This window comes from Camelina sativa, chromosome 4 (assembly GCF_030686135.1).
Source record: "Camelina sativa cultivar CO46 ecotype springtype chromosome 4, ASM3068613v1".
Classification (NCBI taxonomy): domain Eukaryota; kingdom Viridiplantae; phylum Streptophyta; class Magnoliopsida; order Brassicales; family Brassicaceae; genus Camelina; species Camelina sativa.
Genome location: NC_141883.1, coordinates 1,757,255 through 1,898,763, shown reverse-complemented (window position 1 = coordinate 1,898,763; position 141,509 = coordinate 1,757,255). Strand labels below are relative to the sequence as shown.

The 141,509-nt window shown below is 38.6% G+C and overlaps 14 protein-coding genes, 1 long non-coding RNA gene, 2 other non-coding genes and 3 pseudogenes across 26 annotated transcripts; 5 read left to right on the top strand and 15 right to left on the bottom strand.

Moving 5' to 3' along the window:
• Positions 1–1,180: 1,180 nt before the first annotated feature.
• Positions 1,181–3,314, bottom strand: LOC109132420 (uncharacterized; annotated as a pseudogene).
• A 768-nt stretch (positions 3,315–4,082) lies between these two features.
• LOC104783461 (microtubule-associated protein 70-3-like) lies at positions 4,083–7,729 on the top strand (annotated as a pseudogene). Its single transcript, XR_015596398.1, has 9 exons — positions 4,083–4,251; positions 4,402–4,491; positions 5,373–5,724; positions 5,824–5,969; positions 6,069–6,211; positions 6,311–6,386; positions 6,478–7,003; positions 7,096–7,289; positions 7,400–7,729. The product of XR_015596398.1 is annotated as a microtubule-associated protein 70-3-like (transcript).
• A 155-nt stretch (positions 7,730–7,884) lies between these two features.
• Positions 7,885–8,697, bottom strand: LOC109132419 (uncharacterized; annotated as a pseudogene).
• Positions 8,698–10,158: 1,461 nt separating this feature from the next.
• On the top strand, positions 10,159–13,172 carry LOC104779562 (putative pentatricopeptide repeat-containing protein At2g02150). Its single transcript, XM_010503927.2, has 2 exons — positions 10,159–12,842; positions 12,931–13,172. The coding sequence occupies exon 1, from the start codon at positions 10,277–10,279 to the stop codon at positions 12,608–12,610; it is 2,334 nt and encodes a 777-aa protein (XP_010502229.2). The 5' UTR covers positions 10,159–10,276; the 3' UTR covers positions 12,611–12,842; positions 12,931–13,172.
• Positions 13,173–13,280: 108 nt separating this feature from the next.
• Positions 13,281–15,889, top strand: LOC104779561 (uncharacterized protein At2g02148). The gene is made up of 9 exons (XM_010503926.3): positions 13,281–13,414; positions 13,654–13,807; positions 13,893–13,992; positions 14,070–14,429; positions 14,515–14,677; positions 14,753–14,873; positions 14,951–15,013; positions 15,103–15,342; positions 15,431–15,889. The coding sequence occupies exons 2-9, from the start codon at positions 13,658–13,660 to the stop codon at positions 15,530–15,532; spliced, it is 1,299 nt and encodes a 432-aa protein (XP_010502228.2). The 5' UTR covers positions 13,281–13,414; positions 13,654–13,657; the 3' UTR covers positions 15,533–15,889.
• A 6,584-nt stretch (positions 15,890–22,473) lies between these two features.
• Positions 22,474–24,235, bottom strand: LOC147945213 (uncharacterized). Its single transcript, XM_087509149.1, has 3 exons — positions 23,888–24,235; positions 23,750–23,836; positions 22,474–23,379 (listed from the first exon to the last, which is right to left on the bottom strand). The coding sequence occupies exons 1-3, from the start codon at positions 24,233–24,235 to the stop codon at positions 22,474–22,476; spliced, it is 1,341 nt and encodes a 446-aa protein (XP_087365275.1).
• A 12,108-nt stretch (positions 24,236–36,343) lies between these two features.
• On the bottom strand, positions 36,344–36,450 carry LOC147945212 (small nucleolar RNA R71). Its single transcript, XR_015597937.1, has one exon. It is a non-coding gene; the product is annotated as a small nucleolar RNA R71 (small nucleolar RNA).
• A 6,798-nt stretch (positions 36,451–43,248) lies between these two features.
• Positions 43,249–43,812, top strand: LOC147945211 (uncharacterized protein At4g02000-like). The gene has a single exon (XM_087509148.1). The coding sequence runs from the start codon at positions 43,249–43,251 to the stop codon at positions 43,810–43,812; it is 564 nt and encodes a 187-aa protein (XP_087365274.1).
• A 15,690-nt stretch (positions 43,813–59,502) lies between these two features.
• On the bottom strand, positions 59,503–61,863 carry LOC109132418 (uncharacterized). Its single transcript, XM_087509719.1, has 5 exons — positions 61,723–61,863; positions 61,328–61,570; positions 60,738–61,187; positions 60,584–60,661; positions 59,503–60,478 (listed from the first exon to the last, which is right to left on the bottom strand). Exons 4-5 carry the CDS (start codon positions 60,627–60,629, stop codon positions 60,063–60,065), a joined length of 462 nt encoding a protein of 153 aa, XP_087365845.1. The 5' UTR covers positions 60,630–60,661; positions 60,738–61,187; positions 61,328–61,570; positions 61,723–61,863; the 3' UTR covers positions 59,503–60,062.
• A 4,095-nt stretch (positions 61,864–65,958) lies between these two features.
• On the bottom strand, positions 65,959–66,513 carry LOC109132631 (defensin-like protein 8). The gene is made up of 2 exons (XM_019244399.2): positions 66,384–66,513; positions 65,959–66,229 (listed from the first exon to the last, which is right to left on the bottom strand). Exons 1-2 carry the CDS (start codon positions 66,451–66,453, stop codon positions 66,060–66,062), a joined length of 240 nt encoding a protein of 79 aa, XP_019099944.1. The 5' UTR covers positions 66,454–66,513; the 3' UTR covers positions 65,959–66,059.
• A 5,694-nt stretch (positions 66,514–72,207) lies between these two features.
• Positions 72,208–73,929, bottom strand: LOC104779559 (uncharacterized). Of its 8 annotated transcripts, none has more exons than XR_015596394.1 (7): positions 73,718–73,920; positions 73,450–73,606; positions 73,130–73,172; positions 73,019–73,078; positions 72,871–72,935; positions 72,689–72,799; positions 72,208–72,593 (listed from the first exon to the last, which is right to left on the bottom strand). It is a non-coding gene; the product is annotated as an uncharacterized LOC104779559 (long non-coding RNA). The 8 variants fall into 8 exon arrangements; XR_015596395.1 differs by having other exon boundaries at positions 73,455–73,606; XR_015596397.1 differs by lacking the exon at positions 73,130–73,172 and having other exon boundaries at positions 73,006–73,066; positions 73,718–73,929.
• Positions 73,930–82,675: 8,746 nt separating this feature from the next.
• On the top strand, positions 82,676–82,782 carry LOC147945210 (small nucleolar RNA R71). Its single transcript, XR_015597931.1, has one exon. It is a non-coding gene; the product is annotated as a small nucleolar RNA R71 (small nucleolar RNA).
• Positions 82,783–88,808: 6,026 nt separating this feature from the next.
• LOC147945209 (uncharacterized) lies at positions 88,809–89,672 on the bottom strand. Its single transcript, XM_087509147.1, has one exon. It carries the CDS (start codon positions 89,670–89,672, stop codon positions 88,809–88,811), a length of 864 nt encoding a protein of 287 aa, XP_087365273.1.
• A 22,358-nt stretch (positions 89,673–112,030) lies between these two features.
• Positions 112,031–112,859, bottom strand: LOC104779558 (defensin-like protein 10). Its single transcript, XM_019244364.2, has 2 exons — positions 112,731–112,859; positions 112,031–112,457 (listed from the first exon to the last, which is right to left on the bottom strand). The coding sequence occupies exons 1-2, from the start codon at positions 112,792–112,794 to the stop codon at positions 112,300–112,302; spliced, it is 222 nt and encodes a 73-aa protein (XP_019099909.2). The 5' UTR covers positions 112,795–112,859; the 3' UTR covers positions 112,031–112,299.
• A 9,636-nt stretch (positions 112,860–122,495) lies between these two features.
• LOC109132646 (defensin-like protein 1) lies at positions 122,496–123,258 on the bottom strand. Its single transcript, XM_019244445.2, has 2 exons — positions 123,101–123,258; positions 122,496–122,844 (listed from the first exon to the last, which is right to left on the bottom strand). The coding sequence occupies exons 1-2, from the start codon at positions 123,162–123,164 to the stop codon at positions 122,675–122,677; spliced, it is 234 nt and encodes a 77-aa protein (XP_019099990.1). The 5' UTR covers positions 123,165–123,258; the 3' UTR covers positions 122,496–122,674.
• A 587-nt stretch (positions 123,259–123,845) lies between these two features.
• LOC104779557 (defensin-like protein 2) lies at positions 123,846–124,718 on the bottom strand. The gene is made up of 2 exons (XM_010503925.2): positions 124,561–124,718; positions 123,846–124,237 (listed from the first exon to the last, which is right to left on the bottom strand). The coding sequence occupies exons 1-2, from the start codon at positions 124,622–124,624 to the stop codon at positions 124,068–124,070; spliced, it is 234 nt and encodes a 77-aa protein (XP_010502227.1). The 5' UTR covers positions 124,625–124,718; the 3' UTR covers positions 123,846–124,067.
• Positions 124,719–125,551: 833 nt separating this feature from the next.
• On the bottom strand, positions 125,552–126,344 carry LOC104779556 (defensin-like protein 2). Of its 2 annotated transcripts, none has more exons than XM_019244444.2 (2): positions 126,185–126,344; positions 125,552–125,946 (listed from the first exon to the last, which is right to left on the bottom strand). In XM_019244444.2, exons 1-2 carry the CDS (start codon positions 126,246–126,248, stop codon positions 125,777–125,779), a joined length of 234 nt encoding a protein of 77 aa, XP_019099989.1. In that variant the 5' UTR covers positions 126,249–126,344; the 3' UTR covers positions 125,552–125,776. The 2 variants fall into 2 exon arrangements, with proteins under 2 accessions (XP_019099989.1, XP_087365843.1); XM_087509717.1 differs by having other exon boundaries at positions 125,552–125,934; positions 126,185–126,338.
• Positions 126,345–127,682: 1,338 nt separating this feature from the next.
• On the bottom strand, positions 127,683–131,795 carry LOC104779555 (protein CHROMATIN REMODELING 19). Its single transcript, XM_010503924.3, has 12 exons — positions 130,886–131,795; positions 130,462–130,579; positions 130,342–130,382; positions 130,012–130,262; positions 129,753–129,933; positions 129,479–129,664; positions 129,220–129,393; positions 128,975–129,133; positions 128,807–128,884; positions 128,570–128,706; positions 128,256–128,474; positions 127,683–128,078 (listed from the first exon to the last, which is right to left on the bottom strand). Exons 1-12 carry the CDS (start codon positions 131,495–131,497, stop codon positions 127,916–127,918), a joined length of 2,319 nt encoding a protein of 772 aa, XP_010502226.1. The 5' UTR covers positions 131,498–131,795; the 3' UTR covers positions 127,683–127,915.
• Positions 131,796–134,483: 2,688 nt separating this feature from the next.
• Positions 134,484–135,116, bottom strand: LOC147945208 (uncharacterized). Its single transcript, XM_087509146.1, has 2 exons — positions 134,834–135,116; positions 134,484–134,749 (listed from the first exon to the last, which is right to left on the bottom strand). Exons 1-2 carry the CDS (start codon positions 135,114–135,116, stop codon positions 134,484–134,486), a joined length of 549 nt encoding a protein of 182 aa, XP_087365272.1.
• A 1,505-nt stretch (positions 135,117–136,621) lies between these two features.
• Positions 136,622–137,490, bottom strand: LOC147945207 (uncharacterized). Its single transcript, XM_087509145.1, has 2 exons — positions 136,861–137,490; positions 136,622–136,750 (listed from the first exon to the last, which is right to left on the bottom strand). The coding sequence occupies exons 1-2, from the start codon at positions 137,488–137,490 to the stop codon at positions 136,622–136,624; spliced, it is 759 nt and encodes a 252-aa protein (XP_087365271.1).
• Positions 137,491–141,509: the final 4,019 nt, after the last annotated feature.

Below are 141,509 nucleotides of genomic sequence, written 5' to 3'. Positions count from 1 at the left end.
CAGGTAGAGACTCAACAGCAAAAGTCTTGTTAAGTTCAAGAGCAAAGAGCTCATCATTTGCTGCTTTAGTCCACTTTTCTGATTTCATGGCTTGATGGAATGTTTTTGGTTCTGTTTCAGCACTATAAGAAAAAATATAGGATTGAAACAAAGGTGTATATCGATCAAGAGTACAAACAGAAGAAAGGGGATATGGTGTAGTCTTTTTAGGTGATGGAGGAAGAGAGTGAATAAGAGGAAGAGGAGGAGGAGGTGGTGGTGGGGGTTGTGGTGTAGGTATGGAAGGTGTTAGCACTGTGGCTGGTAAAGTGGAAATGGAAGGAACAAGAGAGCAATGGTACTCAGCCATATAACTAGGAGCTTTAGACTGTCGCTTTGGTCTAACGTTAGATACAAAGGTATGATCCATAGCAGACGTAGATACAGTGTCAGCCGGAATGGTACCATGATCATGCTCTAATGATGGTGCAGATGGTACAGTAGGAATTAACGAATCTTCATCAATGAGAGGCATGCTTTCAACAAAATGCAATGGAACAGGAAGAGGCAAAATGGAATTGGGAAACATATCAACAACAGATGATAGTAATGAACTAGTCTTAAAAGGGAAAACATCCTCTTGAAACACAACATTTCTAGATATGGAAATGACATTAGACTCTAAATCCATGACCTTATATCCCTTATAACCCACTGGATACCCTAGAAAAACACAAGATTTAGCTTTAGGAGAGAACTTATGACGGTCATGAGGATTAGTAGAGACATAACACAAGCAACCAAAACTTTTTAGTAAACTATAATCGGGTAATTTGTCAAGCAACAGTTCATATGGTGATTTATTAGTTAAAACGGGAGAAGGCATGCGATTGATTAGAAATACTGCAGTCAACACACAATCAGTCCAATATTGCAGAGGTATATTTGATTGAAAAAGTAAAGATCTAGCCACATTCAAAAGATGTTGATGCTTGCGTTCAACTACAGAATTTTTTTGTGGTGTATAAGCACATGAAAAATAGTGAATCATTCCTTGTTCCTTGATAATATCAGTGAATGCTAATTCTGGGGCATTATCAGATCTTATGGCTTTAATAGTGCTATTATATTGCGTTTTAACATGTTTAAGAAAGATAGGAAAAACTGTATGAATTTCTTTTTTATTTCTTAAGAGATAAACTCATGTAGTACGAGTACAATCATCAACCAGAGTAAGAAAATAGCGAAACCCTTCTACAGACTCGACACTAAAAGGACCCCATACATCAAGATGGAATAAATCAAAAGGCTTATCTGCTAAATGGCCATGAGAGACATATGCTAACCTTTTCTGTTTAGCTAAAGGACAAATGCTACAATGCGAAGCTAAAGAAGAACTTTTTAAAGAAGGAATCAAACTAACAAGTTTTTGGAGAACTATATGCGATAGATGTCCAAGACGTTGATGCCAAAGAGAATCATCAGAGACCATAGAAGCAGACAAAGAACATACTGCAGGAAGAGATGGAGAGAGGGAAGTATTCTCAGTTGCCAGAATGTAAAGGTCTTGAAAGACTCTACCCTTCCCAATCATCAAGCCCTGAGAAAGTTCCTGAATCAAACAACAAGTGTCAAAGAAATGTGCAGAACAAGATAATGTCTTAACCAATCTACTAACACTAATCAAATTAAATTTTACATCAGGAACATGCAAAACATTGTATAAAATCAATTTTTGAGAAATGTAAACTGTGCCTATATGAGTAATGGAAACCCTGGTACCATTCGGCAATGTCACAGTAATATCTGTAACGCGTCGTAAATCTGTAAACAAAGCTAGATTAGAGCAAACGTGACTAGAAGCTCCACTATCTATAATCTAAGCATCATGTGGTAAAAGTTGTTATAAAGAAGTAAGAATATGGTTTTGAAAAGTTAGAATATGGTTTTGATATTTAAGAGAAGTCGTAGGAAAAGGAATAGTGATACCAGAGGTAGAAGTCTCGGCCATCAAACCATGTTCAGAGATTGTGGCCATAGCACTAGGAATACTAGAACCAGAAGATGTAGCTATAGGCTCTTGAACCTGAACTTGACTTTTGTATTGAGTAACCATCTGATCAATTTGCTGCGGTGTAAATCCTTGTAAACTCACAGGAACACCATTGGGAACCATGTACTGTGGATACTGAGTAGAAACAGGACCATATGACACATCTTCAGTCGGAAACATTCCAGTCTCTGAATAAACTTGAGCAACTGCATTAGCCTTTTGCATAGAATTTGCATACGACACCATTTGGTTAGAAGATTATTGAGACATCCTTGGCTGAGACTGCATTGTAGGCAACCGAGGCTGGAACTGATTTGGAGGTATGTAATTGTATCCCGTAGCATTAGTCTTGTAACCAGGGGGAAAACCATGAAGCTTGTAACACTTCTGAATAGTGTGACCGACTTTGCCACAATGAGAAAAAATAGGCTTTTGAATAGTCCTATTAGTGTTATAAGCGGCTATATAGGCACTCTCTGCATCATTCATCGGAGCTACACTTTGAAAAGCCACATTGTCAATTCCTGTAGTCGGTTTAACCACTATCTGTCGTTCATCTTGTGTCACCATGTTGAAGGCTTCTTCAATGGTAGGGATCGGCTTAAGCATTAATATATGACGTCTAGCCTGATCATAACCCTCATTCAACCCCATCAATAATTTAGTCACACGACTTTGTTGTTGCAGTCGTTCCCATTTAGTGGCTGCATCACATTCACATCTTCCACAGGTACATACTGGAAGTTCCACATAATTCTTATGTTCTTCCCACAAAGTAAGCAAAGCCGTATAATATGTCGACACATCCATTGATCCTTGAACAATCTGACTAAGCTTCTGTTCAATAGAAAAGATCCTAGGAGCATCATTTTGCTTTAAAACGAGACAATATATTCTTCCAAATTCCTTCAGCAGTAGGAATAAAAAGTAAACTCTGTCCTATCTTTTTATCAACCGAATTCATCAACCAAGTAGATACCATATCATTGCATCTAGACCATACACCAAAATCTCTATGATCTTCTTGGGGTTTTGAGATCGTACCATTGATAAATCCAAGTTTGTTTCTGACATTAAGAGCCATCCACACCGATCGACGCCAGGAAGGAAAATCAGAAGCAGTGACAAGACGATCAGAGACGAGAACAAGTCCTGCGTGGTCAGCACTATGCAGATGATACGGATTCTCATACTGATCAGTTTGATACTGTGGTTGTACATTCACTGGGTTCGGAGTGGAGGATCGATTCATAGGAGCATTTGTATTACTAGAAGAAGTCATTCTCAAAGCAAGAATCACAAATTTCAAAGAAAGTGAGATGAAAAGAGAAATCAAAAACAAGAATCGAACTCACAAAGGTCAATCAAAAGAGAATTGAGAGAATCAGAAAAGTGTAAAAGACTCCGATGAGAAAATCGCATACAACGGCAAATAGTTCTTGAACAAATTGAAAACAAGAGCAAATCGGAAAACTCATCTCCGTCGCTAGATGCGGAAGCAATAGAAACTCAATTGGAGAGCTCTGATACCATAATAAACTCCGATTAACCGAAGATAGCTGAGATGCGACGGAGGAGAGAAGAAGCTCGAAGAAAAGAGAGAAACTTAGTTTTCTTATTAATCCAAGATAAAGTTTGTTACAGAAAGCTTAAACCCAATTAACTGACTCATTAGTACTTTATAGTTAGACTAATCAGCTCAGCTAGATAACCGAAGATAACCCAGTTAAACCAATGTTTAATAACTGGTTCATACTCTAATACAACCGATTTTATTATCTCCCTCTCGATGCTGCCGGCTGATCATTTTGCCGTTGGGAAGACGACACTCGTTTCAGCCAGACAGGACCATAGTAGCCTAGTTTCTTGAACGCCCTTTCTATACTCGGACGGACCCGATGAACTTCATAACCCTTGGGAATCGGACAGTCCTTCATGTCCCACCACACAGCTATTTCAGCTGTCGCGTATTTAGGCTTCGCCGGGTAGTTCCACATCCTCTCAAGTCTAAACCTAAGCAAATCAAATCACAAACGCCTTCCCTCGATCTGTTTTTAGGATTTGAATGTATATTTTATATATACACCAAACTAATGGGCCTAATGGAAAGCCTCTAAAGGTGTGGGCTAACGAAATCGGATCCTATCTTCTTATTATTGATCTTGGGACTCATTTAGTTGCTAATTTTGATGTCAATAGGCTTGAGAACGATGTCAGAGGTACTCTATCACACTCGATCTGTTTCTTTCTGCTGGTTGGTTTCAAGTTTCCCGTTGACATTTCTTGATTTTTGTAATTTGATAAAATTTGGGGTTTTTAAACTTGTCATTACGTGCTGGTTTTGAAACTTTGACTTTTGTGGGGTGCAGATAAAGATCGGGAATTGTCTGAATCCCAAGCTGAGATCAAAGCATTGAGGTTGTCTGAACGGCAGAGAGAGAGAGAAGGCTGTTGAAGAGGTTAGTTTACTTCCTTCCGTCGTAAGATTGTCTTAATTAATTGCAGTGTATTTTGCTAGTGTTGATTATATATGGATTGAGAAGATGAAGCAATTCATATAATGTAGCATCGCCATTCATTGAACTGGAGTTCTATTCCCTAATCAACTTTGTTTTCCCACATTTACATGACATTGTGATTATATCTTGACATATTGGGTTTTTTTTTTTGTTTGGGTCAGTAATGATTAGGAATATTATCTGTGGGAACACAATTTGAGTTTCTAGATTTCCGTCATTAAAACTGTTACATTCGGCTATCAGTTTCTGCAATTAATTTGTCATTCCCTTATACTTTTCACCATGTCCTGTTAGACTTGGTGCAACTGAATCTTTCACAAGAACATGTATTTGAAAATATAGCTTGACTAATGGTTAGGAAGTGGGTTAGGTTCGTGAAACAAAATTCGAATTCCTAGATTCTTTAAAACTGTTATCCTTCGTTTAATAGTTTCTGCTCAAGTTGCATTGGAGTTCTTTCTTTATTGTGCAGTTCAGGTGGTTGAACTGAAGAAATCTTGGGATGTTTTTTGATAAGTTTTATATGTGGCCGTAGTACTTTCCGTTATCGTTCAGTTTGCTGTTATCGTTCCTTTGTGACCCTGGGTTAACTCTCGTTTGGCCTGTGAGCACTGAGCAGCCGCTCTATGAAGCATATACATTTTCTTGAATCCTTGTCTTTAAAAGATGTGTTATGGTGTTTGGCTCTAGCTTTTGTTTTATCTAAATTTTCAAATGTCTTATGAGAAAAAAGAATTGTGTTTGTGCATTATATATATTATATGTCACAGAAATCATCTTTGTATAAGCTGACACTCTTCTCTTTAATTTAATTGCTTAAGCTTACCTAAGAGTTGGGAAAGATGTCGGAGAAGCTCAAACTAACTGAAAACCTTCTTGACAGTAAAGTATGTTTGCAATCTTTCCTCTGTTGCTTTTTATTGTTTCAAAATTTTCTTCTTCTTGAGTCTTGTAACCGTTTAATAAACGGGGCATCCGGTATTGCATGTTTTTAAATTGTAGATCATTAAACTTCAAGATGACAACAGAGCATTGGACCGCCTAACTAAATCGAAGGAAGCAGCTTTGCTTGATGCTGACAGAACCGTTCAGTCTGCTCTTGCGAAGGCTTCAATGGTTGATGACCTCCAGAATAAAAACCAAGAGTTAATGAAACAGATAGAAATTTGTCAGGTATTACTTTCACCTCCTTTACGCAGCAGTACTCTAAATTCCTGGATCTCTCTCCTTCGTTATCCTGAGCATGCCTTGTTTATCAATTGTTTAAATTAGGAAGAGAACAGAACTTTGGACAGATTGCGGTGGCAAAAGTTGAAAAGTTTACCCAGACTGTACGAGAGCTTGAAGAAGCTGTTCTTGCTGGTGGTGCAGCTGCAAATGCTCTGAGGGATTACCAGAGGAAATTCCAAGAAATGAATGTAATAATTAACTTACACGTATAGTTCTATTGCTACCCTTGTACTTAAAATTTTAATTCATGTGCTAATCATAGCAATGGCCATTAATCCTGTGCTTAGGAAGAGAGGAGAGTCCTTGATCGGGGACTGGCTCGTGCCAAAGTAAGTGAAAGCAGGGTTGCAACTGTAGTGGCAAATGAGTGGAAAGATGGTAGCGACAACGTGATGCCTGTGAAGCAATGGCTCGAAGAACGAAGATTTTTGCAGTTTTTTTTTTTAATATTTTCTTTTTATATTCATATTCACCGAAACCCGTAACTTTAGTAAGTGCATTCTTTGACCGTTCTCCTGTTTCTTGTTCGACAGGGAGAAATGCAACGACTACGTGACAAACTTGCCATAGCTGATCGAGCTGCAAAATCTGAAGCTTGGCTGAAGGTAAGAACCTTATATAGGACTTAGGATCCATATCTTTAGTTGTCTTTATGTCCAAGGCGTTAACTAGAATTGCTGCTTTTGTTGTTTTCAGGAGAAATTTCAACTGCGGCTTAGAGTCTTAGAAGAGAGTTTAAGAGGGCCTCCAAGCAGTGGAAACACGGTCGACACCTGAGGGAAGAAGTATTAGCAACGGGCCGTCCCGAAGACAATCCATTGGCGGAGCTGATACTATTCCAAAACTGACATCGAATGAATTTTTCTCCAAGAGAACACCGAGTTCTCAGTTTAGATCGTTGAATGCTAGTACAAGTACAATATTGAAGCATGGTAAAGGAACATCCAGATCATTTGACGGAGGTAGCAGATCTTTAGATAGGAGTAAACTACTAACAAATGAACCCAGATCGAAGTTTCCAGTGAACCCGTCTTCTGAAGGAAAAAGCGGAGGCGAGTCACCTAATTCAACAAAACAAGGAGAATCGGACAAAGCAGCAGCGACAAATAATGATAGTGTCCCAGGAGTATTACGTGATTTGCTTCAATTGGAGGTGATAACAAAAAGGAAAGCTGCTCACGATAAAGATCAAAGCATTAGAGATAAAGACGAAGCTATTGAGGTCATTCATTAGTTTTACACCTTTGCAGGAAACACTTGCTTCTATTTGTTTATATTCTCTGATTGAAATACTCGGTCTTGTGTTTGCTTTAGATGTTGGCGAAGAAGGTTGAAACACTAACAAAGGCGATGGAAGTGGAAGCAAAGAAGATGAGGAGAGAAGTAGCTGCAATGGAGAAAGAGGTTTCAGCTATGTGTGTGGATAACAAAGGATCAGATAGTAGAACGAGACGTCCCTCTGTTAACTCAAAAGAAGCTTCAACAACAGCACAATTGCTTTCTGGAAGGTACTTGACGTTTCTTATTATATAGATCCAATATAATGATTATAAGTTAGTTTCCTCTTTTAACTTTATAGTAGTTGAATGTTTTGTTTGCATAATCCCTGTTTTAGCAGAGGTTCAGGACGAATGGGGATGACGAGGAGCACGCAGTGATCAAAGAAGTCGACTCCACGAGCAAAATATGAATCTCAGTGGTTAATAGATTGAAGGAATGATAAAAGCATACAAATGTAGAAATCCAATATGGGAGGTTTGTGTGCTTCTCTAACATAGTAAGATTTCAAGGTAAACAAAAAAAAAAACAGGGGAGAGAAACACTGATTTCAAATGTATGGCTAACTTTTATGCTGGTGATGTTTATTGGTTTTCTTATGTATATAGATAAAGAGTTAGGATTGTGTTTTAGTTACCATTTTGAGCCTAGTATGTGTTATTTTTTTATATATCTTATTCTGGCTTATGCTTAGTGTGACTGTTGCAAATCCTGAAATTAGTTCAGAAACAGAGGTGAGGTGTTGAAAGTTTCATCAACAACATTCATGGACCATAACAACAATATGTCAAATATGAAAAACTGTATGTATATGGATACTGTGATTCATGGGTTGAGTCTGGTCTCCTTGAAGGCTTGAAAAGAGAGTCCCTTTTGAATGTAATGTCTGTGATGGATCAAAAGGACCTCTCACTCTATCAATCTTTGTAATCACTGCTCTCTCCGACAACACACTCCTCGCCGGATCAACCGCCGTTTCTCCGCTCAGGCACGACGACACTCCTTTAAAGATGATAACTTCCACTTCTTCGTCATTAACAATACAATAAGCGCTTCTTCTCTACACGACTGGCGAAGCATCGCCATCTCCTCATTGCACCCGTACTCTTCATCTTCATCTTCAATTAAAAAATAGAAATCTAAGTAAAAAAAAAATAAAACTAAAATTTAAAGAAAATAAATTTGGAATTAAAATTAGAATCATGAAATTTTTCTATCTAAAATAGTTTATAAAGAAATACAAATCTGAAATTGAAATTTTCTATAAAGAATGAGGAGGAATGTGATATTCCTCTTTATTCCACAATTTTTTTTACCATTTGATGGTAATAATTTTCCCTTTACATTCTTCTACATTCTAAAAAAATAAGGAACAATAGAACAAAAGTGTTCCTCCCCAAAATTGATGAGGAACAAATGGAACAGAAAAAAGAACAAATATTAAAATTCGTTTTTATATTTTAAAATAAACAAAAAAATAAGTTTATTAAAAATATTCAATTTTCTAATATAATAATTTTCATATTTTCATAATGTATTGACAGAAAAAAATAATTTTCATATGAATTTCATGTTAAACTAATCTTAAGGCTATTTGAAAACCATATATGAATAGTAAAATAAAATTAAGAGACTCATGTTTATATCGTAAATAAAAACTAAAAATATCTTAAATTACCTTTAAAATTGTATTGTAGGTTAATATTAAATATTAATATTTAATATGACATATCTAAAATTTAATTTACAAATTAAAAAAAAAACAAATGTAAAATTCATTGTATATACATTAGAAGTAGTATTAGTATTAATGTATTATTATTGAATTTGATTTATTTAATATTTAATATATTTAAAAATATATTTTTATTGTTTGGTTACTATTTACTATTTAGTTCATTCTCTCCAGATTTTCTTTTCATTCCTCAAAAACTGTTTATTCCATTCCGCATTGTTTTTTTTGTTTCTTTTCTTTTTGTTCTTCTAATGGTTACCAGTATATTAGGGAAGAGGTTATCCAAAAGGTAAGATTATTTGGCAAGTGATTTAGAAATACCATATATTATTAAATTCAGTTTTGAAAGAGATTGACTCAGTTTATTGTTGCAACCGAGAGCAAATAGTGTTAGGTACCGTCCTTTTGTTAATGGTGATTATGAAGAAGATGTAAGGAATATGACAAGGTATGATGATAAGAGTTACATATTTATTTGTGTTGTTAAATTATACATGCTTATTCATTTTGTAAATGTTGAACAACAGAGATCGCGTATGGGGAGATAATTATAAACTACAAAAAGGAATATTGTGACAGTTTGTTTGGTCAAAATTTTGTGACGATTTACATACAAAATTGGGACAAATTTAATTAGGTCGCATTTGTTACAAGATATATAGTCACAAATATAAGTAAGGATTTGCAACCAAATATGGTAACTAAATTTTACAATGTTGTAACTAAACTTATGTCACTTTTAGTTACAATTTTTTTGTAACAATTTAATCACAATTAATCAACTTATTTAATTAGTTTTGCGTTTAGTCGTAGATTGTGACATAATTATTACCACTTTTGTGACTATAATACAAACGGGATGTGATTTTCTAATTAAATAAGAAAATTGATTGTGATTTTGGTATACTTTTGCATATTTCGTTAGTCCTTGGGTTTTTATTTCTTTGTCATATTAGTCTTAAATAGACATTTCTTAGGGAATAACTTTGTTTTATTCGATATTTCACAAAATTTGTATATCAAACAAAAATTGTAACGAAGACTGTTAGCTTGTTAACTCCTTTCTGTTATTGTTTTTACACTTTGAAAAAAATGAATTTTGTAATCCCACTTGGCACTTTAGCATTATTGTTATTTGCACTTTGCATAACATAAGTAATTGTGTATTCCACCAATCAACTTTACGTTTCTATGAATTGATATAAGAAACAAATTTCACACTCGTTTAATTCCCAAAACTTTTGATTATCTATCTAATCAACCCTAAGTTAAAAACATGTTGAAAATAAAATAAATAAACAGATATGTACTGAAGAATGAAGACATTAAATATGGGCCTATGCAGCAAAAGGCCTACAAAAATTAATTTTACAAAAAACCAAAAAAGTCGGGGAAAAAAGCAACAAACCCCAGAGATAAACCCTACTTTCTTCTTCCTCCTCAGGAATACTAGAAGAACAACCTATGTCTCTGAGCTAAACCATGTGGCTCATTCTACTCCTTTTGAACCTTTTCCTGAAAATGTTCTGTTCTCTTCGCAACTTTATTCACATTAATCGGAGATTCCCTCACCATGTAAGCCCTTCTTCCTCTTCTCTCTCACAAATCCAATCCCCTCTCTGTTTCCCTCTATCTTCTCCCTCTCAATCTTCCTTCATCTCCTGCCCTTTCGTTTTGTTCACTAGATTTCTCTGTATCATCCGATACCCTTTCGTTAGCAAAAGCGGTGGTGGTGCTTCTACTTATTATTCCGACGATTTCGATAGAGATTGGATCCGTAAAGTTGTTCAGAATGATCTCTGGGATGATCCCGGAATCGAAAAGCTTCTTGATTTGACATCATCTCCGATTTGGGTTCCGAGGGTTCTCGTTGAATTGAAAGAAGACCCGAAATTAGCTTTCAAATTCTTCAAATGGTCGATGAACCGTGATGGGTTTAAGCACACCTTAGAATCGTACTGTATAGTAGCTCACATTCTGTTTTGTGCTAGAATGTATTACGATGCTAATAGTATCCTTAGAGAGATGGTTTTGTCTAAGAAGGCTGATGACTGCGATGTTTTTGATGTTCTGTGGTCTACGAGGAATGTGTGTGTTCCTGGTTTTGGAGTGTTTGATGCTTTGTTTAGTGTTTTGATTGATATAGGAATGCTTGAGGAAGCTATCCTGTGTTTCTCTAAGATGAAGAGATTTAAGGTTTTCCCAAAAAGCAGGTCTTGCAACGGTTTATTGCATAGGTTTGCCAAATTGGGGAAGACTGATGGGGTGAAGAGGTTTTTTAAAGACATGATTGGTGCTGGTGCGAGACCGACTGTGTTTACTTACAACATAGTGATAGATTGTATGTGTAAAGAAGGAGATGTAGAAGCTGCTAGAGGTTTGTTTGATGAAATGAAGTTTAGAGGTTTGATTCCAGACACTGTCACATATAATTCTATGATTGATGGTTTTGGGAAGGTTGGTCGATTAGATGATACGGTTTGCTTTTTCGAGGAAATGAAGGATATGAGCTGTGAGCCTGATGTTATTACATACAACGCTCTGATCAATTGTTTCTGTAAATTTGGGAAATTACCTCAAGGTTTAGAGTTTTACAGGGAGATGAAGCGAAATGGGTTGAAACCAAATGTTGTGAGTTACAGCACTTTGGTTGATGCATTTTGTAAGGAGGGTATGATGCAACAAGCCATCAAGTTTTATGTTGACATGAGAAGAGTTGGTCTTGTGCCTAATGAGTATACCTATACTTCTCTCATTGATGCCAATTGTAAAATCAGTAATCTCTCAGATGCCTTTAGGCTGGCTCATGAGATGTCGGAGGTGGGTGTGGAATGGAATGTGGTCACTTACACTGCACTGATCGATGGCCTTTGTGATGCGGAGAGAATGAAAGACGCTGAAGAAGTTTTTGAGAAAATGGATACAGCCGGTGTGATTCCAAATCTTGCAAGTTACAATGCTCTCATTCATGGATTTGTAAAGGCAAAAAACATGGACAAAGCTTTAGAGCTTCTGAACGAATTGAAGGGGAGAGGTATTAAACCGGATTTACTGCTCTATGGAACTTTCATTTGGGGTTTGTGTGGTTTAGAGAAGATAGAGGCAGCTAAGGTAGTGATGAATGAAATGAAGGAATGTGGAATCAAAGCGAATCCGCTGATCTACACAACGTTAATGGATGCTTACTTTAAGTCGGGAAACCCCACTGAGGGATTGCGTCTACTGGACGAGATGCTAGAACTTGATATCGAGGTCACAGTTGTTACATTTTGCGTTTTGATTGATGGATTGTGCAAAAACAAGTTAGTTTCTAAAGCTATTGATTATTTCGAGAGGAAAAGTAAAGATTTTGGTCTACAAGCCAATGCAGCGATATGCACAGCGATGATTGATGGTCTATGTAAAGATAATCAAGTCGAGGCTGCGACAACTCTTTTTGAACGTATGGTTCAGAAGGGTCTGGTTCCAGACAGAACGGCTTACACATCGTTAATGGATGGGAAATTTAAGCAAGGGAATGTGGTAGAGGCTTTGTCTTTAAGAGACAAAATGGCTGAGATCGGTATGAAGCTTGATTTGCATGCTTACACTTCGTTGGTCTGGGGACTATCGCATTGCAACCAGTTGCAGAAAGCGAGATCCTTCCTCAAGGAAATGATTGGGGAAGGGATTCTCCCTGATGAGGTTTTGTGTATTAGTGTCTTAAAGAAACACTATGAGCTTGGATGTACACACGAAGCCGTAGAGTTGCAGAGTTATCTGATGAAGCATCAGCTCCTGACCAGTGATAATGATAATGCACTTCCGCACACTTGAACTCGAAAGATGCAGTCTTTTTGTTCTTTATCAGACTGATTCTGATATTCGGATCCAAATCTTGTTTCTTCTGAAGAACAAGAAACCAGACTACGGAGTCTACAGCCTAAGCTTCTCCTGAAAAAGATTCATCATAAAACAATCTTGGCGGCTGCAGTTTCCCTGTTTGGTTCAGGACTAATCCGAAGAGAAAGCTTATCGACGAATATATTGTTCATCGAAAAGAGCAGAGGTACCAAACTGATCTAGTATTGGGTGCTTTGATACTAAAATCTGAGTTAAGTCTGTGTGATAACAAAGATTAAGTCTTTTTGTTGCAGACTTCAAGTCTCTGAAGCTAAATGGAAAGGATGAGAAAGTAGTGAACTGAAGATTATGAATCAATTTGCTTGAAGATGGGTTTTAAGGGTTCTTCATTGTTTGTTTTTTTTTTGTATTGTTGCATTGAGGAACCAATCAAAAATCCCCAGTTTTGGTCTGTGTACATATTTTTTCTTTATTGTTTTCACCCAAAATGTAATTTTCACTTATTGATGATGAGTAAAGTTTAGGTTTGAACAAATTATCTATTTTTTCATTAAGCAGATGAATTATAAAATTAAGCAAAATTAGTCATAGAGAAGGGTTGAACAGTAATATTTTCTCAGTTTATATTATGTTGCCCAACAGTAATATTCAATAGAGTTGCTTATTTAGTTGTGACTTGTGAGAGTTTCCAAGACTGAGTGTAGGCTGGCTCGGAAACAGGTGTGGGAGATTTAGAGCGAGGTTCGGAGATCTCTGTCACCATACGATAATCTCCAGGTACGGATTCAGCTTCGGATTCTCTCTTCGTCTCGAACCCGGTTTGTGTAGCCGTTTAATCTCTCTCTCTATCGCTCTCACGATCAGTCGAGTCAAACTGAAAAAGCTTTGAAAGATGCATTCTCCAGATGATTCTGCATCTTCTCAACTCGAATCTGTAATCGAAAATGGTTGAGTCGTTTCTGAATTTGTGTTTTTTTTTTTTTTTTTTTTTTTTTTGTATTGTTCTGTGGTAAAAGAGAGATGGGAGCTAGGGTTCGAGTCCAGCATTACAATTTGGGATCAGCTGATTCCTACATCGGCACTTCTCTCCACGATCTTAACTCCGTTGATGGTTCGGCGAGAGATATCGACGACGATAGTTTGAATAACGACGGCGATTCCTCTTCCGCGGTGTGTATAAATTTTTCTCAATTTTGGTTTCAAATTTTTTTTTTTAGGGTTTATGTGTAATTGAAATTTGGGGTTTTTTTTTCAGGACTGTATGCATGAATCATACAGAAGCTCTATGCATATCCACAATGAAGGAGTTGAAGAAGGTGGATCTAACATGGAGAACAACATGTTAAGCATTGAAGGTATTAAATTAAGGAAAGGATCAATCTCAGTATTTGGATTTCTTTTTATCATTGATTTTGTTATGTTTTTTTTTTAGATGTTTCACCGATTGAATCAGCAAGAGCGAGATTTCTACAAATCATCGTGGACTACTTTATTACACAACATGTGATTGAGGTTTGTGAGGACAAGCTTGTTCTTGATGTGGTTTTAGACGGACGGGATGATAATAATAATAATAACAAACTCAAGAGGAAGTCTGATGATATACAATATGAAGGTGATCCGCGTTTTGCGTTACCGTTGATGTATGTTGCGAATTTGTATGAGACTTTAGCTGGTGAAGCAAATGTGAGGCTTGCTTCGTTGAGTGGGATAAGGGAAAAGACCATTGGGGTTTCTCTTGAAGCAGCTGGTGGCTTGTATCGGAAATTAACTAAGAAGTTTCCTAAGAGAGGTACAATTTTGATGATTTTGCAAATGTGTGATTATGTTTTGAGGAGCATTAGTTTTATTTGTCTCTTGTATGGTATATTTTACAGGTAGTTGCATGTACAGGAGAAGAGAACTGGCGACTTCTGTTGAAACAAGGACAAGATTTCCAGAATTGGTAGTACATGACGAGAAACGAGTTCGCTTCGTGGTGGTCAATGGTTTGGATATTGTTGAAAAGCCAGATGATTTGCCTATTGAAGATGCTGAATGGTGAGCAATCATCACCAAGACTTTTCCTATTCTGAGTTATCTACTTCAGTATATAATTGGATGTTGTCGCTACAGGTTTAAGCGATTAACAGGCCGTAATGAAGTGGCTGTCTCTGCGAGAGATTATAAATTCTATTGCCCTCGACCCAAGCATAGGCGTGTTCAAAATTCTGTCTCCAGCATCCATGGCTTGCCTGTAAGACCAGTCAACTCTCTGTTTATAGATTTGAGTTGGAAGAACAAGTGACAGTGTGTTTGTGTTTTGTTTTGCAGACATTTCCAGGTATAGACTCTTCAACGTTAGCCAATACACAAGGGTTTCGCTCCGATAATGAAGTATGCGCATACTCTTTCCGAATCTACATACTATGGCAAATTCTAATGTTAATGATCTTGAGCTCATCCAAAATTAATCATAATTGCAGGAACATCACACTCCTTCTCCTTCCAAACATCATATGTCGTCTTTGTCTCATCAATTTCAGCAATCTATTCACCAGAGCCACCACCATCATCAATCTATTTACCAAAGTCAACACGCAGCCACACATTTTCCCGGTCAGAACCATCAATGCGACCCTGAACTATCTCACACCCACCAGTCACCATCTATTTCACAGCAGCACATGGCTTGCTTGCAACCCCTCACTGGAGGCCATGTAATGGTACAAATCATGCATAATATATATATATATCCCGATTGTATCATTTGATCTCCATTCCTCATGTATATGTTCATCTGTCTTTCCACAGCCAACTAGTCCGGCAAAATTCTGCGACCAATGTGGAGCACAGTACTTGAGAGAGACATCCAAGTTCTGCTCAGAGTGTGGTTCCAAGAGACTCGGGATATAGTCAAGAGAGACAAATCTTTGCTCAATTCTCCGATTGGTAAAGTCTGAGCAAGTTTACTTGGCACAGAAGTAGCTAATCTAATTGTGTTCCTAATTTTGATTAATGCGCAGATGTGTTACCGTTTATATGGTTGTGGCTATGTAATATGTACGTGCCTATATATTCTGCCTAGCTGATATCTGACCAGTACATGAAATTATCGTCAAAAGATGTGATATGACCCCCCCCCAAAAAAAAAAGTGTATTACAAAAATGAAATGCAAAAGGTGTTCGAACTTGTAATAATTTAAAAACGATTACATGAACGAGTCTATGAAATGAAATGAAATGAAATATGCATTTTCTTTTTAAATATAACATTGACTAAAATTATTGATTTTTTTTTGTTTTAATTGTTTTCTATTAGTCTATATATACATTTTTTTGGAGACATTTAGCAAATAAATACTAGAGTTGGAACCTATTTACAAGCATGTCATTAACATTTATATTTTGTTTATAAAATTTAAACTAAAATATTAAAATTGATTTACCGATTTTGGAAAATCGGAACTGATATAATATACATTAGTTACCGTTACAGATCTAATATTATTAAGAAAAATTCTTGGGTTCACTCCTAGGGGTGAACCTCTTTTATTCACACCCTATTAATTAACCAATCAAAATACAATAAAACGCAATGTCATATCATATTTATAAAATATATCAAAATTAAAATAAAAAGACAAAATAAATTAAGGAAACAAATTCTGTAGGTTTTTTAATAAGGAAATTATGTCGGTTTGGTTTATAAAGGAATGATTAGAGTGTAGTTTTTACAATTAAACAAAATTATATATCGGTTTGGGTTTACAAAGTAGTGATTAAGGTTTAGATTTTACAATTAAACGAAATTATATGTCGGTTTGGGTTTACAAAATAGTGATTAGGGTTTAGATTTTATAATTAAACGAAATTATATGTCGGTGTGGGTTTACAAAAGAGTGGTTAGGGTTTAGAGTTTAGATTTTATAATTAATCAATATTATATATCGGTTTGGGTTTACAAAAGAGTGGTTTGGGTTTAGGGTTTAGATTTTACTATCAAAAAAATTTATATTCGGTTTGGGTTTATAAAATAGTGGTTAGGGTTTAGATTTTACAATTAAAGAAAATTATATGTCGGTTTGGGTTTATAAAAGAGTGGTTAGAGTTTAGATTTTACAATTAAACAAAATTGTATTTCAATTTGGGTTTATAAAAGCGTGGTTAGGGTTTAAATTACATAATTAAACAAAATTATATGTCGATTTGGGTTTATAAAAATGTAATTTGGATTTAGATGTTATAATTAAAAACTATAATATAATGTTTATAATTAAAATTGAATTCTATACATATTTTGTTTCTTTAATTAATAATTTGTTTCCTTAATTAAGAGGGGTGAATAACAGATGTTCAACCCAAGAATTGTCCTACTATTAAATACATTTTCCATAAAACTCGGATCCTAATTCACTCACTCTGTAGTTTTGGAAAATAAATGATTACATAATTATTATACTTTCAAAAAGAGAAATACTCTCACTGTAATCATTATGTTATACATATCTATAGTAAGAGACTAAAATAGTTTTTTTTTTTTTTTTTTTTTTGTCAAAACCATAAATTTTCATTAAATTGCAACCGGTATGGTTGGTATTGGTTCAGTGGTTACATTAACTTCACTAGAAATAAAATAAGGGATACGTGAATAATTAGACAGAGAACAAGCAGCTAAAGAGTTTTTTGCTATTTCATTCGCTCTTTGGTTCTCTTCACGCGGCACATACTTGAAATGGATCTTCCCGAACTTCGTTGTCATCACCAGGATATCATATAAAATCCCGTGGATCTCCTTATGATGGATCTCCAAATTTGTTGCTTTGATCAGCGTTTGCGAATCTGAAGCAAAAAAAATTGTCTGGTGTAACACCCGCAAACCAAAACTGTGCGTTTTGGGGGAGGGTGTCGATCGACACCAAGGGGGTGTCGGTCGACACCAGTGATTTCTGGTTTGGCAAGTTCGATTTAATTATCGATTTTGGTCAGTTTGGTTTAGGGAAAACCACAGAACCAGACTATTAATTGAGAAAAACGACCTAGGTCGTGTTTTGGTGTTTGTCTCGCCGCTTTTAGAGAAAACAAAGAGAGAAAATTGTTCTTGAGGTTCTAGAAAGAGTTTGTGAGATTTCAAGGCTTTGTGGGTGAGATCTTGCTGTGGGAGTGAGGATTCAAGGCTAGGATCGTGTGGGAAGCTTGCTGGGAGTGTGGATTCGTTCATTGTTGGTCAGAATCTTCCTGTAGAGAGGTGAGTGCATTACCATGGCTGATCTAAGCCTGTGATTCCTTGTTCTTGCTTGTTTGTTGCTGTGTTTGTGTGTTTTTCTTGCTGGGATTGATTGCTACAGATTCCTACGAAGGTATATGGCTTGGGTTTTGAGTATTGGACGTTTTGGTGGTGTTTGGGAGCGAGATTCGACTCTCGGCTTCATGCGGATTGCGGTTGCAGAGGGAGTGTCGATCGACACCAGTGAAGCGGCATCGATCCACACTGTGGGGTAGTGTCGGTCGACACCTCCCTTCCAGCGAGTTGATGTTCGTTTTCTTGGTTTTTATGCTTTGTTTGTTGATTGTTTGGAACATTGGAATTACAGTTGTTTGTGTGTATAGCCCTGTAAATGGGAGGATTGCCTCACTGAGTGTTTATCAAATACTCATGCATCTCAATATGTGTTTGTGGTGCAGGTAAATGCAAAGTGTGATCGTGGAATCAAGGCAATGAAGATGAGGATGTTCTAGGGACTCGATTGGATGTTGTCTGGCATTTCTAGGTTGTTAGAGTTGGGTCATTAGAACATTGTTAGGTTGCTGGTTTCATGTTTCCTGATGATTGATTATTGGATTATTGTTATGGTTTAATATTGGTTATTTACTATTGGATATTTATTGGTTATTGGTAATTGTTATTCCGTTGTTGGTTGTGATTGTGGTTAGGTGGCTAGTGGGTATGGGACCACTAGTTGTAGTTTATTTATTATTATTATTATTATTATTATTTATTATTAAAAAAAAACGGGTCGGATCGTTTTGTCTGGTAACCCAGATCTGAAGCCTGTTGGATAGTGTGGTTCAAAGCGAGAGCCTCGGCTATGAGTGGTGAAGCAAGATGGGGGATCGTAGATTGGCCAGAAACTTCCGATCCCATCAGTGGATCTCGAAAGGTCCAACTCAGACCCGCCATCAAGGCATCTTTGTCCCAAGTAGCATCAGTGAAGCATTGGATCGTATTGGCGCCTATTGTACTTTGGGATTTCCGGTTCCGGTGGTTTAAACTATCTCAGAGAGAGATATGGGATGCCGTCCATTCCCTCGCTTGAGCAGTCGCCTGGGATATTACCGCCGGTGCAGATGCGACCGTCTTCTCAAAGAGAAGCTTGTTCCTATGCTTCCAAATATACCAGATGATCCAGACACCAAGCGAGCCATCGAAAATTCCAGTTGGGGGTAAGCATTGTAATTTGCTTAACAATTCTATTCCCTTTCGAAAGCTTGATATGAGAGATGTATCTAACATCCTTTTGACTGGTGCCTGAGTCCAAACCTGTTGGGCAAAGTTGTAGTGGAAGAACAGATGAATAGTGGATTCCTCTTGTCCACAGAAAGGGCATCCTGCCTCCAGGTTTATGCCCCTTCCCTTCAGATTTTCTCCTAGGGGAAGAGCACCTCTCAAAGCTTTCCAGAGAAAGAATTTGACCTTCGGTAAGCATTTAACATTCCAGACTTCCTTCTCCCAATTAAATTCCTCCTGGCTTGAATGATTTGGTGTGTTCACTGTTCCTGATATGGCAGAATGGTATCTGGATTTAGCAGAATATTCACCAGAGGGGGTTGGTAGCCATATATGTTTGTCCTCAACTCCTCTCTTTCTAGGTTGTAGGAGTAGGAGTTGCTCTTCATAATCAGGTAGTATGGTTCTAATCTTCACTACATCCCATTGGTTTGATTGGGGGCATATTAGTTCTGCTACTCTCATGTCTTGACATGTTGTAGGGATTGGTCCCATTGGTGTGACCGACTCTTTAAGTGATATCCATGGTTCCTGCCACACCCGAGTTTGTGAACCTGAGCCTATATTCTTGCCTAGTTGAGTTTTCAGGAGATCTCTCCCTATGCAGATGCCCCTCCATCCGTGAGATGCTAAGTTAGGCGGCATGCATTCAAGGAAAGCTTTCTGTTGGCAGTACTTCCCCAGCAGGATTCTTGCCAGCAAGCAGGATGGTCTGGTTAGAATACGCCAGCTAATCTTAGCTAGGAGTGCATCATTAAAGGTAGCTACCTCTCTAAATCCCATGCCTCCTTCTTTTTTTGGTTTTGTCATTTTTTCCCAGGATATCCAACACATTTTCTTTTTGCAGGTGCTGAATCCCACCAAAATCGGGTCAGAGCCGTTTGGATTCTTTTGCATAAGGAGCCCGGTAACTTGAAGCAAGACATCGTGTGAGTTGGCATAGCGGCCAACACAGACTTAAGCATGGTGGTTTTTCCAGTAGTGGAAAGGAACCTAGTGGACCAACTTAAGGCACGCTGTTTGATTCTGTCAATAATACCATTGAACATATCCTTCTTCTTCCTGCCAAAGGATTCAAGTAACCCGAGGTACTTCCCTAAGCCCCCAACTTGTTGAATTCCAAGGATTTGCTTAGCATTGTCTTTTGCAGCTATTTCCGTTTTTGCTGAGAAAGTAACAGCCGATTTCGCTTTGTTTATCATCTGTCCTGATACTTCTTCATATTTTTTCAGGATTCTCATCAGCTCTTTACAGCTTTGTCGATCAGATCTACAAAAAAATATTGTGTCGTCTATGAAGAGCAAGTGGTTTATTGGTGGGCCGTCTTTTGAGACCTTCACTCCTTGCAGTCTGTTCTCTAGTTGGGCTCTTTTGCAGAGACCCGATAATACTTCTCCGTAGAGTATGAATATGTAAGGTGACAGAGGGTCCCCCTGATGGATTCCTCTCTGAGGTTTGACATTTCCTTGGACCGAACCATTGAGAAGGTATGAGTAGGAGACAGAGGTGATGCATGGCATGATCCATTTGATCCAAGTATGGTGGAAGCCCATCCTCTCCATAGCTAATCACACAAAATCCCACTCTATGCGGTCATAAGCTTTACTCATGTCGGTTTTAATCGCCATGTAACACCTCTTCTTTGCTCCAGAGTTCTTCAGGTAGTGTAACACTTCATGTGTGATTAGTACATTGTCTGCTATTGCCCTTTTTAGAACAAAGGCTGACTGATTCTCTGATATGATATGTTGCAGGAGAGGTTGTAGTCGCTTTGTTAGCACTTTGGATATTATCTTGTAGAAAACAGAGCAGAGTGCAATAGGGCTGTAGTCTGCCATTTTCTATGGGCTCGGTATCTTAGGGATGAGACGTACATGGGTTTGGTTCGAGTTTTCCGGCATGGTACCTGATAAGAAGAAGTTTTGGAATTCCATGGTGATGCATGGCCCTATCGTTTCCCAGTTTGACTGGAAGAAGCTAGTCGAGAATCAATCTGATCCTGGGGCTTTTTCTGCATGAAGTGAGAAAACTGCATCTTTGATCTCAGATGGTGATGGAACTGCAGTAAGATTTTGATTCATTTCTGCTGAGATACAGGGTTCGACTGCTTCATTAATTGTGGTAGCTCTTTCCCCCTCTGAAGAAGAGAATAGTTTCCTAAAGTAGTTCGTAATCACCTCGCTAATCTGTTCCTCTTTGTAGACTGGGGTCCCACTCTCATCTTCGATGACTGCAAATATGTTTATGGCATTTCGGCCCCGAGTGATAGCGTGGAAGTATCTAGAATTTTTGTCTCCCAATTCTAGCCACATTTGTTGACTCCTCTGCTTCCAAAAGTCCTCCTCCGCTTTGTATGCCCGCAATAGATTCATATTGAGTGTGGAGATCAGGTCAGAGTTAGCCTCTTGGCTGGTCATAGCTTCTTCCAGTTGCCCTCAGAGGAGTTCAATCTCCTGTTGGCTATTTTGATGCTTTTCCTTTGCCCATTGGATAATTTTCCGGCGACATCTGGTAATTTTTGCTTCTACTCCTTCCACTACATCTGATGTCCAAGCCCTATGGATCAAGGCTTTGACTTCTTCATTCTCCTTTAATCTTCTATCATATCTAAATATGCCTTTTTCTTTTGTCTTGACAGATCAAAGTTTATCAGAATGGGTCTATGATCCGATCCTTCAAAGCGTAGGTATTCCATATGGCTAGCTGGGTATTCCTCTGCCCAGGTTCCATTTGACATAGCTCTGTCTAACCGACAGAACACCAAGTGATCATTTCACTTTCCCCTCCAGGAAAGAAAGTTTCCAGAGTGGCGAAGATCATAGAGGTCACAAGATGACATAAAGGATCGGATGTCTCCAAACGAATCTTCTTGTCGTGGAGGTCCACCTTGCTTCTCTGATACATCTATGATGTCATTAAAGTCTCCAACTAGGAACCAAGGTTCTATTCGGGTTTCTCCAATGATAGTGAGCTGCTCCCAGATAAGTTTACGCTTTTGTCTATCAGGTTCGCCATATACGAATGAGGAGAAAAAGGTTTTGCCTTCTGATGTGATTCGTGTGTCAATATAATTGTTACATGAGGTTAAAACATTTACTTCGACATGTTGTTTCCAGAAGAGAGCAAGACCCCCCCCTCCGGGACTATGTGGGGAGACTAAGGTGTGGTGCGTATATTTCATCCAATCCAGGGTCTTCATGACCATATCATCACCATTTTTAACTCCATGAGGAATAGAATATCTGGTGAGGTATCTGAGGATAGTTCACGCAGACGTCGAACTGTTGTGGGATTCCGAACCCACAACAGTTCCAGCACAAAATCTTTAAGGAGGAGGATTTGGTGGATTTTAAAAATCCACCTTCTTCCTTGTCATAGCCGGTATGATGACTCCTTTTGGTTGCGTTTCTTTTGGTGACTTTGCTTGAGTTTGTGATTTTTCCTTTGATAGTTTTTTATTGCTTGGGCCCGCAGTGGGTCCTCCCCTTGGAGTTCCTCCTCTAGGATTGTTTAGCTTCTTGGGAGAGCCATTGGTTAGGTTTCTTTTCTGAGTCTTCGCTCCCAGTAGGTTCATTGGCCCTTTTGATTGATTTTTTGATGACGTGGGCCTTCCTCTTCCCCTCTTTGTGGGTTTTCCAGGATCTTCAATGGTAAGAGACTGAGGGTTGTCCTCAGTAGCTCTAGAGGGTCGAGTTTCTGTCACCAGTAGAGGGTTCTGATCTGGTAGCCTGATTGGTCCAGATATGGTGCTTTGAATTATGCTCTCCACAGTCAAGGCCATTAGACACTTTGCTTTGCCTTGAATAACTCTTTGTTTTCTTGCTGCACTTTTAGTTGGATCAGTGACTGTAAGGTATTGGACTGTAACCTCCCTTAGTTCACTCATTACTTGCTCTTTGGAGGGGATGTTTGGAGGAGGGGAGGTCAAGGCATTCAGTTTCACTTGGTTTCTAATCTCCATTTCAAGGAAGGGTGGAGGGGGAGTAGGAGGGTCAGGATTTGTTTCCATTCTTTCTAGGGGTGGGCGTCTAGGCATTGATGAGTTAGAGGCTTCCGAGTGATGAGCTAGAGGAGCAGGACTTTCTCTCTCCACTGCATCCTTGACCGATGAGAGGATGTACTCTCCCTGGGGATACGATGTGGAGGAGACATTTCCGGATTTGAGGATCTTCCAAATTAGGGATGGGGGCGATGTGATTGTCTCATGTGGCTGAGTCTTGAGTAAGATGAATTTCTGCCCTCCGTGGAGTAAGACCTTTGGATTGTGTTATGTTCCATCCACCCTTTATTTGTTCGACTTCCTTCTTGTGGGAATCTTTTGGACTCAGCCTGGTGCATAGGTACTTTGGGAGCTCTAAAGTTGTCTTCGGGAGTGTAGTAATTTCTGGAAACCTCCCTATTTTCCGACGTCTGGGGTTTAGTTGTTAGGGGAATGGTATCATTCTTTGCAGCTACCTCCGGGCAAGTTCTAATCTCATGGGTAAGCTTACAGCAGTGGAGGCAATGATTCTTGAGATTTTTGTATACGAGAGTGATATGAGCTTCATCTCCATTTGGGAACTCCACTATTGTCTTTTTTGTGATAGGTTTAACCCATCTATTTTGACTCTTATCTTTGCAGAGACATCTGTTATCTCCACGGCTTCCATTTCTCCAAGCTCTTCAGCAATGATTTGAAGCATTTGTGGCTGCCAGTAATGCTTTGGCAGGCCCTGTACTTCGATCCAGAACATGATTATAGAGGGGAAGGTAGGAGAGATTACCGGTTCCCAGCGTTGGAGTATCACCATCCAATAGTCATATTGGTAAGGTCTGTTCTCTAACACCTTTACAATGTCTTTTTCATAATCGAATCTGAACTGAAACACTCCCCGCCCTAGGTCAGCTCCAACTGCTTTCCGTTTGAGGTCCCAGCGACTAACAAGGAAAGGGAAAAGAGACCAGAGTCCTTGAGCCGAGGGGTTGGTTAAGCGACCCATAAGAGTAAGGGAGTTCTCCTCAATCAGGGCTGAGGTGTCAAGTTCTGGGGCACGGATTCTTCTACAAGTGCGAGGTGGAACTTCAGTGTCTACTCCTTTCCCTTTGAGGTAGTATGGGATACAGTGTTCCATGGCTCATGTTTAGGTTACAGACGAGAGGTGTGAGCAGTACCAAGGTTACAGGGCGTGGGACGTTTATAGTAGGCTTTAAAGGGTTACAAAAGGTTACAAGGATATTGCAGATTTAGGGGTTAGAGGAGAGGTTCGAAAGGTGAGGGTTAAGGAAAGACATACCAGCCTCTGGAAGCGTTCTCCTCCGTGGAAGTATGGGTTGGTGAATTGATACGCCGGTTGTGCACCCCAACTGTGGGGAGAAAAGTACCGGCGCTCTTTTGATCCACTGGATAATCTCCAAAAGGGGTTGACGGACCGTTGGTTGTTACTTCTTTTAGTATTTTTGAGTAGGTGAGATCTGGTTTTTTCAAACACTTTTGCTGTTTTAGTTACCTTGGGAACTGGGCCTGGGAGAGAAGTCGCCAGCTTCTCTATGCCTTCCAAATACCAGTTGACTAAAATAGTTTTGGAAACATAATAATTAATGTAGTTATTTTCTAAGGAAATATTTCAAAAATTTAAAATCTTCTTACATAGTTACCTAACATATAACATTCAATTAATTTTTCTAAATAATAAAATGTCTTAGTTCTGACTTTTAAAATACGAAAATAATAAAAAGTTACATTCTCTAATATTAATACGAATAGTAAAATTCACACAAAAAATAATTGTAAATTTTTATAAGGATGATTTTCATTGATAAATACCTAAGCTGTTATTATCATTAGCTATTTTGGATTAATATTATTTTCTAAATTTGTTAAGATCATAATTTTAAAAATCAAATTACAAAATCTGCGCATTTTAAGTTAGATATTTTATTTGGTTTTCTATTTATGGTTTAATAATATTTGTTTGAAATCGGACATTTATGGTGATTCATTAAAATCTGAGAATTATGATAACTACATAAATTTATGAAGATAACAAAATTTAAAATTTTAGAAGATATTATGGAATAATTGTTAATTTATAAAAAAAAATATATATATATATATATATATATATATATATATATATATTAATTTATTACAAAAATAATTCTTAAATTTTTAGAAAATATTAGTTTTTATATTTTTTAGTTAAACCTAACAGCATACTCTAAACCCCTCCTCCCCTATATATACCGATCAAGTCCTCAACAAACTCTAAACTTCATCATCATAAACCAACTCATTGATTTTTTTTTTTTTTTTGGTTAATGTTAAATTTATACCAATAAAAAAAGGTCTATATTGTACAATGGAAACCCAAAAACACGCCAAGCTCTAGAAAGAGAGAACAATAGAACAGTTTAAGAAAGAAAAAAATATATTGAGCTTAATCCAGATTTAAAACCTGGCAAGAGATACAACCAAAATAAAAACCAAGTAGAGAGTCAATAGAGGGATCCTCCGGCGAGAAGTAAATGAGACGATTGCGCATAGTACGGTCAATGAGAATCCTGGTAGCGGAGACGGATGTTTGTGAAGCTGAGAAGATTCGGTGATTCCGCTCCTTCCAGATCATGTAAATTGCAACTTGCAAGAGGAGCTTGAGAATTTTGCTGGCATAGAGAGGTGGGGATGACTGAACAGTGAGCACCCAACCGGTTACCGCCGAAAGCGATGAAGGAGGATTCGGCGAAATACTCCCCGCGAGATCAACCCATATAGCCTTTGAGTACTCGCAATCAAAGAACAAGTGAGCATGAGAGCCTAGACTCGACTCACAGAGGACACAGGATGAAGGGACATTCATTCCCCATGTCCTGAGTCTATCTCTAGTCGTGAGCCTACCTTGCATCGTGAGCCACTGAATGAAGGAGAACCGGGAAACGGATTCCTTGAACCAGACAGCTTTGTACCAAGGCATGGTCGGCGCTCTCTCTCGTATTTGTTGCCATGTACCACGAGTGGAGAAAGTGTTCGAGAAGGTACCTGATGGTTGCCTCCATTGAAAGAAGTCCTGACCTCTTCCAGGGGAAGGAGGGACGATAGTAGACAAGCAAATCTGGAGTTGCTCAGCTTGGGAAGATCTAGCACATGGAAAGAACCATTGCCCGTCACGCGTAGCTTCATAGACTGAAGCTTCCCGGCGGATACGCAGCTCACGAGGACCCATAGGACCAAAAAGATCAATGAGGGACCCTAGATTGGTCCAGGAGTCATACCAGAACAGAGCATTGAGCCCGTTCCTGACTTGACACCTAAGAAGTTCCTTCAGAGTGGGTTTAATTTCAATCAGCTTCCTAACATTCCAAGAGAGACGAGGAGAGATATCCATAAGCCAATAGCTCCTCCTCCCAAAGATGTTATGATCCAACCACCGAACCCATAGAGACCCTGACCGTGAGAAAAGATACCACACTTGCTTCAACCTGAACACAACAGCAAAGTCCTCAAGCGACCGAATACCCAGACCCCCTTCCTGCTTTGTTTTGCAGATATATTTCCAGGCAACGGGCGCCCCTCTGGCCGAATCCGTGGCATTCTTCCAAAGAAAAGCAGAGCACAGGGAATCAACCTTCTTATAGAAACCTTTGGGAAGGACAAACACTTGAATCCAAAAGGTGACCTTCCCATAGATAACTGAAACAATCAGCCGTATCTTACCAGCATAAGAGAGGTACTTCGCAGTCCACGAGTGGAGATGGGTTGTTATCTTCTCCAAGAAAGGCTGTAAGGACGCCATTGTAAGCTTTGTAGGGCTTAGAGGAAGACCCAGGTAACGTGTTTGGAACTGACCAAGTCTAATACCGATTAGACTGGATAACGCTGATGCTTCTAACTCATCAAAACCCCCTAAGAAGAGCTCTAACTTCGCTGGGTTCATATCCAAACCTGACAGTTGACGGAACTGCTGAAGAATGCCAGTAATCCCAAGCAGAGATTGGTCAGCTCCATCAGAGAAAACAAGGAGATCATCAGCAAATGCCAGGTGAGTTAGTTGAGGGGAGAGACACAACGGATGTGCAGAGAACACACCCTCCACTACCCTGATCTAGCATACAAGAAAGCACCTCCATGACCATTATGAAAAGATACGGAGAAATGCAATCTCCCTGCCTTAAACTCTGCCTCCCTTCAAAGAAACCCGTGAGCTCACCATTAATAGAAATCGAAAACCCTTGGCGTAGATATGCATTCCTTTATCCAAGTTCTGAAAAGAGGTGGAAAGTGCAAAGCTTCCAAGATCTTTAGAACAAAGTCTCAGCAAACTGTGTCAAATGCCTTTCTTATATCCACCTTGACTAAAGAACTATTTGGGCAAGTAGCCTTCTCATAGTTTCAGATAAGCTCAGAGGCTAATAGGACTTTCTCTCCCAAGCTCCTCCCACTAAGAAAAGCAGCCTGATTGGGCGAGATAAACTCCATGAGCAATGGTTTGAGTCTATTAGCCAAGATTTTAGAAATAATCTTATAAGCAAGATTACAACAGCTGATAGGCCTGAACTCCGAGAGGGCAGAGGCTTCCAGAGTCTTAGGGATCAGAGATATGACAGTGGTATTCATGTCCTTGAGAAGACGGCCATTGTGGAAAAAGTCCTGAACTGCACTGATTAGATCATCCCCAACCGTGGACCAAGCAGACTTGTAAAATTCTACCGGAAAACCATCCGGCTCGGGGCTTTTATTCTGAGGCATAGAAAATAGGATGTCCCTAACCACCTCATTTGACACCTCCCTTAGCAGATCATCAGTCTAAGGCTGAGAGCATCGAAAGGGAATCAAATCTTGTAGAAACTCAATAGATGCAGGTGATACTCGCATCTCAGTAGAACCAAACACTGACTTGAAGTAGTCTACAGCGTGCCTGTTAAGTTCCTCTGGGGATGTAATTTTACTTCCATCAGCATCCAAAAAGAAGTGAATATGATTCTGGGAGTTCCTCTGCATCACCATCTTATGAAAGAAGGAGGTATTCTTATCACCGAGCGCCAACCACCGAATTCGAGATTTTTGCATGTAGAACTTTTCGTCTGCAGATAAGAGCATGTGCCATGCCTCTGATGCTAAATTCTCCTCTCTTGCTAAATCAACCGAAGGAGCCACAAGAATCTGCCTCCGAATCGCTGCAACTTCCTCTGCCTTCTCTTTCACCCTTTGAGAGATCCCACTAAAATGCGTTTTGTTAAGCAAGCGTAGGCTAGGCTTTAAAAGCTTCAAAGCACGCACTAACTTAAACTGAGCAGACCCGATTATGGAACTGGCTGACCACTCGGACTCAATGATATCAGGATACTCAGGATGGTCCACAATGTGAGTGTAGAACTTAAAAGGCTTGTTTACCACTCTGTGTAGAGTCGGAACCGAGAATAAACAAGGGGCATGATCAGACTGACCTGGCTCCAAGAATTCAGAATAAGCGTCCGGGAACGACCTAGCCCAATGCTCATTGATCAGAGCATGATCAATGCGCTTAGAGGTTGGATCTTCTTCTCTATGATTCCACCACGTGAACGGAAGCCCCTTAGACGGAGCTTCGAAGAGGTTAGCTTCCTGGAGGGCGAGCTCAAAATCACCAACTCCCGTGACATCTACCGGCTCGTGGGGAAAGCCAGAGTGATGCTCAGAGCGGAGAATCTGGTTGAAGTCCCCTATAATTGCCCAAGGGTTACTCCCAGAGCGCAATCCTTTACTCCGGAAGATTAAAACCATACACAAAAGTAACTGTTATATTGATATTCTCAGCCTGAAGAAAGAATCCACAGGTGATAGCTTGCGCAGATTGTTGGTAGACCACCACCGTGACTCTAGGATCCCAGACCACCACAATTCTCGCCGTATTGTGGTATTCGAAATTCCCACAGAACTTCCAACCGTGAGGAACTGCCTGCAAGACTCTCCTGGTATTATTTAGTTGTATCTTTGTCTCCAAAAAAGCTCAAAAAAGAGGCCGATGGATATTAATCCATTCCTTAGTCGTCTGAGTGCCCTGCTAGCACTAAGACCCTCTCCACTTTTTGATCGGTGATGCTCCTTCTGGTCCAATTTAGGGGGGACCTTGGGGCAACGAGAAGCTGAATGACCAAATTCTTCACACGAGCTACACTTTGCGGGGAGCCACGAGTAAGCAACATCAATCTGGATCTCTCTCCCATCACTGAAACCCGAGACAAGCTTGGAAGGCAACTCCGCAAGCAAATCCACCTCAACTACAACCTTTGCAACCTCAAAGGTTTCCTTCCGTGCAGTCTCTGGGTGAAGAGCTTTGGGATCGCCAACACCAAAAGAAATTCTGGCTAGACTCTCATCAGTGAATAAGTAGTAGGGGATTCCCCTAAACTCCACAACTACCTGAGCCTTGGTAAGCGGAGGCTCCTCCGGGGTAAAGTCAGGAGACCAAGGGGCAACGAACATTGGATGGCCGGCGATGTTCCAAAGGTTGCGACTCAACAGAATCGAACGAGACTTGGCATTGGTGACACGAAGAAGAAAGGTGCCAGGTCCAATACGGTAAACAAAGATGCGAGGACCTGAGCGAGCCCATAGAGCATTCACCACACCGATAATTCTACCCATCTCTGGAGGAGGACCATGGAACTGGGCATAGACATAGTCCTTAAAAGGCGGAGAATGAAAGAAACACAAGAGACATACTTCGTCGGGCTACCAATTTTCCCCAGACCGGCTCCTGGCTTAGCCACACTTCCGTAGGAGCGAGGGGGTGCGACAGACACCTTATCCGATTTAGAAGGCACATCCGCAGGTAGAGGAGAGAACGAGGAAGTGGAAACCTCTGCACATGGAGAGGAGTCGGTGGATCCCGTGGCGGCAGGAACAGAGGCTGATGGATCTGAAGGCGGAGCCATAGGAGAAGCGCCTCGAGGTGAAACATTCATAGGGAGCGGACGGGTCAGATCTAGATCTGGGGCGGATTGAGAGAGATCTGCATCCGCAACCTGGAGGAGAAACTCCGCACGAACCGAAGGAACCTCCTTCTCAGGCAGAGCAACTTGCTGGGTAGGAACAGAAAGAGCCTTCTTCTCAGGCGGAACAGCTTTCGAAGCAGCTTTCGAAGAGGTTTTACTGTAAGACTGGCGAGGGAACTGAGGTGGAAGAGGAACCAGAGAACGAGGTTTCTTCTTCTTCCCCATTGGAACAGAGACCCAAGTCGGCGAGGGACCGACCGACAGCGAGGAAAGAGACGGAAGACAACGGAGGGGTATTAGATTTTAGATGTCTCGGAAAACGGGACAGAGAGCAACTTTTTCAACGATGTTAACTATTTTCAACTCATTGATTTTTCTTCCATTCCATAACAAAATGAAAATGATTCTGCAAAAACATAAGGGTTTTTGCTACGCATGAGTGCAGTAATTCAGTGTTCACCTTATTCTTGCCTCTTAAACTTATTGTTAATACCTAATCTTTTAGATATCTTGGACGTTTGTTAACTTTTATATTCTATTTGTATATAAAGATTTTTTTGGTTGTTGTAGAAACATTGGTTTCATTAGGTTTTCTATTGGGATGTGAAACATTGGTTTGGGATTATAACCAATGATGAAACTGAATATTTATATATATATATATATATATATATATATATATATATATATATATATTTTTCAAGATTTTAATTTTTTAAAAATAGGCCCGCAGTATACCGCGGGTTAAAATCTATTTTTATATTATTTTTAGTTATTTTCGAGAGCAAATACATCTGAAAATTGAAGATATATAACATAAATTAACAAAATTCTTCCATAATATATTCAAGGTATAAATTCTCCAACATAGCAATTATTCAAGGTATATGTTCTCCAAATGTTTCCGTAATTCAAGGTATATATTCTCCAAGAACTAATGTATAAAATATAATTGGTTCTTGAAAATATTATGATCATCATGATGGTCTTAACACCTTCTGGTACATAAACAACGACTGAAGGCTCAGTCGACTTCGCAGTAACCGCCTTCAAAGCACTCAATGTAGTGGCAGATGAAGGCACACTTGTTATCACTCAAGCACATTTCTGAAAAACGGTTGCTTTGTGTCTTGCATACTTTATCTGCCATACCCATTTCTATATAAAAACATATTTGATAATGTGTGTTAGTAGTGTATATATATATAACAAAAATGTATACTAAGATATAAACAACCAAATTCACATCTATGTATGTATGAAAATTTAGATGCTAGATATAACAAGACATGAGTATTGAACCTGCAACGACAACAAGAAGGATGAAAAAGATCATGAGAAGGGCTGAGAGAACACGTTGAGAGAGCTGCATTATTCGAGAGAAATAAAGTATGAATATTTTAGAGAAATCGTTGGAAATAATTAAGTGTTGTGTAGGAAGAAGAAGTTGGTGGCACTATACAAAGTACAAGAAAATATATCCAAAGACACATAATATTTTGTACCTATGAACCATATATGGTGGCTATTTTTATAGCATCGGAAATCCACAACAAAATTTTGGGCTATAGAATTATAGCAATTTCTTCTCGTGGCTATTCGTGGAAAACTAGCCACGGATTTACCACAACATATTTTGGAAAATTTGTACCTATAATTTTGTAGATATTTTATGTTTTAGTTCTTTTGTGGTTATTTTTGTCTTGGATATATGCCAATTGTTTTGTGGCAAATTTAAATAATTTATTAAAAAAATGTTCATTCAATATTGAGAGAGCTTCATTTTTGGAGAGGAAGAGAGTATATAAATATTATAAAGCGATTGTTAGAAATAATTAAGTGTTGTGTAGGAAAAAGAAGGGAAGAAGTGGGTGGCACTATATATATATATATATGTGTCTAAGAAACATATATATTTTTCTAAAGCAAATTATCTTTCTAAAAATAGCTGTAAGATAGAAAAGCATTCAAAAATTTAGTTTGTCTTTTAATCACATATGCCATATATTCCTAAAATGTATTTATGTATTTTAATAAACATAATTCACATAAAATTATTATTACATATTATCTTATTATATTATTCTAATTAAAGTATGTTCTTCTGTTACTTTGTGCTTTGAAATAGTGTTTCCTTTACATAATTATTGAACCATATTAACTTCTCTCTTTTTTTTTCTTTTTTTTCATTTAAATAAAAAATTAACATCAAATTAATATAATGTACATATAAAAATTTAGATTTTAAATTCTGATTTAGGGCTTGCTTGCAACCCCTGACTGGAGGCCATGTAATGGTACAAATCTTTCATAATATATATCCTAACTGTATCACTTCGATCTCCATTAAAATCATCATTTACTTATCTGTCCTTTTGCAGCCAACTAGTCCGGCAAAATTTTTTGACCAATGTGAAGCTCAGTATTTAAGAGAGACATCCAACTTCTGCTCAAAATATGGTTCCATGAGACTTGATATAGTGGAGATAGACAAATTTTTGCTTGGAATATCTTTTGAGGCACAAATTTATGTCGGCTTGGTGAAGTCTGAGCCAGTTCACTTGGCAGGGAAGTGGTTAGCCTAATTGTGTTTCTAATTTTGATTAATGCAGATGTGTTACACTTATCTATGCATTAGCTATGTAATTTTTGAATGACCAAAAATGGAATATATATTATGCGGAACTAGTACAGGATTATTGGAATATGATTTGTCATTGAATTAGTTTTTTGACAAATTGCAAAAGGTGTTGTAATATAACATCCGTGAACCAAATAGTGAGATTTGGGGATGGGTGTCGATCGACACCAGGGGTGTGTCGATTGACACCAGCTTTTCTGGTTCGATCAGTTTGATTTAAATTGTCGATTTTGGGTTGGTTTGGTTCAATTGAAGCCCGAACCGACATATTTAAAGGGGAGGTCGATTCAGGGTTTTGGGAAAGAAGTTTTTTTGCCGCCGTTTACAGAAGAAAAAGAGAGAAAAGAGAGAGCTTGTGAGTTGAGAGGTTTTTGGCTTGTTCTTGGTGGTTTTTGGTGAGATTTGTTGATGTGGAAGGGAGTGCTGTTGTTGGGAACGAAGGAGAGGCTTCTTAAGGTGTTGTTTCCATCGTTTTTGTAACATCCGCGAACCAAATCGGGGATTTTGGGAGTGGGTGTCGATCGACACCAAGAGGAGTGTCGATCAACACCATCAATTTTTGGTTTGACCGGATTCATTTTAATTGTCGTTTTAGTTTGTTTTGACTTATTTGGGAATCCCTAACCGAGGTATATAAGAGAAAACTTGACCTAGTCCGTGGAAAGAAGTGGTTTTGCCGTTCTAAAGAGAAAGGAGAGAAGAGAGAGTGTTCTTGAGGGGATTTGGAGATTCTAAGCTGGTTTGGTGAGATTTGTTCCTGTGGAGGAGAAATCTTGTGCTAGAGAAGGATGAGAAGCTTCCTAGGGTGCTGGATTCGTCGTTGTTGGGTTAGAACTTTCTGCAAAAGAGGTGAGTGCAGGACCATGGCTGATCTAAGCCGGAGATCTCTTATGTTTTGCTTGTTTGGTGTTATTTTGGTATTTTTCTTGCTTGTGGTGGTTGTGTTATGGTTCTCATAGGTTCCTGAAGCTTTTGGGTGAGTTTGTAACGGATTTGGAGTTCATTAGAAATGGAGGTTCGATGATCGGCTTTGAGCAGAACGTGTCTGCGGGGTCGGTGTTGATAGACACCAGGTGGGTGTCGGTCGACACCAGGTTGGAGCCAGTGTCGATCGACACCACTCTGGTATCGGTCGACACCAACTTGTCTGTTGCATGTTCTCCTGGTTTGTTGTGTTTATTTGTTGTTTGTTAAACATTGGAATCTCAGTTGCTTGTATGTATAGCTCAGTAGATGGAAGGATTGCCTCACTAAGTATTTGTGATAATACTTACGCATCTCAATTGTTGTTTGTGGTGTGCAGGTATGTGACGTGGAATCATGGCGATGAGGAGAAGGATGATCTAGGGTCTCGTTTGTGTGTTGTTGGATATATTGTTTATGTTGGTACCTTGGAGAGTTAAGTTAGATTGTTGGATAGAATGGTTAGGAATGATATTGTGTTGATGATATATTGGTTGTATTATTGATATATAGAGTTATGTTTATTATTGGAATGGTTATTGATATATCATGGTTTTTAGGTGTTTTTAGCCATGATATAAGTCTTATTTATAGAGTCTTTTTGGTATTTTTAGAGTCTTTTGAGTCGTTATAGGATTTAGCATAGATGAGAGCATAATGGAGCTAAATAGGAGGACTTGGAATACAATCAAGCATTGAGGCTGAAGCTGTGAAGTTGGGAGATGAGTTCAGAGCTATGCATCGACCGATGCAGCCATAGTGTCGATCGATGCAGTATCCACAAGACAAATCAGAAGTTTTCCCTCAAGTTTTGAAGATTTACAAAGCTGCCCCAAAGTTTTCCATATTTGCATCATTAGTCATTGGACGTGTTTTAGGAATATATATAGGATTTTTATGGTCATAGTTTAGACCTAAGCTTTATTTTTCCTGCAACCTTTTGAGAGAAATCCCTGAAAGATTTTAGAGAGTTTTTGGAGAGAAGAATCAAGACTCCTTCCAAAGAAGATTCAGAATTCCTTTTCTACTTCTTTTAATCTCTTAATGCAATTTATTCAGAATATGATTTGTGTTTCATTGATTATGTCTGTGTAGATCTGCTTGTTAGGTTTAGGGTTTCTCATTAGGGATTTCATGGATTATTAGATTGATTAATTGTTTGGATTCATTATCTTTGTTGTTCTTCACCATAGGTTGTTTTTAATGCTAGATCTTTGATTAGTCATCTGGATTTAGATCTTAGGATTATTAATTGATATGAGAATATAATTGATTTTCCTGACAAAAACCTTTGGTGAGCAAAATTACTTTTTGCAAAGAGATTTGAATTAGTGATTTTGTGAACTTATCTAAACTTGATTTTATTGCTGGTTTTTAACTTGATTTTGCAAAGAGATTTGGATTTCGGGTTTTAAAACTTAGATAATATTTGCAGTGAGAACTGATTTATTTTAGAATTGTGTTTAGAGTTCAAGAAGGGTGCTTAATTATTGAATCCTGCTTGCTTAATTAATTGATCTGATTTTCCATGATTTCCTGAGAATTTCCCTAGGCCTAGCGTTTAATCATTCTGAATTTTACAACTCTTTTATTTTCTGTTTAGGCTTGCAATTTAGATTAATATTTTGGTTTAGCATAATTAAAAGATTACTAAATCTATTGTGTGATCTAGAGTCTTTGTGGATTCGACCCCTAGAGTATTACAACTGCACGGCTATTAGTACCATTAGGGTATTACAATTTGAGCATATAGAATTTTGGCGCCGTTGCCGAGGACTCTTTTGATTCACCATTAGATTAAAATCTTTGATTTTGTCTAAATTTTTATTTTTCTATTTTACTCACACGCTTTTGTTTCTTTGTCTTGTGTGTTTCAGGTACATGCCTAAGCCTAGCACCAGGAAAAATCCTACTGGTCCAGTTGTTAAGCTTAAAAACCAAGAGTTAGGACAACTAGAGCGTGAAAACACAAAAGCAGCCTAGTCAGTGAAGATGGTCAAAACACTCATATTGAGAGCTGATGAGGCTGGAGTTTTGAGGGATCAAGAGGGTCATGTGTACAAACGAACAAGGCCAGAAACTTGATGCTGAAGGACGAGTTATTCAGGAAGAACTCGTCGTGGTTGAGGATGATGCATGTGGTGTCAAGCGACGCAACGACGACATCGATCGACACAACCAAGAAGGCGTCGACCGACGCAACATTGGCGTGGATAGAAAGAATGCCAGAGCCGTCGAAGGTCACAATCAGGCTATACGGGACCTTTAGGGCAGAAGGGATAACAATGTAGAGCTTGTCAAGACTCTTGCGGACTTCAACAGACCAGACTTGGTCTATGAGAACCGCTCCACTATTGTCCCTCCTCCATTCCCTATGAATGATTTTGAGCTGAATCCTGCCTACTTTGCTTTTGTTGGACAAAGGCCATTCCAGAACTTGCCGCATGAGAAGCCTCTAGACCACGTTGAGCATTTTGAGGATATAGTCACAAGCATCAAGGCTAATGGAGTCACAGAGGACTATCTCTGCTGCAAGCTTTTCCCCTACTCTCTTGTCGGAGAAGCTTCGCATTGGCTAAGGCAACTGAAACCAGGATCTCTGAAGACCTGGAATGATATCAAGGTGGCATTCTTGAACTACTTCTATGATGATGCAATGTCCGATGAGCTGTGGATTAAGCTTTCCACCTTTAGACAAGGACCAGTTGAATCTTACAAAGATGCATGGGTGAGGTTAAAAGCATACCAGAGAGACTGTCCGCATCATGGGTTCTCTGAGGTGCAGTTGATCAGTATCTTCTTTAGCGGTATTGAATGGAGATATCAGATGGCTTTGGATGCTGCTAGTGATGGGAACTTCAAGACAAGGTACCCGGATGAAGCTGAACAGTTGATAGAAAGGCTAGCATCAAGCAACAACACTAAGAATGCAGACCTAGAGCGGAAAAGAGCACATGAAGGCAATGGTTCAAATTAGTTTGCTGCGGTGAATGCTAAGTTGGATACAATCCACAATCTTCTTGTGGGAAAGAAGTCTGTCCATTTTGCTGAAGATGTTGAGACTTTTGAGCCAAAGCCAGAAATTACAGAAGATGTCAACTATGTGCATGGACCTAGGTATCAAAATCAGAGATTTGGTCAGAAGACTTCATTCTCAGGAAATCCAAACAGCAACTTTACTAGGAACTATGGTTCTTCTTCTTACCAACCCTTCCCTCCACCCAATTCAAAGAGCAAGATGGAATCAATGATTGGACATATTTTGGAAGGTCAACAGAAGTTAACAGTAGACTTCAATGGGAAGATTGATTCTGTATACACTGAGCTGACTGGGAAATTCGAAGCATTAAACACTCATGTCAAGAAGCTGGAGAATCAAGTGATTCAGACTGCTGGGTCTGTTAAAAGACAAGAGGAACTTCTTTCTAGAAGAACAGAGATGAACCCTAACCATGCTTGTAATGCGATTTTGGTGAAAGAAGGAGATAAACATACGTTAGTGGAGCCAGCATCGATCGACGCCATCACAATGCATCGATCGATGCAACTACCATCTAGCATCGATCGATGCACCACCATTGTCGATCGACACACCCCACGACCAGCTCTGGTTTCTCCTCAAGTTCCACCATCTGATTCAGAGCAACCTTATAAGCCTAAGGTCCCTTTTCCTAAGCCTAGGAGATCCAAACAGGAGATTGAAGAAGCTAGATGCAAGGCTGTGATGGAAAAGGTGATGATAGAGATGCCTTTGATTGATGCAGTGCAGTTTTCTCTTGGGATTAAGCGGTATGTGAAGAGGATGGTCACCAACGGTTTGAGTCCTGAGGAAGGAGCTTTGCTAACCAAGGATGTCATCTCAATTATGTTGAAGCAGCCTCCACATAGGAAGAAGGATAAGAAGCAGGAGTTGGTTGTCTCAGAGGAAGTAAGTGCAGTGATTCAAAGTAGGATTGCAGAAAAGTTATCAGATCCTGGAAGCTTTGTACTTGATTGTTCTATCTCTGCAGAAAGGTTTCCTCACTCTCTTTGTGATCTCCGCTTTAGTATCAACTTGATGCCCCATTCTGTTGCTGTGAGACTTGGGATGACAGATTTCAAGCCAACTAAGATCTCTCTTATCTTAGCTGATCGGTCCAGAAGGATTCCTGAAGGTGTCTTAGAGGATATTCCAATCAAGATTGGAGATTGCATGATTCCCACTGACTTTGTGGTGCTGGAATATGACAAAGAGCCTAGTAATCCTCTAATCTTAGGACGCTCGTTCTTGGCTACAGCTGGTGACATCATTGATGTTAAGAACGGACACATAGCCTTGAATATAGAAGATTTGGTTATGAACTTTGAGATGGACAAGCTGAGAAGGGTTCCCACTATTGATGGGCAGACATTTTATATGGAAATTACTTTTAATGATGATCTAATCATAGAACTTCATGGAGTCATTACTGCTGGGTATATCAAAGAGTTGGAACCTGTTGAGGAAGTGAGTAAGCAAGCTTTTAAGCTTGAAGATTGGAGTGGAGATCATATAATCAGTACTAGAGACCATGATGAGGTTCTCATCCATGGCAAGTCGCTGGTAGATGATGTTTTTGTAATGGAAACACGGATTGCTGATGAAAGTTACAGAATTGTTGAAGAAACACGAGTTGCAGGCTCAACATCGATCGATGCAGCTGTTGCATCAATCGACACACCTCCACGAGTTGACCTGGACTTTTCTAAAACTGAAGATACTCGAGTTGATTCTTTAGCTGCAAATCCTAGACCAGTTGTAAAGCTGAAATCTCACCATTCCACATTCCAGAACCCATAGGTAAGGCCAAGGTATGCATCTTCCTCACCCAAACCTTCTCCATTCATCAATAAGAATTTCAAAGGTACAAAAACTGTTTTGCAGTTAACCAAGCCACGAGATTATCGTAGAGCGTTTGTTTCTTCTGTTGATGATTTTGCAGGACTTAAAAGAAAGCCACCCATTCCTAAGTCCTGTCCTGGTCCTATTCCTCACATCCTTGGCAGACCTCATGCACCTAAAGCTTATACACCACCTTGGATGAAAAGGACATTCTCTCGGAAGCATTCATTGCCATGTTCCGATCCACCAGATGCCTGAGATCCGACACAGTCAAGCTAATGACTGAAAACAAGCGCTTAGTGGGAGGCAACCCACTCATAGGTTTTTCTTTTCCACTTAAATTGAGTCATTTTTATTCTTGTTTTGAGTCAATTTGAATTTGTATTGAATTATGAACTTCTATCTATCATGCTGCGTTTAATCTTGTGTTTGAGTGCTTCTTAGCAGTGCTAATATCCAAGGAATGAGAGGAACACATATTAATCGCAGCTAACTCAGGAGTAATGTTTGAACTCTCTGCATCTGCAGAGTGCATCGACCGACACACCATCAGCATCGGTCGACGCAGAACATCCGGTTTGGTAACATGATTTTGTTCACAGTTTCAATACTTATTCGTTTTTATTTATTTTTCTTCGCCAATCTCTTACTTGATAACACTGGGGACAATGTTGTTTAAGTCTGGGGGAGGCAGTTACTAACTACTTTTCTGTTTTACTAACTATGTTTTTGTTTTTGAAAAAAAAAAAATTGAAATTGTTTTATTGAGTCAAAATTTTTGTTGGGAACTATGATTTTTCTTTTTAGTGTATTGCCTTGGTTGATTAATGCTGCAGATTGAATCCAGAATCCGACTAATGAAAAATCCAATGACTGACCAGTAAACTAGAGACATCCAAATTTCCAACAGAATCCACAAAAGCTTGAGGTAAATTCTGTACTTTTCTTTTTACCTCATCAAGGAGATTGATGTTCATAGAGCTTGACTCCTTGTTCATACCTGACAAGTAAGATTTCAGAAAAAAAAAATAGGTACTCCTCTCCCTTATTTAAAGCTTGAAATAATTTTCTTGAGAGCTTTGTTTTAAAAAAAAAAAGAATAAAAGATAAGATGATTTTGATCAGTTTAGAGAGGTAAGTAAATTACATGTGACCTCATTATTCTATTCTTGAGTCAAATGATCACACAAAGCTTGGAAGCGAGGGGTAGGTAAATTACAGATGACCCTATTATTCGCCTACAACTTTGAGAAAAAAGAAGAAGATAAAAAAATTAAAAAAAAATAAAACAAAGCAAAGCTCTAAGGAAGATAAAATAGAATAAGTCTGGGGGAGAGAAAGAGTACCACATGAGGTAAAAGTTATATCTTGCTTGTTATGGTATAGTACGGGAATGAGTCTAGAAGGTTCTTGACACTGATCAAATTGATGAGACCCACACCAATGAAGGATTAATGGAGGAAGTAGTGGAATTTGGTTTGAATTTGGAATGCTATGAATGTCAACGGAGAAGTACATGGTGGTTAGATTTGGATTTATCTGCTAAGCATATAGATTATGGTTTGGATGATCATGGTATTTATTTAAAAATAAAATGAGTTCCTGCGTTTTCAAACCTCTTTCACAGGTCTAAGTTTATGTTTTGCTTGAGGGAAAGCAAAGGCTAAGTCTGGGAGAGTTAATATATCATGGTTTTAGGTGTTTTTAGCCATGATATAAGTCTTATTTATAAAGTCTTTTTGGTATTTTTAGAGTCTTTTGAGTCTTTATAGGATTTAGCATGGATGGGAGCATAATGGAGCTAAATAGGAGGATTAGGAATACAATCAAGCATTGAGGCTGAAGCTGTGAAGTTGGGAGACGAGTTCAGAGCTATGCATCGACCGATGCAGCCATAGTGTCGATCGATGCAGTATCCACAAGACAAATCAGAAGTTTTCCCACAAGTTTTGAAGATTTACAAAACTGCCACAAAGTTTTCCATATTTGCATCATTAGTCTCTGGACGTGTTTTAGGAATATATATAGGATTTTTATGGTCATTGTTTAGACCTAAGCTTTATTTTTCCTGCAACCTTTTCAGAGAGAAATCTCTGAGAGATTTTAGAGAGTTTTTGGAGAGAAGAATCAAGACTCCTTCCAGAGAAGATTCAGAACTCCTTTTCTACTTCTTTTAATCTCTTAATGCAATTTATTCAGAATATGATTTGTGTTTCATTGATTATGTCTGAGTAGATCTGCTTGTTAGGTTTAGGGTTTCTCATTAGGGATTTCATGGATTATTAGATTGATTAATTGTTTGGATTCATTATCTTTCTTGTTCTTCACCATAGGTTATTTTTAATGCTAGATCTTTGATTAGTCATCTGGATTTAGATCTTAGGAGTATTAATTGATATGAGAATATAATTGATTTTCCTGACAAAAACCTTTGGTGAGCAAAATTACTTTTTGCAAAGAGATTTGAATTAGTGATTTTGTGAACTTATCTAAACTTGATTTTATTGCTGGTTTTTAACTTGAATTTTGCAAAAAGATTTGGATTTTCGGGTTTTAAAACTTAGATAATATTTGCAGTGAGAACTGGTTTATTTTACAATTATGTTTAGAGTTCCAGAACGGTGCTTAATTATTGAATACTACTTGCTTAATTAATTGATCTGATTTTCCATGATTTCCTGAGAATTTCCCTAGGCCTAGCGTTTAATCCTTCTGAATTTTACAACTCTTTTATTTTCTGTTTAATCTTGTAATTTAAATTAATATTTTGGTGTAGCATAATTAAAAGATTATTAAATCTATTGTGTGATCTAGAGTCTCTGTGGATTCGACCCCTAGAGTATTACAAGTGCAAGGATGTTAGTACCATTAGGGTATTACAATTTGAGCATATCAGTTATTGCTGGTTTAATGATGATTGTGGTTTGATGGTTTAATTAAGCATTATGGGATGCTTAATTATGCTTATATTATTATTATTATAAAACAAAAAACGGGTCGGGTTGTTTCAGTTTTGGTATCAGAACCCTTACGGTTCTAGGATGGTTAAGTAGATGGTTTAGTGCGGTTTAGGAATTTAATTGGTTGAATTATTTTCCTGTTGTTGGATGCATGTTGTTGTGTGATGGAATTGTCTATGAGTAGTTAGTCAATTTGTTTGTGGTATGGAGTCCTAGTATCATTGATATGTTCAAATTAAACCCTAGAGCTACTCTCTCAAATTAAGAGATCACTATAATACTTAGGGTTCGAATTCCACAAGGACTCAAGATCAAACAGAATAAATTATAGAGTTTTATGATTACGCTAAACAAGTTAATTTGAATAAAAATAAACAATGCCAAATATTAAATAAAGGCTGTTGTAAATTCAATAAATAAAAAAGCTAGGTTTAGGGAATTTCTCAGGAAATTATGAAATATTAAATCAATCCATAAATTAGGATTCAAGCAATTAAAAATCAGATCTAGAACTCTAAACTCTTTTGTAAAATAAATCAGTTCTCACTGCAAATATTATCTAAATTTAAAACCAGAAAATCCAAATCTCTTTGTAAAATTCTAGGTTAAAAATCAGCTTTAAATCCAGGTTTAAATAAGTTCACAAATTACTAAATCAAATCTCTTTGCAAGAAGTAATTTTGCACATCAAAAGGTTTTATCAGGAAAATCAATTTTATTCTCATATCAATTTATTTTCCTAGGTTATTAATTCTAGATGGCCAATCAAGGATTAATATGAAGAATAACCTATAATGAAGATCTAGAAAGATAATGAATCCTAAATAAACAGATCTAATAAATCATAAAATCCCTGTGAAAAACCCTGAACCTAACAAGCAAACTACTCAGACATATTCAATGATGAACAAAACATAATTCTGAATAATAAGGAATTGAAAAATTATAATTTGGTTTCTATCAAACAACTATGCTACCGAGAAACCAAAAAATAGAACCCACAAATGGCGATTAGGTTTTCAGCTTGAATGATTCTCGGTGGCGGATTTCGAGATGTTTTTTGGTGGCTTTCTATTGGGGTTTTGGATCGTTGGGCTGGGAATCTGTGGTCTCTACTGTCGTTCGTGGTGGTAGATAAGAATCGGGAGAATCAGGAGTTTGGGATTTGGAGAGAGAGGGATCTCGATTTCCAGGGTTCTAGAGCGGGTGTTTGGCTGATATCATAGATTGTGATAGATCTGATTTGCTTGGATAATGATCTGGTTTCTATGGGATTCGTTTCTGGCTTTAATGGGCGATTTGGGTGTCGAAATGGAAAGAGTGGGATTGGGTTTCAGGAACTTTTGGGTAAGCAAATATTTTGTGTACCTTTGTTTCGCGATTTGATGGGTGGGTCAAGGATTCATAGTTTAATGGAGATAGAGATTTCTGATACTGGTTTCTCGATATTTATTTAGTTCTGTGTGGTGCTTTGTCTTATTATCTCGCTTTTTTCATTCTCTCTGGTTTTGTTCATCAAAGTGTGGTTAGTATTCGAATTGCTAGATTGTAGTGCTTCGGGTTTGTCAAAGGGTTCTCATTGTGTTTCGGTTTCTGGTAGGGTTATCATGGCTCAACTGAACCTCAACAAAGGCAAGGCTACTTTGATTCGAACAGAGACGGTGAAGATCTCCGATTCTGTGATGGCACATCGTATCCAACAGTTCTCTTTCTCTCATTGGGAGATTGATGAATCCTTCAGTTCAGCGAATGGAGTCCTTGGTGGCTAATCTGCCAAAGATTTGGAAGCTCGAGGAGAGGGTTGAAGGTGCAGATTTGGGTCAAGATACATTTCAGTTTAATTTTGAAACAGAGGAAGATCTTCAAGGTGTGTTAAGGAACGGTCCTTATCACTTCGATAATTGGATGCTAACTTTGGTTCGATGGGAACCTATCATCTCAGATACTTATCCTTCTGCTATTAACTTCTGGGTGAAAGCTATTGGGATCCCTATGCACTTTTGGGAGATTGCAACCCTTCAAGCCATTGGTAAGAAGATAGGAATTCTTCGTGATGTCGAAGAGGAAACTGGTAGTCTCTTTGTGACTATCAATGGTTATAACCCTCTTATATTCCATCTGGTGGTCCCGTTTAACACTGGAGATGAGGTGGTGGTCTCACTAGAGTATGAGACGCTTCTCGGTTATTGTAGCCATTGCTTTAGGCTTACACATGATGTGAAGGTTTGTCCCGAGCTAAGTAAGGGTGAGGGGGTCGTGGTCAGGGCAAAGTTGCGGATAAGAGGGGTGGTTCGTGGAATCAGCCATTTATAAAACCGGTTATTCAACAATTTGAGGGAGGTTGGAAGAAGCCAAGGAAATTTGCTAAGCGATCCCTGGACTTTAATTCAGAGGTACATCAAGACAGAGATCAACAGCAGTTGCGTATTGGTGAGAGTTCAAAAAATGGTTTTAGATACCAGGCTAAAAATTAAGGAGATATGGGTCAGCAAAGGAGCTACGGGAAACATGTAGAGGCTAGAAAGGGTCAAGGTAACTTCGTGGTTCATCAGTCACGTCCACATCCTACTAGAAAGGGGAATGGTCCTGCTTGGCCGAAACCTCTGTATCAGGCGAAGAAGAAATTTGATTCACAGGCTGATATTGCTATTGAGTCAGGCATCCCTACGGCTGTTGACATGGTGGATAAGGAGAAGGACTCATCAATGGAGGAGGTTAATGGGTTGAATGGTGGTGATAATGAGGCTGGGTTTTCGGTGAGCTCTGATGATCTTCTTGAGGATGGGGAATACCAGGAGGGTGTGGCTTCGGGTCTCGTTGAGGATACAGTTTCTAATGATGATGATGTTCAGAGAAGGATGTGTCTGAGGCTGAGGATGAGGCTCCACAAGGTAATGCTTATATCTCTTCTTCTTTTGTTGAGGGATTGGGGCATGTTAATCAGGCTATGAAAGATATTGATTTAGGAAATACTAAGATTTTAAATGCTAATAAAGTTGGTTCTTATGGTTCTAAGGGTGGTAGGGGGGGAAAACGCCATGTTGTAGCTACTGCTTCGCCGGTTAAACGGCTGTTAGCTAAAGCTTTATTGTTAAAATCTGCAGGTGACGGTGGTAAGCAGAGAGGGATTGTCAGGCCTAATCCGAAGAAATCAGAGGATGGCATTAGGGGAGGTGGAACCCGCAAACTGAAGAAAGAGACAGTGGCTCTCCCGAAACCGCCGGCTCAAACGTGAAGATCATGAGCTGGAACTGTCAGGGCATTGGTGCGGATCTGACAGAGAACTATTTGTAGGATTTATGGAAGCAGAATAAACCAAACATTTTATTTTTGTCAGAAACAAAAAGATGTTTTTCTTATTTACAAAAATTTCAAAATAAATTTCGTTATCATCATTTGTATACGGTTGAACCTTGTGGGTCTAGCGGTGGTTTAGCTATTTTTTATAATAATAATATAAAACTTGAGTTTCTTTATGCTTGTGATCGGTTAGTGGATGTTCAAGCTATGTTGGGTTCTCAAGTCATATTTATTTATTTTGTGTATGGAGATCCTGTGCCTGGGCTTAGACAGGAGGTTTGGGACAAACTCATTCAAATTGGTTCTCTTCGGCAAGATCCTTGGTTTATGATTGGTGACTTTAATGAACTAATTGGTAACCATGAAAAATCGGGAGGCGCGATAAGACCAACTTCGTCTTTCCTTCTGTTTATTTCTATGATCCGTGAATGTGGTATGTTAGAATTTCCATGTTATGGGGATTCACTTTCCTGGCGAGGTAATCGCTGCAATAACCAGGTAGTCCGATGTAGCTTGGATCGAGCTTTAGGGAATGAAGATTGGCATGCTCTTTTTCCTTGTTCGAGAGTGGATTACCTGGTAATGATAGGTTCTGATCATCGTCCTATTTTAGCTTCTTGTGCGATATCTGGGGGATGGCATTTTCGTCAATTTTGTTTTGATAAGCGATGGATGGGGAAATACGGTTTCTCTGGGGCCGTGGAATCGGGGTGGAATCGTACAAGAAATTTCAGAATCCCGGGATTTGTGGATAAAATTAAAAATTGCAGGAATTCTATTTCATGGTGGAGGAAGCGGAATGTTCCGAATGGTAAAATTCTTATATCTTCACTCAAGACGGCGCTAGAGGATGCCAAAAAAGATGATTCTTTTTCGCAAGCGGAAATTCATATTATTGAAAAGAAATTAAAAGATGCCTATCATGATGAGGAGTTGTATTGGCAACAAAAAAGTCGAAAATTCTGGTTGCGGGTCGGCGATAAGAATACTAGCTTCTTTCACGCTTCTATTAAACAGAGGAGGGTTAGGAATAGGATTGTAGGGCTGTTTGATTCACAGGATGTTTGGGATGAATCAAGTGAGGGTATGGAGAGAATTGCCTCTGATTATTTTAATAAGCTTTTTGCACAATCAGATGTGTGTGGTATTTCAGAGATGGTACAAGCGGTTAATCCATTTGTTACAGAGCGTATGAATAGGGAGTTAACTAAGGATATTTCAGAGATGGAAGTTCGAAAGGCCCTATTTGCAATGCACCTGGAGAAAACCCCGGGACCGGATGGGATGACAGCACTTTTCTTTCAGAGGTTTTGGCCTTATCTTAAAGGAGATTTGGTTGCTCTGGTTAGGGATTTCTTTCGGACTGGGAAGTTTGATCCCAGACTTAATGAGACTAATATTTGTCTGATCCCAAAGGTTGAAACGCCTAAAAGAATGGCAGAATTTAGGCCTATTAGTTTGTGTAATGTGAGTTATAAGATCATTTCCAAAATTATTTGTTTCCGGTTAAAGAAGATTTTACCCTCAATTATTTCTGAAACACAATCGGCTTTCGTTTCTGGTCGGTTAATCACAGATAACATCATGGTGGCCCAAGAAATGTTTCATGGGTTACAGACCAATAGGATGTGTAGCTCTGGTTTTTTGGCTTTCAAAACGGATATGAGCAAGGCCTATGACCGTGTTGAATGGGTTTTCCTGAAGGCGGTCTTAATTAGTTTGGGCTTTGATTATAGATGGATCACGTAGATAATGTGGTGTGTGAGTTTGGTTTCCTATCAAGTGCTGCTCAATGGTCAACCCCGTGGCTCCATTTCGCCAAAACGGAGATTGCGGCAGGGGGATCCTTTATCCCCTTATTTGTTTATTCTTTGTACTGAGGTTCTGATAGCTAATATCAAAAAGGCAGAGAGGGAGGAAAAGATTACGGGCATTAAGATTGCTCGTGATTCGCCCCCTATTTCTCATTTTCTCTTTACAGATGATAATCTGTTTTTCTGTCAAGCGGATGAAGAACAATGTTCAACGGTCATGAATATCATAGGCAACTATGGTAAAGCATCTGGTCAAGAGGTAAATTTGGATAAGTCCTCCATTATGTTTGGTAAAAAGGTGACTTCAGAGGTTAAGGACAGGGTAAAATCAGTCATTGGAATCTCCAAGGAAGGGGGTATGGGTTCCTATTTGGGAATTCCAGAGAGTCTCGGAGGCTCGAAAGTTCAAGTCTTCGGTTACGTTCGAGATAGGATGAATGACCGGGTGAATGGTTGGACAGCAAAATTCTTATCTAAGGGAGGGAAAGAAGTATTACTAAAGTCGATGGCTTTGGCTCTCCCTACACATGTTATGTCTTGCTTCAAACTTCCTCAAGGCTTAACGACCAAATTGACGAGTGCTATATAAAATTTCTAGTGGAGTTCTGATGGGACGGATCGGGGGCTTCACTAGGTGGCTTGGGATAAAATGTGTAGAGATAAATCTGACAGAGGGTTGGGTTTTCGGGACTTGGAGACTTTCAATGATGCTTTATTGGCTAAACAGTATTGGCGTTTAATACAATTTCCGAATTCTTTGTTTGCTCAAGTGTTTAGAGGTCGATACTTCAGGAATAAACACCCGTTAATGGCAAAAAACCTTATTCACCCTCCTTTGGGTGGAGAAGTATTTTTTCAACAAAAAAAATAGTGGAAAGAGGGTTCGATGGACGGTTGGATCAGGGTCTAGCATTTCGGTTTGGCGTGATCCTTGGATTCCTGATCAGCATCCTCAACCTGCAAATGGTCGGGGACGACAACTACACCCAAATCTAATGGTAAATCATTTGACCTATCCTTCAGGAATTTATGAATCCGGAGGATATTCAAACTATTAAGAGTTTGCCTATTAGCAAATCTTTTTAGCCAGACCGACTGGTGTGGCATTATACACAATTTGGTCGATACTCGGTTAAGTCAGGGTATAAGGTAGCTCAAGCTATGAAGGCTGAAGTGGAATTCAGTCCAAACTGTAATGTCCTGAAGGCTCAGGCTTGGAATCTTCCGGTACCACCTAAAATCAAACACTTTTTCTGGCAGATCGCATCTGGCTCACTTCCAGTGACGGTGCGATTAGCTTCTCGGGGAGTTAGTTGTGATACAGTATGCAAGAGATGTAATTTAGCGGCGGAGTCCATTAATCATACTTTGTTTGAGTGTCCTCACTCCCGACGGGTTTGGGAGAGGCTTTTTGATGGATCTATCACGGACAAGTTCCCTTTTGCTTCGATCTATTGAAATCTAGATTTTATATATGGTAAAGGGTTAGTCCCTATGGCTTTAGGAGCTACTCACAGTTCGATACTGTGGCTGGTCTGGTTCTTATGGAAGGATAGGAATAAAAAAGTTTTCCAAGGGTTACAAAAAGAGCCACTTGATGTTATTAATCAGGCTTTACGCGAACAATTGTGGTGGGAGGAAGCCCAAATAACCGCAAGGGATAAACCCGGTTCGACGGAACCTCGGCATAATCCGAAGATGATATTTCGTTGCCAAGTTGATGGTTTGTGGAAATCTACGGAACCAAACTCAGGTTTAGGATGGTGGTGTGGTGATGGTGAGAATAAGACTTTAGTCTTGGGTGCCAGATGTCAACGTCGCAGTGCGTCCCCACTTCATTCAGAGCTGGAAGCATTATTATGGGCGATGGAGTGTATCCTTTCCAGTGGCTTAGATTGCCAGAGGTTCGAGACGGACTCTGCAGAGTTAATTTCGCGGGTGCAAGCTCCGGAGGAGTGGCCGGCTTTCTCTACGCTTCTTGATGAGTTACAGGTGCTTAGTGCCTCCTTGTTTAGCTCATTCAATGTGAAGGCGGATTGTTTAGCTCGTTCCTCCTGTTTTGGCAACCAATCTAGGAGTTTTATTTTAATTTAATTAATGTTAGGTTGAAAAAAATAAAAATAAAAAGCAATGGAAATTAAAAGAGTAAAGAGGGTGTTTATGAATTCTTCTCTCAAAGCAGTTCAGATCTCTCTCCCAAAAGCTCTCATCCTTCCTCGGCTCCAAGTTCTCTTCCTTAGCTGAATTACTCCAAAATCCCTTCTAATTGCTCCAAAATCCCTTCTAATTGCTCCATTTTGCTCCTTTCATGCCAAAATCCTAGAAAACCTGTTAAGATTCTAAAACATCCTACAAAACAAATCAAAAGACTCTAAAAGACTCCTAATATCATGGTTAAAAACCATAAAAACCATGATATATCAATCATCCTCTTCGAGCCTTCAGTGAGATTCCACGGTAAGATGTTTGTTGTGTGTGCGGTTTTGATATGTGTGCTTAGCTTTCTGTTCTGGATAGTGATGATGGTTAAGGGTGGAGTTGTTGCTGGTCGTGGACGCGCACGTGGTCGGGGACGCGGTCTTGGTCGTGGTAAGGGCAGAGTTTCAATAGTTAGTGAGTCTGTTGAGCAGAGTGTGGCAGCTGAAGGTGTTGCCGAGTCGTAGGACTTCCAATAGGGGTCCAAGAGTGTGGCCGGTGGTGGTACTGATAGGACCGTAGGCGCCGAGGAGGTCAGTGTGGGCGGTGTCGGTGCTCGAGTGGCCGGTGGTGCTAGGGTTCCCGGTGTGGAAGTCCTAGCAGGTGGAGCCCCTGTAGGAGGTGTTGACCTGGCGGGCTTGCTGACACAGCTGTTGGAGCGGATACCGAGAGTGGTACCGGCTCAGGCTCATGTACTACCACCAGTGGCGGCAGGGGTGCCGCAGCCAGTGGCTGCGGATGTAGGAGTTCATTCTCGTTATGTCAATATGTTGAGGGAGATGAACTACATCAGTACTGAGCGGTTTTCGGGAGGTACTGATCCTACTATTGCAGATGAGTGGAGGAAGAGAGTGGAACGTAACTTCCATTCTCTCAGATGTCCTGCGGAGTTTTGGGTTGACATAGGGGTCCACAACCTTATTGGTGATGGTTAGTTGTGATGGAGATCAGTGGCTGCTAGGAGAGTTCAGAGGGAGATGACTTGGGCTGACTTTGTGGAGGAGTTCAACCGCAGGTATTTTCCGAGAGAGGCGTTAGGCCGATTGGAGGTGCAGTTCCTACAGTTATCTCATGGGACTCGGTCAGTGCCGGAGCTGGCTTTAGAGTTCAGTCGACTTCTGTCTTTGTGGAGGAGGTCAGTTATCTCATGGGACTCGGTCAGTGCGGGAGCTGGCTTTAGAGTTCAGTCGACACCAGGTGGGTGTCGGTCGACACCAGGTTGGAGCCAGTGTCGATCGACACCAGTGTGTGTGCTCCTGGTTTGTTGTGTTTATTTGTTGTTTATTAAAAATTGGAATCTGAGTTGCTTGTGTATATAGCACCGTAGATGGGAGGATTGCCTCACTAAGTATTTGTGATAAAATTACGCATCTCAATTTTTGTTTGTGGTGTGCAGGTATGTGACGTGGAATCATGGCGATGAGGAGGGGATGATCTAGGGTCTCGTTTGTGTGTTGTTGGATATATTGTTTCTGTTAGAACCTTGGAGAGTTATGTTAGGTTGTTGGATAGAATGGTTAGGAATGATATTGTGTTGATGATATATTGGTTCTATTATTGATATGTTTCCGTTGTGCATAATGGTTATTGCTGGTTTAGTGATGGTTATGGTTTGATGGTTTAATTAAGTATTATGGAGTGATTAATTATGATTATATTATTATTATTTTTTAAAAAAACGGGTCAGGTTGTTTCAGTTTTTGATCCAAATCTTTCTGCAAAAAAGGTGAGTGCTTGACCATGGCTGATCTAAGCCTGAGATCTCTTTTGTTTTGGTTGTTCTATGTTGTTTGTAGTATTTTGCTTGCTTGGGTTGGTTGGTTTCGTGTTCGGAGGTTTGACGTTCGGCTTCGTGCATATCACGTCTGCAAAGGCGGTGTAGGTCGACACCATGGATGTGTCAGCGTCGGTGTTGGTCGACACATACCTTATCCGACACTTGTTTTTCCTGGTTTCATGTGTTGTTTGTGCTTGTTGTTTGCCTTAACAAGAGAATCTCAGTTGCTTGTGTGTATAGCCCAGTAGATGAGAGGATTGCCTCACTGAGTGTTTATGACAATACTCATGCATCTCAATTTATGTTTGGGGTGCAGGTAAAGGCAAAGTGTGATCGTGGAATCCAGACGATGAGGAGGAGCATGTTCTAGAGGCTTGATTGATTGTGGTCTAGCTATTGTTACGTTGCTAGAGTTGAGTTAATAGAACATTGTAGGATGTTGGAATTTGTTATCTACTTGACTGGTTATTGGATTATTTCATTGTTGGATTTTATTTGGTTAATGGAACTGTTTGGTTATCCGCCCTTTCGGTTCTAGGTATAGGGTTTACTGTTGCTTTTGCTGTTGGTGTTTAGGATTTCATGTTTGAGTTGATTATGTGAGTTAGTCAATTGTGTGTGGCATGATGTCCTAGAACATCTTCTTCGAACCTGCTTTGTTATTCCACGGTGAGTTGTGTTCCTTGTGTAGTTTTTGTTTAGCCTTCTGTTCATGGTGGTAAAGATGGCTAGAGGTGAGGGAGCTACTGGTCGCGGGGGTGGTCGTTGTCATGGTCATGGTCGTGGGTGTGGTCGTGGATGGGGACAGGTTCCCGAGGCCAGTCTGAGTGTGACCCAGAGCATGGCCAGTGAGGAGGTGGCAGAGTCACAGGTTCATCCTAGAGTGTCTGGAGACCATGCTGCTGATGGTATCGGCGGAGCGGGTGGGCTTGGTGTCGGTGCCGGTGTTTCCCGGGTGTGGGGGTTGCAGCGGAGGGTGCTCCAGGTCGGGAGGATATCCTGATGGGATTGCTAGCTCAGGTTTTGGTATGGCTTCCAGCAGTAGTGCCGCCAGTGGTTGGTGGGCAGGTTCCAGTAGTACCACCAGTGGTTGTTGGGCAGGTTCCAGAGGTGCCGCCAGTGGTTGGTGGGCAGGTTCTAGGGGTGCCACCAGTGGTTGGTGGGCAGGTTCCAGTGGTGCAACCTGTGGCTGGAATGCAGGCAGGTTTGCAGCCGGGGGCCGGGATAGTGGATGCACAGTATGTTCAGATGTTAGTGCAGTTACGGCAGGTGGGTGCGAGATCCTTTGCGGGAGGCACAAATCCGAGTTTGGCAGATGAGTGGAGGGACGGATGGAGGATATTTTCCAGTCGCTCCGGTGTTCCGACCAGTATAGGGTGGATTTGGCAGTGCATTACATGTCAGGAGATGCACGTGTGTGGTGGAGGTCGGTGACAACACGGAGGGTGCAACGGGATATGACTTGGATGGATTTTGTGGGGGACTTTAACCCCAAGTATTTTTCACAGGAGGCACTTGATCGCATGGAGGCGAGGTTCTTAGGGTTGACCCAGGGGAACCGTACGGCGCGTGAGCTGGACACGGAGTTCAGTCAGCTTGTGGTGTATGCAGATCAGGCTTTCGAACCATAGTCGACTCAGGTGCAGAGGTTCTTGTTGGCTCTGCGTGACGACCTGAGGACTCGATGCAGGGTGAGAAATTCGACTAGGAGAGCAGAGCTGGTAGAGGTCACAGGTGGTGGTGGTCAGTCCTCCGGCGCAGCCAAAGCGGACCCAGCCACATTCTGTTCTTAGCAAGGGCGGCAAGCCTGTGCAGTGACAGAAGCGGAAGTATGATGTTATGCAGAGATTGGGGTCCGTTGGTGCGGGATGCTTTGGGTGTGGTAGCATGGACCACAAGGTGGCCACTATCCGCAGAGAGTTGAGCAGCGGGCAGATACCCGAGTGTGTTACCACTGCAGGGAGACGGGGCATATCAAGCCTCGTTGTCACAAGTTGCAGCAGATGGCAGTAGCAGCCGTGCAGGCTGGAGTACAGCCAGGAGTCCAGCTGGGTGTGCAGCCAGTGGGATGGATCGAGACGATGTTGCGGGTGTACTCAACTGTGGAGACCGGTGGTACCAGTGCAGGAGCGATCACATGTATAACTTCTGAGACTCGAACTTGGTCAATTTAATAGTTCAGATTTTATGCTTTTTTGTTTGTGATAGAATGTTAGGTTCTCAACACATGAGGTTTGTGTAGGGACCTTGTTGGTAGGCGGGTCTCATGTTTTGTTTGATTTTGGAGCTACCCATAGCTTCATTACTCCTGAAACGACCTAACCCATTTTTTTAATACATAAATAATAAATAATAATAATAATAATAATAATAATAATAATAATAATAATAATAATAATAATAATAATAGTAATAATAATAATAATAATAATAATAATAATAATAATAATAATAATAATAATAATAATAATAATAATAATAATAATAATAATAATAAATAAATTACAACTAGTGGTCCCATACCCACTAGCCACAATCTCAACCAACAGCGGAAATAACCAATACCAATATCCAATAATAAAACCAATATTATAACATAACAATATCCAATATTTCAACCAACAGGAATCATAGAACCAGAAACCTAGCAATGTTTCTAATGACCCAACTCTAGCAACCTAGCAATGCCAGATAACAACCAATCGAGTCCCCAGAACATCCTCCTCTTCATTGCCTTGATTTCACGATCACACTTTGCCTTTACCTGCACAACAAACACAAATTGCAATGCATGAGTATTTCATAAACACTCAGTAAGGCAATCATCTCATCTACTGGGCTATACACACAAGCAATAGAGACATCTCTAACCATCAACCAACAATCAACAATCAACAATAACAAACCAGGACTCTGCATCGACCGACACCAAGCATGCATCGACCGACACCAGTTGGGGTTGTTTCGACCGATGCAAGGTTCATTTGCATCGACCGATACTCCCATTGCATCGACCGACGTATGCTCGACATAGCACGAAAACCCTAAGGTTTTATGCGCCGTCCTCGCACTTGCATCGACCGATGCACATGCCAAGCATCAGTTTCCCATGAAGCTTCTCGCCGGATCTTCGTTCCTACAACCACAAAACTCGATCCCAAGCCACAAGAAAGCTTTCTAACGTCCCAAATAACATACTAACACGCCTAACAACACATAAACAAGTAGATCAGAGAAATCTCCAGCTTAGATAAACCATGGTCCTGCACTTACCTTTGCCAAGACGAATCTGAACCTCAAACAAGCAAGAAAACACTTCCTGGAAACCCCTTCAACGATTCCAGCTACAGATATCTACATGAACAGCCTCAAACTCCCAAAATCTCACAACGAACACTTAGAACTCTTTTCCTCTCTTCTTTTCTCTCAGAAATGGCTAAACTCGTCGAATGAGACAAAACACCCGAGTTAAGGGTTTTCCCAAACCGAAAACGTAGTGTTTAACAAAAACTCGTCCGCACTAATCTAGGATTTCGGTTCGCGGATGTTATAATTCTCCCCCACCAACATAGATTCGTCCTCGAATCTCGAACAACCATGAGCCAAGGACTCCCGCACAACCATCTCCATAGTCCGCACTCCTCCGACCGATCTACGAAAGGTCACCTCTAGGCGATAGGCTCACGTTATAGGCATTATTTGATCTCGACTTTTGGACTTTCCTTTACTCACAGACCTAAACCTTGAGTTTTTATTGGCTCCTCATCAGGCCTAAGCTTGCATGCCATAATATTGGTTCCTTATCGGGCCTAAGCCCGCATGCCGTAATATATATGGAAGTCCAATATTCGTCTCTCGGGTTGCCACCCTACAGCGCGCCCATGGATCGTCATCCGAAGTCGATATACAAACCATATTCTCAAGCTACAAAGTCTCCGAATATGGTAGTACTAGGAAAACTAAAGTCCCCCAAGATTCGCGAGCAAACAATTTTGAACACGTCTGAGCCCTATCCCTATCCAGGTTTCCTCCCCGTGGCTCGCGTAAAACAACACAATGTCCTACCAACCACATATCCCCTCACTGGAATACCTCATGACCACACATGGATCATCTCTCTGGCACTAGGGCCGCCACAAAGGCCAAAGAAATGTCCTAAACAAGATCGCCACAAAGGCCAAACAAATGTCCTAAACAGGACTGCCACCTAGGCCAAACAAATGCCCTAAACAGGACCGCCACAAAGGCCAAACAAATGTCCTAAACAGGACCGCCACAAAGGCCAAACAAATGTCCTAAACATGACCGCCACCAAGGCCACTTGTCCTGAAGGACCGTCACAAAGACCACTCGTCCCTAAGGACCGTCATGAAGACCACTTGTCCCAAAGGACTGTCACGAAGAGCATACATCCCGAAGGATCGCCTCAATAGGCCACACATCCCGAAGGACCATCACAAAGACCATACATCCCGAAGGACCACCTAAACAGGCACATTGGCTAAACAGCCCGCCACAAAGGCCACACAATTGGCTAAACAGCCCGCCACAAAGGCCACACAATTGGCTAAAAAGCCCGCCACAAAGGCCACACAATGTCTCAAAAGACTGCCACACACAAGCAAAATGACTCAAAAGTCCCCCACGAATGCCACACAAGCCCCTCCAAGGCTCACAACCACTAAAAATGGTTAAATTCTAACTCACGTAAAACTTACTATTTTTAGAACATTCCACTTTTGGAAACTTTCCTTTTCGGATACCAGCTCCGCGGAACTTCATATCCCACACACCACCTCATCTTGTTACTTAGTCGCAAAACCAACCACCCCTAAGCGACCAAGTAAACAAGAGAGATGGGCTGGAATACTCCATTCACGCTCCAGCCACGGACTACAACTGGGGCCAGGCTAGACAAGTTCAAGTCGCGACCTGCTTCTCGAACCACTTATTGAACCTTGCCTTCATCCTCGCCTCTGGCTCCCAAGTCTGCTCCTCAAAAACATCACAGTCCCAAAAGACTCTCATCAAAGGAATCTTCTTCTTCTGAAGTTTCTTGATCCTCCTCTCAAGCACCCTCAATGGTCTCGCCTCCAAAGTCATGTTAGGCTGAAGATCCTCAGATATCTTAGCTAACAACTGATCATCCTCACGGAGACACTTCCGCAACATAGACACATGGAAAACCTTGTGGAAAGCATGCATAACCTCAAGTAACTCCAGTCTATATGCCGCCGGTCCCACCCACTCAATCACTCTGAACGGACCCATATACCTCGGACTCAACTTAATCTCAGTTAATGACCTGTTCGGACTCCGCAACATGGCCATCTTGAGGTACACTCTGTCTCCTACCTGAAACCCAAGATCTCTCCTCCTCCTATCGGCATAACTCCTCTGCCAATCCTGAACTTCCTTCATGTTCAGCTTGAGAACCCGAATCTTCTCTGAGGTCTCCTGAACAAAATCTGCCCCGTAAATGCTCCTCTCCCCCACCTGAGTCCAGCATAACGGTGTACAACACAGCCTCCCATACAAAGCTTCATAAGGAGCCATCCCAATACTCGCCTGGTAACTGTTATTGTAAGCAAACTCTACCAAACTCAAGTGATCTGCCCAATGGCCTCTCCAATCCAACACACACATTCTCAGCAAATCCTCCAACGACTGGATTGTCCTCTCCGACTGTCCATCTGTCTGGGGATGATAAATTGTACTCATATGCACCTTAGTGCCCATCTCTGCCTGAAACGCTCTCCAGAACACCGAAGTGAACTTAGAATCCCTATCAGACACAATGCTCGCTGGCACCCCGTGCAAGCCGACTATCTCCTTCACATATTTTTTAGCCAAAACCGCTGCTCCATCAGTCTTCTTAATGGCCAGAAAATGTGCCAACTTAGTCAACCGGTCCACAACGACCCAAATAGCATCAAACATCCTGGACACTGGCAAACCCACCACTAAGTCCATAGTAATCATATCCTACTTCCACTCTGGAATGGTAAGACTCTTCAGTAACCCTCCTAGAACCTGATGCTCAGCCTTCACTAGCTGACACACATCGCACCTCGCGACCCAACTAGTTACATCCTTCTTCATCCTGACCCAGTGATAGTACCTCTTGAGATCACGGTACATCTTAGTCGCTCCTGGATGAATAGAAAACTTGCTCGCATGAGCCTCTCTCAGGATCTCCTGCCTCAACTCCTCATTCTTGGGCACACAAATTCGGTCGTGCACCAAGATAGTACCATTATCTGAGAAATGGTACTCTGAACCCACATCCTTTGAGGCATTCACCAGCCCCAAATCCTTCTCCTAAGCCAACCGCACTCTGCTCAACAGATCTGCTCTATAAGCTGCCACCAAACCCAACGGCTCCTATGAAACAGCACACAGACTCAATGCACTGACCTCTCCTACCAGAGACTCCATATCCTGCTCCTGAGCCGAAGCTACCCTCTTCCGACTCAGAGCATCTGCAACCGAGTTAGCCTTACCAGGGTGTTAAGCTATCTCCAAATCATAATCTGCCACAAGCTCCATCCACCACCTCTACCTCAAATTCAACTCAGGCTGAGTGAATATATACTTCAGGCTCTTATGATTTGTAAACATCTGTACCTTTGTACCATAAAGATAAGATCTCCAAATCGTTAGGGCAAAAACTACAGCAGCCATCTCCAAATCGTGATTAGGATAGTTGTCCTCATGCTTCCGCCGCGAAGCGTAGGCAATCACCTTCCCATGCTGCATCAACACACACCCCAAACCAACTCTGGATGCATCAGTATAAACCACATAGGGTTCTCTCTGCTCAGGCAAAGCCAACACTAGCGTAGTGGTCAACATCTCCTTAAGGCTTGCAAAACCCGTCTCACACTCCTGTGACCAAACAAAAGGAACATCCTTCTCTGTCAATCTAGTCATCGGACGTACCTTGCTTGCAAATCCCTGCATAAATCTCCTGTAATAACCTGCGAACCCAAGGAAAATCCTGATCTCTGTGGCATTCTGCGGTCTAGGCCAATCTTTGATAGCCTGAATCTTCTCCTGATCTATAGAAACTCTCTCTGCAGAAACAATATGACCCAAAAAAACCCATCTCACGCTGCCAAAAACTGCACTTGCTCAACTTAGCAAACAATCTTTTCTCCCACAGCTTCTCCAGAACTGCCCTCAAATGCACTGCATGTTCTTCAGGACTCTTAGAATATACCAGGATATCGTCGATAAAAATGATGATAGACACGTCCAGAAACTCCTGAAACACGTTGTTCATAAATCTCATAAACGTTGCTGGCGCGTTAGTCAATCCAAAAGTCATTACCACGATCTCATAAACCCCCTACCTCGTCCTTCTACTTGACGAACAACACCGACGCTCCCCACAGTTAAATGATAAGATGAATGAATCCCCTGCTCAACAAACCCTTTGGTCACTTCCTCAGCTCTACTAGACTAATAATCAAGTATGCCGACATCAACTCACCACCACCCGAATATCAACCCCTCTTGCCTGTCCAAGAGCCTCTAGTAACTTGTCTCTTAAGGAAACTTCCATAAGATAGCTTATTCCAAAAATATCTTTTCTGCTTGGCAATTCTTCACAGCAAATCATCAATACGAGCGTAATAAAACAAACAAGTACCATACGTTCGCATATTCTGATTCACCGCATCAAATGCTTTGCAGGTCGCTAACTCAAACCACTTGACTTATTCCCTCATACAAGCTTACCAAAACCTTAAATCTAGCAACCCTGTCCATCTCCAATGAACTTCATCTAACATCGTCGTAACGATTAGTTTATCCTGTCATGAAGGCTTCTCGTGAACTTATGTATCTGGCAAACATGCCTTTCCCGGCTCATACCTGCTGCAACTCCCCTTCCCGGGACTCCAGCACCACCGGCCGCACAAATCCTGTTGCAACAGCCACACATTCATGACCGCTCCGGACATAAAACCCTGACCCACTGGACAACACATCCATTACCCGAGATTAAACAACCAGCACTCTCTCGAGGTCTACATTCAGTCGTTATGTTTATACTCACGTCCTATGCATTGCTTGCTCCCAACTTTTCCACCCTTAGGCCGCAACCTTCTAGCCATACCGATCTAACTCTCAGACCTCCGTCTTTGAGTTATACCGTCTCACTCTTGAACCATAATCCTCAAGATCTCGGTATCAGAGGAACTAATCATCCCTCAGGAGAACATCATCCCCTCTGCTACTCTCGGAGCCCACAGCCCCTCGAGCTATCGGTATTCTGGGAAAACCACCATCCCTTCAGGAGCAACAATCCTTAAAGACTATAAACATCTTTCGACCAAAGGTACTTTCCGTGGTACGAGTATAACATTACAATGTTACACCTACCCACACAACTTCTAATATCCAACTGGATTACCCACCAAACAGAGAAATATCTGCTCCAACTACATATGTCCATCTATCTGCCTCTCTAGGCTCGATACCTCTCGCGAAGAATCTCGCACCGGTCATCTACCACTGTTCCATCCTCCTAACATAAGATGGAAAGTCCTCAACATCCGCAGCCCACAGCTGCACCCCGCCACATGCGGAACAACTAGAGCCTGCACTAGTACCCCTCTTAGTAACCGCTCCAACAGTACAACTAATGTTGTATAGGCACACAACTAATAGTCTTTTTTTTTTGACAACTGGCACACACTAATAGTCTATATACTCTACAAGCACAACTAATAGTCTATTATTAGCAGTTGTAGTATTTTGTGAAATGGAGACTCCACGGTTGTAAACGTCATCCAACATACTAATTTTACCATTTAATCTTTTCACATAGCATGGGAGATTTTGAATGCACTTCGAATGATATTTTTTCGAAGTAATCATGTGATTGCATCGTTTCCAGACCAAAACAAAAATTATCCAAAGTTCACTAAGAAAACGAAACGCAACCGACATTACTCAAAAAATAAAAATACAATACAGGGTTTGTTATGTTTTGCATCCCAAGAATCTGGAGGGTGGATGATGGGCATTTAGCAAGGTTAGTCAGACTTCCAGCATGTGAAATCAAACGAGCACCAACCATTTCTCCAATCAAAGCTGCCAAATTAGGGGCAATGTCGCTCATCTTAGTAACGAGATAATCGTATAGCTTCTTTCTTGAAATTTTTACGCCAAGCTATGGTTCAATTTACATAGAGAGACAATTTCATTATTTTTCATGATTATTTGTTGCACATCACCTGAGCTTAGTGGTAGAGTGTAATTTAATGTCTCCTTCCATGGATGATTGGTCTGATGTTCTTGTCTCTTGTTCAGGCTTCTAACTCCGCCAGGCACACCACAGTTCGAGAAAGAGTCGCATAGAAACGTAATGAATCAGCTCGATGCTCCCACCTCTCGCCCCACGGCTCTTAAATCTCGGGTATGAACATTAATATGTCTCTGGTCCAAGCTTACGTTTGTCTTTGTCATTATAAGCATTGAAGTTCTTGTTGGGTTCTGTTTATGTAGTTAGGGAACTGTCGTGAAGAGATCGTCTCAGTGAACCATAATAAGCCCCAAACGAGCTCTTCTTCTGTAGCTGGACTCAGGCGACCATCATCCTCTGGTAGCTCAAGGTCAGCGAGCAGACCTTCCACACCGACAAGAAGGTCTATAACTCCAACCACCTCTACAACAAGGCCTGTGACCACCAAAGCTTCAACCTCTAGATCCTCAACACCCACCTCACGTGCCACCTTAACTGCTGCACGTGCTACTACCTCCATGGCGGCTCCGCGAACCACTACCTCGTCGGCTCCACGAACCACTACCACGTCTAACGGTTCAGCGAGATCAGCTACTCCAACTCGGTCTAATACTAATACTCGGCCATCCTTTGCACCTTCTAAAAAACCAGAGGATGAAGAAGCTAAAAACTTAACAGCAGATCAGATCATAACACCATGAGATTATAAAAACACCAATAATGATTTAAAAAATAGCTTTTAACCTCTGCTATAAAATGACGACCATATGGAGTTCTTGTGAGCTGACATTTATTTTTTTTTGATCGTTCAACATCAGGAACCTACAAGACGTAAACCGAGTTTAATTAAACCAATTCAATTCAGCAATATCCACAATCTAACGAACAAAAAACAAACCGGGATCATTTTGGGATCGAGAGCTCGCTGGATTGAACCGGGATCACCACCGGAATCAACAACGAGACGAGCAAGCTCCAGTATCGGCTCCAGTGGCCACCAGATAAGAGAATTTTCATCTTCAACCTTGCTCAGCCTCTCAACGGCTTCGATTTTACCTGAACAGAGTCCAGTACGAAGCGAACATCGCCCGAAATCGGGTTTAGGCTTATCCGGTTTGAAAGGGACGAGGAATCTGAGACACGAATTGATATCTCGAGATATGATCTGGTTAAGGGACGACGCGGCGTAGGATGGTCAGAGAACGGAGATAAGATCGTCGGCGGTGGCTTTGGGCAACGATGACGACGGAGAATGGGAACTAGGGTTTCGGCGAGGAGAGACGACGAGAGAGAGGTTTTTTTTTTTCGGGTTACGAATAGTGGAAACTGTTTGATTTTACTCTTTGACCTAAACAAGAAAAATTCAACTGATTACCGTACAAAATCGAAAATGATCGTGTATTTTAATTTGCTTGTAATTTTTTTTTCTTTTTACTCAAAATAAAAAAAAAAAACAAAACCTAAGAAGTAAATTCAAGATATACATACTCCAACAGCCACATAGCAATTATTAAAGTGAGAAGTTCTAAATATAATTGGTTCTTGATAATATTATGATGATCTTTAACAGGCTTTGGTGCAGAAACAATGAGGCAAGACTCCGTCGATTCGCATTGACCGTCTTCAAATTGTTCGACTACTTGGCAGATGATGGCATAATTGTTTTTGCTTAAGCACACACATGAGAAATTGTTGCTCTGTGTTTTGCATATTCTATCCGCAAACCCATCTCTATAAATATAAATACACATTTGCATATGTGTGTTAGTACTTATTAATTAATGTCTATAATAAAAATGTATACTCATTATGATATAACAACTAAATTCACATATTTGTATGTATGATAAGTTAGATACTATAACATGATATGAGTATTGAACCTGTAGTGGCAGCAAAAACGATAAAAGAGATCAGGAGAATGGCTGAAAAAACACGGTTAGAGGGCTTCATTAATATTTTTGGAGAGAGAGAGAGTATAAATATTCTAGAGAGATCGTTGGAAATAATTAAGTGATGTTGGTGGCACTATATATAGGCAACAAGGACTCAATATCTTACATAATATTTTAAATTTGTTGATAACCTTCTCTAAAAATTTAACTTATGGTATATATACCTCTTTTTGACATGTGTTTTTTTAAAAGAACTTTTAATACATCATTAACTATTTGATTTGATTAAAGTATGTTACTATATCTAAGAAACATAATTTTGTAAAGCAAATTATCTTAAGCAAAAATAGCTGTAAGATAGAAAACATTCTAATATTTATTTTGTCTTTTTATCACATATGCCATATATTCCTAAAATGTATTTCTATATTTTAATAAACATAATTCACATGAAATTATTGTTAGATATTATCTTATGATATTATTTTAATTAAAGTAGATTCTTCTATTATCTCGTGATTTGAAATAGTACCTTTACATATTTATTAAACCAGATTTATTTCTCTTTTTTTTCCTTTCTTTTCATTTAAATACAAAATTAACATCAAATCTAATGTACATATAAAAATTTAATCCATCTTTATTACAAAGGATAATTTTTTAAGATTATCAAATAGATTACAAAAACAATTAATGTTTAGTCATAAATGTATTTTTATTTATAAAAACATATTCTCATAACTATTAACCATAGTAGTTCATCCAAATTTTAAATTCTCAATTAATGAGTCTTGAAATCTACAATGTCATAACATTAATTAAAAAAAATATAGAAAGTCAATCTTTGTGATACAAGATAAATTCCTAAAACATCTTCTATATTAATAAAGAGGGAGTAGATAATAAATTCTGAGCTAGGGCTTTCTTGCAACTCCTGAAAGGAGGCCATGTAATGGTAAAAATCTTCCATTATGTATATCCCAACCCATGTTATAAAAATCTCTAGGTGCTAGTCGGGCGGTCGAGGTAGGCCTAGCGAATAGGCCTAGCGATTAATCTATTAATCAGAGATTACACAGGGTTTAATCGGGAACTAGTTTTAGGGATTATATCAAATTTTAGTAGATATATGTTTTATATTTGGACTTAAATTCCAGATAAGTTTGGTAGTGCAGTGGTTTAAGTCTTTTAAATCGAGTTCTAGGTCTTAGGATCGAATCTCAGCAACTACATTATAATCGTTAATCTTTAACCGAGGTAGAATAGGTATTTTATCTTCTTCTTCCTTTGATTGCGCCAACAAACACAAACCAGTTTGATTTTTTTCGTTTTTTACTTAATTTTTATTTGATTTCCAGTATATTTATACCCAAAATGCCAAAACCTATAGATCTAATCATAAATAATCGATTTTTGACTTTATTTTAACAAAAAAAAAAGTGAATTTCTCATAGATCCGATTTCTTAGCCGAATATACTGAAATCGCAGTGGTTGGATGCCACCGAACGCTTTTTTGGCGATGAATCGGCTGCGGAGGCCGATTTTTAAAACATCGATCCCAACTATATCATTTCAATCTCCATTAAGGTCTGGCAAAAATATTCGACCAATGTAGAGCTCAATATTTAAGAGAGACATCCAACTTCTGTTCTAAATATGGTTCCAAGAGACTTGGATATAGTGGAGATAGACAAAATTTTGCTTGATTTCTCGGGTTGGAATCTCTTTTGAGGCACAAATTTACATCAGCTTGGTGAAGTCTTAGCCAGTTCACTTGACACGGAAGTGGTTAGCCTAATTGTATTTCTAATTTTGATTAATGCAGATGTGTTACACTTATCTATTGCTTTTAGTTATGTAATATGTGGATGACCAAAAAATGAAATATATATTATGCGGAACCATTACATGACTATTGAAATATGACGTGTCAATGAATTAGTTTTTGACGAATAGCATAAGATGTTGTAAAATGTGGTATCACCAAATTTTCTAAATGTTTATCATGGAAGGTAAATCAATCCTCAGTTTTTACTTTGTAATAATTTAAACACGACGAGTTAGTCTAAGAAAGCTTCTATATAAGCTTTTATTTTGAATATAACATTGACTAAAATTAAAACAAAAGTTTATTTTAATGTTTAAATGACTATTTTAATTAATTTATAGTAATTTTATATTAACTTTAATTAGTTTTAAGAACAAAGAAATCCGAAAGTAGAAGATAAAAAACACAAATTTAACAAAGAGTGTTTGTAATTCAAGATATAATATATATATATATATATATATATATATATATATATATATATATATATATATATTCTCCAACAACCACATATCATTTATTAAGGAGAGAAGTCCAAAATACAACTGTTTTTGATAATATTATGATGGTCTTTAACAGGCTTTGGTGCATAAACAACGACGGAAGGCTCCGTCGAATTCGCATTGACCGCCTTCAAATTGCTCGATTAGTTGGCAGATGATGGCACAATTGTTACTGCTGAGGCACACACCTAAGAAACGGTTGTTCCGTGTCTTACATATTTTATCCGTCAAACACATCTCTATATATATAAAAACGCATTTGAGCATATGTGTGTTAGTACTTATTAATTAATGTCTATAATATAAATGTATACTCGTTATGATATAACAACTAAATTCACATATATGTATGTATGATAGATACTATAACATGACATGAGTATTGAACTTGTAGTGGCATCAATAAGGATAAAAGAGATTAAGAGAAGGGCTGAAAGAACATGGTTAGAGAGCTTTATTTGTGGAGAGAGAGAGAGACAGAGAGTATGAATATTCTAGTGAGATTGTTAGAAATAATTTAGTGTTGTGTAGGCAGAATAAGTGTTGTTGGTGGCACTATATATAGGCAACAAGGACTCATTATCTTCCATAATATTTTAAATTTGTTGATAACCAACTCTTTAAAATTAATCTATGATATATATACCTCTTTTTGATATGTAGAACTTTTGATACATCATTATATTTCATTTGATTGAAGTATGTCATTATATCTAAGAAACATATTTTTTTTAAAGCAAATTATCTTAAGCTAAAGATGTAAGATAGAAAGCATTCCAATATTTATTTTGTCTTCTTATCAAATATGCCTTATATTCCCAAAATGTATTTCAGTTTTTTAATAAACATAATTCACATGAAAATATTATTATATATTATCTTATGATATTATTCTAATTAAAGTAGATTTTTCTATTTTTTGTGCTTTGAAATAGTGTTTCTTTTAAATATTTATTTAACCAGATTTTTACTCTTTTTTTGTTTTTTATTCTTTCTTTTCTTTTAAATACAAAATTAACATCAAATATGATATACATATAAATTTAGATTGTAAATTCTGAGGTAGGGCTTGCTTTCAATCCTTGACTGGAGGCCACATAATGGTACAAATCTTCCATAATGTACATCCCAACTGTATCATTTCGATCTCCATTAAGGTTCTCATTTACTTATCTGTCATTTTACAGCCCACTAGTCCGGCAAAAAAAATTCGACCAATGTGGAGCACAATATTTAAGAGAGACATCCAACTTCTGTTCAAAATATGGTTACAAGACACTTGGATATAGTGGAGATAGACAAATTTTTGTTAATTTCTCGGGTTGGAATCTCTTTTGAGGCACAAATTTACGTCAGCTTGGTGAAGTCTTAGCCAGTTCACTTGGCATGGTAGTGGTTAGCCTAATTATGTTTCTAATTTTGATTAATGTAGATGTGTTACACTTATCTATTTCGTTTAGCTATGTAATATGTGGATGACCAAAAAATGAAATATATATTATGCGGAACCATTACATGAACATGACTATTGGAATATGATGTGCCATTGAATTAGTTTTTGACGAATTGCATAAGATATTGTAAAATGTGGTATCACCAAATTTTCTATATGTTTATCATGGAAGGTAAATCGATCCTCAGTTTTTACATTATAATAATTTAAAAACGACGAGTTAGTCTAAGAAAGAATATATATAAGCTTTTATTTTGAATATAACATTGACTAAAATTAAAACAAAAGTTTATTTTGATGTTTAAATGAATATTTTAATTAATTTATAATAATTTTATATTATTTTTAATTAATTTCAAGAACAAATAAATCCGAAAGTAGAAGATAAAAAACACAAATTTAACAAAGAGTGTCTTTAATTCAAGATATGTATATATATATATATATATATATATATATATATTCTCCAACAACCACATAGCAATTATTAAAGAGAGAAGTCCGAAATACAACTCGTTCTTGATAATATTATGATGGTCTTTAACAGGCTTTGGTGCATAAACAACGACGGAAGGCTCCTTCAAATTCGCATTGACCGCCTTCAAATTGCTCGAATAGTTGGCATATGATGGCACAATTGTTACTGCTAAAGCACACACCTGAAAAACGGTCGCTCCGTGTCTTGCATATTTTATCCGCCAAACCCATCTCTATAAATATAGAAACACATTTAAGCATATGTGTGTTAGTACTTAGTAATTAATGTCTATAATAAAAATGTATACTCATAATGATATAACAACTAAATTCACATATATGTATGAATGATAATTTAGATACTATAACATGACATGAGTATTGAACCTGTAGTGGCAGCAATAAGGATAAAAGAGATCAAGAGAAGGGCTGAAAGAACACGGTTAGAGAGTTTCATTTTTGGAGAGAGAGAGAGTATGAATATTCTAGTGAGATTGTTAGAAATAATTTAGTGCTGTGTAGGCAGAATAAGTGTTGTTGGTGGTACTATATATATATATATATAGGCAACAAGGACTCATTATCTTCCATAATATTTTAAATTTGTTGATAACCAACTCTTAAAATTAACCTATGATATATATATACCTCTTTTTCTAAAAAGAACCTTTGATACATCATTATATTTCATTTGATTGAAGTATGTTATTATATCTTAAGCTAAAGATAGATGTAAGATAGAAAGCACTCCAATATTTATTTTGTCTTCTTATCACATATGCCATATATTCTCAAAATGTTTTTCAGTATTTTAATAAACATAATTCACATGAAATTATTGTTATATATTATTCTATTAAAGTAGATTCTTCTATTATCTTTTGCTTTGAAATAGTGTTTCCTTTGAATATTTATTTAACTAGATTTATTTCGCTTTTTTATTTTTTTCTTTCTTTTCTTTTAAATACAAAATTAACATCAAATATGATATACATATAAAAATTTAGATTATAAATTATGAGCTAGGGCTTGCTTTCAATCCCTGACTGGAGGCCACATAATGGTAAAAATCTTCCATAATGTACATCCCAACTGTATCATTTTGATCTTCATTAAAGTCCTCATTTACTTATCAGTCTTTTTGCAGCCAACTAGTCCGACAAAAAATTTTGACCAATGTGGAGCACAATATTTAAGGGAGACATCCAACTCATGTTCAGAGTATGGTTCCTAGAGACTCGGGATATATTGGAGATGGACACATTTTTGTTTGATTTATTGGGTTGTAATCTCTTTTGCGGCACTAATTTACGTCAGGTTGGTGAAGTCTAATCCAATTTTGCGAGAGAGGACAAAACACTGGGAGATATCATGTGGTGATTTGAAAAAAAAAAAAATCATGTGGTGATTTGTAGAGACGAAATACAAGTCTTTAAAACCTCCCCGACGTAGCAAACCAACCGTCAGATATGGATGGACTCACGGGCCTAGTGAGAAGACGTGGAGCCAACTAAGCGAGGTGGACCCATGGGCTGGGAGTGGACATGGGGGCCGCTAAGCAAAGTGACAGTCAAAGCGTTACAAGCACCAGGACAAGTAATTCAACCAATTAAATTCTCTAAACCGCTTTAAACCATTCATTAACCCGTTCTAGAACCGTAAGGGCTCTACTACCAATCTAAAACAATCCGACCCGTTTTTTTAATAATAACTAAATACCCTATAATATTTAATTACAACCTAAACAATAAACCAACATCTCCAACTCCAATGAACATAAACCAACCATCAATATGCACAACGGAAACATATAAACCTAACAAACATAACCATCAACCTCGCATGTTTCTAACCAGGTTCCAACAATAATAACATAACCACAATACAACAACCGAGACCCTAAATTATTCTCCTCCTCATCGCCATGATTCGACGCTACACATTACCTGCACCACAAACATAATGAGATATGTGAGTATTACTCAAATTACCCACTGAGGCGATCCTTCCATCTACGAGTTATACACACACACACAAATCAAGAGTACAACCAATAATAAAAAATAAAAAAAAAAACCAGACATTAAACAGAACATCCATAACACATTCACAACAACTACACATCATCACACAAAACAAGTCATACAACCTAATCGCTCAGATAAGGTCATGGTCACGCACTCACCTTAACAAGGTCATTCAAACATCAAAACACAACCATGAGGGACTCTATTCATGTCTGAAACAGCCCAGAAGCACCCTACAACAAGCCACACAACCAAAGTGAGTTTAAAGCAAAACTGGCAGAAATAACAGAAACCTTCATTCTCAAAGACAAAACCTTAAAACTAAACCCAACTGTTAACTTCCAAATCACTCTGGTGAAAACCATCTTTTTGTTTAATTAACAACTCGACTAGCTTAGTAAACCAATCAGAAATTACACCGACTTCACTCTATTTCCTGATATAACTTCAATATTTCATATTTTTCGGGACATGGGGATTACAATTCTCTCCTTCTACCAATAGATTCGTCCTCGAATCTAAAACCACCACAGCCTATGGCCAAACGCCTCCACCACTGTCACAATGGAACGCACCACAAATTGAACCCACTTGTCAGCCCACCTTTGGCCCCTAACCATCACAATCCTGACCCTCCCGGTCAAGACCAAAGGGGAAATCAAAGATTGAACCCCCATCAATCTCCAAACCCGCATCTGATTACTATGATTATCCCAAATTCCTTGACACTTTTTTCCCCAACTCATCTACTCTTAGGTCGCAACCTTTGAGCCATAACAATTTCACTCTCAGACCCCTGTCTTCGAGTCATATCGATCTCACTCTTATACCCCCGTCTTCAAGCCATACCATCTTATCCTCGGGTCATCACCCTCGAGATCTTAGTACAAGGAGAACTCCCATCTCCTCTGCCACTCTCGAGACCGCAACCCCTCAAGCTATCGATATCTATGGAACCTCTCGTCCCCTCAGGAGAACCCCATCTCCTCATGAGTTGTTCAGGACTCCCCACCTTTACAACAAACAATCATAACGTCTATAAGCATTTGCTCAACTAAGATCACCTCCTGTTATCCACGTACAATATCGCAATGTCATACAAACCATCATATTCTCTCTCGGAAAATCACCACCGCCTTGGCCATTTCAAAGCAACACTCCAAAACATCCACTTCCATAAATTACTGCTAACGGTATTTTCTGATACCGACGTGATTCACCACTTTATAACAACTTTCCAATAGTCACCTGCACTTCACCGAACATAAACTAAGAACTCCAAGCAACCACACAACGCAATAAAGAACTTACCGTGGAATCTCACTGAAAGCTCGAAGAGGATGATACTAGGACTCCATACCACACACGAATTGACTCAGTAGTCATAATGAGTTTTCAACACACAACCAACAGTCTCACAACATCATGCACCAAGCACCAGAAAAAATAGTTCAACCAATTAAATTTCCTAAACCGCTCTAAACCATCCATTAACCCGCCCTAGAACCATAAGGGCTATGCTACCAGACTGAAACAACCCGACCCATTTTTTAATAATAATTAAATACCCTAGAATATTTAATGACACCCAAACAATAAACCAATAACAAACCAACATACTCAATGGAAGACATAATAAACCAGTTCTAGTTTATTAGAAATAAATTATCAACCATAACCAACAAAAGTCACCAACTTAACAAGTTTCTAGCCAAGGTTCCAACCACCAAAATAAATCATAACCAGAAAACACAACCGAGACACTAGATCATCCTCCTCCTCATCACCATGATTCCACGCTACATATTACCTGCACCACAAACACAATGAGATGCGTGAGTATTACCAGAAATACCTAGTGAGACGATCCTCCCATCTACGAGCTATACACACAAGCATATCGAGATAACAATCACATGAAAAAAACATAATAAACTAGCCATTAAACAGAACACCCAATAACACATTCTCCACACCTATACATCATCACACAAAACAAGTGAACATTGCAAAACATGACTAAAAATATGCCTAAGAAAGTGTAAAATAGAGAGACATAAACACCCCTAATATGCTCAAATTGTAATACCCTAATGGTACTAAAAACCTTGCAGTTGTAATACTCTAGGGGTCGAATCCACAGAGACTCTAGATCATAGACTTATTAATATTTTAATTATGCTAAATCAAAATATTAATATAAAAGTAATGCAGAAACAGAAATTAAAAGGTGTTGTAAATTCAAAGTATCAAAGAGCTAGGCAAAGGGAATTTCTCAGGAAATTACAGATTATTAAATAAATAAATTAATAGGATTCAAGCAATTAAAAACAAATCTAGAACTCTAAACTCTTTGGGACACTTGCAAAATTGGACCCCTAACTTGAGTCAATTGCAATGTTATACCCCTCTTTTTCTCTCTCCAACATTTGCCACTTTCTCCCTATTAAATCCTTGGCCATTCATTGTATTCACAAAAATACAATTATTTCTGATTTATTTGAATTTCTTGCGAAAATGTTTATTACATCCATATCTTCATCTTTTTCTTTTATTTACGGTTGTGCCACCGCCATCAATTTTCCAACAACCATGAACAACCAAATTTGAAGCTCTTAAAGCTTCAACAACCTGAATTTGTAAGCTTAAATAACACCCAATGCTATGAGAACTTCATTTTCTTCCATCTCCTCTCCATTTTAATCCAAGAAAATTTGCAAGTGCATTTATCTTGTTATATGTCATGATCCGTGTTGGGTTTCTTCGGTGGTGGCTAAAGACGATGTCCTTGGTGCTTGACATTGCAAAACAACCACAGATAAGGTTATTTTCCGGTAGATTTCGTGATTTTCCTTGATTTTTTTGCGAAATTAGACTTCATTTGTTAGTCTAACTGTCATAATATCATGTAAAGTCTATTATGTGGTCAATTTTGCAATGAAAAATTTATCGAATTTCGAGCTCGTAGACTGAAATTTCAATCTCCTTAATTTCATTTGAAAACAAAAAAAATATGGTTTCGACTGCATTATAATCTTTCCGTCAGATACTTCATTTGCAGTCTACTAAGGTGTATTTTTGCAATTGACCAAATTCTTGAATTTTTAGTTATGACTGCCGAACGAAGTCTTCTTACGATAATAAACGAGTAGACTTCTATAGTGACTATTTTTGGAGTTGACCAAAATATTTAAGCATTGACCGTAATATTATTATATTAAAACAATTAGTTGACTGCAAAAGAAGTCTACTAATTAAAAAATTAAAATGTTGGTCAACCCCAAAAATGACCACGACAGACTGCAAACGAAGTCATCATTCCTGGAGACTTCGTACGTAGTCTACTTGGCGAAATTCAAACTTGGTCAATTGCAAAACTAACCACGACGAAGTTTACATTTTCTTGTTGACGGATAGATGAAGTCTACTTGTTAGACAGAAGTCTACTGTAAAGTCAATGGGTTGGTCAATTGCAAAAATAACAAGAGTAGACTATAATCGAAGTTAACTTGTTGAAACTTTCTAAGAAGTCTACTCTGTTATATGTTTTTAATTGCAAAACTGACCAAAAAATTAACAAAGGAAGACAACAAAAGAAGTCAACTATCCTAGTAGACTTCATACGGTGTCTGCTTTATTAAATTGTAATTGCAAAAATAGATCACACAAAATAGACTTCAAGGGAAGTATCTTCATAGAGGCTAGTTTATATCTAAAATGTTGACATCAACATAAAGTCGTTAAATTTTGAAAACCAATTTATTGCAAATTGGTGAATAATTTTTAAGATTTTCTTGTAGTTGTGTGAAAGAATCAAGGAAATGAAACTTTGTCCTTTTTATTACAGACTCTTAAATAACATGATCACGTCCCGTGCTAATATGTGTCTCTTTTAAACACAGACCACACACATGTTCTTTGCTCATTCGCAGACTTATGTTACAAGAGTTTATGTACAATGGCGTTCTTCGGTTTGTTTGCTCCCACCACCTGCAAATTGTCTATTTTTAACATTGTAACACCTCCCACATGTATAATACAATCTAAACCAGATACAAGACTCGATGATATGTACGAAAAGCAACTCAAGTTTTCTTCATTTTGGCCACAACAACATTTCAGTGAAATTTTCAAGGTCCTGCAGGTATTGTATATTTGTAGTCTCTCAACAACAACCATGAAACTTCAGCTCAAGAAACATCATCACACAAACTAACACAATTCACATAACATGAGCAAAGACAAAGCAAAAATCAGAATGAGTTCATCTCCAAAGTGAAAGAAGCATTATTAATCTAAATTTACATAAAATGATATAGCAAACTGAACAACAAATGAGCTTCAATCTCCACCTTCTCAGTGACACTCTCTTCGAATCTTACGCCCCACAGCTTGGTCTCCTTTAAGTTGTGTTGTCATCGTGGCTCATTAAATGAAACGGCGGCAGACTCCGTAACTTGCTTCCAATCCCGGCAAGAGAGAGGTAGAACGGTGTGTGGATGAGGCAGAAGGGGAACACGATGCAAAAACAATTTTTAAAACAATCAAAGTGTGGTAGTGAAACTAACACCTGATTCGTGGATGAAACAAAAACCAACCAAGTTCATTGTGAGCAAAACCAATAATAGACAATGAAACGTTCAGTTGGATTTGGAGGCCACTGACCATACTGCTGCTTGATCCACGTTCACTTGTAGTTGGTGCTAGTTGTCCTACTACCTTGATGATATTCTCTGTTGAAGACGTTCTCAAATTCCTCTTGTAAGTGCTGACGACCTGCAAACAACTTTACAAGAAATCAATTGGAAACAGAACCATATATCTTTTGAACGAAAATAAAACTTTACCTTGTCAGTCTAATGGCGGTTCTTCATTCAATTGGCTCCTTGTTATCTTGGTCTTAAAGAAGTTCCTGAATAAAACAGGTTAGAATTTTCAAGAGGTTTGTTTTCTTAATTATAGATTGACGGTGTAGTTTGCACCTAAAAACCTTACTTGTTTGTGAAGACGTTTCTTTATTTGTCGAGGTGATGTCTCTAAACCCTGCAAAAGTAACTAAATTTTCAAAAATAACAAATCTGAGAATTTCATCAATCTTAACACTACCTTAATCTCCTTCTGCCAGAAAGAATCCATTTTTAGTCGGAAGCTAAGAGAAGTCAAGTTCAAAATAATCTATTAGCAAACAAATCACTCACAACAAAGTAGCTACAAACAGGGTATAAGCCAATTTGCAACGAAATCAGAACTCAATAAAGAGCAGGGACTTAATACGAAATCCCAAACTCAGATCCAAAACGCAAGACCAGTCAAAAGCCTCTCGATGGTATTGTAGTATAATCAATTCTGACAATTTTGAGAAATTTAAACCTTGAGAAACGAGGATGAGGAAGAACCCTAATGAAAAGAGAATGAGAGACCCTAACCTTACCCGTACCACCAAGAAGAGCTTCATCGTTGCGGGTGCTCCGACGCATCTGTCGATAAGATTCTTTGGTTCTCCGACTTTGCCGATGAATCCACCTCTTAGTTTCTTCTTCTATGTCGCCTTCCTCGGCTTTACCTCTCAGCATAACCGAAATCCTACAAGATTAAAAATTTCAGTTAGGGATCGGATTACCAATAGCTTATTGTAAGGCAAGATCTCAAAAAAGAGAGACATAGGATAAGACAAAGAAAAGAAGAAGATATTACCCGTCTAAAACTCGAGATTAGGGTTTTAAAAGGTCGATCTCTACACCATGTTTGACAGAGAGAAGAGCTGTAGATGACGTAGATGACAAAGATGAAGAAGAAAGGTGATTATGATGAGAGACAGAGATTTTTTCGTTTTAGAATCACTTATCGTGAGAGAGAGAGAGGCTGAAGGTGGAAGAGGAAGAAATGAAAGTGATTAGGGTTAGAGTGAATGAAAATTAGGCATATATAACTCGTTAATTAAAATCGATCGGTTATGCTCCGCTGAACCGAACCGAACTGGTAACCGAATTATTAAATTAATTCCACCGATCGGTTTGTTGATCCTCTGCTGCTGAAAACCGAACATCTCGGTTTAATCGGTTCGGTTCTCTCGGTTCTGACCGAATGCCAATGAATTAATAGTTGATGGCATAATAAAGTCAGCCACCAATAGTCTACAGAGAAGTCTACTTAAACAAACCCTAAATCAAATAATTTTAACCTAATCAGCCTTTCCTTCCTTAATTTGATTCGTTTATATGTAAATTTGTTTTATTCCAATGCAGGAAGTTTATGTGGTTATTATTTGGTTGTTAGGTTTATCAAATTATTTTCTATAATTTTTTAATTAAAATTTAAACTATAATTAAAGAGTAGACATATTTTTATGTCTTCTAGTTGACGTCAATTTGTAATCCACCTTAAAGAAATCTATAGCAGACTGCCTCCGGGTTACATCTATCATTTTGACTTCTGTTTTTTGTTTGGTCGTAAGGGAGTCAACTGTAATTTCATTATCCTGAGTGGTTATGTTTCTCAAATATCCAATATGGGGTCTACGATTTCATTCAAATGCAAATAAAGGTACAAAAAATGCAATTGTCTCGAACTCTTTTGTAAAATAAATCAGTTCTCACTGCAAATATTATCTAAATTTAAAAACAGAAAGTTCAAATCTCTTTGTAAAATTCAAGGTTAAAAATCAGCTTTAAAAACAAGTTTAGATTGTTCACAAAATTATTACATTAAATCTCTTTGCAGAAAATAATTTTGCTCATCAAAAGGTTTTATCAGGAAAATCAATTATACTCTCATATCAAATTATTTTCCTAAGATATTAATTCTAGGTGATCAATCAGAAATTAATATGAAGAACAACCTTAGATGAAGATCACAAAAGATAATGAATCCTAAAAATAATAGATCTAATAAACCATAAAAACCCTATGAAAAACTCTAAACCTAACAAGCAAACTACTCAGACATATTTAATGAAGAACAAAACATATTTTCTGAATAATAAGCAATTGAAATTAAGAAGTAAGAAGGGAGTTCAAGAATCTTCTCTCTACAGATGAAATCAGATCTATCTCTCCCAAAGCTCTCAATATCTCTTCTTTCCAATAGGTTACAGAAAAATAACTTTGGTTTTAACAATGACCATAAAAATCGTAAATATACTCTAAAACACGTCTTGGGCCTTAATTGCAAATAAGGGAAACTTGGGCAAATTTTGTAAATCTTCTAAAGCTTGTGGAGAAAACTTCTGATTGGCTTGTGGCAGTTGCATCGAACGATGCAGAGGTAGCATTGGTCGATGCATACTCTTGAACTCGTCTCTCACCTTTGTTGATCAGCCTTAATGCTTTGATTATGCTCCAAATCATCTTTTTTAGCTCCTTTGCGTTCCATCCGTGCCAATGGGTACTTAAACCTATAAAGACTCAAAAACAACCTAGAAAACAAATCAAAAGACTCCAAAAGCACACTTATACCATGGTTAAAAACCACAAAAACCATAATATATCAACTCCCCCTGACTTAGCCTTTGATTGCCCTCAAGCAAAACAAAAACTTAGACCTGTAAAAGAGGTTTGAAAACATGGAATTCACTCAACTGCAGGTAACTGTTTTTCGCACTCTTCATCGCCTTGATCTTCAGAACTTACTTCATATACTTTGTCAATTGAAAAGTATCAACATTCCTTACTCAAATCCCACAATCCTTAGGAATCTCTAGTCTCACCATTGTCATCTCATTACATAAATTAAAGCAAGTACAAGTGAATTCTTACCTTGGTGTATCGATCAGTGGCATATGGACTCTCTTCAGGCCAAGACATTCTTCATACATCTCATTTCCTCTCCCTTTTCTCACTTCCAAGGGATTGATTTTTTTTTACTTTCAAACATTTTCTCTCTTTTTTTTTTAATCAAAGGTGTAAGCGAATATCGGGGTCATCGGTAATTTACCTACCCCTCGCTTCCAAGCTTTGTGTGATCATTTGACTCAAGAGTAGAATAATGGGGTCACAGGTAAATTACCTACCCCTCTAAACTGAAAAAAATCATCTCATCTTTTACTCTCCTTTCTTCTTTTATTTCCTGATTTTTTTTTTAAAGTACCGAAGGGAACAGAGAGGGGAGACATACTTTGAAAAATTGCACTGTCCTGTATGGCCCGAAGAAAAAGTCTAGTCCACTGATTTCAAAATCCAAAGTAAGAGATTAAGTCCGGTTAAAATCCTGATAAAGTTGAGACAACGTTAGTTTAACCAGATATCCTTTGGATAAGGGCTTTCAGGATTGTTGATACAGCTCATAGTCTTTTTCTAAACTTTAGTTCTGAGATCAAGCATAATCAAGATTCATAAGAGTGTTAGCCAAAGCACAGAAACCATTAGTTAGATATCCTAATTCCAAAAATAAAAATATGAAAAATTTGACTCAAAAATATGGTTTTGACAGAAACAAGAAAGAAAAAGTAGTTAGTTAGTAAGTAGCCTCCCCCAGACTTAAACAACATTGTCCCTAGTGTCATCAAGCCTGAGATTGACTAAAAAAAAAAGAAAAATCAAATTGAAAAAGTAGTGAACGAATGAACCAAATCGTGTTACCAACTGTTAATCGTTGTGTCGACCGATTCAAAGACTGCATCGATCGATGCAAAGCTAAATCATTCAAAAATTCGACGTTGAATCTTGTTAGTTGAATTTCTCTCATGGATGTCAGCTCTGTTAAGAATCACTCAAACACAACATTAAATGCAACATGATAGATAATGGTTCATAATGCAATACAAGTTAAATCTGAAACAAATGACAAACTGACTCAAGAAAAAATAAAAATGACTCAAAGTGAAAGAGAAAAAGGATAAAAGAAACCGTAAACAAAATTAGGATCGATCCTCAAGATCAGCATCGCTACCGCTCCTTCCACCAAGGGGAGGAGAACGTGATTTGCGCCTAGTGGGACAGACGCAGCCACACCGAGACAATCGAGAAATCGCGTTCCAGATGGCACGCATGGTGGATATCTGGTACTCCTGGTAGGCTCCTTGACTTATAGTAGTAGAAGGTTGTGGTGGCTCAGGAAAATCTAACGCTGTAGTGCCAGAGGAGGAACCGAACTCAAAACCCCCAGCAGGGTGATCATCAGCAAAACCGTCAGCAGGTGTGGTAGTGCTCTGGCGACGGGAAGGTGATGGTATAACAAAATCAGCGGGACCAGGAAGAAAACGCAACTGCTCTGCATCCTCTCCAATAGTGGTGAGTTCTGGTCATGGCAATCTGATCAGATGAGTACCAGTAGAATCACAAAAACGCCATAGCATCTCCCTCTTCATCCAAGTGGAGTTCCTCAAATGCTCCTCATCAATAACGCACCTCTCCGTACAAATGGAGACAGAGTCAGTAGCAATATGCAGTCGCTGAAAAATAGGAGTAAGCACACTCCCCACATACTCTTTCTACCCACGCCCAAAAACCTTAACCTTCAGAGAGATCAAATGGGAAGCAAACACTGCACCATAGTTAACCCTCTCAGGGTCAACCCAGCTATCATCCTCAACAATCAAATCATAAATCCCATATGCTATTATTTCCAACTCAGTCACTCTCATCTTCCCAAGCTCCATCTTACACAAAATAGTGTTGGCTATGGCCCTAAAAATGTACCTGTTCACTGGATGCCTCACATCAGTCATAGTGGAACGTCGGGAATAATAATCGCCAATACCAAAGTAGGACCAGAGATGCGAGACATCTACAAACTCTCCTGGAAGTAAAACTCCCTCTGGCTATCTGCTAAAACCGTAAATATCACAAAGATCGGGTAAAGAAATCTCATACCGAACTCCTCTAATGAAGAAGGACAGACTTCCTTCACTAGCTTTCGGGACCTGCTCGTTCTGGAAAAGAAGGCGGATTGAAGCCATGAATTGCCGGACCAGCTCCGGAAAACAGTCATAGTAGTGAGTGCACATGGTCCCTAATCCAATCTTCTCCAAAAGTCTCAGCACCTCATCATGAATCCCAAGCCTCTGCATAGTAGCAGGATCAACAAACCGAGTTGGCTTGATCTCAACCTTCAGCCAGGCGTTGTAAAACAGAGTCTCATACTCTCCCCAAGTATCAAGTAGCGGTCGGTTGATGTAATCAAGCTTCTTAACTTCTTCATATGGACTCCCAGCCCATACATGTTGTGGTGCAATCCGGTGTCCTTCTCTTCTTGGCCATGGATCGTGACATGTGGCTTGAAGAGGTGCATTAGGAGCTGGAAGTGGTTGGATTGGCCTCAGTGGAACTGGAGGAGGAATCGCCGGCGGTGGAGAGTCGCGAAGGTGCGGCTGAGCGACGGCGGAGGTGGAGCGGCGAAGTCTCTTCGATCTTTGGCGGGTCTTCATTGCTCTGAATTGGAAAACGGATGTGGGGATCGAGTAGAGGGGAGAAAACCGAGCAGTTTGGGCTTTGAATCGATGGATTTGATGAAGAACTGAGTGAGATATGATCGATTTAAGTTATGTTCTTCGCGGGTCGATGCAACTGTTTGGTCGATGCAACTGGGCTTAATCCGGCCCACCATCAATTCGATTATTTCCAAACCCAAAACCCGTTTAGTCCAATAACTTGATTTGGCCTTGCATCGACCGATGCACATGTTGTGTCGGTCGATGCACCTGTAAATGTTTTACGGTTTCCTGTATCATGAAACTCAAAACTGAAAATCAATATGTTAGTAAATCCTAAAAATTAAAATAAAAAATAAATAAATCTTACCAGTGGGTTGCCTCCCATTCAGCGCTTGTTTTAAGTCATTAGCTTGACTTGGCAGCGGATTAGGCAGAAGGTGCATCATCTAAACGCACACTGTGTCTGTCTGGTATCCCGGTATTAGCCCAATAATGCTTCACCCTCTGTCCATTGACAGTAAACTTCTCCCCCTTGGAGTTTAGCAGCACAACAGCTCCATAGGGTCAGACTTCTTGGATAGTGAATGGTCCGGACCAGCGAGAACAAAGCTTACCTGGAAACAACTTCAAGCGAGAGTTGTACAGAAGTACCTGATCATTAGGCTCAAAATTTCTGGAGATTATCTTCTTATCATGATAAGCCTTGGTTCTCTCCTTGTATAGCTTAGAGTTCTCAAATGCATGATGTCTAAACTCATCCAACTCATTCAGCTGAACCAACCTTCTTTCTGAAGCTGTCTTGACATCAAAATTCAGCAATTTAACTGTCCATGCTGCTTTGTGCTCTAACTCCACTAGAAGATGACATGTTTTCCCATAAAGCAGATGAAAAGGTGTAGTTCCAAGTGGTGTCTAATATGCAGTCCGATATGCCCAAAGTGCATCATCTAACTTGGCTGCCCAATCCTTTCTTGTAACACCCACTGTCTTCTCAAGGATTTATTTGATTTGGCGGTTAGAAACCTCAACTTGACCACTAGTCTGAGGATGATATGGGGTGGCTACTCTATGTTGAAGTCCATACTTCTTCAACAACTTATCAAACACTTTATTAATAAAGTGATTACCTCCATCACTGATAACAATCCGAGGCACTCCAAACCGTGGAAAGATAATGGTCTTCAACAGCTTAAGAACCACAACATAATCATTCTTGGGACTTGGAATAACTTCCACCCACTTGGAGACATAGTCAACAGCTACAAGGATGTACTTGTTCTTGTAAGAAGAAGGGAATGGTCCCATAAAATCAATGCCCCAACAATCAAACACTTCAACCTCAAGAATGAAGTTTTGTGGCATCTCATACCGTTTACTGATTTGACCCTTCCTCTGACAGGCATCGCATCTTGAGACAAACTCATGAGCGTCTTTGAACAGCGTTGGCAACCAAAATCCTGCTTGGAGAACTTTGGAAACTGTCTTGAATGTAGCAAAATGTCTGGCATAGTCGGATCCATGACAATGAAACAAAACGTCAGGTACCTCAGTTTCTGCTACACATCTTCTGTAAACTCCATCACTGCTATGCTTATACAAGTAAGGTTCATTCCAATAGTATCTCCTAAGATCTCTCAATAATTTCTTCTTTGCATACCTTGTAAACTTTTCTGGTTCCACCTCTGCAACAAGGTAATTCGCGATATCAGCATACCATGGTTGATCAGAAGTAGTTACAGCAGCCACGTCGTCGTCAAACTCATAACCCGATGATTCCAAATACGTGCGTCGATCGATGCATGGTACTGCGTCGATCGATGCATTCACTAAGTCTTGTTCGTATCGAGATGCAGCATCGATCGATGCACCAGCTGTGTCGGTCGATGCATTGGCACGGGTCTGCAAAAATTTCCGAGATAATGTAGCTTGAGAACCAATATCAACAAAGTAGTCATTCTCCTTTAGCAGTGAATCATGAATTGGAACATCATCTTCTATCTTAATCCTTGATAAATGATCAGCTACTCCATTCTCTATCCATTTCTTGTCCTTAACCTCAATGTCAAACCTCAATGTCAAATTCTTGAAGAAGAAGAATCCATCTTAGTAACCTTGGCTTGGCCTCCTTTTTCTACATCAAGTATTTGAGTGCAGCATGATCTGTATGAACTATTACCTTTGATCCAACCAAGTAAGAACGAAACTTCTCAAAAGCAAACACTACTGCTAGCAGTTCCTTCTCTGTTGTTGCATAATTTCTTTAGGCATCATCAAGTGTTCTACTAGCATAGTAAATAACATGAAGTTTCTTATCCTTCCTTTGTCCTAGCACTGCTCCCACTGCAAAATCGCTGTCATCACACATTACCTCAAAAGGCAAATCCCAATCTGGTGGTTGAACAATTGGAGCACTCACAAGCTCTTGCTTAATCCGTTCAAAAGCTAAACGGCATTCATCAGTAAAATCAAACTTGACATCCTTGCATAATAGAGCTGAAAGTGGTCTAGCTATCTTACTGAAATCCTTGATGAAGCGTCTGTAGAACCCTGCATGTCCAAGAAAACTTCTTACCAACTTTACACTATCTGGTGGTTGAAGACCTGTCATCACTTCTATCTTAGCACGGTCAACTTCAATACCAGCTTCTTAAACCCTGTGACCAAGCACTATACCATCTCTAACCATAAAATGGCACTTCTCCCAATTAAGAACTAAGTGCTTCTCTTCACATCTAGCTAGCACTTTGCAGAGATTATCCAAACAGCTCTTGAATGAAGACCCATATATAGAAAAATCATCCATGAAAACCTCCATGTAATCTTCAATCATCTCTGAAATGTCGCAGGAGCATTACAGAGACCAAAAGGCATTTTGCGGTATGCAAAAGTATCATATGGACAAGTGAAAGTCGTCTTCTCCTGGTCATCAGGATGAATCGGAATCTGGAAAAATCCGGAGTAACCATCCAAAAAGCAGTAGTATGGATGATTAGCTAACCTCTCAAGCATATGATCAATGCACATCTGGTGTCCGGTGATTGTCCGTGTCGGAATCAGTTCATTCTTGTCATTCTTCACCACTGTAACTCCACCCTTCTTAGGAACAACATGAACTGGACTAACCCATTTGCTATCAGAAATTGGGTAGATAATCCCAGCATTCAGCAATTTCATGATCTCCTTTTTGACAACATCTTGCAAATTCGGATTTAGCCTCCTCTGATGCTCAATAGATGTCTTAGCTCCTTCCTCAAGATGAATCCTATGCATGCACAAGTCCGGAGAAATCCATGCAATATCATCAAGAGAATAACCAAGAGCTTTGCGAAACTTGCGCAGCTTGCTTAGCAATAAAGTGAGCTCTGCATTGTTTAAGGAAGCATTAACAATAACAGGACAAGAAGAATTTTCACCTAGAAATGCATACCTTAACCCTTGCAGGAAGTGTCTTGAGATCTAGCTTTGGAGCTTTCTCAAGGCTCCAATCTGATAGTTTCTCAGCTTGTGAAGAAGTACCAACCAATTCCTCTTTTGCAACCAACTTCTTCACTTGCTCATTAGCATCTAGTAGCTTGACATACCCAACAGAAATGTCATCTAAATGCTCAGCTTCTTCAGTAGAAGCAACCAATGCTCTCAAGAGGATCTTCACGATGCAGCTCCTTGAAAATCTCTTCAGCAAGATTAGACAATGTATCCACATAAAAAGTTTGACCATCTATTGTTGGCCTCTTAACCAGCTTATCCATGTCAAAACGCATCTGCAAATCTCCAACATTAAGACCAATCTGTCCTTTCTTAACATCAATAATAGCTCCACCAGTAGCTAAGAATGATCTTCCCAAGATTAAAGGATGCTTAGGCTCTTCTTCATAATTCAAGACCACAAAATCAGTAGGTATCAAACAATTACCAATCTTAATTGGAACATCTTCAAGAATACCTTTAGGAATGCGAACTGATCTGTCTCATTTTGTGGCTCTGGCTCAAAAATCTCAACATCTTCAGCAAAATGGACTGACTTCTTTCCAACAAGAAGGTTATGAACTGTATCCAACTTGGCATTCACTGTAGCAAACTGATTTGAATCACACCCTTCATGTGCTCTTTTCCGCTCAAAGTCTGCATTCTTGGTACTGTTGCTTGATGCTAGCCTTTCAATCAATTGTTCAGCTTCATCTGGATACCTTGTCTTGAAATTCCCATCACTAGCAGCATCCAAAGCCATCTGATACCTCCAATCAATACCACTGAAGAAGATACTAATCAATTGCACCTTTGAGAACCCATGATGTGGATAGTCTCTCTGAAATGCTTTGAACCTCACCCAAGCAGCTTTGTACGATTCAGCAGGTCCTTGTCTAAAGGTGGAGAGCTTAATCCTCAGTTCATCAGACATCGCATCATCATAGAAGTAGTTCAAAAATGCCACATTGATGTCATTCCAGGTCTTCAGAGATCCTGGTTTGAGTTTCCTTAGCCAATAAGAGGCTTCTCCAGCAAGAGAGTAGGGGAAGAGCTTGCAATAGAGATAGTCCTCTGTAAATCCATTAGCTTTTATGATTGTGACTATATCCTCAAAATGCTCAATATGGTCTAGAGGCTTCTCATGGGGCAAATTCTGGAATGGTCTTTGGCCGACAAGAGCGAAGTAGGTAGGCTTCAACTCAAAATCATTCCTAGGGAATTGAGGAGGGACAATTGCGGAGCGGTTCTCATAGAACAAGTCTGGTCTGTTGAAGTCCGCAAGAGTCTTGACAAGCTCTCCATTGTTATCCCTTCTGCCTTGAAGGTTCTGCTGGTCGTTACCATCCAAATCCGCACCATTCGCACCAGCTTTGGCATTGCGTCCATCGACGCCAATGTTGCATCGGTCGATGCCATCATTGCGTTGATTGACGCGACGTGCATTCTCATCGGCCACGAAGAGTTTTTCCTGGATAACCCGTCCTTCAACATCAAGTTTCTGGCCTTGCTCTTTGTGCACATGACCCTCTCTGGCCTCATCAAATGTCAGAATGATTGGATTGACCATCTTTGATGATTTGGCTGCTTTGTTTTTGTCACGCTATAGTTTTCCCAACTCTTGGTTCGTAAGATTCAAGGTAGGACCGGTTTGATTTTTCCTGGTGTTGGGCTTAGGCATATACCAGAAACACACAAGAGAAAAGAAACAAAAGCGTGTGAGTCAAATAAGAAAAAAAAAAGATTTAGACAAAATCAAAGACTTTAATGTAATGGTGAATCAAAAGAGTCCCCGGCAACAGCGCCAAAATTTGATATGCTCAAATTGTAATACCCTAATGGTACTAACAGCCTTGCAGTTGTAATACTCTAGGGGTCGAATCCACAAAGACTCTAGATCACACAATAGACTTATTAATCTTTTAATTATGCTAAATCAAAATATTAATTTAAAAGTAATGCAGAAACAGAAATTAAAAGGTGTCTTAAATTCAAAGTATCAAAGAGCTAGGCAAAGGGAATTTTTTCAGGAAATTACAGATTATTAAATCAATAAATTAATAGGATTCAAGCAATTAAAAACAAATCAGTTCTCTCTGCAAATAATATCTAAATTTAAAACCAGAAAATCCAAATCTCTTTGTAAAATTCAAGGTTAAAAATCAGCTTTAAAAACAAGTTTAGATTGTTCACAAAATTATTAAATCAAATCTCTTTCCAAGAAATAATTTTTCTCATCAAAAGGTTTTATTAGGAAAATCAATTATACTCTCATATCAATTTATTTTCCTAAGGTATTAATTCTAGGTGATCAATCAGGAATTAATATGAAGAACAATATAAGATGAAGATCACAAAAGATAATGAATCCTAAACATAATAGATCTAATAAACCATAAAAACCCTATGAAAAACCATAAACCTAACAAGAAAACTACTCAGACACATTTAATGAAGAATAAAACATATTTTCTGAATAATATGCAATTGAAATTAAGAAGTAAGCAGGGAGTTCAAGAATCTTCTCTCTACAGATGAAATCAGATCTATCTCTCCCAAAGCTCTCAATATCTCTTCTTTCCAATAGGTTGCAGAAAAATAACTTCGGTCTTAACAATGACCATAAAAACTCTAAATATACTCTAAAACACGTCTTGGGCAAATAAGAGAAACTTGGGCAAATTTTGTAAATCTTCTAAAGCTTGTGGAGAAAACTTATGATTGGCTTGTGGCAGCTGCATCGATCGATGCAGAGGTAGCATCGGTCGATGCATACTCTTGAACTCGTCTCTCACCTTCGTTGATCAGCCTTAATGCTTTGATTATGCTCCAAATCATCCTTTTTAGCTCATTTGCGTTCCATCCGTGCCAATGAGTACCTAAACCTATAAAGACTCAAAAAAAACTTAGAAAACAAATCAAAAGACTCAAAAAGCACACTTATACCATGGTTAAAAACCACAAAAACTATGATATATGAACCCCCAAAACTTATCTCTTGATATTCCCCTATTAAAAAAGTAAGGGGATGAGGTTTGAAAGTGGGGACTCATAACCTCATAGTGTCAAGAGAAGGATTCAAGTTATAGTCCTTAAAGATAGTTTAGCGGTGCTAAGATCAGTCAACATACTAAAAAATATTTCTCTATCCTTATCACAATACATCGATATAGTTCATCCTCCAACTAACAGTAAAGACTTTCGATTCCAAAGAACATCTCTTTCACATTCAGTAAAGTGTTAAGCGAATTCTTGCAAATAGAAAGTGAATCAAGCTCAATCTGTTTTAAGGATAAGGCTTTTGGAGGTAGGTTTCAAATAGTATTTTCAGGTGGCTTACTCTCAAACAAGAAGGAATTCTAGACAATTGTGAAAACAATCTAAGAGTGAGAACAATTGGGGCATACAAAGCTTAGCTCTTGATGATCTACCCTCCTAGAAGCTTTTCAATCTGATTCTACTCTTTTCCCATTCCTTTTTTTATTCAACACCCAAAAACATAAACCGTTAACACCCTTGATCTTAACTTTTTTTTTTGCAATCCGTAAGATATTAACTTTGAATAGCTAGCTCTCTTTTACAACTTTTTTCTTCTTTGCTATACTCCTATTCTTTTTGTTTTCTCTTTTCTTTTATCTTTTTTTTCTTTCTAGGAGACTATAGCAAAACTTTTCTCATTTTTTTTGTACTTAGACACTTAGAGCTAATTAAACAAAACTTTTATCCTCAACCCAATCCGGAATAAACATGATGTAACGTGCGTGAAACAAAATCCCGGTTTAGGATGTGCATCGATCGATGCAGACGATGCTCGTTTAGCTCGTTTAGGATGTGCGTGAAACAAAATCCCGGTTTGGAAACCCTAGGGGTGTGTATAAAAGGGAAGCTCGACGTGTTAGTGTGTGTTTTAGTATTTTGTCGTTTCTGGAAGTTGAGAGAAGGAGACATCTTTGTAAAATCATTATGTGAGTCTTTTGTGCATGTTGCTGGAGGGATCTGTCCGTGGGAAGGGAGATATGAACGTGGAGTGACGTTTGGAGGCTTCTAGAAGGCTTGGATCTTGGTGTTTTTTTGTCCTTTTCTTTCTAAATCAAGGTGAATGCGGGACCATGGCTTATCTACGCGATTAGATGTGTGTTTTTTGTGTGTTAGCTAGACTTGGATTTCAGTCGGCTTATGATGTATGGGGGCTGAGCGATGGAGTCTGAGGAGACACAGGTCAGGATGTTCATGAGGGTCCACTACAGGGAGGACTTACGCCCCAAGGGCAGACCTAGTGGAGATTGCACCTGCTAGCAAGGACGACCTGAGGGAGCAAGCCGTGGTGGTTAGCCCAACAGTTCGGACAGAGGATATGCTGGAGAAGATCATTACTGGCAAAGGCCGCAAGCCGGTGCTGGGACAGAGGAGAAAGTCGGAGGACATGTCGGGTATGCTGCAAGGGGGATGAGGTTGTTTTGGGTGCGGAGGCAGGGATCACAGGTTGGCAGACTGTCCCAAGAAAGGTGACACACAGGAAAATCGTTGATTGTGTTATCATTGTGGGGAGGAGAGGCATATCAGACCTTTTTGTCCTAAGTGGAGGAAGATGTTGGAGGTAGTGGCGCAGCCGAGGGGAGGACTGGGTGCCCAACCGGGAGTTTAGTTTTTGCTTCTAGTTCTTTTTCTTTCGGTTATGTATTTTTGTTTGGAATTGTAAAAGATTCTTGCATTTGAGGTTTTAATAAAAATGGAGTTTTTTTTGGACATTTGACTTGTGTGTCATGTGGAAAAAGAAATCGCTCGAGATTTCATTACATGGAAAGTTTCCATAAATAGAAAGTTTTATGACTAGTTAGAATTTGTCTATTTTTGGAAAGAGTGCATGTGAACATATAAAGTGGTTGGGATGTTTTGGAGTGTGGCCTAGGAGTTACCAAGGTGGAGGTGATGTTCCGGAAGGGAATATAGTGGTTGGTAGTGTAGTGACGGACCCTCACTACAGGATAAATTTATCCTAAGGAATGGTCCCTGGAAAGACTCGAAAGCAAAGAGAGAATGAAGCAGAGAAGGACTGATCAGTTGGACGGACTAATGGACATGCGTACAGGCGTACGCGGTATCCACAGGACAGCGTACGGGGATGGACGAGTGTGTAAGATTTAGAGTAGAAGAAGTGTAACTTAAAGAACACAAGAGATAGAAGAGTTAGCGGTTTAGAGTGGAGAGAGTGTAGAAGTGTAAAGTGTAAAGGAGAAGAATAATTCTCACTTCTTACTTGATTTAGTTCATAGATACATTCTAAATATAGACTCTACAAAGAGGAATATGTTGTACAAAGATTCTATGCACAAATATCCTAGGTGATAGTGACATCCTAAGCTTAAGGCAACATGTGACTTCTTATGCGTCCCACTTGCTTGACTCGCTAACGGTCACATAAGAAGGATCTAGAGAGAGTTGACATTTCTTCACACGAATCTGGTGAAGCTTCTCATGGGCCTCAATCATAAGCGGCGAGATGGTACGGACGGCCTCTTTCTCTCCTTGTATGGATGACTGTACGGACGGTGCTTCTTCATGATCTCAACTTATACTCCCCCTCAAGCTTAATCTTTGAGATTCCGAGAATAAGCTTGCAACTGTGATCACCTACCTCGTTAAAAACCATAGTATAGAAAACCACTTGGGAAAAACTATACATAAGGGAAAAAGAGTGTAGGAGCAAGTGAAAGAGAGTTCATGGTCTTGTAAGATCCATGAGGCCAAGTTTGGAGCGTATGTATTCACACACTTGGGGACTAGCTGCTTTGGTGAAGACGTCGGCCAGTTGCTCGGAGCTTTCGGTGTAGCATGGCAAACTAACTCCTAGTTGAATTTGCTCCTGAACCTTATGACAATCAACCTCGATTTGTTTTGTTCGCTCATGAAACACCGAATTTGATGCAATGTGTATGGCTTCTTGGTTGTCGCAATGCATGGTGATCGGTTTTGTTGATTCAACACTAAGGTCCTTGAGAAGCTTCTTTAACTACATCAACTCGGTAGTGATTTTTCTCATCGCTCTATACTCTGCTTCGGCACTAGAGAGAGACACCACTTTTTGCTTCTTGCTCTTCCATGTGATGAGATTGCCTCCTAGAAATGTGCAATATCCAGTGGTTGAACGCCGATCTTCTCTATCTCCTGCGTAGTCTGCATCACAATAGCCTACGAGTTCCATGTTTTCATTCTGTCCCATCCAAATGCCTTGTCCTGGCGATCCCTTGATATACTTTAGGATTCGGTTGACTATGTTTCAATGATGAATGGTTGGAGCTTGCATATGTTGGCTTGCCTGATTCACAGCAAAGCAAATGTCAGGTTTGTAATAGTAAGATAGATAAGCTTACCAACTAGACGGCAGTATTGAGTGACATCTTCAAATGGAGTGACATCATCCAAGGGAGTTGATATTGGTTTCGCTCCAAGTTTTCCTACTTCATTCAAAAGCTCAAGTGCATATTTTCTTTGAGATAAGAACAGTCCCTCTTGAGAGCGACATACTTCTATCCCAAGAAAATACTTTAACTCACAAAGGTCTTTAATATCAAATACTGATTTGAGATAAGTTTTAGTGTCTTGCATGCCTACCGTGTCATTCCCAGATATGATGATGTTGTCAATATACAAGAGAATGATGATAATACCTTTGCTGCTCGGAAGTGTGAAGAGTGTATGATCTGCTTCCGATCTCTTGAACCCTCGATCGATCAGAGTCTTGCTTAGTTCATGATACCACGCCCTAGGCGATTGTTTCAGCCCATAGATAGCATTCTTGAGCTTGAATATCTTTCCTGGTTCGATGGTATTTTCTAGGCTGGGTGGAGGTCTCATGTAGACTTCATCTTCAAGTTCCCCTTGTAGAAAAGCATTCTTGACATCCATTTGCCATAATTCCCAACTCATATTTGTAGCCAAGGATAGAACCACTCATACCATATGGAGCTTAGCAACTGGAGCAAACGTATCAAGATAGTCCTCCCCATACATTTGTGTAAATCCTCTTGCTACAAGCCGTGCTTTATAGCGCTCAATCTCCCCATCACTCTTGTATTTTATAGTGAAGATCCACCGCGACGTCACTGCTTTCTTGCCCTTTGGTAGGTCAGCCTCATCCCATGTGTGGTTTTGTTCCATGGCGGTTTTCTCAGCTTCCACAGCATTGCACCACACTTTGTGCTTCTTAGCTTCTTTATAGGTTTGAGGCACCCAATGTTTGTTAACTTGTCCAAGAAAAACTTGGTGCTCCAAAGGGAAATGTGCAAGAGTGCATACGACTTGAATTGGATGAGCAACGACTACATTGTTGTAGTACACCCTAGTGACATTCTTAAGCCGTTGACTTCGCCTTAGAGGAATGACATCACCAGGATTTTCGTCCTCATCAGGTTCTTCAGTGACTTCACTCGGCACCGGCTCGACATTATGGTTGAAATTTTCAGTGACGTCACTCGGCATCGGCTCTTGATTATCTTGGTCTAGGCTCACATCCTTTGAGTTGGATGCGTCAGTGGAGTTATCTTCAGGTAGCACTGGTGATTGTTCCATTGAGTTTAGATCACTGTGGTTCAAATTGGTTCGATCATTTTCAACTCCAAGTCGTTCAAGGATAATGCGGAGATTGCTTGCCCGATCAGATGGTGAATTGGACAAGTCTTTAAGCTCTTCCCAATTCTTCTTGTCATAGTACCCACAGGATTCTACAGTCTTAACATCACGCGACACCAACACCCTTTTTGTTTCTGGTTCATAGCACTTATACCCTTTTTGTGTTGTAGAATAACCGATGAGCATACTCTTGGTGCTTTTTGCATCTAGCTTGTCACATAGTTCTCCTGGTTTTAAAACAAAACAAATGCACCCAAAGACTCGTACGTGATCAAAGGTTGGAGTTTCTTTGTTTAATACCTAAAAAGGAGAAGTGTCTTGGAGAATCTTGGTCGGTAGTCGGTTGATGAGGTAGCATGTGGCAAGAACAGCATCTCCCCAAAAACGTTTTGGAACGTTTGTATGAAACATCATGGACCGAGCAACCTCCATTAGATGTCTATTCTTTCTTTCGGCCACACCATTTTGTTGTGGAGTGTAAGGGCAGCTTGTTTGATGAATAATTCCATGGTTTGAGAGATGTTGTTTAAAAGCATGACTTGTATATTCCCCACCATTATCTGATCTCAAAATTTTAATCTTGGCATTATAGTGGTTAGTCACATAATTTTGAAAACTAACAAAAGCTTCAAGAACTCTATCTTTTGTAGGAAGAAGAGTTATTCAAGTATACTTGGATTTTTCATCAATAAAAGTAACAAAATACTTTTGATTTTCTCTAGACAAACAAGGAGAAGTCCAAACATCTGAGTGAACAAGATCAAAGCAATTCTCATAATAGTTAAAGACTTAGGAAAGACAGATTTGCAATGTTTACCAAGAATGCAAGGCTCACACTCATTATTTTTAAAAGAAATACTTGGAAACACAAGTTCTAAAGCTCTAGTGTGAGGGTGTCCTAGTCTAGCATGCCAAATGGTACTATTCGCTTTAAAAACAACAGAATTAAAACAATATGAAGAAGAAGATAGGTTCAAGTCCTCAAGCGCATAGAGATCCTCCTTAGTGACTCCTTGGCCAAGAACTTTACTTGTCTCAATATCCTGAAAATGAACATTGTTAGGAACAAAAATTGCATAACAGTTTAAATCAGTAGTGGCTCTTTTAACTGATAGAAGATTTGAAGTAAACCTAGGCATATAGAAAGCATTAGAGGTTTTATCAAACAATTTTAATTTTCCGATTCCTTCAACAGAAATCTTTTCACCATTTGCGATAATAACAATACCAACAGCAGGTTTAAATTTCACTAATTAACTTAGGATCACTAATCATATGATGTTGATAACATCATTATTTTACCCATTTTAGCTATAGTTTTAGTATGCATTTAGGAAGAGTTTAGTATGATTTCAATGCTTTATTGTCTATTATCAAGTATTTTAGATTTCAAGAAGGTTTTACAGGTTTTATAGCAAAAAGGACCAAAAGACAAGGAAAATACGTTTTAGGAAAGTTTCAGATCTTTACAGTACGGGAAACTTTTGAAGACCTTTCAGAACTCGCATTTCGACGTACTTGGTGTCTATGGAAAGCTGAGAGAGTCATAGTTTTCCTCGAAGTAGAATCAAGTCAATCCATTCAACCATCAGGAAGTTATGCCCGATTTACCGAGACGTGTTACAAACCGACGTAAGGAGAACCATCAGGCCAATGGACTTTTTATTGAAGGCCTGACCAGCGACCACCACGGCGGCCCAGTCCAAGTCTTCACCACGTTCTCAAAGCTTCCTACGCCGTCCCTTGCCATGCACGCACTTAAAAAGAAAAGACGTTTCTACCCTTACAAAACCTTAAACCTAGACAACACCCTATAAATACTCTTCTAAGCCCTAGGGTTTAGGCTGTGCCGAAAAGTACCAAGTGTGCAATCATTGGAGCAGCCAAGAGACACGACCAGAGGACCAGCCGTCGACCAGAAGCTCTCTCTCTCTCGTCCCTCTCTTTGAAGCTTTGAGACCCACCAACTCTTCCTATTCTATTTGCTTTGTACTTTGTTTCAAAAGGAAGAAGATTCTACAACTTTGTTTGACAATCATTGAAGTAATATCTAAATCCTTTCTCTCTATTTATTCTTTTATGTTTATAAATTATTTAAACCTTCTTTTGATGATTCCCTTAAACATGCTAGAGTAGTTTTCTAGTTGGGTTTAAAGGGATAATCAAATGGGGGAGATGATCTTAGTTTAGGTGGGAATTTTTAGGGTTTGTTAGATTTAAATTATGTTTATTCTATGCTTTAATTCTAAGTCTTTGCTTAATGCGTTAAGTTAGCCTCATGAACTAACTATGATCTAAAGTGTGTGTGCTTTGCCAAAAGCTTTCATGTGTGCTTGACCTAGCTTAGATGTATGGGGAGACATAGGAAGCACATACCCCTTACCTATGGAATTTCATAGATTATAATCGAACTTGTTTTAAATGCTTTTATCTATGCGTCGTTGCCTGCGACAGTTGAGTAATGGTTAGCTTGAGAACTTTAAGTTAGTGGTTCATTAGTGTTTCGTAGTCCGAGTTCTAGATAAACAAACTAACCCTAAACTTTCCTAGATAGATAGATCATTGAACCCCTGCAATTCCCCTTGATGCCCAACGCTTGTTTCATTTATTTTACTTGCTTTTCATTTACATTTATTTTCTAGCTACAACCGTGACACTAAAACCCCATTTTTATTGAGTCCTAGCCTTACATCTCTTCCAATGGATTCTCTAAACAACAACTCTCTCTCTGTGGGATCGATCCTTAAATACTACTACTGGTTAGTTGTGCACTTGCAGCCATTGTGTGGTCTTTTTAAGGTAAAAGATTGAAGTGAAAAACCACGCACATCAAGCTTTTTGGCGCCGTTGTCGGGGAGAGATTGTTTGTTTACAAGAGTCTAGGAACTAGAGTAACGTCTAGGACACCTTGCTTTTTAATTTTTCTTTTTGTTTTTCTTTTTGTTTGTCTAGGAGACCTTGAGGATGAACCTTGACGCTCTCCCAGGAGATTTTGAGAATCTCACTATTTCTAAACTCATGTCACGCTACCGAGCCACGGACGGAGACTCATCTGGTCCGCAAGGCCACTCGCTGCAAGATTCACGCCTTGGTCACTCTCGACCAACCATCGTACCATCACTTAGGCGACCTTGTCGCAGTTCTTTCACTCGACCATCTAGAGGCCGAGCACCTATGGGACCATCTTACTGCCCAGCTGCCCACTCTTACACGCCGTACCAGACGGACGTGCCATGCTTCGCAACGGACCACTACCTTGATCCGCAAGAAGTCATGAATGTCGATGTCAATGAAAACTTTTTCTATGACAATCGAAAACCAATCACTTCAAGGAGCTCTTACAATGAAGACAAGCTCATGAAGATGATGGATGAACTTATATCAAGTCAAGAGGAGGCTGATAAAGTTCTAAATGCTAAGTTGGATAAGATGAGCATTGAGTTTGGAGCTAAACTCGAAGCTATCACCAAGGATGTTACCCACTTGGAGGAATCAATCAATGCCATCAACAACCAAGTTTTAAACCACATGGAGTATATTGATGATGATAGGACGAAAATTATTAACATGGGTTACACCATTGACACCATCGAGAGCCGCTTAGAATTGAAGGTTGAAGCCTTACAAACCTTATTCAACAACCCAGACGAACGCAACAACTGGAGCTATGATCAAGTCTATCAACCTACTGATGCTAACGAAGAAAATGGAGCCTCATTTGAGTATCCAACCGATCCTAACAAGTCCGAGGAGTGGACTAGAGAAAAAGATTACCCAACCGATGAGGAAGAAGCTTATTTCGAGGAAAAAGCTATAGAATATGAAGATTTGCCAACAGAGAATGATGAGTCTTGTGATCTATCATCTACCAAAGAAGATGGAGAAGAAGAGCTCAAAGACTTCTACTGTTGCATGACATATCAGTTCCCTAATGAAGAAGTTGTCGAAAACAACAATTATTGACGATATCAACACCAAGAGGTAGCTATCTACCGAGGTAACCCTAGAGCCCGACCATCTCCAGCACCATTTGAAGTTTATGAAGATTGGGAAGCTGTCCCAAGTCACCGCCCAAGTCGTTTGCAAAGGCCTTATCCAAGGAGGCCCGATACCAATTTAAACCGCCCCTATCCACGCCGAGAGCCTTATTTAATTTGATTCCCTCACCAAGTCTATCAAGACAATTTTCATATGTCTACTCAACAAAGAGCTGAAGAAGAGAAGATGTTGGACCTAATAAGTCAATTAGCTGATCTGAAAGATGAGACTATGAAGATGCTGCATGAGAAGCTTGACAAAATAGATTTTGATCTTTCAAGGAAGATGGATGACATTGCCGTTAGAGTTAGAAGCATAGAGGATCAAAGATCTAAAGATGCTGCAACCATGGAAAGAAGACTCCATTTTCTTGAGGAAGAACATGAGAGACATCTCAAGAGTGCCCAAGATAATGCTATCAACATTAGAGACTTGGGCAATGAAGTTTCGGACTTAGAAAGGGACCATGAGTCCAAGTATGGAGTTTTATTCAACAAGGAATTAGACACAAGGAGGCGTGTGCAGAAGCTTGAGAACCGAGCCTATGAAGCTGAGAGCAAGATGTTTGGTCTCGAGTTTCAACAAAAACGTTTTGGAGAAGCTATGTCCGAAAAGTTTACATTCACCAAGGAGAACCATAAGCTGCTTAAGGAGATTGAATCGGAAATAAAGGAGAAGAACCGAGATCTTGCTGATAATATTGAGGATCTAACCTCACGTGTTGCTGGACACAAGTAAGAAGAAGATCAACCCGACAAGGAGGAAGAAGGAGAAGAAAAGGAAATCCTATTCGGAAAAGGAAAACATTCTAGTTTCCTTTTAGGAGAAGGAAATTTTTCTTTTACTTCAAGACAAGAAGATTTCGTGGAGAACAAACCACAAGGTAACCTTATTCATCCTCCATCAAATCTCGACAAAGGAGAAGTAACCCTAGAAGCCAAAGAACTAGAAGAAGAAGCCGTGGGAGACAAGCTACAAGTTTCCATGGATACCAAAAACTTTAACTGCAACTCACTTAAGCATTCTCGAGAAGAAGGAGAAGCAAACCTTACCAAGGATTTTTTTCTATTAGCACACTCTATGCTCCACCACCACGAGACCTAGAAGGTCTAAGTAAGGGAGAACCGGAGCTGCCAACCGCAAACGGTATTGCCGAAACAACTCGGAGGTGTAGAGAAGAAGGTTATACTAAGGAGTCACCTGATGCCTACATTGGAGGAAGATCCAAGAGAGCTTGTCTAAGGACAACCCACTCTCCTCACCCTGCTTGAAAAAGCAACTAACGTCGATCCAACGACGTTAAACAAGTGCGCTTCTTGGGAGGCAACCCATGTCTAGTAAGTTTTTATTTTTAGAATTTATTTTCTTTTACTATTGAAATTTTTGCATTTTAGTTTCAGGTTTATAAAAAAAAACAACACAAAAAAAAAATAGAAAACAGAAAAGCCAAAAAAAAAAAAGAACGAAGAAGAAGGACCATGGATTGGCAATGCACATCATGTCTAGTGGCAAGTACCACCTACTAACCGGCCATGTTCACCGTGACCGAAGCAAGACGAAGGCGACGGATCAATCACAATCCTCATGTGATCGATGCCGAGAGTCCCCACCAGCCATACCAACCGTAGCCAATGCCAAGTCATATGTACCATGTCTTACGTACCACGTTCGCATACCATGTACTATGTACTATGTACCATGTACTATGTACCATGTACTATGTACCGAGTACTATGTACCATGTACCACATACCATGTACTGTGTACCATGCACCATGACCGACGTCCCATGTACCATGTCCTGAGTACCATGTACCATGCCCACCGTACCAGCCGCTGCTGTCCGCGACCGTTCATCCGTGTACCGCGAGATAAATCTGAACCACCACCATCCTACCACCTACCATCACCATTTTTTTATTCGAGTATGTTTTGTTATTTTTATTTTCTCATTATTATTGATGGTATTAGGTTTTTGTTTCAAAGAGGATGCATTTAGAGATATATCAAACACAGTTCGATTGGACTTTGCCTAGTTCATACTCGATGTCAAGCAACCAAAGGAAGTACAAACGGTTAGTCACCACATTTTCATTCCACCGCCGAATCTAAGACAATTTTTGGGCAACCATTAAATGTTTAAGAGTCGACAAACATCATTCCATCAAGGTGACATTGTTCTTAAACCCTACACTTTTCCTTATGATTTTTAATCCTCATCTCTTTCTTTTTTCCCACCGAGGACGGTGTGATTTAAGTCTGGGGGGAAGGATGTTCCATCCTATACTAATGCTACATTCTATTTTGTTGACTTGAGACCTTTTTCCACTTTTTACATCAATAATTTTGAAGTTTTTATCGAGTCCCTTTTTTTTTATTGAGTCAAAACCAGTAGGGGATTATGATCTTATTCTAACGGTTTATTTGATTTGGATTACCACTCTTATGACTCTTGATTATGCTTGACAACAGAACCCAAGTTTGGAAAGACTGTGAGCCGACTCAACAATCTCCAAAGTCCCTATTCGATGGATATTCAGATGATCTAACGTTGTCTCTAACTTTTATAGGACCTAAACCGGACTTCATTTTCAAGCCCCGGTAATTGGTATACATTGGAATAGATCTCTACATTCAAGCCACACAAGACATTGCACTTCTTCAAGAGTATGTTCCCCTCTCTCTTCCCTTCAATACCAAAAAAAAAAGGAAAAAAAAAAAAAAAAAAAAAAGAGAATAAAAGATGAGATGATTTTGATCAGTTTAGAGAGGTAGGTAAATTACATGTAACCTCATTATTCTACTCTTGAGTCAAATGACCACACAAAGCTTGGAAGCGAGGGGTAGGTCAATTACCGATGACCCCAGTATTCGCCTACACCTTTGATTAAAAAAAAAGAGAAGAAGTGAGAAAAGGGAGAGGAAAGGAATCATATGAAGAAAGTCTTGGCTTGAAGAGAGTCTTCAAGCCATTGATTGATTTTCCCTTGGTAAGAGATGACAATGGAGATTCTGGAGACTCTAAAGAATTGTGGGATAAAGGAGCGTTGATGATTCTCATGGTGGATTACAAATGGAAGTTCCTAATGTCAAGGCGAAGAAGAGTGCAAAGACAATATCTCCAAAGATAAGTAAATTCCCAGTATTTTCAAAACCTCTTTTCCATGATTTATTCTGATTATTTGCTTGAGGACAAGCAAAGTCTAAGTCTGGGGGAGTTGATAACATCATTATTTTACCCATTTTAGCTACAGTTTTAGTATGCATTTAGGAAGAGTTTAGTATGATTTCAATGCTTTATTGTCTATTATCAAGTATTTTAGGTTTCAAGAAGGTTTTACAGGTTTTATAGCAAAAAGGACCAAAAGACAAGGAAAATACGTTTAAGGAAAGTTTCAAAGTTTTACAGTACGGGCAACTTTTGAAGACCTTTCAGAACTCGCATTTCGACGTACTTGGTGTCTATGGAAATTTGAGAGAGTCATCGTTTTCCTCGAAGTAGAATCAAGTCAATCCGTTCACTCATCAGGAAGTTATGCCCGATTTACTGAGACGTGTTACAAACCGACGTAAGGAGAACCATCAAGCCAATGGGCTTTTTATTGAAGGCCTGACCAGCGACCACCACGGCGGCCCAGTCCAAGTCTTCATCACGTTCTAGAAGCTTCCTACGCCGCCCCTTGCCATGCACTTAAGAAGAAAAGACGTTTCTACCCTTACAAAACCCTAAACCTAGACAAAACCCTATAAATACTCTTCTAAGCCCTAGGGTTTAGGCTGTGCCGAAAAGTACCAAGTGTGCAATCATTGGAGCAGCCAAGAGACATGACCAGAGGACCAGCCGTCGACCAGAAGCTCTCTCTCTCTCTCTCGTCCCTCTCTTTGAAGCTTTGAGATCCACCAACTCTTCCTATTCTATTTGCTTTGTACTTTGTTTCAAAAGGAAGAAGATTCTACAACTTTGTTTGACAATCATTGAAGTAATATCTAAATCCTTTCTCTCTATTTATTCTTTTATGTTTATGAATTATTTAAACCTTGCTTTGAAGATTCCCTTAAACATGCTAGAGTAGTTTTCTAGTTGGGTTTAAAGGAATAATCAAAGGGTGGAGATGATCTTAGTTTAGGTGGCAATTTTTAGGGTTTGTTAGATTTAAATTATGTTTATTCTATGCTTTAATTCTAAGTCTTTGCTTAATGCTTTAAGTTAGCCTCATGAACTAACTATGATCTAAAGTGTGTGTGCTTTGCCAAAAGCTTGCATGTGTGCTTGACCTAGCTTAGATGTATGGGGAGACATAGGAAGCACATACCCCTTACCTATGGAATTCCATGGATTAGAATCGAACTTGTTTTAAATGCTTTGATATATGCGTCGTTGCCTGCGACAGTTGAGTAACGGAGTGTAGAGATCTTTGACGGTTAGCTTGAGAACTTTAAGTTAGCGGTTCATTAGTGTTTCGTAGTCCGAGTTTAGATAAACAAACTAACCCTAAACTTTCCTAGATAGATAGATCATCGAACCCCTGCGATTCCTCTTGATGCCCAACGCTTGTTTCATTTATTTTACTTGCTTTTTATTTACGTTTATTTGCTAGCTAAAACCGTGACACTAAAACCCCCATTTTTATTGAGTCCTAGCCTTACATCTCTTTTGATGGATTCTCTAAACAACCTCTCTGTGGGATCGATCCTTAAATACTACTACCGATTAGATGTGCACTTGCAGACATTGTGTGGTCTTTTTAAGGTAAAAGATTGAAGTGAAAAACCACGCACATCAGATGTGATGCTCCAGAATCTACAATAAGAGGTTTGGTGTTTTGAAAAGATAGATAAGAGTTACCAGACGCCTCTTTGAGAGCTTTGATGAGTGCATTCCTCACTAAGTCGGATGAGGCTGCTAGTGCGGCTCCATTGACTTCAGCACCTTGAACTTTGTGTTCGGAGGTTGAAGTTTCTCCAACCATCACCGCCTGATGTGCTCTTGGTCCTCCATGGTGCGTGTTTGGTCGATTGGTACGGAGGTGTGGGTGGAGAATCCAGCAACGATGCTTGAGATGACCAGGCTTCTTACAATGGTCGCAAATGGGGACATTTTTGTCGTCGTACTTGTAGTACCCTTTGTTTGCGGAAGCAACTTCCACCTTGTTGGCGGTAAACAGTCCCCCTTTACCTCCAAACAACCCAATGGAGCCATGCTCCTTTTGGATCTGGTTACATACATCATCAAGACTTGGTAGCTTCTTTGACCGCAATATGTCTTTGATAAGGTCATTATAGGATGGATTCAGAGTCAGAAGAAGCCCAAACACCTTGTCTTGTTCACGTCAAGATGACCGGATCAGTGGTTGTAGGTCGGAGCATCTCTAGTTCAGCCCAAAGAGATCTAAATTTTCCAAAATGTTTAGTGAACTCCATTTCTTCTTGGCTAAGGTTGTTGATAGCCCTCTTGATTTCAAAGACTCGGTTTAATGTGGTGGTGTTGTCGAACACTGTTTGGAGAGTATCCCATAAGTCTTTGGCCGTCTCGTAGTAGGAGTAAGCTTCGAGGATGGGAGCATCAAGTGAGTTTTGGATAAGAGCCAAAACACTTTGGTCTTCTTGGAACCACTTTTCTTCACCACCAAGTACAGTCTCTTTGCCATCTTCTTGAGTGGTAGTTTCCTTAGGAGCCTTGCTCGTAGTGATATGGGACCATAGCCCTCGGCCACATAAAGCCGTCTTTGTGGTTCATGCCCACAACAAATAGTTCTCTCCCTTGAGAGTGACTGGAATAATCAAGGTTTTGTTACTTTCCATAGTGAACGGACCGTTGGTTAAAGATATTGTCCAACGGTTAAAGAGCAGTGTTTAAGAATTCCAAGGTGAATAAACGAGTATGTAGAACAAAGAGATGAGAGTAGCGAAGCGTATTTAGAAAGAGGAGCGTTCTTGCTCTGATACCATGTAAGATTTAGAGTAGAAGAAGTGTAACTTGAAAAACACAAGAGATAGAAGAGTTAGCGGTTTAGAGTGGAGACAGTGTAGAAGTGTAAAGTGTAAAGGAGAAGAAGAATTCTCACTTCTTACTTGATTTAGTTCATAGATACACTCTAAATATAGACTCTACAAAGAGTAATATGTTGTACAAAGATTCTATGCACAAATATCCTAGGTGATAGTGACATCCTAAGCTTAAGGCAACATGTGACTTCTTATGCTTCCCACTTGCTTGACTCGCTAACGGTCACATAAGAAGGATCTAGAGAGAGTTGACATTTCTTCACACGAATCTGGTGAAGCTTCTCATGGGCCTCAATCATAAGCGGCTAGATGGTACGGACGACCTCTTTGTCTCCTTGTACGGATGACTGTACGGACGGTGCTTCTTCATGATCTCAACTTATAGAGTGGACGTCCATTTGGACAGTACCGTAACCAAAGAGGGTTACGGGAAATGGGAAAGAACCCGCTAAAATAATATTTTATTCAAAGTGGAGTTAGTGGATGATTAATTAATTAACTAACTTTAGTGGAATCTCCACTAAGTAATTAATTAATCAGAAATGGAGTAGTGGAGAATTGTTTAATCGGTTTTGGCTAAGTGGGGAGGAATATTCCCCCACACACCGCATAAGGAGAAGCAAGGAGAGGATGACACCTCACTTGTTTCATTTTTGCCAAGTGTTGAAGAGGAATGTGGTAGTGACACATAGCCCCTGCATATGGCATGTTGAAGTCGCCAACACTCTCTATTTAAGCACTCCTCTTTTTCACTTGGAGAGGAGAAAGAGTTTGAGTGACGCCCAAAGGCTGTTGGCGAGAGAAACAGTAGAGAAAAGTAGAGAGAATTCTTCTAAGTGTGAGAAGAGTGGATCTTTGTTGCTCAGTCTGCGTGAAGAGAGGTTAAAGAAAACAAGTGAAACATATGTTTTTCTATGGATAGAAATGTTTCAACCAACTCGACTGCCTACGGACTATGAATGAATGAATGCTAACAAACAAACAGACTTAGGCTAAGATGATCAGGTGGAATGCAAGGTGTTTCAATACCTTTATGATGTTGTAGCATAAAGGATGTCAATCCATAAAGAGTGTGATATGTAAGCAGTCAAGATGTGATCAATGCATTCAAGTTAAACCAAATATCAAGTTGATTTGTTTCTAACAACCTAATGACAGAAATGTAAATGCAGAAGATTAAAGCAACTTAAGATAGTACTAATTCATAAATAAACTATTGAACAAGTGTAATAAACTATGATAAGCAAGAGAAAACTACTAACAAATGCAATTGAGAGCAAAATGGAAAGAAACAGAACATAAACAAGGAAATAAACTGGCGCTCGAGCTAGCACTCGGTCGAGTGCATGGTCGAGTTGTGCATAACAGAAGAACAAAAGCAAAACAAAGAGCAGAGATGCAAAATAAACGATGACAAATGATTTAACAGAGAAAGCAGTAATAAACAAGGAGCAAATAGATCCTAGAGATGGGGGTAATTGGTTGGTATCAAGCTAAGCCTATCTTGATTGTTTAACAAACTTCACAGAAGCTATCCCTAAACAATGATCTCATAAACTTACTAATCCACTCTCATGGCAATAGCAATCAAGTTTAGTAACATCCTAACCCAAATCTCATTGGTGAAAGCATACTAAACATGCATTAAATTCCAGATCATTATTTGTCAAAAACAACCCTAGATGACTAATCTCTTAGGCTAGGCACAGTAATCTCTAGTATTATTCTTATCTAGCAACCTAAAAATTGGTATGATGCAAGGAAACCTGAGATCTATCCTTAACTTTGCAAAACAAAGATAGCATAGAGAACACCTAATTCATAAGGGATATATAAACAATCAAGCCTAAACAATCTAGATAAACATAACTTTTTACCAACCTAGCTCATCTCTAAGATCCTAAGCCACTACTCATATCTTAAAATCATGATGAAGAACACAAACCCAGAAAATGATAAAATAGGCATGATCAGATAGATAAGAGAGAGATGAACAATTTAATATAAAGTACCAAACCCAGATTCTCAACACATAAAAAGTTATAGAGTTTACAAACTGAGAAAATCTGGGAAAAAGCAAGAACAAAAGTGGCAAATGATGTAAACAAATGCTAAAAACCCAAAAGGGGTAAAAACTAGGTTTTTGGTGGCTGATGATGTGTTTTCTGACCTAAAAGTGACTTGTGGGCGGCCATAGAGTACATTAGGTATATATAGGAAGGAAGGGAAGCCCTAAATCAGCTAGCAGACAAAATAGAGAGGCAGCTCGGTCGAGTGGATGGTCGAGCTTCTTCTGCTTCTTCCACTGGTCGAGTCCATCTCCTCACACGGTCGAGTGCATGGTCGAGTGGTTGGTCCGTCGAGTAACTCCAGTCTTCAATCTGGAATGATATTGGTTCAGTAAAACAGGGATAACTCTTGCATGATAGCTCCGGTTGACCTGCGACCACTGGCATTCGTAATATAACTCAATTTCCTATAACTCTCATGAAGAAGGCTGAAGCTGAATCGCAACGGAACATCTTCATTCGAATCAATCTTTGAGAAGCTCATTATGAATTCGACCGAGTGCTCGACCGTGTGCATGATCGAGTGGCATGGTCGAGTGTCTTCTTTTCCCTTCCTGATACTTTCATTCCTCTTGTTTAGCTCCAGAAATAACACCAAGTCCTTCCTTAGCCTTTTAGAGCTCCATAACACCCAATAATACTCCAAATGCACAAATGTATGAAATGCATGCTTCTAAACATCCTAAGTGCATATTTGGACATAAATGGCTATAAAACCTAAGGAATCACTCTATATGATGCATAACATGAACTAAACAAGGCCTTAAATACGGTAAAATATAGTGACATCAGCAAGAGATCGAGCTTGGGAAGCTGATGCTCTGCAAAAATCTGTGAGTTCAGGGAGCATATCTTCGATCTAGTTTGTTGTGGGAAAACCCAAACTAGAGTCGACTTGCATGTGCATATAGTTGCATTCTTCTTGATTTCTTGTTAGTTTTCTTGAAGTTTTGCATTGTAGTTGGTGAATTCCATGGTAGATCATAAACGTTGATGTCGATCCGTTTCTTTGATCTATTGCATGTGAGGCCTCGCATTTTTCCTTGTTGTTTATGTGATTTTTAGATCCATAAACTTAAGAAAATGTTTGAGAGGAGTTCCATGTTGGATCGCAAATGTTGATGAGATCCATTTGCTTGATCCATTGCATGTGAGGTGAATTCCATGGTGGATCGTAAATATTGATGGATATCCATTTACTTGATCCATTGTGTGTGAGGTGAATTCCATGGTGGATCGCAAATGTTGACGGAGATCCATTTGCCTTATCCATTGCATGTGAAGTAAATTCCATGATAGATCGCAAAATGTTGATGGAGATCCATTTGTTTGATCTGTTGCATGTGAGGTTGTTGTTGTATTAAAGGTTTATGTGTTCTTTAAGACCATAAACATAAAACTTCAATTGTTGGATGGTCTTAGTGTGTGGTGTTCGTGACGAGGAGGTCCGAGCAGCCATATGCGCACTAAGAATGGAGATATGTCTGTCCTTCCATGTGAAGTCGTTTCAACATGCAACTTGTTACAGTTTTCATGTTGTTGCGCGGAGCTCGGTCTTGGCTCGCTACCTTGACCGATGCTATATACACAACGGTGTATTTGGGATTTTATTCTGGTTGCATGCCTTTGTGGTTGTAAGGCAGAGATAAAAAGGGAAACGGATGGAAGGCGGCATATCTGGCCCTAGTAAAACTTGTTTAAAACTTTTCTTTTTTATTCAAGTTTTGCATATTGCATTGATTGCTTGCTTGTGATTGTTTGCGTGGCTTACTTCCGCATGCTTTCTCTGATTGCTTGGATGAATATTGTGTGTAGTGATTGATTCCTTGTGATTTGGGGTGGGATTGGGAATCTAATCTTCTGCAGGGACCCCGGAAATTCACTAAGTAATTTTAGATTACTTATGATAGAATTTTGTCTTGCAGGTAACCACTAGAGGGGAATTAGAGGATGTGTTGTACGATAGGAGTTCAGAGTAGTTTAATTTTGTGCATTTGTGTAAAAGAAAAAGTATGTATCTTTTCATTAAAACAATTATGTAAAATCTTTTGGCAGTAGGCCTGGCCACATACGCTATATATTTTGTTATCTAATATAATATTTTATTTAATATAATACCGGTTTTATATTCGAGTGCGAGTTATGGCCGAAGTGACCTAGTCCGGGTTGCCTCAACACTTAGACGTCATAAGGGTTACAAAGCCTAAATGATGTCCAAATTGGTAGAAATATCATCAATGGACTGGCTAAAGGTCTAAATGGGTTTTAGAACCTCGGCCGGATCGTTGATGACTATTTCCAAAGTAGCGTCCAGGGCTGTTCTGGGCAGGGTTGGCCTTAGAACGGTTTGGGGACGTTACAGGTAGAACATTGCAATGTTCTACGTGGATCACGGGGTGGTGGTCCTGGTTGAGTAAATGCTTATAGACATTATGACCAGTTGTTGTAATGGCGGGGAGTCCTGAACAACTCATGAGGAGATGGCAGTTCTCCATAGGGGACGGAAGTTCACTAGATACTGATAGATCGAGGGACCATGGTCTTGAGGGTGGTAGAGAAAATGAGGGTTCTCCTAGTACAGAGATCTCGAGGGTGACGACCCGAGGATGAGAAGGTATGGCTCAAAGACGGGGGTTCAGAGAGTGTGATCGGTATGGCTTGAAGGTTGCGACCTAAGAGCATATGAGTTGGGGGAAAAAGTGTCAAGAAAGTGGGGATAAGCTTAGCGACCGGATATGGATCTCGGAGATTGATGGGAATTCAATCTCAGATTTCCGGTTGTGACCGGATGCGGATCTCGGGGTTGATGGGGGTTCAATCTCGGGGGTTTCTGTGTTGATCGGGAGGGTTAGGTTTATGCTGGCTGGGGGGACCAGAGTTGTGTCGATTGGGAGAGTCAGTTTTGGGGTTGACCGGTGGGTTCTAAATTTTGCTGACCAGTGGGATCAGGGTGTTGCGGAAAGTTGGAACAGGTTGTGGTGTGAACCATTGCGACGGTGGAAATGTTTGTAGTTGGAGTGCAGTGTTATCAGATTCGAGGACGAATCTTTTGTTAGAGGGAGAGAATTGTAACGCTTGTGAACCAAAATCCCGGTTTGGGATGTGCATCAATCGATGTAGTTGATGCATCGGTCGATGCGAGGACTGTTTTTGCGGGATGACATAAGTGAAACGCTCGTGTGGTTGCGTTTGGGTTTTGGAAACCCTAGGGGTGTGAAGAAAAGGGAAGCTCGACGTATTAGTGTGGGTTTAATCTTTTGTCGTTTCCGGAAGTTGAGAGAAAGAGAAATCTCTGTAAAATCATTTTGTGAGTCTTTTGTGCCTGTTTCTGGAGGGATCTGTCTATGGGAAGGGAGATCTGAACGTGGAAAGACGTTTGGAGGCTTCTAGAAAGCTTGGATGTTGGTGTTCTTTGTCCTTTTCTTTCTAAATCAAAGTAAGTGCAGGACCATTGCTTATTTAAGCGATTAGATGTGTGTTTTTGTGTGTTTTTGGGTGTTGATTGCTTATGTGGTTGTTTGTGAGTGTTTGCCTTGAGTTTTGTGGCCTTTGGAGCATGTATTCGGCATCACGGAGCCAAGAGAAGTCAGTGGAGATCGTCTTCAGCGATGCTTCGCGCGACTGCATCGATCGATGTACGGTTTGCATCGGTCGATGCAGTTAGGCATTTATTGGAGACGATGGATGTTGCATCAGTCGATTCAAGGAGTGCATCGATCGATGCAGCTAGGGATTTGGAGGTTGCATCGATCAACGCAAGGAGTGCCTCAGTTGATGCAAATGTTGCGTTGGTCGATGCAAGTGTTGCGTCGGTCGACGCAAGTATTGCGTCGGTCGACGCAAGGTCGCAGAAGCACGGATGTGTTCATAATTGTCTGGTTTGCTTGTTCTGTATATTGATTGTGTTTGTCTTTTCGCTTGTGTGTATATCCTAGTAAATGGGAGGATAATCTCACTGAGTATTTGTGATAATACTCACGCATCTCAATTGTTTTTGTGGTGTGCAGGTATGTGACGTAGAATTATGGCAATGAGGAGGAGGATGATCTAGGGTCTCGGTTATTGTATTGTGGTTATGTTTATGTTAATGATTGGTGAACTTAAACAAAGTATTACAAGTGGTACAGTTTGAATTTTTACCAATCACAAAAACTTTACCAAAAAGTTTATTAAAAGCTTTACTTTCAGCTTTTTGGTACAGCTTTTTGGTACAGCTTTTTCATACAGCTTTGCGCTATTGAAAAGATTGGCATAAATGGAGTGTTAACCCGAGTTTAGAGTTACCATGAGCAAGTATTTAAGTTCTATAAGCAAGATAATTGAAGTTCAGGTTAAGTCCAGTAATACAGAGATGCTACAATGTTCAAGCAAGTTTCACACAAGTAGAAGAAGCTTTCAAAAGACACAATGTTTTAAACAAAGATTTTTAATTTTTTCCAGAGATTGATCAAGCAACAATGAACTGTGATTAAAGCCTATAACTACAATCCTATAATTAAACTTGAACAAGATAGTTTTAATCATTGCCCCATAAAATGCATATAAACCCTACATGAACATTCTTTTTTATAATTTTTTCAAATTTTTTGGGTTTTTCTATGCAAATAGATGCAGACTCAAATGAGTAAAACTAGTATGCAAAAATTTGAAAAAAAAAAAAAACACAATGTTAGATACATTCTCATACTCTCCCCCAAACTTAAATTACACAGTCCCTTGTGTAAATAAAAGTTGGAAGAAGAATCTGAGAATCATACAAAGAAAACAAATCACAATGAAATGGTATAAACAATGGTATGGATGAAAGTGGTACCTCATAGGTCGGTAAAGAAGGAAGTCACAGCAGCTTCCATGATTCCCGATGTATACCCAGGTTTGTTCTCAGCTCCAGTGGTTGCTGGATTTGGCTCATCAGTAAGCTCGGTGATGTGTGCGGACCTGTTGCTCGGACCATCATTTGAGTCATGCATCGGGTAGGGCATCGATTACTCCATTGGGTTAGGCATCAGATAGGCTCTAGCTGATTCAAATATCCCTTTAACATTTAATGTCTTTTATTCCTGGAATTCAAAAACACGAAAGAAAATAAATGAAAAAAACAAAAAAACTACCATATTTCCAAGGATACCTTTGGGGCTTCGCCTCCCTCTCCCCCCCCCCCCCCCTCCCTCGATTACTCCATTGGGTTAGGCATCAGATAGGCTCTAGCTCATTCAAATATCCCTTTAACATTTAATCTCTTTTATTCCTGGAATTCAAAAAAACTAAAGAAAATAAATGAAAAAAAACAAAAAAACTACCATATTTCCAAGGATACCTTTGGGACTTCCCCTCCCTCTCCCCCCCCCCCCCCCCCCCCTCCAAGTGAGCTTGGTTAAAGTCACTAAGCTTGACTGTGCATACTTCTCATGCTTTGGAAGGATCATAAAGAGGTGATGAAGTCCGCTCTATTCCATGAGATTTCATTTTCCCTCTTTTTCCAGGATCAATGCTAGAAGAGGTGTTCCTTCTCTTTATACTCAGCCCTTGCTTTGCTTTCTTTGAATAAGAACCAATGACTTTCCCTTAAATTTTCTTGAGTTGTCCACTCATCTTCTTCACTGTAGCTGTCAACTCCCTAATAGAATGATTGAGAATGTTAATAGTTTGAAGTGATGACAACCCATCAACCCATCAGATGCTGGATTTCTTTACTCTAGTTGTTGGGGAAGCTTGGAGATTGAATCTGGACATTCTGAGAGTGTTAGAGTATGAGCCGACCAAGGAATCGAATATGAACCCGACCATGGGGTCATGTTATGGGTACGTGCTCCCCTTGGAGCTTCGTCACATGCTGCCAAAATCTCTGCTTTTGGCCCATTTAGCTGATTTTTTCTTTGAATCCAAAAGGTTTGCCCCTCAATAGTTGGCTTCTCATAGTGTCCTTTTTGTTAAACTTTATTTTGAAGCTTGTACCCAGATTGAGCTCAATCCTCCCCTTCCTGAAACCAATGATTGATCCAACAATGGCTAAGAAAGGTCTCCCATGATTAATGGATCTTTAGGCTCTTCATCCATCTCCAAGACAATAAAATCAGTAGGAACCTCTACTTTTTCAATCTTTATTAGGAGATCTTCCAACAAGCCATGTGGAAATATGATTTTTCGATCTACCAAGATGAGAGATAGGTTTCAAGATTTGTAACTTGTGAAGCCCAACCTCTTAGCCACAGAGAGAGGCATGAGGCTAGCTGATGCTCCTAAGTCACAAAGACACTTGTTGAAAGCCAATGGACTTAGAGAACAAGGCAAAGTGAAAGATCTAGGGTCCTCTAGCTTCTTTGGGATAATCTTCTTCCATGTAACAGCATTGTATTCATGACTTAGAACTACTGCTCTCTCATCTTTGTTAGCCTTTTCTTGAGCTGCATTAGATGCATTTTCTGGTTTTTCAACAGTTTTCGGTGTAACGCTGGCAGGCACTTGAGTGGGGGATTGGGTGGGTAGTCGGATGAATTTTTCCTGCATAATTTCTACAGCTGAAACTCAATTTCACAGAAATCCTCTCCAACTTGAACTGCACTATCCCTAGTGATTGTAATGTGTTCTTTATAGGCAGGTAAGTCGCTTAAGGTGATAGAAAGCTCCCTTAGATTGAGGATTGATGTCCCTGGGAGTTGTCATGAACAAGTAGAAGCAGCCATGCTTTCAAGGTGATGAATTCTGGAGGCCAAAGCTTCAATATTGAGATTCAAGGCATTGTCAATGTAGTCCATTTTCTTGTTCATCTCTGTAAACTGTCTTGCTGTTTTCATACCTTCATTAGCTTGACCTTATAGAATATGTTGAAGCATGTTCTTCAGTTCTTGACTGAGCAGGAAGCTGTTGAGAAGCAAAACAATGTGGTGGACCCATTTCTTGTTGTTGATAACCTCCTTGTGGCGTATAGCTGTAGAATTCATTGTTGTAGCCTCCCTGAATATGGATGTAACCTCCAATGTGTCTTGCCAACCTTTGAGGTCCATTTTGTCCTTGTGGGTTTTCAATTCCCACTTCTTCTTCTTCTACTCTGATATTTTCCTTTGGATGTCTCAGTTCTCTTGGCAAATGGTTGGTGTATACAAGTACCCGATCAAGTATTTGAATGGTCACACGAGCATGTGCTCGATTAGAAACGTTCGGGTAGGGGTTCGGGTGGGGGATCGGGTAGGTATTCGGATAGGGGGTCACATAGGTTCACCTGAGATCCAAAACAAACAAGCAAACAGTCGGTACCGAGAATAGTTAATAATAAAAAGAACTTGATCTAGCAAGTGCTGAAATATTAAATGTAACAAATAAAATCAACCAAATGGCAACGCCAAATTGATTATAGGCTGTTACACCCACTTAAGAAGTGTATAGCCCATGGTATCAATTCTTTATGCAGTTGTAGTACAAAGGGTTATCAATCCAAATGATTGTTATGCTAACAGATAAAATGCAATCAGAACAATGCAAATCAAGCCAGACAATAATGGAGGTTTTGTCTAACAACCTAAGATGGACAGAAATAAGAAAACAAAAATAAAGAACTACACGATCAGGGTACACGATGCAAGCAATCGTGTACCAGATCGAGTAGGTGATCGGGTGATAAGCAAACAAGAATAACTGGAAGTGCCACACGATGCAAGCAATAGAGTCAGGATCGGGATGGTGGTCGGGTTGATATAAAAACAGTAACAATCAAGATGCGAAAACTCCTAAGGATGGGGTAATTGGTTCATAAGAATCCTAAATCAATACAAGCCTCAAGCAAGTTATTCCCCTAGACAATGAATATCAAAACCTTGTTAATCCACTCTCATGCTAGAAACAATCAGACTTAATCACTCTCTTACCCAACTCTCGTTGAAGAAACATAATCAAGCAGGTATTAAAATCCAATTCATTATTGTCAATAAACTCCTTATATATATAATCTCTTAGGCTAAGTGGGTAAAGCTCTCGCATTAGCTAATTCAGGCATTTCATCGAGCATCTCTCGGTGTTGAAATGTCTAAAATCTAATCTCGACCTCTCAGTTTGAAACTAGTATTAAGATCACTAATCCAGAAGGGCATTTTCATAAAACAATCAATCTAAAACATCATTATCGATTAGGAACACCTACTAGCCTATCCCATCCTTAGAAAATTTAGTTCACTACTCAGATCTCATTGCAATCGACTTAAACACAAAAACGAATAGGAACTGCATAACAAAGATGTTGAAAAATGAATGTAATCGATGTATTGAAAAGAGGCAAGATGTAATACAGAATCAAAAAGTAAAAGAAATGCAAAACAGAAATTAAGAAATCCTAACAAAGCTTTTTGAAATGTAAAATTGGCTCTCTGATCGTGTATGGTGGCTCTCACTCACTCTCCAGATGCTCTCTCAAAAATGGGTTAAGAGAGGGTTTATATATGGAAACCAGTTGACCTAGCCGCACCAGCTGTTATTTGAGGAGTCTACACGAGGCTAGGGTCGAGATCCTCTTTAGTTTGGGCTTTGGGTGATTCTTCTTGTGCTCAGCTTCACTAGTAAGGGTTGAAAGCATTGGGTTAAGGCCCAGGTTAGTCCTCTTCTGGTTCGTTCCTCCTTCTTGGCAATAGCTCATGTTTTCATCCAAAATGCAATAATGCAGTAATGCAGCACCCTAAACAACCTAAATGCAAATATCTAAAGTTAAGGACCTAAAAATGCTAAGGACAAACTCTGAACAATGCAAAACATGAATAAAAAGATGTCTAAAAAAAGGGTAAAATAGAGAGACGTCAGTTTAGTCTAAGAAAGCATCTATATAAGCTTTTATTTTGAATATAACATTGATTAAAATTTAAGAAAAATATTATTTTAATGTTTAAATGACTATCTAAATTAATATATAGTAATTTTATATTACTTTTAGTTATTTTCAAGAACAGAGAAATCCGAAAATAGAAGATAAGGAACACAAATTTAACAAAGAGTGTTTGTGATTCAAGATATATATGTATATTCTCCGACAACCACATAGCAATTATTAAAGAGAGAAGTAAAAAATGCAACTGGTTCTTGATAATATTATGATGGTCTTTAACAGGTTTTGGTGCATAAACAATGACGGAAGGCTCCCTCGAATTTGCAGTGACCGCCTTCAAATTTCTTGAATTGTTGACAGATGATGGCACAATTGTTATTGCTCAAGCACACTCTGCTTAGTGTCTTGCATATTTTATCTGCCAAACCCATCTCTATATAAATAAAAACAAATTTGATCACATGTGTGTTAGTACTTAGTAATTAATGTCTATAACAAAAATGTATACTAATTATGATATAACAACTAAATTCACATATTTGTATGTATGATAATTTAAATACTATAATATGACATGAATATTAAATATGTAGTGCTAGCAAGAAGGATAAGAGATCAGGAGAAAGGCTGAAAGAATACGGTTAGAGAGCTTTATTTTTCGAGAGAGATTGTTGGAAATAATTAAGTCTTTTGTAGGAAGAAGAAGTGTTGTTTGTGGCACTATATATTATTAAGTCTTTTAATTCACCATTATCTTACATATTATTTTAAATTTGTTTCTAAAAACAACTCTTAGAAATCAACCTATCATATCCTTCTTTTGACATGTGTTTTCTAAGAAAAATAAACTTTGAATTCACCATTATCTATTTCATTTGATTGAATTACGTTATTATATAAATAAAATATCTAAGAAACATATTTTTATCATTTCAAGGTAATAGATTTTTTTAATAAAAAATCAGATTCTCTTATGCTAAAAGTAGCTGTAGATAGAAAGCATTCCAATATATGCCATATATTTCTCTAATGTATAAATATATTTTAATAAACATAAATCACATGAAATTATTATTATATTATCTTAAGATATTCTTTTAAATAAAGTAGATTCTATTATCTTGTGCTTTTAAAATAGTGTCCCTTTACATATTTAAATTTAACTAGAATTTTTTCTCTTTCTTTTTTTTGGCTTGGTTTTCATTTACATAGAAAACTATGATCAAATAAAATTATGATAAACCTTATCTTATATTTAATTTTAAGAACTATATTGAATCCAAATACACAATTAATATTTTCATCCAATTATATTATTATATAAAAATATATCCGAGAAATATATTTGTTCTTTGTTTTATTTTATTAATTAAAACACAACATATCAAACTACTTTATGTTAAGTGATTTCAAGATACAAAACATTCTAACAAGATATATTCATTTACATATTAAACTAGTTTGTTTTTTTGATTAAATGATAGATAAGCGATCGATCTATTTTGATAGTTTTATGCTTTCTATTTACTTTTCAATAATTATTTGTTTGTAGAGAATTATTTTATTTAGTAGGATACGTTTTTGAATGATGTTTTGTAGGCTAAGTTAATTATTTGTAGTATACGTAATTAAGTAGGAGTATTATATATGTAATTAATGAAACGTGTATTTACATGGCGGATGATGTATAATATATATAAGCAAATTTAAAGACAATACATAAACACTTAAATTCTTAACACACAGAAAAAAAACAACATTATTATATATACAAAAAAAAAACACATAATAAATAGTGCCTTTCAAGATTATTATATTTCTGTCGAAACTAGAAAACGATGAAAGAGAGTATAAATTTAAATGTTCATTTTTCGATAAATGATTAATTGATGAATTAGCAAGCTTTGGAGCAGTAGCAACGGAGACTATTGCATCGACCGCTTGTAAAACCTTCGCTGGGGCAAGCTTTGGCACAGGTCTGTGAGTTGAGACAAACTCCTTGGAATTTGCTACTCGGTGACTCGCACGTTCTTGCTTCCACAGGACCCATTCCTAAATCACATAACCCACCATAATTAAGAACAATGCACATCTTTTATTTTACTATAATCGAAACTTAAAATTAGAGAAACATGCATGGGTTATATATATGTGGATCTTTTTTCATGCTCATTGGCATATGCATAAAATTATTAGTCCCAGAGACGGCCATAAGATATGTTAGGCCAGGCCACATAGTGACATAAAATTGATATTTCATTTCTTTGTTGCATGCATATTACCCACAAGTATATATCAAATGACAAAATGTTTATAATTATGAACCTGTGGCAAAGAGGAGCATGAACGAGAGGAGAAGGGCTGAGACCAAACGCAGAGAGAGCTTCATTTTTAAAGAGACAAAGATACAAATGTTTAGAGAAAGCTAATAAGATTTGAGAGGATCAAGAAGAAGAAGAAGATGGCACTATATAAAGGGAATGAATTCTTTTGTTGGTAAAAGGTTTCGTAGTTTATGGCCGTACCAAAAATAGAAACAAAACGTGAACCAGTTAAACTTTTACCCAAAGGTGCAATCGTAATTAAGGGTTGACCAGTCAATTAAATAATCAGATTATTTATAAGTATTAAGTTTATAACATTTTGATCAAAAAAAAAAAAAGTTTATAACACTAGAGAAATATGATTATAAACGTAGAAGAATGCATAATTGCTATCAAAGCCCAATATCGGTAATGATCATAAAACGTTCCTAATTAAAAGCTACATAATGAGATATTGATTTATGATTAAACCAACCCTCCAAATTTTTTTATATGGAAAATGCAGGATGTATTACTTAATTTATATTACGAAAACATTTTAACTATTACTTCGCTGCTAGCTTGGTTATTAAATTGTTTTCGATTTATGACGTCACTGGTTGTTAATTTGTTGTTATGCGAATCCCATACCACTATATAATTGTTGTTCACATTAGATACATGAGCCAAAGTTAAAGTAACGTAAAAAATGTTACTTATAATGTTCGTGAACGGGAATTTTCGTTTTGGGATCGATCGATCATCGATGCAAGACTGTATCAGTCGATACAAGGTACTCTTTTGCAGGACAACTTAAATTATGCACGTATTATTGCATTTTGGTTTTTGGAAACTCTAGCAGATCGAGTATAAAAGATTATTTCGATGCTTTTGGCCGAGTTTGGTCACTTTTTCCTTCTACAACAGAGAGAAAACTTCCAGAGATATTATGTGAACGTTCTTGAGGAGTTTGAAGCCGTTTCTTGTGAGATCTATTCGTGAGAGTGGAGATCTGAGACTGAGAACGTGAGAGAAGCTTGTTAAGAGGCTATCGTCGTGGGTTTTAGAATCAGATTTGTCTTTCTCAAAGGTGAGTATGTGACCATGCCTGATCTAAGTGATTAGATGTGTGTTTTTGTGTGATTTTGGATATTGATTGCTAGTGTGCTTGTTTGTGAGTGTTTTTCGTGGTGTTTGTAGCTTTTGGAGAGCGGTTTTGACATCACGAAACCGAGAGGATTCAGAGAAAATCGTGATGCAGGGTGTGCATTGGTCGATGCAGCTAGGGATTTGATGGTAACGAGAGACGTTGCATCGATCGATGAAAGGAATGCATATGTCGATGAAAGGAGTGTATCGATCGATGCAAGAGTGCATCAGTCAATGTAGAAGGCGTTGCATCGGTCGACGCAAGGTCGTTGCATCGGTCGGTGCAAGAAGTATGTCGGTCAACGTAAAGCTGCATTGACGATGCATGTGTTCAGAATTGTCTGGTTTGCTTGTTTATGTGTATTGCTTTTGTTTGTCTTTTAGCTTGTGTGTATTACCCAGTAGATGGGAGGATCGCCTCACTGAGTGTTTATGATAATACTCACGCATTTCAACTGTTGTCTGTGGTGAAGGTAAAGGAAAAGTGTGATCGTGGAATCAAGGCGATGAAGAGGAGGATGTTCTAGAAGCTCGGTTGTTTGTTCTATGTTGTTGTTATGTTGATGAATGGAACAATGTGGTCTAGAACAGTTGATTAGGTTGCTGGTTCATTGTTCTATGACTTTGTTTATGTTATTGGCGTTAATGGATAGATGTTATCATGTTATTCGTTTATTCATTATTGACTAATGTTATTGATTTGTGGTATCCACTGCTTTTTTTATTAGGGCTAGGTGTATAGTGAGTATGAGATCACTAGTTAACTATTATAATAAAAAGAAGAAAAAAGTAAGTCAGGTCATTTCAGTTTGGTATCAGAGCCCTTATAGTTCTAGGTATGTGTTCATTGCGTTTTTTGGTATCTCCATGTTTTATTTTTTAATAACACATACCATTTAATATCTTAAGGCTATAAAGCCAGATGAAATACACAGTGCCTCCTGAAAAGAGTAACAACTGCAGGAACTATAAAATAACATAGCACATTACAAGGCAAGGAAGAAATGAGGAAATGAATAAACTATGGATGGAAGACCTCAAACCACAACGCAAGGACATTAGTATTCAAATTCTGAGAAGAAATCCTTTGTTCCCGAGCTATAGGATCCAAGCAATGCCAAATGGTATTCTTTATGTCCACTGATGCAGCGTAGCATCAAACCTTGATGGGCCTGCTTTTGTGTTGCGTGTCCATCAAGTTACGGCCTTGTTCTTTTTTCTATTTTCACGGTTTAGTCGGTTTTCCATCGTTTAAGCTAGGGTTTTTGTTTGGGTTTTTCCTGTGTCTCTATAAATAGGGATCACAACAGCATTGTAAGATTCATTCATATTTGCATCAATAAAAGATAAAAAAGAGGTAGTCTTAACTACCCTCGATATCGACTTCATCCCTCCCGTTTACGCCTCATCCTTTTCCACCACTACCATCGATCACGTGTGCTCTGTTTTCCTCCATCAAAACAGAGTATTATCTCCGTTTGCTTCCGCCTCCCCTTATCATCCACCAGAATCGCTGAAGATGGTTTTGAAGAGGCAGAGTGGAGTTGTGAATTTAGTTCCTTCCAAATGGCATATACAAAGGCTTGATAAGCTAATCTTAAGAAACAAAGCAATATTCTTATCTCCGCAAGGATTCTTAAGCCAAACTATTGTAGCATTGAACAAGGAGGGGGGAGATACTCGCGCCTTTGAGGTAAAAAAAGACCAAACCGCGTTAGAGAACTGACAATCGAAAAACAAATGCTGTGGATGTTCACCATGGGAGTTTCATAGGAGACAATTTGGTGGAATTGCTAGACCCCATCTTAAAAGTCTATCCTTTGTTCTCACATGTAATTTCAATTAACGGACCTAAGCCAGTCCAATTCTCAGACCAAAAATTACAAGGCACGCGAGATCCCACCTCACACACAACTAGAGATGTCAAAATGATTAACTCAACTCAGTTCAACTCATTACCTAATGAGTTCAAATTAAATGAGTTCATGGATTAACCCAACTCATTTAAACAAATGAGTTGGGTTAATCCATGAACTCATTTAATTTGATGGGTGAAATGGTTAAATGAATTGACCATCTAAGATAATAGTGACTTCATTAAAATCAGTACTTTGTGCTACATTGTGATTTTCACCAACTCTTGTAAATCCAAAACTATTAGTAAATCCAAAACAATTAGTAAATCCAAATGTATTAGTTGCTGGGTTTTATCTCAATCCAAACGTATTACTTTGTGCTTTGCTTCTGCGTAGATCAGCAAACAAATTTGATTCATATAAAAGCCATTAACACAACCAAATGACAACAAATATCTACACGATCTGCTTTGATTCATATAATACAACAAAACATACATTGAACAAAATGCAAGAGAAAGCAATCAAACCAATACTTAAAACCCTGAAGCTTAAACACTAAATTTCTGAGACTCTCCGAGATATCCTACCCACTAGACCAATAAAGCACAAAGCAAAATCACCATGAAAAAAAACCGTATCCAATAAGCACCAAATCTATATAAACTCATGAGACAGAGACCATAAACTAAGAAATCAAACAAAGCCACCACAGTCGTCCTCCATTGGTACACATAAACTTATGAGACAGAGAGACCGAGAAAGACCGAGAGAGAGACCGAGAGAGACCGAGTTCTCAAAATCCCAAAACCGAGTTCTCAAAACCCAAAATCGATCACAATCTCTTCTTCGATTCATAGAGAGGTGGGAACGAGTTCTCAAAAACCCGGATGAAGATGAACCCAGAATCCATCAAAGCTAATATCGGTTAGGGGAAAAATCAAAGCTAATATCGGTTTACATTTTTGATTGGTTTGGAGATTTTTGGTTATATTTAGCTGGTTTAAACATTTGAGTTAATTTGACTTAATAAAAATAGAATTGATGGATCAAATGGTTAAACCATTACCCATTACAACTCAATTCATTTGATCCATCAAACCAAATGACTCACTAACTTATTTTATCCATGAATCTATTAGGGTAAATTTTTCTGACTCATTAAAATTTATGGGTTGAGTTGAGTTGGGTTGATCCATTAAATTTTATTAATATTGACACCCCTACACACAACAAAGGGCCTGGCCAGAGGCTTACATGTTTCCTTCTTCTTCCTTGTTGTGCTCTCTCGCTTCACTTTCTATTTCTTTTTCTTCTTCATCTTCTTCTTTCTTCCGTCTTTAGATCCCGATGAAGTGGGAACAGAGACCATCACCATTCTTTCTTCAAGATTCACTGGAAGAGCTGAATCCCAATCTCCCAGAATCTCTGAACTTTCTGTAATTTAATACAAACAAATCGGAAATAAATTTAGCCTTCTTCACTCCGCCTTAGCATCATCCTCTTTGGAACTGGGAGACTGGATTCTCCGGTTTGAGAAAGTTTTTTTTGTCGCTGATCATATTATCAATTAATCGTTATATCAAAATTTTGTGCCATATCATTAATTAATCATTATAGCTCAGTTAATTAAATAATTCGTTCAAAGGTAACGGGTTAAACCTCATGATTTTGTTTTTTTATTCTACTTAGCAAAATTACGTCCTTCTGCAATTTAACTGAATTTGTTAACATTCACTTAACCTGTTGTAGTTGACTTGACAACGTCTTTTATTTGGTAATTGATCCTAAAAATAATCAACGTCTTTTATTTTATAATTAATAAGAGTTTGTAATTTATCCTGGAAATAAAATTAAGTATTTATTTCACCATATGCAAAGTTCATGCTTTTTTCAACACTTACCAAAAATTTTATGACATTTTTACTATATATGTATATATAAAAAATATATTTAATTTGATGTGTAATGAGAATGTCATGGCTCATGAGCAAGGTGTGTGGGCCGGAGGAGTCCGTCACAACTACCATCGGGGAAACCTTCCGTGCGGCAAACGTTAGCGCATTAGCGCATTGTCTGCTCAACCTTCCGTGCGGCTCATTTTCATTGCAAAATAGTAGAATAAGGGACCAAAAATAATACTGGATACATATAATAGGGTCCAGAAATGTACAAAAATGTCTTTAGAAACATGTTTAATGGGTCCAAAAAAAATTGAATTTCTTGGTATAAATTAGATAAAAGGCCAAAAAAAAATTTGCCCAAGGGCATTCCAATATATTGAGCCGGGGGCTGCACTCAAGCACGGTTTGTCGAAATTTTGGCTCCTCGACCCATACATCCTTGCCTCCACCACCGTGGCCAGACTCATCCCTGAAAATCATATAAACCATAATCAATTCTCGTAGTTATAACTTATAACCAAATGTCGAATAAGAAAAAAGCAAGACATTGTATATATTGCTTCACAAGAATTATCATAGAACTAGATTAGGACCCGCTCGATGTACGGGTTTAGAGTTTTTAAAATAAAATAAAATTTAACAAAGAATATAAAATAAATATTTCTAGTAAGTAAAAACATACACGGAGTTGTCCAATGTGATATTTAGTGTAAAAGGTGCGACTCTGCGGTTGAGACTATTAATCATTTTTTCTTTGAATGCCCTTGCTCGTATGAAGTTTGGGATTTATCTCCGACTTTGGTCTTGTCAGAGGGTTTTTCATATGAGTCGGTGTACTCGAATTTGGATTTTGTTTTCTGGAGGGGTGCCTCTCAACAGGGTGATCCTGATCAACTTCTTCAATTACTATGGATTTTATGGGTAATCTGGAAGGCCATAAATAAATAAAAAATCAAGATTTAGAGATTGAGGCAAATGATATAATTTCTCAGGCTTTGGGCGATAAGTTAGCCTGCGAAGAGGCGCTCTCTTTTACGGCGGTCACGTCAGCTCCAACTCCGTCTTTGGATGTCCAGATTTCTTTACCTGGTTGTCAGATTGATGGTTCTTGGAAAGAAACCAACGTGCATTAAAGATTGGGCTGGTGGTGTTGCGTTGGTGAGGAGAGAACCTTGTTGTTGGGGGCCAAGTGTCTAAGACGGAGCCCCTCCCCCCTACATTCAGAGTTAGAAGCGTTGTTGTAAGTCATGGAGCAGATACGTGCTGCAGGGATCGCTTGTCAACATTTCGAGACTGATTGTGCTGAGTTACTCACTATTGTGAAGTCCTTAAAGATTAGCCATCCTTCTCCTACCTGCTCGATGAGTTTAACTCGCTGGAGTTCTTCCCACTATTCTATATCTCTTGGATCCCGAGTGCATCAAATACGAAGGCAGATTGTCTTGCCCGTGCTTCGCGTTCTCTTATCTCTGAAGTTTCTTTTGTAAACCCTTTCCCTCCAGCTTGGACAACTAATCGAGAAATTTACTTTTAATTTATTGTTTGGTTGAAAAAAAAAAGTAAATAGATGCAGTTTTAGTTAAAGAAAATAGTTGTAGATGAGTTCAAAATTATTAAAATAAAAATAAATTTAACAAAGAATATATATTGAATTCTTTTCATAAGTAAAAAAAAATGTATAAAAGTAAAGAGATAAACTTTTAGTTATAGAAAATATACATTACCACTAAAAGTAAATTTGTACACACAAATATATTTTACTGTTTAAATATAATCTTTAGCATTTACTACTACCAACAAATTATCTTTATCAACACATTAAATAACCTATTATATGTCTTTCACTTTAACATTTTTATAGTTACAAAACGCATACGTTAATATTAAATACTCCTATCTTATATATTACAATAGCAGTCATTTTGAATAAATTATTTGATTGGTGAAAAAAATATGAGGCGATCTATTTTTGTTTATTTACTTCAACCATCTTTTTTTTTATGTAAAGGTGAGTATTTACATTTTTTTTAGAAACAGTAATTAATTGTATATTTTCACAATTATTTTTTTTATCTTATATAAAAAGTAATCATTTTTCTTGTAAAATTAGCAACTTAAAATTAAAATAAATATTCTATATTATAATTTCGAATTTTATGATATATATATAATTTCCTTATAATGATCTTTTTGAAATTTTAAAGCTGTTTAAATTTTTTAATTTTCTTATAATTGCCTTTTAATATTTTTAAAACTGTTAATAGTTTTGTTTTATATTTGAAAGTTTACAAAGTTTTTTTTTTCTTTAAAAGATTTTCTATAAAATTAGGTTTTCCTTTCTCTATTTTACTTTTATATAAAACTTTTTATGGTAGGTTTTAAATTTTTAAATTTTTATTTTTTTTAATTTTAATAAATTTAGAATTGACATGTGTCAACATCTGAATTATACAATTGACACGTGTCATGATGTTGTTAATGAATAACTTTAACATCAAGCTTTATATAATAACATAATCTACAAAATATTAGTACTAGATTAAAAAGTAATCGTTTCAAAATATATAGAACTAGTTTTTCAAAGTTAATCCGTTTTTCTTAGTCCGGACTCCAAAAGGACTCGTTCACCTACGTGCTAGTCAAACGTATTGTTCCGACCTGATTTTAAAAACCTTGCAAAAAGGAATTATCATCTTGAGAAAAAGCATGTCAAGAATATCATACAGAAAATGAGAACGAATATTCACTAATATATTAATATAAAGGCAACTCAGAGTATGAGAAGTCATAGAGTCCAGCAAGTGATTTTTGTGTTGTAGGAGAAATGTTTGATAAATGTGATCAACAAACCTGCATCTTGGTCTTCTTTTAGATATCAATCTAAGGAGGTTGGACGTATGCGTAGGTATTTTAAGGATTGGAAATTCTTTTTGGAAAACTTATCTTCAAACAGAAGAGCTATGATGATTGCAAATAGTGTCACACAAGAAGGCTGATTGCAATCATATGTTGCATCGAGTCACCTTTCATGGCCTGCCGGGGTATTTGCAGAAGAAAGTATCGTAACATCGGCTTGAATTTATGTTTTTGCTAATATGGCTTAAGGGAATGAGCATATTTTTTTGTATAGGCCTTGTTATCCTAACAATAGGCTTAATGTGGAAACAGTCCAATATATTCTAATATAATTCCAGTTGATAAAAAAAAAATCTATATATTTACTCACTAAAAATTACGTGGCTTTAACAAAACAAAAGATAAAACAACTTACTCGAATTCAGACATTCATAATGATTGATACTAGCTATATTATATGTTAATGGAAAAACTCTTATGGGTAATCGACATCAAAATAAATATCACATCGAAAATTTCAACTTGGGAAATAGCTAGGCTGACTGAATTACTACTACTTTAATTGTATTAAAATTAGTTAGAAGTATGAAACAGTTATATATATTATATTGTGCATGTAGACTTAGACTTTTTCATGGTAAAATGGAACACTTCTGAAAACTAGAGTCCACCTATTCAATTAAGCTATTTGAACGAGAGTCTCATTGATGAATCATCAAAAGCTCTGCCTCGGTAGTGTTTTCTTTCTGAAAACAAACGTTCACCAAGTTTTTTGTATGGTTTTGTGTAAGTTACGGAGTTTTCCCTAATTACATTTATGTTAATATTATTACCAAAGCTCCCCTTTGGGTTTTACGAAACCATTGGTGAACCAAGAACCTAATTAAATGAACCCATCTGTCCAACCAGAACCGGTGGAGAATTTATTTACTCGGACTTGTAACTTTGTTGCGACATGCATATGCATTGATTGAGTGGCGGACCTAGAACTTTTTTTAACCTGTGTCGAATCTTAATTAATTTTTTTTCATAAATACAGTATAGTAAACCAAAGACGTTAGTAAAGACGCAAACGCAAGTTCTTTTTTTTTTTTGTCGTACTGTGCGAGTCAAATATGACGTTTCTCTGAAAAAAAAAAATATAGTTGGGCTTATGTTATTACATAAAAGTATGTTATGAGTCTTAGTTATTTACTTATTAGTAAAATGGACTGTTTTACGTAAATTATATTTCATGGACCTTTTAGTACTTCTTACAGTTGAACAAAAACATTGGGCTATAATTAATGGGATGTCAAAAATGTAAATATAGTGGGTTCAATAATAGCAAATCCATAAACTTAACGAACCCCACCCTTCTACATAGGTCCGCCAGTAAATAAAGATTCTTAACGAACGGTCATTACTACTCAAGCCTGTGATTTCTCTATTATACACTAATCCAAAATCCAGTTCGGTTTCAGTACAGTAGGCATTTAGCCCTTATAGCGAGGTACCAAACAGTTAACTTTTTCTTTCCTTTTTTTCGGCAGACTTATAATCATTTATCGTAACTAAACGAACGATTACTAAACTTCACAAAGACAAACCAAATCAATTCTCTTTTTTTTTAGAAGAAAAATTGTGTCATGAACGCACTTTATAATTTGTTTTAGTATTTTCTACAGCTACGTTTATGTTTTATTTAACAATACGATTACTACAAGCAGTACATGTGTATAGCTCTAGCACAACACCAAAGACACGTGTGGTAAGTAGCTAACGCTCCATTTTGTTACTTTGCACTAAATAAAAAGATTAGATAAGTCGTCGTTCCATATAATATTCACTTGGTTTGTTATTTAACGAGATACTTTTTGATTAACCAATCTAAGTTAATAGTACTAATGTTCCGGAATATTCATCAGCGCAGATAATTTTATTTAATTGGTTCTCTGATTCCTATTGGTCGATAGTACCCTATCTGATTTTATTTGTCGCATTAATGTGATTTACATTGTTGATCAAAATAGATTCAAATCCTTAATAAATAAAAAGCCATTAGTCGATTTAACATTCCATTAAGATCGGAAACACAAACCAAAGACTTATTTTAGAACACACCACACGCTCACATGTACGTACGACATGGTACAGTACGAAAGATTAGATAAGAAGAAGACGACGGTTGGATCGAAAATTGATTTATGAGAATGGATGGATCAGCAATGTCTGGTGCAGAAGCAACGACGACGGAATCCACGGCATTTACCTCCGGAGAAGCCTTCGTTGTGGCACACGTTTCCGCAGTTGTGTCTGCTCACACATGGACCCCTGAACCTATGGCTCTTTGACTCACATGTGCGTGCCTCCACCGTGACTGGACCCATACCTAGAAAATATAAACATACGCAAGAAAGACCTTTGTTTAGACTTCAGACCATAGATTAGTTTCATGTTCTCATTCATGATACATACTAGTAAATATAATATGTGAGTTTTGCTTTAAGATAAGTTAAGAGAAAGTTACGACCAACCATAAATTAATAATATATTATGATAACCAAATGACGAATAAATTAGACCTAATTACATATATAGCTGCATGAATAAGTCATAAGTTAGATATTAGGTTATGAGTAAAGAACCTGTGGCGACGAATATCATGAACATGAGGAGAACAGCTGAGATCAAACGCATAGAGAGTTTCATTTTGAGACACAGAGAGAGAAGAGTTATGGAAACAAGTGGTGAGTGTAGGTTTGCTAATGAGGGAAGGTGGCACTATATAAAGGGACTAAAAAAGGGATAAGAACGCTTGAGATAATTAAAATTTAATATATTACATATATATAATTGAACTTTTAAGAAAAGAAAACGAATATCTTTTTATTCCATTATATTCACTTTTTATTTTTGCCACTGAGGTGTGACGACGACTTGTCGTTTCTTTTTTCTTTTTGTTTCACGCTTTTCGTATATTAGATTTTTTTTTTTTTTTGGAACTTTGCCGGTAGATTTGCTTTACCGACACTAGTAAATGTAATCTTTCGTCTTTGGTCTTAAATAACGATGACAGGACAGCAGAGAGTTCGAAGCAAATAAGTAAATAACTGAGTAAGTGAGATAGTCAGATAACGAAGAGCCCACACTGACCGTCGCCAATGCAAAAAGTAAAACTAAGTGAACAATTTTACAGGTTGTAAAACTAAGCGAAATTTTTGTTGTTGTTGTTAGGTCTGTCCTAAGCCGCCGCTACTATACTTGGATCCTTGATAGATGATGCAAGTTCTGGCATAAACTGTATCTCTTCAAACAAAACATTTTGGACATAATCCCATGATTAACTTGCATGGTTTATTTGCAAAAATGTGATTAAAATGCATGTACTGGTTATTAGAACATATTTTGAATCCTTTATTAAAAAAAAAGAAGCCATTATAGTTTACTTAACGTTACATTAAACCTGGAAACACACAAAACCAAAGACTTATTCAAGAACACACTGAACACACACATGCACAGTACAACATGGTACTATACGAAAGACTAGACAGAAAGAAGAGTAAGTAAAGACGATACTGGATCGAGGATTGAGTTACGAGAATAGATCGTTCAGCAATATCTGGTGCAGAAGCAACGACGACGGAATCCACGACAGTTGCCTCCTGAAAAGCCTTCATTGTGGCACACGTTTCTGCAGTTTGTTTCGCTGAAGCATTTACCCTTGAACCTATGGCTCTGTGACTCACACGTGCGTGCCTCCACCGTGACTGGACCCATCCCTAGAGAACAAAAAAAAACTTAATTAGTTTAGTACTGCTATAGCCTAGTTTCATGTCCTCATGCATGTCGCATATTACTTAATCTTTAAAGCAATTTATACAAGAATTTGAATATAATAGCTAGTTAAGATGTCAACAGTATTTAATAAATTAAAAAAAGACCACTTAAAATATGAGCATCTTCACAAGAACAGTCGATATTAACCACATATATTGAATTTTTTCATAAAGGGAAACCATTAATATGTGTTATCATAACGAAATGACAAATAAAGAAGAAATGGGTAGCAAAGTTAGATATTAGGCAATGAGTAACGACGAACCTGTGGCCACAAATATCATGAACAAGACAAGAACGGCTGAGATCAAACGTATAGAGAGCTTCATTTTTCGAGAAAAGAAGAGTTGAGTAAGAGAGAGACAGCTTTGGAAAGAAGTGTGTAGTTTGCTAATGAGGAAGATGGCACTATATATAGGGACTAAAGAGGTATAACAACGATGAGATAATTGATTAGAATATTAGATAGTTGCGTTTTAAAGTATTTTTTAGATATTTTTGGGTAACTATCATCTTTATCTTCATTTGAATTTTTAAAACAGTCCTGACATTTGTAAATATCGTGTTTTTTTTATTGCTTTTTCACATTTTCTTTGCTTTGTAATTTTGTCGATTTGTATTATGCTTTACAGATGCTGCCATAAACGTTAATTTGGTCCTTAACGCAAGTGACACGACGCACCGAGAATTCCTACCGTTTCGACAAGTCATCGTTGAACCAATAAAACCAAATTCTATTTCAGAAAAAACGTATATAAAAAAAAAAAAAAATAGAGTTAGTCAGAATATTGTGGAATCCACAATAGTAGTGGCCACATCAAAAGTAAGGACAAGAGGAATAGTCAAGCATAGTCGAGTAGTTTTGGACCTTTGGTACCAATATGAAAACATTACTAACTAGTTGGATAAACTTAACATTTGGTATTTTCGTATATCCACTGTAACAAAAGAACTAAGATTTGTGTTATCAGACAAAAACAACTAAAATTTGTTAGAAAGTTACACTTTGTTTACTCCTTGCTATCTCCACCAATTACATCCACGAGTATAATTTTGTATCGCATACACACTACTTGATTCGTTCTTTAGGGATGGTACGTATAGGTTGTGGCATTCCAAGATGAATGTAATTTTTTAATCTTTTTTACTCCATCAGAATTCTCTTCAATGTGAAAATATGAAACTGATGCGTCAAATAATTCTCAAACGGAATGTATAGCATACTTGCAACAATGGGTTTAACTTGTAGATAAAGGTTATTAGAACATAGATTCGAATACTTTAATTACTAGAACAAAAACCAATAGGTTTTTTAACATTACATTAAAATCGGAAACACACGAACCAAAGACTTATTCGAGAACACACGCACACACACATGTACGGTACGGCCATGGTACCGTACGGAAGATTAGACGAGAAAGAAGTAACACACACGACGATGGATCGAAGATTTTAAGTTATGAGAATCGATGGATCGTTCAGCATTGTCTGGTGCAGAAGCAACGACGACGGAGTCCACGGCAATCACCTCCGTCAAAACCTTCGTTGTGGCACACGTTTGCGCAGTTTGTTTCGCTGAGGCATGTACCCTTGAACCTATGGCTCTGTGACTCACAAGTGCGTGCCTCCACAGTGACTGGACCCATTCCTAGACAACATTAGCTCTTCGTTTAGACCATAGCTAGCTTAGTTTCATGTATCTCATGCTTGATACATATTAATTAACTTTCAAAGTTACTACAGTGAACTATTATAAAAGTTGCTTTGCTAAATAAACCACAAGAACTATCGATAGAAACCATAAATAAGACGTATAGGCTATGTGTGTGCAAATGATATATTATATTATTTTGTCGAAAATGTATATTAGATTATAAGAAATAAACCTGTGGCGACAAAAATCATGAACATGATGAGAACAGCTGAGATCAAACGCATAGAGAGCTTCATTTTCAGAGAGATAGAGAGACTAAATATTTTTTAGAGAAACAAAAAAAAAATTAGACTTGAAGTGTGTTGCTAATGAGAAAAAGGGCACAACTATATAGAGAGAGTAAAGAGGTGTAATCAATGATTTTCTTTTCACATATGGAATCATAATTTATTTTTATTTTTGGAGGTATTCACTTTTGATTTTAACAAGAGTGTTGTGAATTTGACCATTTATTTGCTTTACCGACACTTTCATGAATGTAAAATTCTGGTCCATCATGTAAGGTGTGACTAGACACGCCATAGGCATTCTACCGTTTCGACAAGTCATTCTCCAAATTGATCAATAAAACCAAAATTTGTTTCAGAAAAAACAAAAAAAACGTATATAAAAAAAAACAGTAAATAATTAACTCTGCCAGATTTTATGGAATTCACAATGATAGTGGCCACGCAAAAAGTAACAACAAGTGGAATAGTCACGGATAGAGTTTTTTATCGTACCTAAATGAAAAAATTAACATTACTGGTTGCATAAAATTTAAATTGGGTGTTGTCAAAATAAGTTAAAAATTGGGGTTGTCAAAATAAAACTATAATTTTTTTTTTTACAAACAAAATAAAATCATAATATGTGGCTATAAATAGTACTGCTAAATGCAATTGTTTTTTTAAAGGAGAAATGTTTTTTTTTTTCAAATTATTATGGCAGACAAAAGCTGGTTGTTTTCTCTTTATCACTTTAATAGTTGTACACAACGATTTTGTTTTCCACTATACATATTGCAACAAGGTTCCGGTTGGCCCTAGTTCCCCGGTTCAAATTCAAGTTTTGAATTTACATGTCTACATGAACACCTTCAAAACGTGCCTTGCCAGTTGTCACAGATAATCAAAACTACTCTAGTATGGTCTTATTGATTTTTAGTTGAGTTACTTTGCATACCGGATTGAATGATTCAATCGTATGATACTGGCCTTTTTTCTTTTTTCAGACATTCTTTGAACACTTACTGATTTAATTATATTTAACTTTTAACAACTTTCATTAAAGGTAATATTGTCTTTTTACTATTGAGGGGTTTTTGAAAAATTGTTTTGATGAAAAAAGGGTATGAGATTGCCGTCCTTCAACCAAGTCCCAATTAGAACTAGTTCTTTGTTAGGTTTCAGAAAAAAGACAATGAGAAAACAATCTACTGAGATTTGTGTATTAAACTCTTAATATGAATTACGGCTAGAGAGCTTTAATCATGACGAGAGGTATCCACTTTTGACACCAACACTTAAAAAGCTAGGTCACGTACTCCTTTATGCAATCTTTGATGAGCAAAGAGACCCACCTATCCTGATGGTTCACTTCATCGGATCACTGTGCCATGCCACCAATCAAATCCACATTTATTGTCCATTTCTCTTTATTCTGAATTGGTTTTTCAAGAAAATCACTGGTAGATGCAAACACAAAACGGTGTTTGAAACTATTGAGACCTTTAGGTCTGAAGAAGGAAGTTTTGGGTTTTTGATTTACATGGGGGCGTAGAGGAAATATAACTATTGTGATCTAATAATAACCTCTCAAGTCTAATAGCTAGTGTTACACTTTGTTTCCAATAACACATTAACTTTGTTTCTTGGCTAATTTTAGCTCAAAACAAACATAACAAAAAAGGTAAGAAATAATGTTATCCCATGAGAAGAGAAGCGAGAATCTCTCCCATGGTTTTCTCAGGCGTGTCTCCGTCGTCATCTACGTGAATTCCCGATTCTAAAACCGCCGCATCAAGAACAAGTTTCCGCTTTGCAATCTCGTAGATGTTCTCATCAACCGTCGATTTAGTCACCAGTCTGTACCAACATTGCCAGTGTTATTCCTCAGATATAGTGAGTATAGACTAGATATACATAAACCAACCCAATCAAAGTTATTAACTCAAAACCAAACTATGAATCAAAGAAAGAGGATATGGTTTCAGAAATTTGTATAGTTAGATTCTATTGATTCAGGGATTTTAAAGCTCAAACCTGAAGATAGTGACTGGTTTTGTTTGACCAATACGATGGCATCGATCTTCAGCTTGTCGATCAATCTGTGGATTAAAATCCATATCGTGAATTATTACTGTATCTGCCCCGGTTAAATTCAGACCTTGTCCACCTGCTCGAGTTGACAACAGGCAAGCGAAGATCGATTTATCGTTGTTGAATGTGTCGACTATGGTTTGTCTATCTGTGACTTGAGTACTGTATGAAAACAAAAAAAAAATGATATTAAGCTTCTTCCTTTCTGCAGAATCGTCAAAAAAATATGACAATATACTACTCTTCTATCTATTTACCTGCCGTCAAGTCTTCGATATGTAACGCCAATTACATCTAGCGTCCATTCTAAGATATCAAGCATCGATGTCCATTGACTAAAAATTAGAACCCGATGGCCGGATTTCTTCATTGTAGGGAGAAGCTCAGCTAATGTCTGATAAATAAAAGGGACAGTTAGATCGCTAACAAGGTTAATTATACTTATTCGGTTTTTTACAAAGAAGACTTATAAGAATGAAGAAGAATATACGTACCCGACATTTTGCTGAGAGCATCACATGTTTGTCTGAGAGAGTTCCTTTGGTATCGTTAACTCCAAATTGGAACAAAAGCTACGGAAAGAAACAAGTTAGCCTGTTGTTAGATAGCATAAGATGTTTGTTTATGGATTTTAAATAACTTTTGGGAGAGAGAAAATTTACCTGGTGGATACGGAAATCGTTGTAACCCTTAACTTCTTCGATGACTCTTTCCAAGGAACATTCAAATCCAAATGCACCAATTGGGTGCAATTTCCTGGAGATGCGAATGACGTCCTCATCGCTGTATATTCGCCTGATTAACAATGGATGATTTGCAATCTGGACAACCAAAATTTAGTAAGACATTAAGAATACACTCATTTGGCACAAAGGCGACTGTATTGGTAGTAGCTGAAAATGACTACCTTCCGGAATTGCGTAAAATAGTTTGAAATTTGACGCTTTGGAAGGGCCTTGGCTAAAGAAGTCAAGGATTTTGATGAAAGCTTCACAAGCCTTGCTTGAGAAGCAGCACGATATTCCTCTATGGCTTCTTTATATGTATCTTCCTGCTTTTTCTCCATTAATACATACTCGACCTGCATTGGATTGATGAGAAATTGATTGAGATTTGCAGCTTATAGATTAATAATATATTGTACTTAATCGTCCGTAGACTCATACCCGTTGTATCTTCGGAACAAGTTGCTGCATGACATCGGATTTTAAACGCCTCAAGATGAAAGGACCTAGAATAGATTTCATTCGAGTAATCAACTCAGTATCTTCTGCATTCAACAACTTCTTCAAGTCAACGTTCTCTGTAGTAAATATATCGGGCAACATGAATTCCAGAAGCGACCATAGTTCCTGCATAGACACATGCAAAGGATAATTATTCTATGTCCTCAATACTAGGTAATTAGATGTTGAGCAGATAAAAGAAAGCAAACCATACATGCAAATCATTTTGCAGAGGCGTTCCTGTAAGCATAAGACGCTGGTTTGCGTTTCTGGCCACAGACATCAAGTTTTTCCACCTATAACTATTCTTATCCTTTAAAGCATGGGCCTCATCCATCAAAACACAGCTCCAACGCCATCGTTTTAGTACTTTTCGGTCATCTTTCTGTTGTTCACTGTAAAATTCCAACATCTGTGAGTAACAGAAGAAGCCAAAAAGCAAGCGAGTAATCAAGAGTAGTGCAAAGTTTCACCTATGCCGTTCAAAAAGAGAGTAACAGACAAGAAGCACATTGAATGGTGGTGGCTTCCCAGCTTTTGACAAAGAATTCAATTCTCTTGAATAGGCAGCTCTCGCAGCCCCATGGTATTGAAGTACAGTAAATGATGGACACCATTTTCTAAGTTCTCTCTCCCAGTTTTCCAAAACAGAGGCAGGGCATACAACCAAATGAGGACCAGGGTCATTGTGTAAGTGGTTTAAGAGGGTTAAATAAGTGATTCCCTGAAAATGAGAGCAACATTAGTATTGATAAGATAAAGAACTAAGACAACTTCACCAGTAATAACATAGTACAATGCACCTGAATGGTCTTTCCAAGACCCATCTCATCGGCTAGAATGGCTACAATAAACACAAATGTCAGTTGCAAAGTGACATTTACGCTAAAGAGTTTGACAGGTCGAAACAAGTAAACATTTACCTCCTTCAATTCCTTTCTTATACAACAGGAGAAGAAAGTTAACACCAACCAACTGGTACGGCTTGAGTATAGGCTGAAAATCAGAATCCTCTGCTTTGCAGGCTTCATCAATATCATTCTGTGATCATCACATAATCAACCCCAAAAGTATATGAGTTAAGTTAACAAGACGGTAAACCCTAAACCAACCCATCAACGATTACCACAATATACTAATCAAACTCTATTTTACCAATTGGCTAAGGAACACATTCTAAGTCATCTCAAAGCAAACTACTTTCTAGCTAAGTCATGCAGCCAACAAAAAATCCAGCAAAGTTGTATGCATGAATAGAACAGCAAAAAAATCTTCAAAACCCAGTTAACAGAAACTTCAACTTCACCAAATTCAAGCAAACACTTAAAGATATAGAAACTTAAGTACCTGTGTGACAATCCTGACAGTAGAAGTTTCAACTTCAGAGTATCTCTCACAAGTAGTACCTCCAGAAGATGTACCATAAAGCTCCTTCCTAAGATCCGCTGAGATTTTAGCACACTTTTGTAGTGCCTTCCCAACAACATCTTCATCTTCACCTCTCCTCCCTCCTCCTCCTCCTCCTCCTCCTCCTCCTCCTCTTCCAAATTCTTCCTCACTAGCACTACTCTCAGCCTCATCACCAAACCCATCATCACTTGCTTCTTCATCTTCAATGACAAATCTCCTACCAACTCTGGCAGCTCTCATCACAACCTTAGTCTCTTCCACTTCCTCTTCCTCTTCATCCTCCAACAACAAATCCTCACCATTCACAATCTTAACCTCCGAATCCGAATCACCTAAATCCTCAATCTCAACACAATCACTTTCGCTGCTGTTGCTCTCATTCGTCGCCGTCGCTGAAGGTCCCCTAAACGCAAAAGACTCAATCGAAGGCGAAGGGTTCGACGGAGGACGAGTCCTCTTCGGAGTCCGTGGTCGTTTGAGAACTCGCGAAGCGTTAAAAGAGTGCTGCGACCACTCTTCCTCGGAGATTTCGTCGAAATCGCGCTTCATCCTCGGAGAATTGCGAATATCTATCTTACTGGATCGAAAAAAATTGAAAGAGAAAAAAAAAATTCACATGAAGAAAAATCGAAAAAACTAGATTGATTGAAGTGACTATTGCATCGAATTGGAGAAGACGACGAAGAAGAGGAAGAGAGATATTTAATTAATTACGCCATTTGTGTTGTTATTACTTCGAGTTTCGCGGAGAAAGGGGAAAGGTCAGAGAGAGAGAGAGAGAGGGAGACTCGATAACCAAACACGAACGTAGGTGTTGCTCTCTCTTTACAAAAGAGCGGCATCCTCTAAAAGCTAAGCGCGCGGGCGCATTGTTTTTATGGGCCGAACCGATTCGTTTACTAGGCCCAATGGAACTAATGGGCTTTTAACAATTCATAAAAACAATCGGTTTATTCGGGTTTTCTGGCTCTTGGTTTTTTTAGGTTTTCGGATTTTAGTAGTGGACAAATGTCACCGAATGGTTTTGGCTTTTGGGTGTTACTACAACCGAATGAATTCATGAAAAGTTATAAAACATGTTTTTTTTTTTTTTTTTTTCAAAACATCAACTTTCATTCACCTAACAAGTTACACTCTGTTTATCCACCAATACAAAATGCCTAATCCATAAAGGCATTGTTGAGTATAACTTAGGATCATAACTCCCAAAAGAGAGATTCCCTTGCTACCCGATCAGCTACACGATTACAAACTCTTGAGACATACACAATTTTGAAGTCCTGCTGGGAAGAGAGCAGACTTTTTATATCGTAGAGTGCAAATATTGGCCAGATCTCCTCACTGTTTAACAAATTAACCAAGCCCAAAGAATCCGATTCAAAGATAATCCTTGTAAAATTCAAACGGTTCATTTAGTGTATTGCCCCTCGCATTGCTTCCAACTCTACTTCCATCGCTGATCTTGCACATCGAATTGCCTATGCTCCCATCCAAAAAACATCTCCACTTTCACTACGAAGGACCCATCCCGTGCCACCTATTGTATCTTCTCTACTCCAAGCTCCATTGGTATTACATTTGACCCACTCTCTTGGGGGAGGTTCCCACTTAACAACTTCATTCCTTCTCGGTGCAGGATGTCCATTAGGTGCTTCATTATTCCCATTTCGCTGATACCATTCATCAGCATCCTCCAATGCCTTCACCATTGTATGTTGGGCGTTAAAATCTTTGCCTTTAAAGGTGAACTCATTACGAGATTTCCAAAGTCTCCATAGCATCCAGGGTACAATCTTATCCAGATCATCTCTTTGCGGATAAAACAAGGCAACATTCAGGACATAGTGCATATTTGCATAAAGAGAGTCAGACCAACTTCCTCTTGGAGGTGCTGGAACAAGGGATAATGCCCAAAACTACCTGGCATAAGTGCATTGAAACAAAAGATGATTCGTCGTTTCTTCTTCATGAGGGCACCTTGCACAGTATGCATCTCGAGATAGGTGACGGTATGACAAATTTTTTGCCACTGAGAGACAATTAGAAAGACATCTCCAGAGAAAATGTTGTAACTTTGGACTTGCTTTTGTTTTCTATACCTGGCTGATGAGAGGATTTAGACTAGGTTGGGACATTTCCTGAGGACTTTTCTGTACTTTAATAATCTGGGTGAGAACCCAATATCCAGACTTTACTGAGTATTGTCCTGTTCTTGCATAATCCCAAGTATAACCATCTGCCCTATTACCTCCAACAAGCTGTATGTTCTCAATTAAATTCCTATCTTCCCCGTCAAAGAGCATGTCCAAAAGATCCCGTCTCCAAGTCCATCTATCTTCCTCCATTATATCTTTAACCTTCACCAAGTTTGAGACTGAAGAGTGCAAATCTGGGTGAACAATGTTAACCTGTTGGATACTCCGAGCAGGTTTGGAGTGAAGCCATTGGTCATGCCATAAGTCCACAGATTCTCCATTGTCAATTATGGCTCTTGCACCTTGTTTCAGCAGTTCTTGTGATGCATGGATACTACTCCAAGCAAAAGAAGGTCGGGAGCCAAGCTTTGCCAATAGAGGGTTCGAGTTACGAAAGTAACGACTCTTAAATACCCTTGCCAAAAGCGAGTCAGGACAAGTCAACATTCGCCAAAGTTGTTTACCTAGGAGAGCAACATTATAAGCTTCAACATCCTTAAATCCCAGTCCTCCTTCGTTTTTTGGCTTGCTAAGGTCTTCCCAGGCTTTCCAATGCATGCCTCTTGACTCCTGATTATTGCTCCACCAAAAATCAACCATAATTGATACTAACTACTGACAAAATTTCTTTGGTAGCTTAAAACATGACATTGTGTGAGTAGGCAATGCCATTGCTACCGCCTTTAGGAGAATCTCTTTACCACCAAAAGAAAGGAAATTTGTCTGCCAACTTGAGACTTTTTGTTGTATCTCTCCTTGAGGAAGCTTAAGTTAGTAATCTTGGAACCACCAAAAGTCTCGGGTAAACCCAAATAGAAGCCTTCTCCCCCCTCCTCAGTGATGCTTGATAAGGTTTTTATAAGGTCGCATCTCTCCTGAGGTATTCGCTTCCCGAAATAGATACTGAACTTTTGGTAGTTAAAGCGCTGACCTGATGCTAAGCTATATTCGTCCAAAATACTGATCAAATGTTGAAGTTCTTCATCATTCTCTTTGGAATAAAAAATGCTATCATCCGCAAATAGGAGATGAGAGACTGGAGGAGCACCTCTAGCGACTTTGAGCCCTGTGATCTTACCTTCACTCTCCGCCTCTTGCAGCATACGTACCAGTATTTCTGAGCACAGGACGAATAAGTAAGGAGACAAAGGGTCTCCTTGACGCAAGCCTCTAGTCGGATTGATTTCTCCATGAGGTGTTCCATTGATTAACACCTGATAATTTACTGTTCCCACACAAGCCATGATTAGTCCAATCCATTTCTCTGAGAAGCCCAGCAGCTTCAAAGCATCTTGTAGAAATGACCATTCTACTCTATCAAACGCTTTAGATATATCGGTTTATATGGCTATGAACTCCTCTGAACATTTGTTTGGTGAATCCAATGCATGGAGAAGCTCATGTGCTACAAGAATGTTATCCGTGATTAGTCTCCCTTTAATGAAAGCAGCTAGAGTTTCTGACACCACTCCAGGCAACACCTTCTTGAGCCGATTGTACACTACATTACTAAGACTAATTGGCCAAAACTCAGTCAGTCTCTCTGCTTTCAGCTTCTTTGGAATCAAACAGATATTGGTCTTATTCATCTTTCTATCCATACTGCCTGAATGGAAGAAACCTTGAATCAGCATTAACAAATGTTCTCCCAATACGTCCTAGTGCTGTTGATAAAAGTGTCCTGTCATGCCATCAGGTCCAGGACTTTTACTCGGATTAATATCAAAAACAACACGTTTGACTTCTGTCGAGGTTACCTCCTTTAATAATTGGTCATTACCCCTCCACAGTTTATCCGTAACTTTATGCCCTACGTCCTCAGAGGTGAATAAGAGTCTAAAATATCTCTCTGCCAACCGACCCAAGTCAATGTCTGCAAACCATGCCTTGCCATCATCGTCTAAAAGCCTTTGAATCCTATTTTGAGCCATTTTGTTCTTTGTTGCAGCAGTTCTTTGTGTTCTTGTCCCCATTGTTGAGCCACGTGAGCCGACTTTTATCCTTCCAATACGTCTCTTCATGATGATACTCAACATTCAGATCATTCTTGAGCCGGATTAACTCTTGTTTGTTAAAAGGATGCTGTCGAGTAGTCAGATCAATTTGATGGTGAAGAGCATGAATCCTTCTTGCAGACCTAGGCTGATTCTCTCTCTTCCATTTGGATATTTCCTTCCGGCATTCAGCAATCCTGTGCATCATTGATTCATGAGAGACCGAGCCCCTTCTATTCCAGAAGTTAGAAATAACCTCCTTAAACCCTTCCCTACATATTCATCTTTGATCGTACTTAAAGCCAGCCCACTGCTTTCTTTTTCCCCCATCAAGCTCGTAATAAGTGGACTATGATCCGAACTCACTTTTTGGAGATACTCTGCCTGAGCTTGAGGGAATTATTCCATCCAAAGCTGGTTAGCTACTGTCCTGTCTAACCGGCATTGCACCAACTCATCATTTATGTTTCCATACCAGGAAAATTGATAACCAGTGTGTTTTATTTCCCACAAACCTCACATAGAGAGCATCTGTCTAAATTCAACACAAGTCGCATCCCTTCTTTAATGGACCACCAATCTTCTCTGAAGGGTCAACTAATTCATTGAAGTCTCGCGTTAGCAGCCAAGGGCCTCTTCTAGTCACCCCAATGCGAGAAAGCCTTTCCCATAAGAAACCTCTCTCACTTTGAACTGGCTCACCATAGATACAAAGTTAAGTAAAATTCCTTACCCTGCTAGTTGACCAAGGTATCTATCATCCGCTTATCTGCCTGCAAGACCTTAATCGAAACAGATTCTCTCCACATCAATGCCAAACCCCCACTCTTACAACTGGCTCCACCGTGAATAAATCAAAATAACCCAAATGATTTAGAACATTCTCCAAAGAACCTCTTTTATTCTTGGTCTCACAGAGGAATGTTACCTCCGGGAAGTACCGACCTCGTACTTCTCTCAGGTGTCGAACTGTAGGGATATTTCCCACCCATAACAATTCCATCTCAATATTCTCATATTGATTTCGAAGGGTTGGAATTAAACATCAACCCTTCTTTCAAATTAGCTCCAGATTCCCCGAAAAGAATTGAAGATTGAGCTGCTACTTGAGCAGAATGATTCGTCGGATAAGCTGCTACATGAGCAGAATGAGAATATATCGAAGCAGACGCTCCTGATTTAGGACTCAAACTAGCCGCATGTAAACCCAATCTATCAAAGACAGTGGGAGAATTCTTCTTCTTTCCTCCTGAATCTCCACCACTTCCCAATCTTTCAAAAACAGAAGATGTGTCACCAGTTTTTGCTTTCTTCGACTTTCTTTCCCCACTATTACTGAGACGTCTCTTCTTTGAAGGAGAGCAAATGGATTCTCCTGAACTCTTCGGTCCATCTCCCCTCGTTATACCTTCCGCTATACCTTCCTCTACCATGTCCTGCTGGATTACTAACCCCTTTGGTCTCCACTCCTGGACAGCTATAGTCTATTGCCTATGCTCATGACCTCCAGGCCATTGCAACCTATCCTTTGCTTTCTTACTAGGAATAGGGGGTTCAGAATTCACAGGTGCAACCTTGTTATCCATCAGCTGGACATCCTTCCTTTTATACTTCTAGCAACATTCGGATAATCTTTCCTATTTCCTCGTTTTGAAGCTGATTTCTGTACCAACATAGGACAGTTTGATTGATCATGTGTGAGCCTCATACACAAGAAGCATACCTTCAGGAGCTTTTCATATTCAAGTTCCACTTTGAACACTTCTCCCGTAGAGAATCTTGCATTCTTGACAAACTCAAGCGGTTCATCCGCCTTATACCAAGCCCTAGCTCTCACATATTCCAACGAGTTTGAATTTTTTGCATGTAGCTCAATCACTTCACCTTTGCCCCGAGGCTCAATAATACTCTCCATTGCCTTCTTCTTTAAGAAATGAATAGGTATGTTCCTTATGCGAACCCAGAAGAGGATTTTGTTGAGAAAATCTGGTCCTGGATTGGGTTTCCATTGATCAAGCAAGACTATCCACCCATTAACAAACCACAGACCTCTAAACAAGACATGATAAAGGTCACCTTCCGTTTCAAAGATAAACTGGACCCGGTTATCTCCCACTCCTCTTCCACGAACCCTATCATCAAGACCCCAGATAGCAGGTAGAGCTTTAACTAATCCCCCAACCTTATGAGTTGTAGGGTTCAGACAGCAAACAACCACGCTCATCGAGTTCTCCTCTATCAAATCGTTATTTTGGAGATCTGGGATTTCTGCCTCTTCGCCTTCGTTGAGCAGATTTCGTTCCCTTAGTTCGTCCATAAGAGACAGCTCCTTTTTTTTCCTTGGTCGATTCATGACTGCAAGCTTTTAGGACCAGACGCAACTCTCAACCACAAAACAGATCTGAAAACTAAGTGTAGCTGACTGTCCAGATCTGTATTTTACAACGGAGTAAACGAAGCCACAAAGGCCTAATGAACAGCAAAAAAAGGCAAAACCAAACTGCCGAAAGAGATCTAAGGTTGCTAGTGTAAGAAGATGAGATCGCCGCCTGAGCACCTTAGCAAAACCCTAGCCGCCATTTTCCTTTGCCTTTCCGGATCGATTTTGTTGTTTAATCTTACTATTCGATAGTTATAAAACATGTTTAGCTTGTTCAATTGCATAATGTTTGTTTATAGAAATTGTTAGAAATATCCATTTATAGAATATTTCTAACAATTTCTCAAGTTTTTATATACATATTTTACATATTTATTTTTATAAATTAATTATATTTATTTTTTCCTTCTCTTTTAAGATCCATTTCAATAATAACAATAATTTGTATTTTTATCATCATCATTAATGATGGTATAAAATAATTTATAAACTTTATATTCATAATCATTATAACAGTCTGATATTATTGTGGTATTTTTTTTTAATTCCAAAACAAACTAAAACCTATTCTATATGTTTTTTCATGCACACTTTTTATATATTAACCTTTTTATATGTATTTGTATTCACTATAAACAAGAAACATTTCATACTTAGTTTTCTACAGTCACACAATTTATATTTTTATGAGTGCAAACATCTCTGCAACTGCAAATCAAGCTTGGATTTTGCCGTAAATTTTAGTCAACACCATTCATTTATTGTTTAAGAAACTCTGGCCATGGAGAAAACGAGAAAGACTCATCTCTAGATCGAAACCAAGGTTCAGGTTAGTCTTCCATTTTTTTTATGTTCATGAAATTGTAGTTATAGTATCTCTGTTTATTTTGGGATCAACATACACCTTGCTTTTGTTTTTCTTCGATGGATTTAACAATTAATGTGTGGCTTCTTCGATGGATTACAACATTTATTTAGAAATTTATTTTTTAAAAAATATTTTTTAAATTTCTTTCATGTTTTTATAAATAATAACCCTCAAAATAACATTTGTTTAGTAGTAAAGATATAATTTATTTAAAATATTATGTTAGTATAATTAAATTGTCTTCTAATATATATATTTTTTCTTAAACTATACTCACGGGAGAAATACTTATTTCTTTAAATTGTCTTATTGCTTTAAATAATGTGCAAACATGAAAGAAATATAAAGAAAGAAAAAAATAAAAGTTTTGTCGAGGAAAGGAAAAGGGATATGTGGGTTCGTTTAGTTAGGCCCAATTCTTTAGGATTCGTACAAGATGTGTCAAAAAAACATAAGTGTTAAGGTTATGTTTTGTCGGTTTTTATATTCCCCAATTCCTCGAAACTGATTTTAACCAGTTCCTCCTGAAATTGGGAAATCGAATTTGGGCAGGAGAAGGCAAGACACGGGGTTATAAATTGAGAGCACAATGAATTCATGAGGGTGATAACGATAATCAATAACGCAACAAATAACTAAAGATAGAAATGATAAACGATACAACGTTCATAGAAAACGCAGCAACATCATCTCACCAGCAAGAATCTCGAGAGAGAAACCGGCTAAACGATGAGGAACAAGTTGTTAAAAAGTTTTACAAACCCAGATTATTTTGTAGATAAGAAGGAGAGCAAGCACTTGTTCTTTATATAACTAATATCGTTAACATTGTTAACGTTTATTAACCGCCGTGACGTTGACATTTCTGCAACTGACCTTCTCGACTTCACAGCTCATTAGTACAGCTCACCATTATTCGCACGTGACTCTATTCTTCTTATCCTCTTCACAAGTGCCAAATGCCAGCTCCCAAATGTTATATCAAAGCTCTCCTGTTCGAAGAACCTTGACCAAAAGGTTCAAAAGCTGGAAACTTCTTCTGCAAGTCAAATAGGTACCCACGTTACCTCATCTTCAATCTCGTTTGTCCACTGTACCAATACCATTGTTGCAGCTCGTCCTTGCCTCTTAACCATCTTCCGGTCCAAGATAATCACAGGTTCCTTGAGAAGAACATCAACAACCACATACGGTAGTTGAGTCGAAGTGAGCACATTACCTACTACCGCTTTTAATTGGGAAACATGGAACACAGGGTGCACCATGGAACCTTCAGGCAACATCAGTTTGTACGCGACCTTACCACAACGATCAACCACCTTATAAGGTCCGAAGTACTTAGGAGACAACTTCTGACTCTTACGGACTACCACTGAACCTTGACGATATGGCTGCAACTTCACAAAAACAGAGTCACCAATAGCAAATTCCCGTTCAGAACGATTAGAATCAGCAAACTGCTTCATCCTGTGTTGAGCTCTCAATAAATGGAACTTCAAGATCAACAACATACGTTCCCTCTCCTCCAAACTTCGTGCTACAACAGCCACCTTCGATTCACCAGGCAAGTATGAAAGATGTATTGGAAGAGCTTGACCATAAACCGCTTCAAAAGGACTTATTTGAGTTGCAGTGTGGAAATTAGTATTGTACCAAAGCTCAGCGAGAGGTAACCATTGACACCAAAGATGGGGACGATCACTGCACATACAACGGAGGTATGTCTCTAGACAACGGTTCAACACTTCGGTCTGCCCGTCACTCTGTGGGTGATACGCACTGGAGAAATTCAACTCCACCCCTTGTAGTGCAAACAACTCCCGCCAAAATGTGCTAAGGAAAACCGTCTCACGATCACTGACAATGGTACGCGGACATCTATGGAGTATATAAACTGTATCAAGCAATGCGTGAGCAACCGACATTGCAGTATATGGATGTGCCAAAGCCATAAAGTGAGCTGCCTTTGTTAACCTGTCCACCACAACAAATATGACAGTCTTACCAGAAGATTCAGGCAACCCATCAATGAAATCCATAGAAAGATCGGTCCAAATTGCTTCAAGAATCTCCAGAGGTTGAAGTAGACCAGGATAAGTCGCTGTATCGTACTTACATTGTTGGCATATAGTGTAACTTATTATATAATTTTGAATATCAACTGCCATTCCACGCCAATAGAACAACCCCTTAACCTTCTGATATGTAGCGTCCCTGCCTGAATGTCCCCCAGAACCCGAGCAATGCATCCATTGTAAGATGAAATCATGGAGTTGCTGATCGTTAGGGACGACAATCTTGCTTTTCCTCCTTAACACAGACTATACCCACGAAAAATGCTTCTTGGCGTTTGGATTCGAAGAGAGCTCAGTAATGAGTTGTTTTAACTCCGTATCAGTTTCATAATGACTCTGAATATCCTTAAGCAGATCACATTCTAGTACTGACATAGCCATGTGAAGTACCTCTGCACCATCCACTTGAGAAAGCGCATCTGCAGCTACGTTATCTTTCCCTTGCCTATACTGAATCTCATAATCAAATTCCAGCAATTTGGGAAGCCACTACTGCTGTATTGGTGTATTCAACCGTTGCTCGAGAAGATATTTGAGACTTTTTTGATCTGTTTTAATAACAAAGTGATTAGGCAACAAGTAGTGACGCCATTTCTGTACTGCAAAGACCACAACTAATAGCTCTTTCTCATAGATAGACAAGTTAAGCTGCTTACCCTTCAAGTGTCGACTTATAAACGCCAAGGGATGTCCTTCTTGTATCAGTACCGCTCCAATCCCCTTGGTACTAGCATCAGTTTCAACAAGAAACGGTTTGTCGAACTCAGGAAGAGCTAAGACCGGTGCATTGTACAAAGCACTCTTCAAGCTAGTAAACGCTTCAGTAGCTTCTTTTGTCCACCCAAATGAATTTTTTTTTGTTAAAAAAGTTAATGGTCGTGCAATTGTCCCAAAATTCTTGACAAAACGTATGTAGTAACCAGCTAATCCCAAAAATCCTCTTAATTGTTTGACATTAGCAGGTGTTGGCCATTCAGCAACAGCGTTGACTTTGGCAGGGTCCGTAGACACACCACCAGCAGCAATAAAGTTTCCCAAATACTCAACTT

Excerpts from the sequence above, each read along its gene's own strand:
- LOC104779562 (XM_010503927.2), top strand. The coding sequence starts at position 10,277 with ATGTGGCTCATTCTACTCCTTTTGAACCTTTTCCTGAAAATGTTCTGT.
- LOC104779561 (XM_010503926.3), top strand. The coding sequence starts at position 13,658 with ATGGGAGCTAGGGTTCGAGTCCAGCATTACAATTTGGGATCAGCTGAT. Across the intron at positions 13,808-13,892 it reads ACGGCGATTCCTCTTCCGCG|GACTGTATGCATGAATCATA; the intron begins GTGTGTATAAAT and ends TTTTTTTTTCAG. Across the intron at positions 14,430-14,514 it reads TAAGAAGTTTCCTAAGAGAG|GTAGTTGCATGTACAGGAGA; the intron begins GTACAATTTTGA and ends TATATTTTACAG.
- LOC147945213 (XM_087509149.1), bottom strand. The coding sequence starts at position 24,235 with ATGGAACACTGTATCCCATACTACCTCAAAGGGAAAGGAGTAGACACT. Across the intron at positions 23,837-23,887 it reads TACTCCAACGCTGGGAACCG|GGCCTGCCAAAGCATTACTG; the intron begins GTAATCTCTCCT and ends ATCGAAGTACAG. Across the intron at positions 23,380-23,749 it reads AAGCCGTGGAGATAACAGAT|GTCTTACTCCACGGAGGGCA; the intron begins GTCTCTGCAAAG and ends CACAATCCAAAG.
- LOC147945211 (XM_087509148.1), top strand. The coding sequence starts at position 43,249 with ATGGAGTCCTTGGTGGCTAATCTGCCAAAGATTTGGAAGCTCGAGGAG.
- LOC109132418 (XM_087509719.1), bottom strand. The coding sequence starts at position 60,629 with ATGTCAGCTCACAAGAACTCCATATGGTCGTCATTTTATAGCAGAG. Across the intron at positions 60,479-60,583 it reads GTCGTCATTTTATAGCAGAG|AAGGTGCAAAGGATGGCCGA; the intron begins GTTAAAAGCTAT and ends CTGGTTTTTTAG.
- LOC109132631 (XM_019244399.2), bottom strand. The coding sequence starts at position 66,453 with ATGAAACTCTCTAACCGTGTTCTTTCAGCCCTTCTCTTGATCTCTTTT. Across the intron at positions 66,230-66,383 it reads CCTTATTGCTGCCACTACAG|AGATGGGTTTGGCGGATAAA; the intron begins GTTCAATACTCA and ends CTATATTTATAG.
- LOC147945209 (XM_087509147.1), bottom strand. The coding sequence starts at position 89,672 with ATGCTCATCGGTTATTCTACAACACAAAAAGGGTATAAGTGCTATGAA.
- LOC104779558 (XM_019244364.2), bottom strand. The coding sequence starts at position 112,794 with ATGAAGCTCTCTCTGCGTTTGGTCTCAGCCCTTCTCCTCTCGTTCATG. Across the intron at positions 112,458-112,730 it reads CATGCTCCTCTTTGCCACAG|GAATGGGTCCTGTGGAAGCA; the intron begins GTTCATAATTAT and ends TATGTGATTTAG.
- LOC109132646 (XM_019244445.2), bottom strand. The coding sequence starts at position 123,164 with ATGAAACTCTCTATGCGTTTGATCTCAGCTGTTCTCCTCATGTTCATG. Across the intron at positions 122,845-123,100 it reads CATGATATTCGTCGCCACAG|GTATGGGTCCAGTCACGGTG; the intron begins GTTCTTTACTCA and ends TATATTTTCTAG.
- LOC104779557 (XM_010503925.2), bottom strand. The coding sequence starts at position 124,624 with ATGAAGCTCTCTATACGTTTGATCTCAGCCGTTCTTGTCTTGTTCATG. Across the intron at positions 124,238-124,560 it reads CATGATATTTGTGGCCACAG|GGATGGGTCCAGTCACGGTG; the intron begins GTTCGTCGTTAC and ends TTTGTTCTCTAG.
- LOC104779556 (XM_019244444.2), bottom strand. The coding sequence starts at position 126,248 with ATGAAGCTCTCTATGCGTTTGATCTCAGCTGTTCTCATCATGTTCATG. Across the intron at positions 125,947-126,184 it reads CATGATTTTTGTCGCCACAG|GAATGGGTCCAGTCACTGTG; the intron begins GTTTATTTCTTA and ends AATGTTGTCTAG.
- LOC104779555 (XM_010503924.3), bottom strand. The coding sequence starts at position 131,497 with ATGAAGCGCGATTTCGACGAAATCTCCGAGGAAGAGTGGTCGCAGCAC. Across the intron at positions 130,580-130,885 it reads CTGTCAGGATTGTCACACAG|AATGATATTGATGAAGCCTG; the intron begins GTACTTAAGTTT and ends TGATGATCACAG. Across the intron at positions 129,134-129,219 it reads ATTTTACGCAATTCCGGAAG|ATTGCAAATCATCCATTGTT; the intron begins GTAGTCATTTTC and ends TTGGTTGTCCAG.
- LOC147945208 (XM_087509146.1), bottom strand. The coding sequence starts at position 135,116 with ATGGGGACAAGAACACAAAGAACTGCTGCAACAAAGAACAAAATGGCT. Across the intron at positions 134,750-134,833 it reads TAAAAGTCCTGGACCTGATG|GCAGTATGGATAGAAAGATG; the intron begins GCATGACAGGAC and ends TCTTCCATTCAG.
- LOC147945207 (XM_087509145.1), bottom strand. The coding sequence starts at position 137,490 with ATGAATCGACCAAGGAAAAAAAAGGAGCTGTCTCTTATGGACGAACTA. Across the intron at positions 136,751-136,860 it reads AATATGAAAAGCTCCTGAAG|AAGTATAAAAGGAAGGATGT; the intron begins GTATGCTTCTTG and ends GAATGTTGCTAG.